This window comes from Mustela putorius, unplaced genomic scaffold (genome assembly GCF_011764305.1).
Source record: "Mustela putorius furo isolate JIRA1106 unplaced genomic scaffold, ASM1176430v1.1 tig00000095_pilon_pilon_pilon, whole genome shotgun sequence".
Lineage (NCBI taxonomy): Eukaryota > Metazoa > Chordata > Mammalia > Carnivora > Mustelidae > Mustela > Mustela putorius.
The window spans coordinates 32,606,014-32,746,171 of record NW_025421280.1 but is presented as its reverse complement, the minus strand read 5'-3'; the positions used below and the strand labels follow the sequence as shown (position 1 = coordinate 32,746,171).

The 140,158-nt window shown below is 45.0% G+C and overlaps 1 protein-coding gene, 1 long non-coding RNA gene and 1 pseudogene across 4 annotated transcripts; all 3 read right to left on the bottom strand.

The window, feature by feature from the left end:
• Positions 1-33,699: 33,699 nt before the first annotated feature.
• On the bottom strand, positions 33,700-121,791 carry LOC101687107 (zinc finger protein 709). 3 transcript variants are annotated; one of them, XM_013054124.2, is made up of 5 exons: positions 121,620-121,791; positions 117,403-117,598; positions 37,086-37,212; positions 36,835-36,895; positions 33,700-35,875 (listed from the first exon to the last, which is right to left on the bottom strand). In XM_013054124.2, exons 2-5 carry the CDS (start codon positions 117,433-117,435, stop codon positions 34,138-34,140), a joined length of 1,959 nt encoding a protein of 652 aa, XP_012909578.1. In that variant the 5' UTR covers positions 117,436-117,598; positions 121,620-121,791; the 3' UTR covers positions 33,700-34,137. The 3 variants fall into 3 exon arrangements, with proteins under 3 accessions (XP_012909578.1, XP_044939557.1, XP_012909580.2); XM_045083622.1 differs by lacking the exons at positions 33,700-35,875; positions 36,835-36,895; positions 37,086-37,212 and adding exons at positions 109,108-111,167; positions 111,561-111,633; positions 111,828-111,954; XM_013054126.2 differs by lacking the exons at positions 33,700-35,875; positions 36,835-36,895; positions 37,086-37,212; positions 117,403-117,598 and adding exons at positions 109,109-111,167; positions 111,561-111,633; positions 111,828-111,954.
• LOC123393048 lies at positions 67,653-88,234 on the bottom strand. Its single transcript, XR_006607751.1, has 2 exons — positions 88,080-88,234; positions 67,653-68,735 (listed from the first exon to the last, which is right to left on the bottom strand). It is a non-coding gene; the product is annotated as an uncharacterized LOC123393048 (long non-coding RNA).
• LOC123394464 lies at positions 99,820-99,998 on the bottom strand (annotated as a pseudogene).
• Positions 121,792-140,158: the final 18,367 nt, after the last annotated feature.

Genomic DNA, 140,158 nt, shown 5'->3' with positions numbered 1-140,158 from the left:
ACCGCGCGATGAGGGGAGACGCGGCCGCGCGCAGGGACGGGACAGGACGCCGGGGTCCCGACTGCCAGCCCAGCCCGCGCGCCGGAGGGGACTAAGGTCCGAGCGGCGCCACCGCGGACTCGGCTCCGCAGACTCGGAAGCTCCTGCAGGAGGTTGGGTCCCCGCCACCGCCCGTCGCCAGCCCTTCCGCCCCTTCCTGGCACACCGGCCCCGCACATTCACCATTTCCCCGGCTTCTCGGTCCGCAGGCGTCCTCCCTATGGCTCCCGCACCCAGTGGAGGTCTCCACGCTACAGACGCGGCAGCAGAGCCTCCAGGAACCGCTAAGCGCAGGTGAGACTCACCCCCAGCAAGATCACAAGCGTCCACGTGGCTGCGGGGCGTCGCCACACCCCCCTGCCCCGGCAGCGCCCCTGATTGGACAGCTCGCAAGGACCCGCCCCTCCGCTCCAGAGTGACAACAGGGCAGGAGGTCCAGATCTCTGTGGCGCAGGGATCTCTCTGCTGAGGGTGGGGAACCCGCCCCCTCCTTGGACGTTGCCTTTTATTTTATTTTATTTTAAGATTTTTATTTATTTATTTGACAGAGAAAGAGATCACAAGTAGTCAGAGAGGCAGGCAGAGAGAGAGAGGCGAAGCAGGCTCCCTGCTGAGCAGAGAGCCCCATGTGGGGCTTGAGCCCAGGACCCTGAGACCATGACCTGGACCCAAGGCAGAGGCTTTAACCCACTGAGCCACCCAGACGCCCTTGGCTTTTAGGCAATACTTGGTCCGGACCCTGGCGCGACAGTGGCATCTTCCTGCAGCTCCTTCTAAACGTGGGGACGCAGATATGCGCAGTGAGTTCCAGAGTCCGTTCAGGGGAGCTACACCCTTATTCAGAGCAAGAGGGTCCCCGACCAGGCTAGACCAGGCCAGACGGGAACTAGGGGGTTGGCATGAGGCTGCAAAGTGACTCTTATGTAATATGACCCTTTTTGACAAACACCCTTAAAAATGACTTCACCCCCCGCTGCGCCTGGGCGGCTCAGTTGGTTAAGCGTCTGCCCAGCTCGGGTCAGGATCCCAGGGTCCGGGAATGGAGGCCCTGCCCTGGGCTCCCTGCTCAGCGGGGAGTCTGCTTCTCCCTCTCCCTCTCAGCGGGGAGTCTGCTTCTCCCTCTCCCTCTGTCCCACCCCATCCCCACCGCTAGCGCTCTCTCTCTCTCTCCCTCTCCAATAAATAAATAAAATCTTAAGAAAGCAATTACCTCACTGGACACAATGAAGACTGGCTCCCTATTGATCTTTACCTGTGAGCAGTGACGAGACTCCGCCCATCCCTTCTCCACCCAGACTTCCAGTACTTCAGCAGAAGGATTCCGTGACCTCCCAAGCACTTGGTTCTGTTAGGGTTTGAACCCCGCAGCCTGAGCCTCATCACAGGGACTCTACTCCTCCAACCATAACCTGTGAGATGAGTTCATTAAAACTCCCAGGTACCCGTTTTAAACTGGCAGGAAATTCAGCTTTTCAGTGTGTCCCTAGAGATTTTGAAATGTGTACAACGTGTACAGCTCAAAGGTTTTCAGTACATTGATCGAAACAGCCTATTAGCACCACAATTTTTGAACATGTAGCATAGGTCAGAATGTCCTTTTTTTTTTTTTTAATTTCTTTGCAGTGTAACAGAATTCATTGTTTATGCACCACACCCAGTGCTCCATGCCATAGGTGTCCTCCATAATACCCACCACCTGGTTCCCCCAACCTCCCACCCCCCACCCCTTCAAAACCCTCAGATTGTTTCTCTGAGTCCATAGTCTCTCATGGTTCACCTCCCCTTCCAATTTCCCCCAACTCCCTTCTCCTCTCCATCTCCCCATGTCCTTCATGTTATTCCTTATGCTCCACAAATAAGTGAAACCATGTGATAATTGACTCTCTCTACTTGACTTATTTCACTCACCATAATCTCTTCCAGTCCCGTCCATGTTGCTACAAAAGTTGGGTATTCATCCTTTCTGATGGAGGCATCATACTCCATAGTGTATATGGACCACATCTTCCTTATCCATTTGTCCATTGAAGGGCATCTTGGTTCTTTCCACAGTTTGGCGACCGTGGCCATTGCTGCTATAAACATTGGGATACAGATGGCCCTTCTTTTCACCACATCTGTATCTTTGGGGTAAATACCAAGTAGTGCAATTGCAGGGTCATAGGGAAGCTCTATTTTTAATTTCTTGAGGAATCTCCACACTGTTCTCCAAAGAGGCTGCACCAACTTGCATTCCCACCAACAGTGGAAGAGGGTTCCCCTTTCTCCACATCCCCTCCAACACACGTTGTTTCCTGTCTTGCTAATTTTGGCCATTCTAACTGGTGTGAGGTGGTATCTCAATGTGGTTTTAATTTGAATTTCCCAAAATGTCCTACTTTTTTTAAGATTTTATTTATTTATTTGACAGAGAGAGATAACAAGTAGTCAGAGAGGCAGGCAGAAGAGAGAGGAGGAAGCAGGCTTCCCGCTGAGCAGAGAGCCCAATGCGGGGCTCGATCCCAGGACCTGAGCTGAAGGCAGAGGCCCAACCCACTGAGCCACCCAGGCACCCTAGAATGCCCTACTTTTTAAAGGTTGAATACTATTCCATTGTACAGATGCACTACCCTTTGCTCTGGCATTCATCGTTGGTGTACGTTGGGTCACTTCCATTGGCCAGTTTGAGGAATAATGTCATGAACATAGGTTTCTATCTCTTTGAGACTCTGCTTCCAACTATTATGGGTCTATTTCCAGAAATGAAATTGCTGCGTTGTATGGTTATTCTGTTTTTAATTTAAAAAAAAAAAAATCTACTGTATCTTTTTTCCCTCCTGGTGTGCCATTTTGCATTCCCACCCTCAATGCACAAGGGTTCCCATTCCTCTATATTCCTGCTCACTCTTATTTTTGTTTTGATTTTTGTTCTATCCCTCATTCTGATGTGCTTTGAGAATACCTTCATTTTCATAGGAATCATGACTCTTCCCCACAAAGGCAAGAATGTCTGTATCATACTACTGACACTCACACCTGAGCCATTCCTGAGACAGTGTGAATTAAAGATGTTAATAGGTGTTGGGAACAGAAATGCCTCATGATGCCATCCTTAGGGACTGAGGCCACCACCCTCCCAGAGAAGACAGAAAACACACTCCTGGGTCCCATTACCTCACATGCCATCATGAACTCACTTTCAAAGCTCATATTTCTGGCGAATAAAGCAAGCCTTATCATTTGTTTTAAAATGTCTCTTTCCCCATAAAATTAAAAGTACCAGGACTCTGGTAGGGTAGGAAAAGAATAAATGAAACAAGATGGGATTGGGAGGGAGACAAACCATAAGAGACTCTTAATCTCACAAAACAAACTGAGGGTTGCCAGGGGAAGGGGGGTAGGGAGAGGGTGGTGGGGTTATGGACATTGGGGAGGGTATAGGTATGAAGTGTGTGAAGTGTGTAAACCTGGCGATTCACAGACCTGTACCCCTGGGGCTAATAATACATTATATGTTAATAATTTTTTTAAAAGGACCAGAACTCCAAGAACTTTTTTTATGTCTCTATATCCAGAACCTGGCGTGCCTTGATTAATTTTGTGCTTATTATGCAGGTTTTGAGTCAAGAGTGCCTGGTAGACAAAGGACACTCGAGAAAGTTAACATTCAGACACAGTTCCTCAGCAAGACAGGCCTACTTTGAATCCTGGTCCTGTCTTTGTCCTTTAGTATCCAAAGATGCAGGCCTCTGCTGACTCATTAAATAAGTTAAAATAATGAACAAGAATAATCTAGTTGCTCTAGGCTAATTTTATTTCATGGTTCATGAAATGTGCAGTCTCCACTCTAAAAAGAGTCCAGAGAATGGGACGCCTGGGAGGCTCAGGTGGTTAAGCATCTGCCTTCGGCTCAGGTCACAATCTCAGAGTGCTCGGATCGAGTCCTGCATCGGGCTCCATGCTCATCAGGGAGCCTGCTTGTTCCTCTGCCTGCTGTTCCTCCTGCTTTTGTTCATTTGGTCTCTCTCTCTCTCTGACAAATTAATAAATAAATCTTAAATAAATAGTCCAGAGATGCCTGGGTGGCCCAGTCATTAAGCATCTGCCTTTGGCTCAGGTCATGATCGGAGGGTCCAGGGATCGAGCACCTCATCAGGCTCCCTGCTCTGCAGGAAGCCTGCTTCTCCCTCTCCTGCTCCCCCGCTTGTGTTCCCTCTCTCGTTGTGTCTCTCTGTCAAATAAATAAATAAAACCTTATAAAAATAAAAATAAATAGTTCAGAGATCTGCAAAGCAAGGAGCAAGGCTTTGTAGAGGAAAGCATTCGGGGAATAAGGAAAGAGTATTTGGATTCTATTGATGGGCTGGGGTTGTATATCTGACTTGACTTAATGACCAAACATTCCGAACAATTATGATTACCAGTCAGTTACACTTAACTCCTCGCGGCATCCAACAGACAGCAATGTGTTCCTTCATGGACTATCATTCAGCTCACTTAACACCAGGCCACATTTTCTGGAAGCCCATTTGGATACTTTCTTACTGATACATGCATAGTCACTTATCCTTTGCAGTCCTGCTGATGACAAGGGGGTTCACTGCTCTCCATGACTGCAGCTACGTCCTGGTTTCTGGCAAAAGGTACTGATGCAAACACTATTTAAGCGTTGGGTATAATGAGTGAATGAGAAGTCAGTTTAGTGATAAAAATTTTCAATATATAAGAATAAAAATTAAATTTGCCTGAGAAGAAATTCCTGAACTTGCATACATGTGCCAATATTGTCTCAGAATGTATCGTAGTTAAAGGGAAAAGGTAACAAAGTAGATCTGAATACCCAGTATTGACAGGGGATATTTTAATATATGCTCTCAGGAAGTGAAAAGCAAAGGCAATAATCTTTGTTAGTATATGAGTCATTTGGAAACACAGCTAGTAATGTATTTCTGAGAAACATCCATGTAAGGTTTTTTATGACAAAAATCCCCTGCACATTTTTGTCCTTTTTACAAAAGATGAAAGCATCATTATGCTCACGCTTTTGGACTGTGGTCTAGGGTTTTATTTTTGTAGTTTATCTGTTTACAGTGGTCAAAGCAGAAAGAAATACATTTTCTCTTCAAATGTGGATGTACAGAGGTTTGTCCTTAATGCTCTCAAATGCAATATTTACCTGTTTTCTGCTTGAAATTCTCAGTCTGACTAATGACCAGGGACCTTGAGATTATGGAAAATAACCAAATGCTCATGGTTTAGAGAAATACGAAAACAAAACAACGCTTTCAACCAAGAATGGAAACCAGGGAATACAGAAGCTGAGTTATTCTATAAGTGTCTGCGGCAGGGGTCCTCCCTGAGCCAGTTAAGGGGATGGGCGTGGACACCTGTCCCTTCCTACAGTAGTTGTGCAAGTCAATGCCCCATTTTACAATGGAAGGATCCCAGACTTAAAAGCTAAAGGAATCGCCCAAGGTTACATTAACCATAAAGAGCAGAGGCAAAGCGTTAATTCAGCTGAGACTCTCCATATCCTTTCTACCATATCAAAATGGGTCAAAATTTGTAGATCAGCTTTCCATTCACTCTTTAAATTTTTTTTAAATTTACTTTTTTATCAAAGTAATATATTTATATAGTTTAAGAATCAAATAATACCATAAAACTTCTAACAATAAGAAGTGGGCTCAGGGCCACCTGGGTGGCTCAGTCAGTTAGGCGTCTGACTCTTGCTCAGGTCATGATCTCAGGGTCCTGAGATCGAGCCCCATGTCAGGCTCAGTGGGGAGTCTGCTTGGAATTCTCTAGCTCCCTCTGCCCCTACCCCCAGATCTCTTTCTCTCTTTTCCAAACAAGTTTTAAAAATAAAAACATTTTTTAAATGGTTGCCAAAAAAAAAAAAAAAATCTTAAAAGTGGTCTCCTACGACACCTCCCTAATTCTAATTCCTGTCCCCCCAGAGCAATTCATCTTAGTTTTCTAGTCATTATTTCGAATTTATGTCCATATGCTTTAACAGCAGGATAGGACTACTCTTTTTTGATTTCTAAGTTTTTTCTCCTCTTTCTTTTTTTTGAAAAGATTTTATTTATTTATTTGTCAAAGAGAGAGCAAGAGGGAGCACAAGCAGACAGAGTGGAAGGCAGAGTCAGAGGGAGAAGCAGGCTCCCTGCGGAGCAAGGAGCCCGATGTGGGACTCCATCCCAGGATGCTGGGATCATGACCTGAGCCGAAGGCAGCTGCTTAACCAACTGAGCCACCCAAGCATCCCTTTTCTCCTCTTTCTTACATTTGTGGGGTGGAAAATATGCTTGGCCAATCTTTTTTTTTTTTTTTTTTCCCTTAACTTCCTCTCTTCTTTTTTTTTTTTTTTTTTTTTAATGGCAGCACTCTGGCTGTTTTGTTTTTTTTTTTAAAAAGATTTTATTTATTTATTTGACAGAGAGAGATCACAAGTAGGTAGAGAGGCAGACAAACAGAAAGGGAGGAAGCAGGCTCCCCGCCAAGCAGAGAGCCCATTGCGGGACTCGATCCGAGGACCCTGAGATCATGACCTGAGCTGAAGGCAGAGGCTTTAACCCACTGAGCCACCCAGGCGCCCCTTTTTATAACTTCTTAAACTGAAGTTATATTCACTTTTGTGCATAAAGAATGATTTGAATGATCAGGTGCTGGTTTTTCTCAACAAGAAGCCCAAACGCAGGCAACATGCTGCCTAAGATTCAGCTGTTTAGCAAGTAGAGTTTTGACTGGCAGCTCTTTGACGCTCTTGGCTCTGCGGTCCCAAGACTGCTGCTTCAGCTCCAGGTATCCTGTCTGTATTCAAACATGTGGGAAGAAAGGAGAAAAAAGAGTGTCGCACTAACTGCGTATGCATTTTAGATCAGGAAAAAAACCAAAAATTTTTCTGGGGACTTACGGCTCATTGGCCAAAACATGCAATACGGCAAGGGAAGCAGTAATGAGTGTATTTCATATTTCCAGCCTCCAGAGTGGAGTCAACGAGAGGCGGAGACTAGAGGGGCGCCCAGGGGGGCTCAGCGGGTCAAGTGTCTGACTTTGTCTCAGGTCATGATCTCAAGGTCCTGGGATTCGACCCCCCTATTGGGATCCTTGCTCAGTGGGGAGCGCGCTTGTCCCTCTGCCCCTCTCCCCACCTGTACTCTCTCTCAAATTAAAAAAAAAAAAAAAAAGAAAGGAGGGGGCTGAGGTTAGGGTTGCGGTAGCCGGCCAGTGGGATCTGGCCACACTTCATCATGTTGGATCTAGCCTTCTTATACATCTCTTTCTCTTTTAAAAATTTTAATTATATTTTATTATATTGTTTTATTTTATATTTTATTCTATTTTTATTCTATTTTATTTTATTTTATTTTAGAGAGAGGTGGAAGAGAAGCAAAGAAAGAGAGGGAGAGAGAGAGAATCTTACGCAGGCTCCATGCCCAGTGTTGAGCCCAACTTGGGGCTCAAACTCAGGTTTGAGAGATCGCGATCTGAGTCAAAATCAAGAGTTGGTCCCTTAACCCACTGCACCACCCAGGCGCCCCCATCCCTGACCATCTTTAAGCACAAAGTCCACAGTATTAAATACCTTCATCATGTTGTACAACCATCACCATTATCCACCTGCGCAGTTCTTTTTGTCTCATAAAACAGAAACTCTATACCCATTAAATAAAAGCTATCCATACCCCGTGCCTGCAGCCCTGAGCAAGTACCAGTCCACATTCCATCTTTATGAACTGGATTAATCTGCTTACCTTACTTGGGCGGAATGATGCGGCATCTGTCTTTTCATGTCTGACTTCTCTCGCTCAGCATGATGTCCTCAAGGTCCACATGTAGCTTGTGTCAGAATTTCCTTCCTTTTAAGGCTCAGTAATATTTCATTATATATATATTTCACTTTTTATCAATTCATCATTAATAGACCCTTGAGTTGCTCCCACTTTTTGACGGCTATGAACACGGATATGCAAGTATCTCTTTGACAACTTGCTTTCAATTCTTTTTAGTCTTTCCCCAGTAAGGGAACATGCTGGGTCATTCAGTAATTTTATTAGAAAGTGATACACGGTTTCCCATGACAGGGGTACCAATTTTCATTCCCACCAGTGTCCAGGGATTTCAATTTGTCTCCATTCTCACCAATCTTATTTTGTTGTTTTGGGCAGAACTCCTAAGGGTGGTGAGGTCATTTCTCTTACTCCTTCAATCTTGCTTTCCTTTAGTTGTGAACGTACTCATAATGTCTACTTTGAAATATTTCCTCTGCTGCGTAGGACATCTGTTAAACTCTCCTATGTACTTTCTTTTTTTTTTTTTAAAGATTTTATTTATTTATTTGACAGAGAGAAATCACAAGTAGATGGAGAGGCAGGCTCTCCTAGCAGAGAGCCCGATGCGGGACTCGATCCCAGGACCCTGAGATCATGACCTGAGCCGAAGGCAGAGGCTTAACCCACTGAGCCACCCAGGCGCCCCTCCTATGTACTTTCTGATGCCTGCTTTTCCATCCAACATATGAGTCATGCCTTCCTGCTTCTCTGCATTTTTCATAATTTACTTGCAACTCAGCATTTGAGATAATGTACTCCACCTTCTATGGGATGGGGGTGTCCCTCCCACTCTTCCAGGCCATGTTATGTTAGTGTTATTTGTCCTTTTTTTTTTTTTTAAAGATTTTATTTATTTATTTATTTGAGAGAGAGAGAGAGAGAGCGAGCATGAGAGGAGAGAGGTCAGCTGCAGAAGCAGACTGCCTGCAAAGCAGGAAGCCCAATGTGGGACTCCATCCTGGGACTCCAGGATCATGACCTGAGCTGAAGGCACTCGCTTAACCAACTCAGCCACCCAGGTGCCCTGTGCTATTGGTCTTTTGTCATTTAATGACTTCCTGGATTGTCTTGGTAAAGTTGATGCCTCCGATGTTGCTCTCTGGCAGAGAAGGGGTAAACAGCTTTGATTATCCCCGCTGTCACCTGCAACGCTGGTATTGCCAGAAAATCTCTTCTTCTCTTTCTTGGACCACATAGAGTTGGTAAGATGGACTAATTGTGGACGAATGGGTCTAAAGTTTTCAACAAAATTCTGGGACAAATTTGCCCTACAAAGGATTCCAAACATACTGTGGATCCTTCATAGGAATACTATCTAAGGGTAGCATTTGATGTGTGTGTGTGTGTTTTTAAGATTTTATTTATTTATGAGAGCGCGCGCGAGAGAGAGACAGCACAAGCAGGCAGAGTGGCAGAGAGAGATAAGTGGGCCCCCCCGCTGAGCAAGGAGCCCGATGCAGATGCAGGACTTGATCTCAGAACCCTGGGATCATGACCAGAGCCAAAGGCAGCTGCTTGACTGAACCACCCAGGCCATCCCGAGCATTTGATGTTTGCTCTGAGCCCCAGAAGACGCCACTTAGCAGTCTTATTCCCTGGTTCTGTCCCGCGGATGAGTTGGCCTCGAGACCAGGCTGCATCTTCATTAAACCCACAAACCTCCTGCCAGTTGTCTTCCGTGTCTATCCCCGCTCTTTCGCGCGGTTGCACCTCTTGTAATTGGTGGTAACTGAAGTTGAATCTTTGCCAAGAGATAACGAGCTGTCGGTTTTAGAGCTTGCTTTCTCCTTACCGGCAGGCATTAACTTCTCTACTTAGGGATCTGGAGCCTGCGGAGGGACAATGGAGAGCTTCTGAGGGACATTCTCTTTCCAGGAACTGACTCCTCAGGGGAGGGCAGGGACAGCAGCTCGATGTTCTCTCTGCTTTTGTCTCTTGGTGGCAGGGAACCGCCGACTTAGGAGCTGAGGCGAGGGCGATCAGGGTCGCAGTATCAGCAGCCCATACCCCCCTGCTAGGGCCCATGTCACAGGGGCAGGGCTGGGCGCAACGAGCCGTGCTCCCACTTCTCAAGCAAACTCAGGTGTGATCCAGACTCGTGCGATGATGGATGAGAAATGGTGAAAATCCTCTTGTTCCTGGGGAGGGGGGAAACCCTCCAAAAGGAAGCTGGAACAGAAAACACTGTATTGGGGGGATGCACTACTCTGGAGTGGAGTGTGAGGGGAGACGGTGGAGGGAGGGACCAGTCGTGGCTGAAATACCACAGATTCATTCCTTTTTTGTAGGATTTTCATAGAATCCCTTACATGGATGCTCCTCATTTCCTACTTACCTTTACAAGCAATTCAAGACTCTAAATGACTGTTTGTTAACAGTTTTTAAGCTGGTCACTTTGCAGTATGCCAGCAGAGTTCCTCACACCGTACTGCAATTTGACGCGTTTAAAATGCTGCACACAGGGGCACCAGGTGGCTCAGGTAAGCGTCTGCCTTCGGCTCAGGTCATGATCTCAGGGTCCTGGGATCGAGCCCCGCATCAGGCTCTCTGGTCTGGCGGGGAACCTGCTTCCCCTTCTCTCTCTGCCCACCTCTCTGTCTACTTGTGATCTCTCTCTGTCAAATAAATAAATAAAATCTTTTTAAAAAAGAATTTTAGAAAAGAGGCTCAGTAAACACTATATGCAACTTTTTAAAAAAGATTTATTTATTTATTTGACAGAGAAAGAGAGAGATCACAAGCAGGCAGGCAGAGAGAGAGCAGGGGAAGCAGGCTCCCCGCTGAGCAGAGAGCCTGATGCGGGGCTTGATCCCAGGACCCTGAGATCATGACCTGAGCCAAAGGCAGAGGCTTTAACCCTCTGAGCCACCCAGGCTCCCCTGCAACTTTTTTTTTTTTTTAAAGATTTTATTTATTTGACAGAGAGAGTGAGCACAAAAGGGGAGGGGAAGAGGAAATCCTGAGGCCTCTATACTGAAGGAGACCCAGAGGGCAGTTAACACCAGCGCCTGTTGTATGGCAATGCAAACACATTCTGGAGCCTTCTGTGACAAGGGTGACCTCAAGAAGGGCCAATTTGCAATGAACAGCGTAAATGGGCCCAAGCAAAGTTTGTTAACACAGAATATCTTGCCTCCCAAGCACCAAAGATTCTAACAGATGTTCCAGTTACTAGAAGGGATTACACCTACTTCTTCATAGGGTCAGGGAAGCAGCAGCTGTCCGATATCAAGAAAAAATTTTCAGGGGCACCTGGGTGGCTCAGTAAGTTAAGCCTCTGCCTTCGGCTCAGGTCATGATCTCAGGGTCCTGGAATCGAGTCCTACATCGGGCTCTCTGCTTGGCAGGGATCCTGCTTCCCCCTCTCTCTCTGCCTGCCTCTCTGCCTACCTGTGATTTCTCTCTGTCAAATAAATATATAAAATCTTTTTTTAAAAAGTTAAAAAATTTTTTTTCAGAAACTTAGCCAAGGATTAGGGCTCTACAGCATGTGGGAGTCAACGACCCATCTACTTTTTGAGAGCTCCTTTTCCACTATTTGTATGTTCTGACTATGAAGCAAATGTCCTCAGAGAATGATGTCATTAGCGTAAGGTCCTGTGTTCCCTGGAGCAAGGCGGATGCAGTTCAGACCTTGACCGCAGAGGCTACGGATGGCAAGGCAGCTGAGGCTCCCCAAGGGCAACCAGGTAAAGGTGTCTCATGTCACCTCAGAGATGAAGGCCAGATACATCCAAGAATATGTGAAAATAAGCACCAAACAGAACAGACTTGGCCAAATCTGTGAACACAGGATGTACACCCCTTGCTGGTTGGATGGAGTCAGGAGCTGACATCCCACCAGGAGCTGCGAAGGTTGCCAGGTAGACTGGGGAGACCTTGAGCCCTGAGGCCTAGACCCAGCCCATCCAGAAAGATGTGGTCTTGTCAAGAGAAAGAATTCAAGGACAGACACAAGAGAGCTGAAGAGCACTACAATCAGGAAAGTTATTTAAAATAAAAGCGCATTCCCAGCAGGTGAGCTCAAGGAGAGCTGTGCCCACTGGCGTTTCACTTTCTTTTATCAACAGCTGTTAACAAGGTGATGGAACATTCATTACTTTGGCGGGGACTTCTTGAAAGCTGGGTGTTCTCTTCCAGGAATGTGGGTTACACACCTTTTCTTCCTTACGGTCAGAGGTTTCCTGACCCTTAGGGAAAAGACTTTAGCACAGTCATGGAGTACAATGAAGGAACGATGTGGTGAACTCTGGCCGACTGTCCGCCATCTTGGGCCTGTCGACTTTGATATGGTTTCTTGTGGTTTTGTTTTGCCAGGACAGACCTCAGACTTTCAGAGTGAGGAATCATTCATCCTTTCCAGGCTTAAGAACAGACCAAAGAAAGCTATTTGAAGGAGAAGGCTGCAACTAATCACTTCTTCCTAAATAGCTTTCTCACAATGGTTTCCAATACTCCAACGTCTTGTTGACTTTACAGAGGGCCATTATTAACTAATCTAATTGGGGCAATATCAGTGGGGTACCATCTTGCCAAGCCAATGTAACAGCAGTGAAGACAATTTACTTGTAACTTAGGAATCATGGATTCAGAGTGTCTCTCCTCACTGTGATACTCTAGGACAATGTGTGATAGGATTATGAGACATTTCAACAAGGCAAAAGGTTCTGATGATTCACACAAGCAACACTTATGCAATACTTATTTCTCCCCTATATTTTACTCAGCAATTCCTCTTCCATCATGAGTTAAATTGCTTAAATTTAGTGGGATGCCCAGGTTTACTTGTAATCCGAAGCCTCGTTTATAAAGATTTGTTCATCCCTGCATGCTAGATGACGTTAATATTAATTCACAACCTATGTTGGTGGTTGAAGATGAAAGCCCAGCAGATGGGTCTTTTGTTATGCAAATTCGTCGTGTCACTTGTGAGTTACCCGTTGGGTCAAACTGTGGACCTTTGTTTTAGTACCACCTTTCTTGTGTTCCCTCCCTACTGTCCTTCCCCCATTTTTTATATTAAAAATGGGTATACTTTGGGGTATACTTTTGGGGGTGGGAGGCTATCCCTTCTACCCTGTTATTCATGAATTCTTTCCTCCTGAGGGCCTCACCTCAGTGCCATTAGGATTAGACAACACCCCCAGTGACAGCTGGTTGCTTTATAGAGTGTAAGTACTACAGGCTTAAATCAGTTTGAACTACTCCCATTGGTAGGTACTGTCCCCCAGTAATCCAGAGGCTCAGAATCTTTGCTGCAAGAGAGACAATAGTCACAGAGGGACTTGGGAACCTGGTGAGCCCTCCAGTATTAGGACTGTGGACTCAGCCCACCACTTACTGGCTGCCTTTCCCTATCTCTTTTTTCTCTTTCTTTAAAATACCTACTCTTGGGGCATCTGGTTGGTTCAGTTGGTGAAGCATGTGACTCTGGCTCAGGTCAGGGTCTCAGGTCAGGGTCCTGGGATGGAGCCCTGTGTCAGGCTCTGTACTCAGTGTGGAGTCTGCTTGAGAGTCTCTCTTCTGCCACTCCAGCTTCTGCTCTCACACTCTCAAATAAATAAACAAATACATCTTAAAAAAAAAAAAACAAAAAACCCTGCTCTTTAGGAAGTGACTGTCCAATGCAGTCACATCATTCACAAAGAATAATTATCCTCTTGTACTTCAACAGCCTGTCTAATGTTGGGGCAACCCAGCCTCATTCATAACTTCTCTCTGAATACAGGTAGGTTTCTGCCAAGACACCAACCCAGGACCCCGTGGAGAAGGCCCGATTCCCATACTCCTGCTCCAGCAGGTCAAGGAAGTATTGAAACGGCCAACCCAGTTGGAAACCAACTCATGGTTTCCACTCAGGTCTTGAGCTCAGGGTCCTGGGATTCAGCCCAGGGTTGGGCTACCTGCTCAGCAGGGAGTCTGCTTGAGAATCTCTCTCTCCCTCTCTGTCGCTCCCCCGATCTCTCTCTCTAAATAAATAAAATCTTAAAAAAAAAAGTTGGGGCACCTGGGTGGCTCAGTGGGTTGGGTCTCTGCCTTCCGCTCAGGTCATGATCTCAGGGCCCTGGGATCGAGCCCTGCATTGGGCTCTCTGCTCAGCAGGGAGCCTGCTTCCCTCCCTCTCTCTGCCTGCCTCTCTGCCTACTTGTGACCTCTGTCTGTCAAATAAATAAATAAATAATCTTTTTAAAAAAAGCCATTCTAATATTTAATTCCTTATAACACTAATAGATACAAATGTATAACCCAAACAAAATGAAAATTCTCAAGTCTCTTTCTTTTTTTCTTCCCCCTTCAAGTTTCTTTCTAACACAACACGGGGCATTGTTGTTTGGCCTTCCGCTCTATCACCACTTGGGATATTTTCTATTTTCAGGAATAAGTAGCATATTCTAATGCTTCAGGGGTTTGAGCTTAGCTCCTTAAATGCATTGGATTCTCAAAGCCTTACATAAGCTTTGGTAATTTTCCTCACATCAATAAATACGGGAATTCAGGGCACCTGAGGGGCTCAGTCGGTTGAGCACCAAACTTTGTCTCAGGTCATGATTTCAGGATCCTGGGCTCAAGCCCCTGGAGGGGCTCCTTACTCAGCAGGGAGCCTGTTTCGCCTTCTCCCTCCGTCCCTGCCCCTGCTTGTGTGTGTGTGTGTGTGTGTGTGTGCGCGCTCGCACGTGCATGCATATACTCTCTCAAGCAAAATTAAAAAAAAAAAAAAAAAGGAACTGAATTGTTTTAGCCTGTTGAATGTCAGTGTTCTCCAGGGACACCTACAAACAAAAACTAATCCAAAAATGAAAAATGACCTGAGAACTCCAACGAATGCATCTCATATCTCACACAAATTCTACTTGCTTTCCCTTATGTTCTAGCTTTCTACCCTGTGTCTCCGTTAACCTACAGCCAAGGAGCCCAAGTACTGCGGGAAACAAGAGCCAGTGGGCTGCACTGTTGGATCAGGAAAGGAATCCAGGAAACAAACATGAGACTCCGCACAGAGAGGCAGCCCGCTTCTCCCAGGACAGAAGGGGAAGGCACGTTCAGAAGGTTCCACATTCTAGACTCATCCGGTGGGGACAGAAGCCCCAGAGTGGGTCAGTCCCTGGTAAGGCAGGGCAGGGGCACCTGAGCAGCCACAGGCATGAACCCTGGGAGCCCTGCACACCCTCCCCTCCCCAGGGTGAAATGGAACTGCTCCCTCCCTGTGGCTTCCATTTTCCAAATGAGGAAACTCTCACAGGGATTCAGTTCAAGGATCCCAGCCGAACAACTTCCCCATTCACTGAACCTAATCCAGAACATAGAACTTGACTTTCACAATGGAAACAATTTACCCTCTGAGGCGCACCAACATTATGGATGCAAAACTCCAATTTATGTCTAGAAAAGGCCCAAGGGAACAACAGCCACCGCCTCATGAAGGTTCCCTTGGCCCCTTCGCCAGAACACACCCACCTCCCACGTTCGTCCCCCGAATCCCACGTCTCTGTAACTTCTCGAAGCATAAAGCGCTTCTTCCATGCTCGGTGTGAGCAGGAAGGACTCCGGCAGGGGGAGGCTCCCCAAGACCAGGTAAGCCTCTAACTACTTCCCTTTTCATGCTCCGGGCAGGGCCTTATCTTAGAAATACTTCAGGCCTCTGCTTCCCCATGGGGGTGCTTTGGAGCACCACAGATATTTTAAGTGACACAAACTCATTGAAGAATCCAGCAAAATTACTCAACTCTGATATTTATAAGGAGAGAAGAAAATTGCAAGGCACTCTGACAGCTCGATATGAAACCCCACAAGTAATCTGGGGGATTCAAAGGTCAATTAAGGGCCCTGGTGGCTCAGTCTGTTAAGAGTCTTAGGCTCAGGTGAGGATCTCAGGGTCCTGGGACTGAGTCCCATGTAGGGCTCCCCACTCGCCAGGGAGTCCATTTGTTCCTCTCCCTCTGTTCCTTCCCCTGTGTCCCTCTCAAATAAATTAATCAAATATTTTTTTAAAAAACAAACCAAAAATTACATGAAAAATGTTCATTCTTATTTCCAGGCCAAGAAACAGTTTTATAAATTTATACAGAATTTTATTTATTTGACAGAGGGAGAGAGAGTACCAGTAGGCCAAGTGATAGACAGCAGGAGGGGGAGAAGCAGGCTTCCTGGGGAGCACAGAGCCCTATGCGGGGCTCCAACTCAGGACCCCGGGATCATGACCTGAGACAAAGGTAGACACATAATGAACTGACCCACTCAGGTGCCCCCAGTTTTATAAATTCTTAAATTATACTTGAACACTTCCAGTCTGCATGCTTAATCCCTGGAAATCCTTTTGAACAAACCAAAATAAAAGAAACAGATTTAAGAATGTTACTACCCATGCTGTGAGGTAAAAAAGGGAACAAGAATTTTTAATACAAGGGGCGCCTGGGTGGCTAATTGTTGGGCATCTGCCTTCAGTTCAGGTCATAATCCCAGGGTCCTGGGATCTAGCCCCACATCCAGCTCCCTTCTCTAAGGGGAAGCCTGTTTCTCCCTCTCTCACTTGCCCTGCTTGTATTCCCTCTCTTGCTGTCTCTCTGTCAAATAGATAAAAGCTTAAAAAGGGGGGGGGGCGCCTGGGTGGCTCAGTGGGTTGGGGCTTCTGCCTTCGGCTGGAGTCATGATCCTGGGGTCCTGGGATCGAGCCCTGCATCCAACTCTCTGCTCAGCGGGAAGCCTGCTTCCTCCTCTCTCTGCCTGCCTCTCTGCCTACTTGTGGTCTCTGTCTGTCAAATAAATAAATAAAATCTTAAACCAAAAAAAAAAAAAAAAAAGAATTTTTTTATACGAACATGGGCACCTGGCTGGCTCAGAATGGAGAGCATACAACTCTTCATCTTAGGGTTCTGAGTTCAAGCCCCACAATGGGTGTAGAACTTACAGAAAATAAATAAATGAGGCCTATTTTTTAAAGAGATTTTATTTATTTATTTGACAGGTAGTAAGAGAGAGCACAAGCACGGGGAGCAGCAGGCAAAGGGAGAGGGAGAAGCAGTCTCTAACCAGGAAGGAGCCCAATGCAGGGCTCCATCGTAGGACCCTGGGATCATGACCTGAGCCCAAGCAGCCACTTAACCCACTGAGCCACCCAGGAGCCCCAAAAAGGTCTATTAAAAAAAACAACCTAAATATTAAAAATTATATTTAGGGGAATTTACTTTTATTTTGTTAAAAATTTTTATTTTTGGAGGATGCCAGTAAGCATCGGCCTTCGGTTAACATCATGACCTAGCCTGGCATTGGGCTCCTTCGTCAGCGGAGAGCCTGCTTCTCCCTCAGCCTGCTGCTCCCCTTGCTCGTGCACGCTCCCTCTCTCTCCCTCTGATAAGAAAATAAGTAAATCTTTAGCTATTCTTTGCTTTCTTCGGATGTAAATATCCACAAACAAAAAATAAGCCATTTAAAATGAGCCATGCATTCGCTGTGGGCAAATGATGAACAGTTACGCCGGGACTGTTAGAACCGCACCTCGGAGAACAAATAGTTGGTAGCGAGGCTGTGAATGGAAGACCGGAATCTGGAAAATTCGGCAGGCTGAAGGTAATTTAAGTTCAGGCGCTTAACTCCCAGCCGTAAGGAGGGCTCGGCTAGCAAAACAGCGTTGTGGATTTCAGACCCTGCAAACATCTGGAACACTCAGGGAAATGGGCCCCCGGCGGGGACAAAGGAAGGCCTGGGGACCCCAGAGACCACAGCGCCTCCCACGCACAAATGAAAACGAGTAACGACGGTCCCCTGACGACTCTCCCCGCGGTCACCGCACAAACCGAGGAGACGCAGCTGCGGACGCAGAGCGGCCCCGACGATCCGGGGCTGAAGTCGGGGTGCGCAGGAACGGGGTCCCCGCTGCCGGCCCAGCAGGCACGCCGCGCGACGGAGCGGATCCAGGACCAAGCGGCGCCACCGAGGACCCCGCGGACTCCGGAGGTGACCGCGGGGAGATCACTCCGGCCAGCGCGGTACCGCTCTGGCGGCTAGTGACACGCTCTACCGCGTTCCCAGACACGGGCGCACTCTCCATTGGCACGTTTCCTGCGTTACCCAGTGGCCTCCCTCCGAGTCCCGCGTCCCGCGGACGTACGAATCACAGCGAACAGAAACAAGGCCAAGGCAATGTGACCCGCTAGGAGCAGGTGACCTGGGATACCGAGAGAGGCTGAAAAGAGCAGCAACGCCCCACCCACCGACCAGCCCACGCCCCTGATTGGACAGTTCACAAGGCCTCGCCCCCACACGCCTGAGTGACAGCAGGGCCGGGGGTTCCGTGTCTGAGCGTAAAGCCGGCAGAAGATGTACTTTCTAGAAACACGTGCGTTATAACAGACGGTTGCCACTCCACTCCTAGAAGTCTAAGCCTTCTTTGCAAACGCAGACACTTAAAGTCACTTCTCTAGGAGCAATAATTGGGCTACCTCTGAAACCCTGCACCATAGCCTTCATGGGGTTGAAACTAGCAGGAAATTTAAAGCTTGTCTTTGGGAGACTTTTAGTCCTTATCAGCCACTGTGTCTCTTCAGACCTTGGGAAAATCCACCAGCTATCTCTGCAGAGGCCAGGGCTCAAGGGAAACCAACACAGTTCCAGCCTCTGAATAGGCAAGGCCCTACATTCCTTACCCACGAACTAAGCCCAAGATCCCATCCAGTTTATTCCGGCTCTCAGAGCATGGCCAAACCGCCTCCTCCTCGCCCTAGAGCTAGACCTCAGGAGTGGAATTTGGCCTCTTCCTGGTGTTGTCTCCACCTTTACGTCAGTGCACATGCTCCGTCTCTCCTCATGCATAATCTTGTATTTCTCCACCCTTTTCACTGAAATGTATGTTATCACACCTCTTCAGGGAGGTGAATTAGAGGTTTGTCTTCATGTCTCTTCCTTTGGCTGCAAACCAATTACTTTTTCCTTGCCAAAAACCTGTTGTCTCAGCAATTAGCTTTGGTGTGCACCTTGCAGACACACTTGGGTTGGTTACAGCTCTGTTTGATCTTTGATTCTTGACAACTGCACTGTCATGATTTTCCCCCAAAAGCACACATCCTTACCAGGGATGCAAGAGGCGGACATCCTTCCAGAACTTCAGAGTCAGAAAAACAACGCTGGAACCAAAAGCAACCAGCATTTCAGAAGAAAAGTCGCTTCTGGGCATTTAGAATGGTTAAATTTAGAAAGCGTTTCTGACATGAAAATGCAGATACCACAAGTGGGGACTCTATCTCACCGGTGATACAATTACTCCCCATGGTCGGGATCCACCCTTTTCTTGTGACTACATGAGTTAATCCCATCTATAAGGAAACCTACCAGAAAACTGCATTTCATCAAAAGAACAATTCCGCTGATGGGTGAGTCTAGGATATTAGAGAGTAGGCTTCATTCTAACAATGATGGAATCACTCTGCAACATATCGCTGCCTCTCAATTCTCCGAGGACGTGGTCACTGTTAAGATAATCTGAGTCAAACCAGGCCACCTACATCCCCCTAGACTGCGGCAGTGTCCCCACCCTGTGCAGGGACTGAGAAGCCTCCCCAGAGCCACCTAACAGGTGGCAACTGTGGGGCAGAGCTAAGAAACCATAACTCATCTCAGTAAAAAGGGACAAGAAGGGCCGGTTTTCAACCAGAGCTTCTCACATAAAGGGGACCCTGCAGGCAATCGCATCCTCAGTCACCCACACAACAGAAGAGCTCTGTGGAAATGAAGCTTCAAGAATCAGGAGGCGGGGGGGGGGGGAGTGCCTGGGTGGCTCAGCCATTAAGCATCTGTCTTTGGCTCAGGTCATGATCCCAAAGACTTGGGATTGAGCCCCACTTTGGGCTCCCCCTGGCTTGTGTTCCCTCTCTGAGTCTGTCAACTAAATAAATCAATCTTTAAAAAAAAAAAAAAAAAAGAATCAAGAGATGGAGAAGATACTTCCATTTCAGTATCTGTTTTTTATCGTCCCTTTCAGAATTATCTGGAAAACAATAGTGTGGGAGCAGGTTCCCCAGAAATCACTGATTTCCTAAAGTGAGAAACACCTCGGGTTTTTTTGTTTGTTTATCTCCTAACTCCTCCTCTCTAGCTCATATAAAACATACGAAGAATGTGCATCCACCAGAGAAGATAAGTAAGTCTGACTCCCCTCTCTCACACCATTGAGCTTCAGGAAGATGGCGCTGAGAAAGCTACATTTCATTTCCGCATTTCCCTGCCCTACTTTCATTTGTACCCATGGGAACTGTGCAGTTCCAGTAGCGGCCCCATCTGGACAGAAAATGCTGATGTGCTTCCTGCACAAACAGTCATGAGTTGTTGTTCTTGGAGTGCCTGTGTGGCCCAGTTGGTTAAGCATCCGACTCTTGAATTCGGCTCAGGTCTTGATATTGCGGTTGTGAGTTCGAGCCCCGTGCTGGGCTCCTTGCTTGGTGTGGACCCTACTTAAAAACAAAAAATATATATAATGAATTATTCTACTCAGGTAACAAGAGAAATAGTCTGGTCCTGTCCTGAGGTCACACCATGGTGCTCTCAAAGGCTCTTTTATCTAGTGTGATGGCATACTAGACACTCTATTATCTTGAGGTTGTGTTTGGTAAGAGCACGTGGTGGTTGCTGACCTCTAATCATAACAACACAAGGGCCAGAAGGTACTCAAGAGTGTTGGCATATCCATCTGCACATCCATCCGCACATCCATCCGAGGAAAGCCTGTGAAAACTCGAGACCCATTCTAGTTCTTTATACAAATGGTCTTTTTCCCATGATGTTGAACTATGCCCCTAATGGAATGAGTTACCCACGGTTCAAGAAGTTGCTCTCAGGTCTGAACAAAAGACAAGGTAGCAACTGATCCTCTTGTGGTGGGAAGGCTGAACTATCTTTAAATGGAAGATCAAGATACAGGTTTGTGTTTTGGGGTGTGTGGCTCAGTTGGTTGCTTAGCTTAAATGTAGCTGACTTGATTTCGTATCAGGTCATGATCTCAGGGTCCTGGGATCAAGCCCTGGGTGGGGCTCTGAGCTCAAAGGGGAGTTGGCTTGAGGATTCTCTCTCCCTCCCGCCTGCCCCTCCACTTCCCACCTTTCTCTTTTTTAAAAAACATATTTTATTTATTGGTCAAAGAGACGCACACAGAGAGAGAGAACATAAGCAGGGAGGAATAGCAGAGGGAGATGGAGAAACAGACTCCCCATTGAGCAGGAAGCAGGGACCCTGACACAGGGCTCCATCCAGGACCCTGGGATCATGACCTGAGCCAAAGTCAGCCACTTAACCATCAGCCCCCCCCCAAAATAAATAAATAAATCCTTAAAAAAAATAGGCATTTGAATTTTTAAAAAGATTTTATTTATTTATTTAACAGAGAGAGACACAGCAAGAGAGGGAACACAAGCAGTGGGGAGTGGGAGAGGGAGAAGAAGCAGGCTTCCGGTTGAGCAGGCAGCCCAATGTGGGGCTCGATCCCTGGATCCCTGGATCCTGGGATCATGACTTGAGCCAAACGCAGGTGCTTAACAAATGAGCCAACCAGGTGCACCTGAATTTTTCTTAGTAAGTAGGCTCCCTACCCAACATGGGACTTGAACTCACGACTTCGGGATCGAGAACTGCATGCTCTAGTCAACCAGATACCCCTAGGTTCACATTTTTAAAAGCCGTTTCTTCATGGTCTGATTGAAATACAGACATGGTGTTTGAAGTGGTAGTAGGAGGAAGAACCAACCAAATTGTTCTATCTTACAGGGAAGGCACAAATTGCCAAAAGTGAGCAATCACAGCAGGTACTTGTGAAGGTTTCAAAGTATGGGAAGGTACTGCCCAAACAAGAAATCAAAATAGTCATCGCAGAATGTCATTAAAGGCATCACCTCCCAGGAGTTTCACAGGCCAAGTGCACACTTACCTGTCCAGGGACACTGACTCATCCGCAGTGTAAAACATCACAGACAACACTGAGAGACGTTTTGCTTCCTGATCTTAAGTCTATAGAGACAACCAGGACAAGGACAGTAAGAATGGTAACTGGAAGGCTCACACTAGTAATAGACACATTAGGGAGGCTTACTAAGTGTAAGACACTCCACTCACAGGTGGATCGGCTCATTACTCTTCATCTTCCCAGACTTCTTAGCAAGGAAGTACTACTAAGATCCCATCTGATGAGGGAGGAAAGGGAGACACGGCAGGGCAAGTGGCCAGCCTCACATCACAAAGGCCCTCAGTAGGGCTGCCCAGATTCAGCACCAGACCAAACTTTGCCACTGAACACACTTCACTCTGATGGGGAAATTGGGACAAATGCATTTATAATTGTTCTTATTCTCTTGCAAAGTGAGTTTCATCTTCAAGGAGATTCATAAAAAGGACTTTAGGGGTGCCTGGGTGGCTCAGCGGATTAAAGCCTCTGCCTTTGGCTCAGGTCATGATCCCAGAGTCCTGGGGTTCTGCTAAGCAGAGAGTCCGCATTGAAATTATGTTTCAATAACACCGCATCGGACTCTCTGCTCAGCAGGGATCCTGCTTCCTCCTCTCTCTCTGTCTGCCTCTCTACCTACTTGTGATCTCTGTCAAATAAATAAATAAAATCTTTTTTTTTTTTTTGAAGACTTTAGGACAAATACAGCTTTTGAGATCCTTACGATCAAAACTGAAATGGGTAAGAATTTCCAGAACTAACTAAAAGGCTGCATTCAAATTAAACAAGAATTAGTAACATGGGACTAAATAAACTACAAAGATGATTATAGTTTTGTGACTCTTGTTCAAACATTGCTGATTCTCTAATGTTTGCTCTCTCCATTAAGGAAACTTAATCTCTTAAGATATGACATACAGAAATGGGATACGGTATTGATTTGTAAGCATATCGAAGCGTTTTACTTTTCTCTCTACCTGAACCACCTGAAATTCAAAACATGTCAGTAAGTATGCTTTCTTCCATGGCAATCAGTCATTTGCATAAGTTTGATAAGAATCTGTTCTCCTTATAACAGGACCCCATTGAAAACATTGGTTATATTACCAAGGCTTTGACTGGAATGTCATAGTTGAGAGAGACAAGCATAGACTCAGATATGACCGAACAGCTTTAAGGAACCAAGACTGACTTTATGAAACGTGGAGCCATTAAGGCCCTTGGAAATGTTGGCCTGATCCCTTGCTTACAGAGTGCCCAGCAGCCCCACCACGTGAGTAAAGAACATCACCTCCTGGCAGGTGCAGGAAACTCAGGATAAATTGGGGAACCTTAGGAAGAAGAATTCACCCAAATCTACAGGCATCGCAGGCATGTCTGACGACCAGGGCGTGGGTTGCCTTCTGGCCTAGAGAGGCCACTAAAAGCTCAATCTAGAGATTCCTTATAATAATTCTAGCAAAGCAGATGCTAAAAGATCTGTATGATCACTCATTATTCTCACTGAGCTTATGTAAATCATTATGCTGTTTGTTAAAACAGGACTTGTTTGTCAAACAAATTAGTCTTATTTGGCTATGTCTGGAAATGAGGATTATTAGAGAGAAATTATGTTTCAATAAGACCTTTGTGGATGCTAAATTTTAGTTCTGATTGTGAGTATTTTCCCAAGCTAGACAACTGAGGTAAACTTCAGAGAAATTACCGCACTAGATCATGGATAGACGATCTCCTTCCTTGTCATTCTGTGGGAGTAACAGGACCCAATGGGCATATGATTACTTTTTTTTTTTTTTACTTAAGACTTTATTTATTTGTCAGAAAGAGAGAGAGAGAACACAGGTAGGGGGAGCAGCAGGAAGAGGTAGAAGCAGGTTCCCCACAAGGAGAGCAGGCAAGGAGCCTGACGCAGGACTTGATCCCAGGGTTCTGCGTTTTGTGCATCTGAGCCAAAGGCAGACACTGACTGAGCCACCTGGATGTCCCAGGCATATGATTACTTGAACAACTAGGAAATGGGATAGATTCCCCAACAACTGTACAACTCAGCCTAACCTTGACCAATTCTATGTGGCTGGGATGATCAAATTGCTCTTTGAAAGCCAGAGGTACCCCATGGAGATAAAAGATGGCCCCGCTTTCCTTATGATTAGATTGGATGATGCACTTGGGGATGCCCCTATCTCCTGAGACAAGTCTTCTCCCATTTCCCAAAATTCCTTGTAATTAGGATATTGTGAAGACTGGACCTCAAACAAAAAGGGCTTCTTGATGGTTTCATCCCTCATAGTCTTTTATCCTAGAAGCCACTTCTGCTGACCTACAATAGCAAGCAAAGACTTTAACCAAGCTCACAACAGCCCTCCTCCTGGAGGGCTCTCTATCACATTTTCTTACCAGTCATACAACCAGTAATTTCTCCCAAGTAGACAGACATAAACACAGACACACGCGCCAAGAAGAACCATGTCTGTACCTTAATCTTCCTGGGGAACCACTGCTGATAATCTCAGGGGGCAGGACTTCCGGTGTTGCCACCCACTGCTGACCTCCACACACAGGCAGTTCACCAGAGTGTTTGACTCGTATTAGTGGGAAGAAAATGATCAAGGACGTTCTCACTCACTGAAGCCATTACCCTCTACAGACAAGATACACATCGCACCCCCAGCTTCCCTATCTTACTTAGCATTTCTTTTCCTTCCATGCCTTTAATTTTCTACCTAGGAAGCAAAGCTTTCTCACTTAACCAACTCACTTACCCCACGAAAACATGAGCACTAACATTACAAAGACCTTCTTGGGCGCCTGGGTGACTCAGCGGGCTGGAGGTCTTGACTCCTGATTTCCGCTCAGGTCATGACCACAGAGTCCTGAGACCCAGCCCCATGCCGGGCTCCCCGCAGTGGGGAATCCGCTTCCCTCCCTCTGCCCCGCCCCTGGCTCTCTCGTGCTCTCTCCTGAAAATAAATAAAACCTTTAAAAAACCAAAAACTTCTTTCTTTCATACCTATATATCCACATCCTAGAGTGCTTTTAATGTTTGTGCTCAGTTGGCTGTTTTTCAGTCCACACTGTCTGGCAGATGAGTTACCCTGAAAATCAGTTCCAGGACCACAGTACCTGAGCAAGAAAGGCTTTATTGGGAAAGTGATCCTGACTTTGTGTCTTGCTTGGTTTGTGTCCTTTGGAAATTTACCTAAACTTACCCCTCACTGGACTCCAGTGAGGTGTAACAAGAGGTAACAAAAGTTACACAGTTTGCTAAGAAATGCATGATTAGAAACACATGCATTTTATGTGAGGTACTTTATGGAAAGCATCCAAGACACTGCATGAAATTATTTCAGTATCTAGAAAGCTGGAAAAACAAAATTGTTCCAGGGGACTAGGAACTGACCTATGCACTGCCTACAAGGCCCAGATACACATTGAAGAGTATCACACATGTCAATCATCAGACAAAGCTACTCTTTACCACGATTCATCAAGACAAATGCTATCTGTAACATGTCTCTATACATGATAAAAAAGAATATTCCAAAGACTAAAAGTGACCCAAATTCCCCTCTTCTAATGTAAATGGTGCTTCTTACAAATTAGGTTTACCATCAAGCCATTCCTTCTGTCTTCTAGATAAGAACTACTGTAATTTTCCAAGACAGAATTAATCTCACTTCCTGAGGGCATCCAGTATTTAAACACACACATACACACACACACACACAAAATCTTGCTTCCTTGAACAGCATTCATGTAACACAAACAAAATCCAGTTAAGTCTTTTTGAATGCTGTCACTGTTACACCTCCCAGTCTTTTATACTTTGTTGTCATTTTTTTAAAGATTTTATTTATTTATTTGACAGAGAGAGAGACAGGGAGAGAGGGAACACGAGCAGGGGGAGTAGGAAAGGGAGAAGCAGGTTTCCTCCTGAAAAAGGAGCCAGATGTGGGGCTGGATCCCAGGATCATGACCTAAGCCCCCCAGGGGTGCTTGGGGGGCTCAATGGGTTAAGCCTCTGCCTTCGGCTCAGGTCATGATCTCAGAATCCTGGGCTTGAGCCCCGCATAGGGCTCTCTGCTCAGCAGGGAGCCTGCTTCCCTCTCTCTCTCTGCCTGCCTCTCCATCTGCTTGTGATTTCTCTCTGTCAAATAAATAAATAAAATCTTAAAGAAAAACTGAGCCACCCAGCACCCGCTCTGTTGTCACTTTTAAAGCTATAAATCATTGTATCACTCTCTTTGTATAGATGTGATCCTGGTGGGCTTCGGGAAGAGGACACTGGAAAAAAAATGAATTAAGTTTTGGTATTATGAATGAATGAGAAACCAGTCTCATGACAAAAATTAGTATAAAGAATAAAAACCAGGGGTACATGGGTGGCTCATTCAGTTAAGGTGGCTCAATCTGCCGTCCTCAATCTGCCTTCAGGTTGGGTCATAATCATGATCCCAAGGTCCTGGGATCTAGCCCCGAACTGGGCGCCTTGCTCAACAGGAAGCCTGCTCTCCCTCTCCCTCTGCTTGCTGCTCTGCTCACTTGCACTCTGTCAAATAAGTAAATAAGTAAAATCTTTTTTTTTTTTTTTAATAAAAACGATGGTCCCTCTTCATATGCATTTCTTTTAAGATTTTATTTCTTTTTATTTGAGAGAGAGAAAGCGTGAGAGAGAGAGAGAGTACAAGTCAATCAGAGGGCAGAGGCAGAGGGAGCAGCAGACTCCCTGCTGAGCTGGGGGCCCCATGTGAAGCTCAATCCCAGGACCCCAGAATCATGACCTGAGCCACAGGCAGACAATTAACCGACTGAGTCACCCAGCTGCCCTCTCCTATGGATTTCTAAGTGGATGGACTTAATCTAAAGTAGTTTAGTGGGTGCCTGGGTGGCTCAGTCAGTTAAGAGTCTGACTTCAGGGGCGCCTGGGTGGCTCAGTGGGTTAAAGCCTCAGGTCATGATCTCAGGGTCCTGGGATCGAGCCCCACATCGGGCTCTCTGCTCGGCGGGGAGCCTGCTTCCTCCTCTCTCTCTGCCTATTTGTGATCTCTGTCAAATAAATAAATAAAATATTAAAAAAAAAAAGAGAGAGTCTGACTTCCGCTCAGGTTATGATCCCGGGGTCCTGGGATGGAGCCCCACATCGGGCTCCCTACTTAGCTAAAATGCTTCCTAAAATGACTGAAGTCCCTGAGAAGTTTCCTGAAGAGTTTAACACAATCATTCAACCTTACCAACCTGGTTTCCCAGATTGACATCAATCAGTCCACATGCTTCTCCCTCTCTCCCTTCCCCCTTCTTGTGATCTCTTTCTCTCAAATAAATAAATAAATCTCTAAAACAAAAAAAATTTAGAATCTCATTGGGCATTAAGGGGAACTTCTGTTCTCCCCAAAAATGTTTCTCTCAAAATTAAACATGGCTACAAAAAAATAAAATAAGAAGCCTATTTCATTAGTACCTTTGGGCTTCCAAAAGGTATCAAGATTCTAAATTTTCCTCTTAGCAAAATACTTCTAAATGAACTTGAGGCAAACAATTGAAAAAAGTCAAAATGGCGTCTGAGATCTCTTTCTACCCCCTGCATATTCTCAGTGTGCTCCTGCTCTGGCACCATTTTCCTCCGTTTAATCTGCAGAACATCCTTTTCTTCCAACTCCCCACTCCCATTTCTCTTGAAGTTATTAAAACCCACCCCTTTAAAGTTAAGCCTTGTGGAAATCCAAGTTTCTTATGTTCCTCAGACTAAAATTGAATTACAAACCATGGCTAAAATGTTTCCTAAAATGACTGAAGTCCCTGAGAAGTTTCCTGAAGAGTTTAACACAATCATTCAACCTTACCAACCTGGTTTCCCAGATTGACATCAATCAGTTCACATGCTTCATGAGGGCCCGGCCAGACAATGGATGAAAGAAGCTGGAAGAGAACCTCCTGAGAAGAATCTAGAGAAACAAACCCCCATCTTTGAGGAAAATGCTAAAACTCTCACTGGAAATCTCTGCTAGACAAATACAGCAGCTTTTCCTAATCCTGTTGATTGAAACAACACCGAGGCTTGCACACAAAAATCAGATGAGCCTCGTCATGACCATCAGTCAATTCTAAATTCTCTTTTTATAAAAAAAAAAAAAAAAAAAAAAAATCCTGGTTGTGGGGCGCCTGGGTGACTCAGTTGAACATCTGACCTTTTCTTTAAGAGTTATTTATTAGAGGGCACCTGGGTGGCTCAGTGGGTTAAAGCCTCTGCCTTCAGCTCAGGTCATGATTCCAGGGTCCTGGGATCGAGCCCCGCATCAGGCTCTCTGCTCAGCGGGGAGCCCGCTTCCTTCTCTCTCTCTGCCTACTTGTGATCTCTCTCTCAGTCAAATAAATAAATAAATTTTTTTTAAAAAGAGTTATTTATTAGAGAGAGAATGAGTTGGGGGAGAGGGGCAGAGGGAAAGGAAGAAGTAGACTCCCCACGGAGCCGGAAGCCTGCTGCAGGGCTCCATCCCAGGACCCTAGGATCACGACCTGAGCCAAAGGCAGCCACTTAACCAACTGAACCACCCAGGTACCCCAGCATCTGGTTCCTAATTTAGGCTAAAGATGATCTCCTCCTGCCCCTCCTCCACAGAGATGCACAAACTTTCTAAAGACAAGTCCTGATCTTTCTGTTGAATCCACCAGGGTAGCACTTAACTCTGTGTTTATCAACCAGGATCTTTTCTCCTTTAGTTAAAAGGACCAAGACGGAATGGGAAACTATGTCCACTCCAGATCTGACACATCCACACCCTTGCTACCTAGTCACCCATACGGAAGCCCATAAAACTCTCAATGGTCAACTCCAGCAAATGAAGTCCCCCAAACAAAACCAAAAACTGGGGCGCCTGGGTGGCTCAGCAGGGAGCCTGCTTCCCCCTCTCTTTCTGCCTGGCTCTCTGCCTACTTGTGATCTCTGTCTGTCAAATAAATAAATAAAATCTTTAAAAAAACAAAACAAAACCAAAAACCTTCCAGTTTCTGCAACTATTGCAAAGATCCCAGTCGCTGGAAAAAAAGATTGTTACAAACACTAAGCGCTTCGAGTGCCCCCAACCCACTAGTCCGTCTTTCCAGTGTGTTTCAGATTTCCAGATACAGGGCTTTGAGAAGTTATCAAGGCTTTTCCCAATCATCTCTCCTAAGGGACTTGGAGAACCCACTCTCCACATCCTGGAACAACAGAACTTCGCTCTCAGTACTCAAGCCTGCCACTATAGCAGCCCCTGCCTCGGGGTTCTGTATGGTCCCAACAGTATATCTAATAAACCTCAACAGGTTCCTGTCTCTGAGAATTCGCTTTTCTCCAGCCCTTGAGAGATGCACACCCTTTCCTCCCGAGTTCCTTGCTCCCATTTGTATACCGAGCTAAGACTTCTTACTAAAGTTATCACCTAGAATTTCTTTCTCCCACCTGGGAAAGTAATTCTAGAACTTGACTACAGTAATCAAAAATGGCTAAACTGTCTAATTAAGTAGCCTTTGAACACTTTATATTTGCTCCCTCTCTGAAGGCACCAGAGCTGGGTCTGGAGACGCTGATCACTTGGCCACCATTGTTTTTATGGGCGCTGCTTCAACTGATAACTGGTAGAACGCACAGTCCACCTACCATCAAGATGCACACAGATCTCTCGAAATCTCTCCCCAGTATTAATCAATACCCTATAAATAAGGAAGCCCTTCAAGGTATCCAGCCCAAAACAATCAAAGGGCCCAGGGCCTCATGATCCCCTGCGCTAGTTCCTGTAATAGTCCTAATTTACCTGTGCATAAAGCCAATGGGTGAAGATGCGGGTTTTTACAGGACCTCCAAGCAATAACCGGTACCTCTCAGCCCCCCACTGCTCTAACTCCCTCTTAGCCCTACCCAATGGAAGGTAATTTTTTTTTAAAGATTTTATTTATTTGATAGACAAGAGATCACACGTAGGCAGAGAGGCAGGCGGAGAGGGGGAAACAGGCTCCCTGCTGAGCAGAGAGCCCGCTGTGGAGCTCAATCCCAGGACCCTGAGATCATGACCCGAGCTGAAGGCAGAGGCTTTAACCCACTGAGCCACCTAGGCGCCCCAAATAAATAAAATCTTTTTTTAAAAAAGCAAAATTAAAACTGTCTCGTAGGCCCGAAATTTATTAGCTGTCACCTCTTAGCCAGCTGCTCTATCATTCACGTTCCCCCACATTCCAGATTCAGTTCCCTGCAGGCCAAAGGAAACCACCTCAACGACAGTTCCACAAAAAAAAAAAAAAAGTCACTCGATGAGATCAATAGCTAAACCTGTCATGTTCTGAAGGGATGGTCTCCCTAATGATAATCAGAAAAGAGAGATGCCCAACATGGAAATACAAGGAAGTAAGAGATATTAGATATCTAATAATTGTGGGTTTGATTAAAAGAACTCTGGTTTGAGCCAAATTTAACAACTCAGTCCTACCAGAACTTCTATGATCTCCACTACTGGGGCACCTGGGTGGCTCAGTTAAGGTTAAGCATCTCAGGATCCTGGGATGGAGCCCTGCGTTGTGCGGGGTGGGGGTGGGGGTCCCCTGCTCAGTGGGGAACCCACTGCTCCCCCTCCCTGCCGCCCTGCCTACTTGTGCTGTCAAATAAAATCTTAAAATAAATTTCCACTGCTTACCACTACACATGCATTATATTATTGGTCTACTAATGAAATGATAGCCATCATGGATGAATTTTGGTGGCTTGTATATGCTCTCACTGGTCTGAAGCTCTCCCTCATAAAGGCCAATCCTTTCATGGTCACTACAATTCTGTTACAGATGATTATCCCTACCTTGGGAACCCCTCTTGGAACTTCACAGCAATCAGGGAATGAATTGTCCCAGCCAGGTGCTTCCACAAGTCTGTGTGGGTTGTCTGGTTTTACGAAGGTCGTGATGCTTATCATCCTCAAACCTGAGGGTGAGTCCACCACCCTAATGACACTGTAAGACTCAACAGGCAAAATCGGTAGCGACCTTCCAAACACCTGGGCTGCTGTTAGTCTTTCTAAATCTTAGAGCCACCCTCCTTGGAACTCATGGATTCTCACCCTTTGACACAGTCACAGGCCAGCCGATGCACTAGCCCCTGCTTCCTATGACCCATGGTTAATAAAAAGAAATATACTTCAATAGTGCAAAAGCTAACTACTTCTATTAAAAATAACCATCTTTGGTAGAACAATCTTTTTACAGTACGCTTCTGAGACTAAGCATTACACCTTACAACGTGGAGATTTTGTGTGTTGAAAAAGACAACTCCAGACTCTTCAACCTCATTGAAAAGGCCCTTTTCAGGAACTGTGAACCAACCCTTGGGTTGCCAAAATGTCACGGAACAGACTCTTGGATACTCATCAAACATCTCAAGGAAGGACCAAACCCTAACTGGACCCACGCACCCTCTGGTGAATGGAATGTACAGAATTTCCCAGAATTGAAGGGGCCATCATCTGCCCAGAGAGCTTTCGCAAATGGCCCAGACTGGGCCAAGTATACCTTTTTCTCACTACTGCCTCTTCTCTGCACTTTTGTGGAAACGCAATGCCCTTGTCTGCACATCCCAAGCCCTTGCAAAGCGGAGAAATCTCTTCTTTCAGAAATAGCATCATACTCATGTGAGAAATGAATTCTTACACAGGTCATGTGAAATGTTAACAAACTCTGGGTTCTCCTCCAAGCTCACAGTCTCTGAATTAGCAACCTAACTGGATAGAACTACCAACAGTCCAAGGTAAGAACTATCTTTCAGGGGTGATTGGGTGGTTCAGTTGGCTGGGCGTCTGCCTTAGGCTCAGGTCATGATCCCAGGGTCCTGGGATCAAGCCCCGCATTGGACTCCCTGCTCAGTGGGGAGCCTGGTTCTCCCTCTCCTTCCCACTCTCTTGCTATCTCTCTCTTTCTCTCCCTACCCCAAAAAAAAAAAAAAAAGAATCTTTTTAAAAAATAGTCTTTTAGAAGTCTTTGAAGCTTTGTTGTTCTACAAAAAATTTACCAGCTGTTGCTTCATGTTTAATACCTATACTATACTGTAACCTCCTAAATGCAGGTGGTTAGTTATTCCCATGTGTTTCTGCAATATTCACTATTCTGCACTCATGGCTGCTTTAAGCAGACTTCCAAGAGAGACTCTAGGTGTGTAGTCACAGCGGGCACCTTCTTCCTCTAAGTTGGATCAGGTGTCAATCCTAGTTACTTTCAGATCTAGAGTCCTGGTTCAGAATCATCACACAATCTGGAATTGTCATGTTACTTCTGCTATATTTAGTTGCCTGTCGAGATGCCTAACAACGTAACCAGGAGCGTCTGGGTGGCTTCATCAGTTAGTCTGCCTTCAGCTCAGGTCATAATCTCAAGGTCCTGGAATCGAGCGCCACGTTGGGCTCCCTGCTTAGTGGGGAGTCTGCCTGTCCCTCTTCCTCTCCCCCTGCCCCCCCACTGCTCGGGGTCTCTCTCAAATAAATAAATAAATAAGATCTTTAAAAACAAAACAATGTACCCAATAAGGGGATGCTGCCTCAACACTCCGAGATGATCTCCACCACTCTGACCTTGAGAAGATACAGACTTTAGAGGGGAAATGCCTGAAAGTTCTCCCTCTCAAAGTCAGCTCTCACTCCCTGATAAATAAAATTTAAAAAAAAATTTTTTAAGATTTTAAAAAATTTTAAAAAATTAAAATTAAAAATTAAAAAAATTAAAAAAAAATTTTTAAGATTTTATTTATGAGAGAGAGAGAGAATGCATGCACAAGCAGAAGGAGCAGCAGACCCCCTACTGAGCAAGGAGCCTGATGAGATGTGGGGCTCATCCCAGGCCCCTGGGATCATGACCGCAGCCGAAAGCATCTGCCTTCCCAGATGTCCCTGGGAAACCTGATTCTTAATCAGCAATGCTTTCAAAGAAAAACCTTGATCAAAACAAGAAATGTAAAAAATAACATCAGAATGGAGTCAGGAGCTCAGCAGTGGAAGTTCCCAGCCCTACCTCTCCTCCTCAACTGCACCCTCAACAGAGGAGACATACCTTGAAATACCATGTTAGCGACTACTTTGAGTCCCAGCAGGAGGAAGAAAGGGTCCCCCCTCTCACCGCCACAGCCCAGCCAATGACAGTCGCGACTCAGCCAATGAGAAGCCCCATATTATTCTGAATGTCCCAGTTTATTCCAACCAATATTTTGTTCCTAACAGCCCCTTCCAAGTCCCCTTTCTTTTACAGACCAGCATTCCTCTTCCTTTGTTTTCCAGAACTGCCTATGGCATTATGTAGCCTTCCTTGTCCTGAACTGCAATTCTCTGCTATTGAACCTTTTTTTGCTGGTAAAATAATTGGCAATTTCTTTTTAAGGGTAACATGACATTACTCAACAGTCCTATTCATACAGGAAAAAAACAGAAAAACTTATGTAAAAATTAAACCTACTTGCATGTTAAGAAATAGACTTCAGTTCATCCACGGATGAAACAGTCTTCAAAATGAAAAACACTAGCATTGTACTGAAGGGCAAAAACTACCCATTAAACTTAGAAACCACTGCTTAGTGAGAACCCACAGTATTTTCCCACCTCAATGTTTACTTGCAAAACTAAGTAGAAATCCACAAAACAGAGAATCACTTGAAGAACGAGCCACTGTAGCTTTTTCACAATATATGTAAATCAGACCATCAGGCTACATGTCTTAAGCTTATGCAGTAATGGGTCAACTTCTCTCAATAAAACTGGTGAATAAAGAAAAAGTCACAGAAGACAACCTATGTGTAATGTTAGTAACATTTCTTTCATGTTGTGAATCTGGGGGAGCATTTATTGTACAGTAATTTGCATCAGGCTTACCCATATTACTTACACTGTTTCTTTACAATGCAGGTTTTCAAATGACTTTGAACATATCTTTTTAAATTAAAAAGCTTCCTTTATTTTTCATTTATAAGGTATTTATCCCTTGTATATTCTCGTGTGGTTTTTTTAGGAAGATGGGGCAAATTAATTTTCCTACAATGTTTACATTCAACAGAATTCTCCAATGAGTTCTTCCGTGGCCTCCCATGGAAATGCATGGATGGCTTTCCCTGATTCTTTATGTTCATATGGTTTTTTCCCCCGTGTGCACTCTTTCGTGTCCTCCAAAGACTGTGTGGTCAATGAAAGCTTGCACAACTTTCCCTACATTGAAAGTTTCTCTCTGGTATGAATTCCATGTACATGGACATCATAGGGAGTAGAGAGTTCACCATACTGTTTCTGTAAGGTTCCTCTCCAGTGTGGGTTCTTTTGTGTATTCAGAAAGAACTAGAACGAAGAACTTTCCACATTCCTTACATTGACATTGCTACTCTCCATTATGAGTTCTTTCATGGTTTCGTAAAGAACTAGAGCGAGTGAAGGCTTTACTACAGTGTTTACACTGATAGGGCTTCTCCCCAGTGTGAGTACGTTCATGGGTTCGCAATGAGCTAGGACAATCGAAGGCCTTGCCACATTCCTTACACTTACAGGGTCCATCTCCCGTGTGCTTGATCATGTGCCTCTGCACGTTGGACAGGGTGATGAAGGCTTTCCCACACTGCTCACACTCATAGGGTTTCTCTCCACTGTGAGTTCTCTCGTGCTTTTGCATAGAACTGAGATAAATGAAGGCTTTCCCGCATTGCTTACATGCATAGGGTTTCTCCCCGCTGTGAGTCCTTTCGTGCTTTTGCACAGAACTGAGGTAAGTGAAGGCTTTCCCACACTGCTTACATGCATAGGGCTTCTCCCCAGTATGACTTCTCTCGTGTTTTTGGAGGGAACAGGGAAAGCTGAAGGCTTTACCACATTCCTTACATGCGTGAGGTTTTTTCCTACTGTGACTTCTTTCGTGGTTTTGAAGGGACATGGAGGAACCGAAGGCTTTGCCACATTCCTTACATTCGTGTGGCTTTTCTCCACTGTGTATCTTCTCATGACACCGAAAGTTAGTGGGACAATCAAAGACTTTTCCACACTCTTTACACTTGTAAGGTCCATCTCCGCTGTGCTTTACCACGTGTGTTTGAAATACAGGGAGAGGAGTCAAGCTGTTCTCACAATCCTTACATTCACAGGGCTCCTCTCCCGTGTGACTTCTTTCATGTTTTCGAAAATACTTCGGACAACTGAAGGCCTTACCGCATATTTTACATTGATAGGATTTTTCCCCGCTGTGTCTCCTTTCATGATTTCGAAAGTAGATGGGACAACTGTAGGTCTTTCCACATATTTTACATTCATAGGGCTTCTCGCCCCGGTGTCTCTTTTCATGACTTCTAAAGGACCTGGGGCAGCTGAAGCCTTTGCCACACTGCTTACATTCATAGGGTTTCTCTCCAGTGTGAGTCTTTTCGTGTTTTCGAAAGTAATTTGGACAACTGAAGGCTTTCCCACACTTCTTGCATTCATAGGGCTTTTCTCCAGTGTGAGTTCTCTCGTGGATCCGAATGTAACTGGCGTAACTGAAGGCTTTCCCACACTGCTTACATTCGTACGGTTTCTCTCCGGTGTGAGTCCTTTCATGAATTCGACAGTAGCTGAGACAACTAAGGGCTTTCCCACAGTGCTTACACCTATAGGGCTGCTCTCCAGTGTGAGTTCGCTCGTGCTTTTGAAAGTTGTGGCGATACCGGAAAGCTTCTCCACACTGTTTGCATTCGTAGGGTTTCTCTCCAGTGTGGATCCTTTCGTGCTTTCGGATGGACTGGCAGTGCTTAAAGGCCTTCCCGCAGTGCTTGCATTTGTACGGTTTCTCTCCAGTGTGCGTCCTCACGTGCACTCGAATGGACTGGCGATGCTTGAAGGCCTTCCCGCACTCCTTACATTTATAGGGCTTTTCTTCATATTCCTGATACTCATAGAGTTTGTGGCCAGTGTGGGAGATCATGTGCCTGCTGAAGGATGAATGATGTCTGAAGACTTGTCCACAGAAACTGCATTTACGTAGCTTTATTCCAGCAGGAGTTTTGTTTATTTGCTTATGATTTGGATTCTGGCTGAAGGATTCTTCACACGGACTACCTTCTTTATTTTTACAGGGACTCTCTACCACAGGCTTGCTGTAAAAATGAGAAGCATGTTATTAATGGCTTCTTCATAATTTCATATTTATTAAGTTATTTCAACATTTTTACCATTTTCCCCCCAAAAGTGTATTTTTTTTGTGCTTTCTGATTGTCTGAAAGTTGAGTACATGCGGACCATTCTGCAAGGAACTGATGACAGCTATGATCAAAAATGGTAACCGGGGCGCCTGCGTGGCTCAGTGGGTTAAGCTGCTGCCTTTGGCTCAGGTCATGATCTTAGGGTCCTGGGATCGAGTCCCACATCGGGCTCTCTGCTCAGCAGGGAGCCTGCTTCCCTCTCTTTCTCTCTGCCTGCTTCTCCATCTACTTGTGATTTCTGTCAAATAAATAAATAAAATCTAAAAAAAAAAAAAATGGTAACCATAAGTGGGGTTTCTGAATACTTTCTCCATGTTATTATTTTTCAAGCATTGAACATCTGTCATATTAGAGAAAAAACATTTGATGAAAATACCCTAAAAATGAAAACTTGAAAATGATCTGATTTATTTGCTTCTTTTTTTTTAATATAATGACAAAGATTTTTCTCATGGGACAACTATTTTTTGTTCTTTTTCTTTCTTTCTCTTTTTTTTTTTTTTTTTTTTTTTGACTTTAAGTAGGCTCCACACCCTACTTGGGGCTTGAAACTCACCACCCTGAGATTAAGAGTTACACGCTCTAGCAACTAAGCCAGCCAGGCGCCCCCAGAGACACTGCTCTTTTTTTTTTTTTTCCTTTTATAAAGATTTTATTTATTTATCCGTGAGATCCATGAGAGACAGAGAGAGAGAAAGGCAGAGGGAGAAGCAGGCTCCCCAAGGAGCAGGGAGACCAATGTGGGATTCAAACCCAGGACCCTGGGATCACGACCTGAGCCAAAGGCAGCCGCTTAACCGACTGAGCCACCCAGGCGCCCTCAGAGACAATGCTCTTATGTAAGTGGGACTCACCTTAGATTTGTCTGATGATGTTCGTACAGACTTTTACCGTTACGGTCTTCCCATTTTTCTCCTAAAATGCAGACCAGGAAAAAAATCACAAATTATAAAATATTAAAGTTTTTAAGATCCTAGATCCATGGTGAACAGTCACCATGGCTGATTTATCAATATATTCCCCTTTCCACAGTTCACCTCTTGAAACAGCCCTGATGAGCAACTCATACTGGTTCACTCGTAAGTAAGAATGTCGTCATGCTTACCTACTAAGGCCAGGTTCCTGAGGGTTTCTTGCATCACATCTCTGTAGAGTTTCTTCTGGGATGGATTCAGAAGAGCCCACTCCTCCAGGCTGAAGTGCACAGTCACATCCTCAAAGGCCACTGAGTCCTGAAACATCCCACGTATGTGTACAGGAGGGTGGGGGAGACGGACGGCACTGGAGATATCTACTCAGTTCGTAAGAAACTCACATGGGACTTTGACTTCTCAACGTTTACTCTATGCATGGGTCATTAGACCCGTCCTCTCTGGCCACACTCAATTCCTCATGAATGTAAGAGCATCACGAACACAGGACTTTATTGCTACATTTTTACTGTGATCACTTCCAGTCTCCATGTGTCTCTACCCTCAGGGAACAGAACCCCTTGGAGAAATGCTATGCAGATAAAAGAACAGTTCCATCTTAAGACTATCAATTCTTTGGAATAGACTATCAATTCTTTTGGATAGTCTTTTGGAAAAACTTCCATCTCCTCCTTAAATACCCACCACAGCACACAGCACTCCATGAAGCACAGGGTCACAAGTGCATGATGTTTTATCAACAGAAATGGGGAAAAATGGAAGCCTTTTCTTCTATTCCCATCCCAAACATGAGAAGCCAGGAGAATCCAAAATGTTACAAGATCCAGCTGGCCACAATATCCTAAAGTCCTCCAGGTCACTACAAACAGTCACATCCAGCTGCATGAACAACATTTTCATAGAAGAGTATAATTATAATTTGATTGTATATATGTAACACAGAATCAGTTTCAGTTTCCGTGTTCTGTCTCACTTCATGGACCAGGAAGATATTCAGAACATATAACTGAGACATGAGGAAAAGGTGAGAACACAGACATCCCCCAAATCTATATACTCGTGAGCCCCAGAGTTGCTTCCCACCAATTTTTCGCACACAAAGGCACACATACTGAGATGATAAGATACCAGAAGAGAATTTCTGACAGAACCGTGTCACTGTAACCAGACGTTGGTAACCTTGAGGAACATGTCAAGGCATGCAATTTGCAAGGGGTTTTACTGAATTCCACGATACTACTGAGAGTGAATTTGCGCATAATGTGAAACAGACAGAGTTGAACAGTGCTTTCCTCCAAAAACCCTACCAAGTCCCCTTTTCTCTGATTCCTGGTCCAAGTGATCCCCAACCAGCCACTCTGGAGGCTCTCCTCCCTACTTCACTCATTTCTAGCTCCTCTGCTGGGAAGGCAGCAGGATAGACCAGCCCAAGCCCAGGAATCCCTCAGTGGATTCGTTCCCCTAAATGCTGGTTCCTGGAAGAGATCAGTCTTCCAATGGTGTCCCTGCCTAGGGAGCAGAGAAAAGCTCCCACCCACAATCCTAATTCTAGAACTGACTTAGTGGAGCGACAGCAGATGAGGAATCCCTCTCCTGTTGGGGGTTCAGGGAGTGATGAGGTGCCTGGGTCAGTCCTAATAATTCTTTCCACAATGGAACTGTAGACCAGGTTCAAAGAAAGTCCTATTAGCCAGTGTGCAGATGAGAGTGAACATTAGCAGGCCTGAGATCGCTTACCCTTAGAAATCCTGGATGACAAAGTTCTTCCTTTGCTGGTATCTGGGAACTGGGATTTGGGGAGGGACCCCACCAACCCTACAGGAAAGTGTGCCTCACTGCGCCTAAAGCACTAATGCAAACATTACAGGACATGAAACTCCTATCTTCCTTTTGAGTGTCTATAATTTGTTACAGGTTTGGCAAACACAGCTCCCAACAAACACTCCAGACACTGAGTCTCTACAAAGCTGCCCTGCCAGACAATAATTTGCATGTGTACTCACACCCTGTTGAAGAACTGAGCCCATCCTTAGGGATGACACTGAGATGATATTTGAAAGCTTGTTCCTAATTTATCCATGCCAATTTCAGTACCGAAGCAGACTAAAGTGTGTTTAATGATCCTCATAGAAGAATGTTAGGGGCACCTGGGTGGCTCAGTGGGTTGAAGCCTCTGCCTTCAGCTCAGGTCATGATCCCAGGGTTCTGGGATCGAGCCCCACATCGGGCTCTCTGCTCAGCGGGAGCCTGCTTCTCTCCCCGCCGCCCGCCGTCTGCCTCTCTGCCTACTTGTGATTTCTGTCAAATAAATAAATAAAAATCTTTAAAAAAGAAAAGAAAAATGTTAAAATTGTTGCTTAATGTCAAAGTAGAAGTAAGTGAACTGATGCCAATTGTTCTTTTTTTTTTTTTTTTAAGATTTTGTTTATTTATTTGAGAGAGAGACAGTGAGAGAGAGCATGAGCGAGGAGAAGGTCAGAGGGAGAAACAGACTCCCCATGGAGCTGGGAGCCCAATGTGGGACTCGAGCATGGGACTCCGGGATCATGACCTGAGCCGAAGGCAGTCATCCAACCAACTGAGCCACCCAGGCGTCCCACTGATGCCAATTGTTCTTAACAAGAATTCAGTGTCATCCAGATGGCACCACTCCCAAATAGTATATATTTTAAGATTTATTTTTTTGACACAGAGAGAGACAGCGAGACAGAGGGAGAAATAGGCTTCCTGCTGAGCAACGGAGCCTGATGCGGGGCTCAATACCAGGACCTTGAGATCATGACATGAGCCAAAGGCAGACACTTAATCCACTGAGCCATCCAAGAATATCCCAAGTAGTATTTTTATAGAATTCCATAATCCCCCAAACAGAATCTTTACTAGTCAACAAAAATACTCCTCCAAGCCCAACGGACAGAACAAATGACAAGAAGAGGACAGTCTTCTGAAGAACAAGGTGGTGGTCTACCTAACACCCACCAAGGATTTTTAAGCTATACTATTCCAGACAATACAGCACTAACCAGCAGAGCGATAAGCAGACAGACAAGGGTAGGAAGTGCCTTCAACAGGCTGGTATTTAATATGAAAAGTCAGTCAAGGGACAGCAGTCCTTGAGGCACAGTGGCAAATATCACGAACACTTTACACACAGGAAGGCTCACACTGTTAATCACTTGGAAAAATGCACTGTATTCCACAATATTCCATGGAAAATAGCCAATTCATTCTAGATTTAAATGTGCGAGGTTCACAGTGAGATTTTATTGACACAGAAATAGGGAGAATTTTCCCAGAAGAAAAAGAAATAGGGAGAATTTTCCCAGAAGAAAAAGAGTTAGTAAGTAAGTAAGAGTAATCAGAAACAGCCGGGGTGCCTGGGTGGCTCAGTCGTTAAGCATCTGTCTTCAGCTCAGGTCATGTTCCCGGGGTTCTTGGACTGAGTCCTGCATTGGGCTCCTTGCTCAACGGGAAGCCTGCTTCTCCCTCTCCCTCTCTTGCTGTCTCTCTCTCTGTCAAATAAATAAATAAAATCTTAAAAGAAGAAACTAGAAACAGGCAAATTCTACTATATTAAAATGAAGATAATTAAGGAAACAAGGAAGAGTATCAGCAGCGCCTACAATATAAAAGGTCAGCTTGCGGAGTGAAAATGAACCGATGCACATTCAAAAGGCAAAGAAGTCAAACATATTGAACAGAAGATAAAATACTGTGTATTAAAAATGTCCATCACCTCAATAATGAGGTAACAGGGAAATAAAATGTTCAGTAGAGGGGCGCCTGGTGGCTCAGTTGGTTAAAGGGCTGCCTTCACCTTAAGTCATGATCTCAGGGTCCTGGAAGCCCCATATTGGCTTGGTGGGGAGTCTGCTTCTCCCTCAGCTCCCTCTGCTCATGCTCTCTTACTCACACTCTCTCTCTCTCAAATAAATGAATAAAATCTTTTAAAAAAAAATCTCGGGATACCTGGGTGGCTCAGTGGATTAAGCCTCTGCCTTTGGCTCAGGTCATGATCTCAGAGTCCTGGGATTGAGTCCTGCATTGGGCTCTCTGCTCAGCAGGGGACCTGGTTCCCCCTCTCCCTCCGCCTGCCTCTCTGCCAACTTGTGATCTCTCTGTCAGATAAACAAAAAAAATCTTTAAAAAAAAAATCCCCAGGTGTTTCCTTAAAAAAAAAAAAAAATCCAGTAGATTCCATTTCAGTGATTAGAACAAAAATTTGTGAACAAAAAGAAACTGATCAATTTTCTTAAAAAGATTTTATTTATTTATTTGTCAGGGACAGAGGGAGAGAGAGCAAGCGAGCACAGGCAAACAGAGAGGCAGGCAGAGGCAGAGGAAGAAGTAGGCTCCCTGCTGAGCAAGGAGCCCAATGTGGGACTCGATCCCAGGATGCTGGGATCATGACCTGAGCCGAAGGCAGCCGCTTAACCAACTGAGCCACCCAGGTGTCCCAAAAACTGATCAATTTAATAATGTCAACTGTTGAAGACCATCATGAATTCTAAATTGTTACTTAATACTTGATGATGCAAGAATGCAGGAGGATCTGCATCCAATCCGCTGCTATTTCCTGTAAGTCTGATCAGATCACTGTCTACAGCCCAAGAATTTTTCAACAATGTCCACAGAATTTTTCACACATTTGCACTCAGAGGCTTATACAAGGATGGCATGCACTAATATCAAAGATCTGGAGGATTTATCAGTAGAACAAGAAAGCAAAGAGGACTGCCAAATACGCAGCAGGTTACCCACTGTGGGACTGTTAGGGTCGACTGCACGGGCAGGTGGACCCCCCGCTGGAGATTTGGTTCAGATTCTCGAAAACTGACACATGCCTACAGGGTATGAAAGTGTTTCTTCTGGGGCACCTGGGTGGCTCAGTGGTTAAAACCTCTGCCTTCAGCTCAGGTCATGATCCCAGGGTCCTGGGATCGAGCCCCACATCGGGCTCTCTGCTCAGCGGGGAGTCTACTTCCTCCCACCCCTCTCTGCCTGCCTCTCTGCCTACTTGTGATCTCTGTCTGTCAAATAAATAAATAAATCTTAAAAAAGAAAGAAAAAAAGAGTTTCTTCCTTCCATAATTCAAGCATAGGGAGGGCATCACAGGACTGGCCTCTTAAGCAGGTAGGAAATGTGGGGAGAGAGCAAGGAAAGCAGCCTGGCATGGCTGGGGTGGGCTAGGGTGAGAGGTGGGGGGCAGGGACACAGCAGTGGAATAAATCATTTGCCAAAACCAAAGGAAGGAGCACCCAGGCTGTTTGGTCCCCTTGTACAGGTGTGGGGCACAAGGCAGGGGAAGGAGAGATGAGGGTTCAAAGATGTCAGCGGTCAAACATCAGAAGAGGAGTCACAGCCTTCTGGTCTCCGGCTGGACATGTTTAGAAGCTGGAGTCTAGTCCTCAAAAGACAAATGCCAAAAAACCTGAAATTGACAACTCTTTCATCACAGAACTGAGGTACCATGGTAAGCACTGTCTCCAAAATTAGAGACAAAAAGTAGACATTTAAAAATATGTCGGGAAGGGGCATCTGGGAGGCTCAGTGGGTTAAGCTTCTGCCTTCGGCTCAGGTCATGATCTCAGGGTCCTGGGATTGAGCCCTGCATATGGCTCTGTGCTCAGCAGGGAGTCTGCTTCTCCCTCTCTGCCTACTTTTGATCTCTGTCTACTTTTATCTTTGTCAAATAAATAAAATATTTTTTTAAAATAAATAAATAAAAATAAAAATATGCCGGGAATATTCTAGGCTTCTTAACAAGGTATGTCTTCTGGGCGCCTTGGTGGCTCAGTCATTGAGCATCTGCCTTTGGCTCAGGTCATGATCCCAAGGTTCTGGGATCCAGCCCAAAATGAGGATCCCTGATCAGCGGAGAAGTCTGCTTCTTCTCCCTCTAATGCTACCTCTGTTTGTGCTGTCAAATAAATGAATTTAAAAATCTTAACAAAACAAAATGAAACAAAAAGGCCTGACTTCAAAACAATCTATTTCACCAGAGCGTCACTGACTGGGATTCTCGCAGAGCCTCTCTGACCTGGGAGGAAGGAAACAGCCAACCTGAGGCTCTTCCAGCCTTTTCCACAAGGTAGAATACTTGTGAGGACGATAGGGTTTTTAATCCTCTGCCTAATACCCAACATGCAGTGACTGTTCAATGTCATTTCTCTAACTCTGTGTCACCAAACAGGGGTCACATGGGTTCAGTTCAAGTCCAACACCAACACCCAGAGTTTGCGTCCGACTCTGCAGGTGAAGGGCTCAGTCCCACACACTGGTGGCCCCATTCCAGATGCCAGCCACAGACGGGAGCCCAGGCTGCCGGGATCTGTGCCCAACTGCCTACACACTCAGGTTCCCTCCGAGTGCCATCACGTCTGGTAAGTTCCCGGATCAACGGTAAGAACTCCCCTGAAGTATGCTGATGTGCTCTAAAGGATACAGCACAGGAACAAAGGTAGCGATGCATAGATCAAAGTAAGGGGGTCATCCTGGTGAGGGGGATGGGGGGGGTTGCTGGCTGTAGAGCGGTGCTCTCTGGACATGCCAACCTCCCAGCACCAGTATGTGTTCACCAACCTGGAGACCCTCTGATTCGGGTCTTTACGGATTTTGATGCAGATTTCATTAAATGGACACAATTTGTTAGATCACTGGCCACTGGTGATTAACAGCTCTAAAGCTCCTATCCTCTCTCCAGAGACTGGGAGCCAGGTCTCAAAGTCCCATGCCCCTAATCAAGGCTTCATGTTCCTGGTGTCCAGTCCCATCCAGAAGCTATCTAGGAGATGACCAAGAGTTACCTCTTTATTTTAAAGATTTTCTTTATTTATTTCGCAGACAGAGATCACAAGTAGGCAGAGAGACAGGCAGAGAGAGAGAGGAGGAAGCAGGCTCCCTGCTGAGCAGAATGTTACCCCTTTATTTAAAAAAAAAAAAAAAAGGACACAATCACCCTTATCACTCAAGTAATTCCAAGGGCTTCAAGAGGTTTTTCTTACAAGAGGTTTTTCTTAGGAACTAAGGACAAAGATGACATACCTTTCTCACTATACCACAGAAGATCAAGGTCAAGTCCAGGTACACAGGCTCACAAGAGACTGACAATGAATCACTGGCGTGGAGAATGCTTCCTCTCTGCCCACACCACCTCTACATCAACTGGACTCGATTTTCTTTTTTCTTAAGATTTTATTTATTAATTACAGAGACAGAATAAGAGAGAGAACACAACAAGCACTGGAAAGCTAAGGAGGAGAAGCAAGCTCCCCGCTGAGCAGGGAGCCCGATTCCGGACTCAATCCCAGGATGCCAGGCTCATGACCTGAGCCAAAGGCAGACACTGAATGACTGAGCCACCCAGGTGCCCCACCAACTGAACTCTTGTTTAATACCCTTCCCTGAAAGAACTAGACGTTTTTTGGTAACATCAAAAAGAATGATGTTACCTGGCTGGCTCAGTGGGTTAAGCCTCTGCCTTTGGCTCAGGTCATGGTCTCAGGGTCCTGGGATCGAGCCCAGCATCAGACTCTCTGCTCCACAGGGAGCTTGCTTCCCCCTCTCCCTCTGCCTGCCTCTCTGCCTACTTGTGATCTCTCTCTGTCAGATAAATAAATAATATTAAATAAATAAATAAATAATCTTACTTAAAAAAAAAAAAAAAAAGACTGGGTGGCTCAGTGGGTTAAAGCCTCTGCCTTCGGCTCAGGTCATGATCTCAGCATCCCTGGATGGAGCCCCGAATAGGGCTCTCTGCTCAGCAAGGAGCCTGCTTCTTCCTCTCTCTGTCTGCCTCTCTGCTTACTTGTCATCTCTTTCTCTGTCCAATAAATAAATAAAATCTTAAAAGAAAAAAGAAGAACAAGAATGCAAGGATGTCCCCTCTCACCAATCCTAGACCACCTTGTATGAGAATTCTTAACTAATGCAATTAGACCCAAAAAGGAAAAATACAAGAAACAAACAAACAAAATGATGGTATGCAGACTGGGAAGCAAGAAATAAAACTTTTTAAAAGTAAATCAAAATCAAACTGGTTTTGTGGGGTGCCAGGGTAGCTCAGATGGTTAAGCGTGTCTCCCTGTGGCTTGGTTGTGATCTCCAGGTCCTGGGATCAAGCCCAGCATCTGGCTCCCAACTCAGCAAGGAGTCTGCTTCTTCCTCTCCCTCTCCACCTGCTCAGGCTCTATCAAATAAATAAATAAAATCTTTAAAAAATCAATCAACTAATCGATCAGTTTTTGTGGCAAAAGACAAGCCAGTGTACAGAGAAAATCTCCAAGAATCCCAAGTGACAGGAAAGTCCCTTTTCTTTTCCTTGGTTTTTTTTTTTTTAAAGATCTTATTTATTTGTCAGAGAGAGAGAAACAGAACACGAGTGCACAGACAGGGGAAGCAGCAGGCAGAGAGAGAAGCAGGCTCCCTGTTGAGCAAGGAGCCCAATGTGGGACTCGACCCCAGGACCCTGGGATCATGACCTGAGCTGAAGGCAAACTCAACTGACTGAGCCACCCAGGTGTCCCAAGAAAAACCCTTTAAACTACAGCTGACCGTTGAAAAACTCAGGAGTTAGAGGCACTGACCCTTAGGCAGTCAAATATCTGGGTTTAACTTCTGATTGCCCAAAAACGTAACTAACAACCTACTATTGACCAGAAGCCTTACTGACAACATGAAATCAATTAACATGTAATTTTTATGTCACAGGTACTATATAATATAATCTTCCACTGAAGTAAGCTGGAGTAAACATGAATAAAATCGTTTAAAAAAATCTTACTGAGGGCTGCCTGAGTGGCTCAGTGGGTTAAGCCTCTGCCTTCGGCTCAGGTCATGATCTCAGGGTCCTGGGATCGAGTCCCGCATCAGGCTTTCTGCTCAGCAGGGAGCCTGCTTCCTCCTCTCTCTCTCTCTCCCTCTCTCTCTACTTGCCTCTCTGCCTACTTGTGATCTTTCTCTGTCAAATAAATAAAATCTTTAAAAAAAAAAAAAAATCTTACTGAAAAAAAATCTGCCAAGAGGTAGGCCCGACTGGGCCAGATCAAGCCCCGACCCAGGGTGGGGGTGGGGTTGGGAGGGGTTGGATAAGTGGCTGTGGGCCTGGCCCCAGGATGGCTGCGTTTCACAGGTCAGGCCTGAGGCTGGCGACAGCAGCCCAGCAGCGGGGAGGCACAGAACAGTAGCCACGCCCGCCCAGAGCTGCACCACAGGCCCAGGCCTGCCGGGTGTGTTGGGAGAGAAGGTTCCCAGTTGGGCCTGGGAGGGTCCAAGGACTGAAGCTGTCCGACGGCAACCCCAGAGGCCAACTTGCTTGTCTAGGACTCAGTGGGTGGGGCACGGGGGTGGGCCTTTGGGTGCAGGGTTGACCCTGCCTCTGGGCAAGCTCCCCCACTTCAGTCCAGCCTCCTGAAGCCTGGCACCAAGTACTCCGCCTGACCACCCGGTCAGTACACAGGTAAGCTGCAGCCCTGCCCAGTTCCAGGGTCCCCAGGGACTTCTGAGAGCCCGACAGCTCTCCACTGGTACTCAGAAGGCAACAAGCACTACTTCTGTGCCTATCACTTGGTGCATGTAGTCCAGGGGAGACTGGTGTGGACAGCTGTAAATAAACGCCTGTGGCTTTTGCTATCACCTCTTTAAAAAAAATTTTTTAATCCGCATACCCACAGAGTTCAAACCCATGTTCAAGGGTCCACTGCACCAAGACAGCAAGGAAAGGCTCAAGGACAAAATATTCATATACACAAAATGTCCATATATAGGGGCACCTGGGTAGCTCAGTGGGTTAAGCCTCTGCCTTCTGCTCAGGTCACGATCTCAGGGTCCTGGGATGGAGCCTCATAGGGGCTCTCTGCTCAGCAGGGAGTCTGCTCCCCCCCCCCCCGCCTACTTGTGATCCCTCTCTCTCTGTCAAATAAATAAAATCTTTTTTTAAAAAATGTTCATATGTAAGGGGTGCCTGGGTGGCTCAGTGAGTTAAAGACTCTGCCTTCAGTTCAAGTCATGATCTCAGGGTCCTGGGATGGAGTCGTGAATCGCTCTCTGCTCAGAAGGGAGCCTGCTTTCCTTCCTCTCTCTCTGCCTGCCTCTCTGCCTACTTGTGATCTCTTGCCTGTCAAATAAATAAATAAACTCTTAAAAAAAAGAAAGAAAGAAAGAAAGAAAGACCCAAAAGAGAAAAAAAAATAAGTTTGTTTTCATTAAGATGAAAAACCCCTGCTCAGAAAAAGACCATTAAGATGAAAACAAGCCACGGACTGGCGGAAAACTTTGTAAATCACTTACCTAATAAAGGGCTGGTATCTAAAACATCCAAAGAACTCTTAAAATTCAACAGAAGACAACAGCCTGATTAAAAATGGGACCTGGGGGTACCTGGGTGGCTCAGTGGGTTAAAGCCTCTGCCTTCAGCTCAGGTCACGATCCCAGGGTCCTGGGATGGAGCCCCACATCAGGCTCTCTGCTCAGCAGGGAGCCTGCTTCCCCCCTGTCTCTCTGCCTGCCTCTCTGCCTACTTGTGATCTCTGTCTGTCAAATAAATAAATAAAATCTTTTAAAAAAAAATTATAAAAAATGGGAACTGGATCTGACCATGCACTTCTGCGATGATACAGAAATGGCCGTGAAGCATAGGAAAACAATGTGAAAATCCCCTGTCATTGGGAAATTGCACAGAAAAGAATTACGACCAGGCTCTTGGTGAAAACCTGGACAGTTGTTTTTTGGCTTGTCTGTTTGTTGTAATGCAAGCTCCTGAATTAAACACTGACTGCTAAGGCATTCACTTCAAAGATTGGCCATTTCAAACAAACACACTGCCAGTCCCCTCTCTTCACTAGATACAGAACAGGCAGCTCAGCAATGAAGGATCCTTTGTTGTAAACATCTTGATTGATTTCACTATTTAGGCCACTTGTTTCTTCTCTTCCTGCACTTTAAATTCTCCTGTTTGAAATTCACCAACCAAAAGAAAGCATGTGAAACCCTAGGTGCCCATTCCTACCCCCAATGAAGGCAGACCCCGGTCTCTTGTGTGCCCCTGGCTCCCCACCCCCCAGCTAACTCCAACTCCCTGTGTGACCCCAGATGTGCTGTGTATTTAACAGGTTCCCTAAGTAACAAATCCGTTTTTCTCAAGTCCCCTGATGGTTAGCACTGCAAGGTGTCTTGCAGTCCAAAGAACCACAAAGCCAATCCAACCACAACACTGGGGACTGAAAGGCTGGAATAGGCACAGAACAGCCGGCGTAGCTGGCCGGATTGCACACCTGCCCTTGAGACTCACTAAGAGAAATGCCCTTCACCTGCAATTTGCTTACTGAGCACCTAACTCGGGGAGCTTCCACCACCTGGGGGGGAGCACGGCTTGCTGGGAGTCTGTGACACTGCGAGTGCTCTTACACACCACACTGCCTCTGTTGTGCACAGCGCGGCTGGAAGCCAACCCGAAAGGTCACAGCTGCCACGCTCATCAAACAATCTTCCTGGAGCAGCTTGAGTGAGGCCTTCTGTGCTAATGAGACAATCAGACCAGTAATCTAAAGGCCTTATTTGACTATTAGTATGCATTAGGGTCCTCCACGCCTCAAGCCCAGAAGAGCTAAGACGGGGGAACTGAATCACAAGACTACTGTCACATCCCAAGGAGAGGCTCTAGGCTAAAGGCAGGAAGAAAATACTCCCAGGTATGAGCAGTTCGGGGGAACTCCACCTGAGACCACAGAGTCTGGGGGATCACGCCCGGACTACGGGGCCTAAACCCGGCAGGGGGTTTCTGCTTTCTTCTGTCCTGCAGGCAGAAACCAACAGCACCACCAGAGGAAAAATACAACAAGGGCCTACGGTCTCTGTGTCGCCACTTCATCACTGCTGTGGCTCTTCATCCCCTGACCGGATGGGATACAGGCCCCACTCGTGGCATAATGTTGCTAAAATATTAATGAACAATACAAATGTCATCAACATCTAGTAGGAGCACCTAAGAACTCCCAGGTAAATGCAAAAGCCCATGGACATTTCCTGGGTGTTACTCAAGGCCATGCAAACCAACAGGCCAACAGTCTGGCCTCTTAAGCCTCAGCATGGCTTTTCTCAAAGCTCCTGTGCATATCACACCGGTGGAGGCTGACCTCAATCCAAGAGAAACCCCTTGGGACACCCTGGAGAAGAAAACTGCTAGCTGTGAGGGCTCACAGTGACGTCATCCCGAAGTGCCGACAACCACACACCAGACTAAGGTAACAGGAGAAAAATCAAGAAGTAAAAACTGAAATCAAAAATTACACTTTAAAAAAAAAAAACAAACAAACACAACTACACTTTAACTAAAATTCAAACCTTTCTTGAAGATTTTGTGCAGCAGGAAGGAGACAGGGGAATTACTTGGCTAATGGTGGGTTTTTGATTATCTGGAACAGGCGCTGAATTCTTACCCACAGCTGCCAAAATACATTAACGGGCTGGTATCTCCAAAGCCCCGAAAATCCATTCAGTTTCTTCAAGATTCATCCGGGCTCTATGCTGCTTTCCACTGAGATACCACAGATCCTGAGCTCCCTCAGCTTCCGTCCCACCAAACACCAAGAATCTGGAGAGGATTATCAAGGCTGCTGCTGAGGAGGAAAGAGGAAATGAGGAAGGCAAAGGCTCCCAGCGCCACCAACATTCATACCACAGACCTTCTCCCGACTTGGGATGTGCTGCCTCGCTCCAGCTCCATCCTGACAACACACTGATCACACTAAGATTCACAGTGAACGGAAAATATTAAAGGAGCCCACTTCCTGCTGTGCAAAACTGGTCTGGTTCTCAGGGCTTACTAATTCCTCAACCTAAACTCTTCATTTCCAATCCTCTGACCCTGAGTCCAGAGAATTATTCCTCCCAGGGCGCTCCCCCTAATTATAGGATGGCACTACCACATTTTAATTGGAACTGTCAAAACCACCCACAAGGCACTGAACTCCTAGGAGAAAGCTCTTATTTTCTTTCACTGTCCCTTGAAGCTGTAAATCTTACCATGCCTTTGAAATGTAAACACCCCAGGAGGTAACTAAAACTGCCCAGCATCTTTTGCAGAAAGAACAGAGAGAAAGAGAGAGATGACACTGATTATTAGGCTTATCCAGTATGTTAAATTACATGCAAAGCACCTTCAAGTCAGTGATGACAAACTTTCTCAGGTCACAAGGTATAGGTCAATGTTAGTAAAAATAAGTGTTCTAGAAATTACACGAAATTCCTAAAAATCTGCCATGCCCTGCTATCATGTAATCACCTGTAATTCTAGTTATTACCCTGTTATGTTGTGTGCCACAGAAATAAATTTTCTGGGCAACTGCAGTACAATGAACTCTCATCGGATCGTTAACCATGGCTGTTCTTTTTTTTTTTTTTTTAAGATTTTATTTATTTATTTGACAGACAGAGATCACAAATAGGCAGAAAGGCAGGCAGAGAGAAAGAGAGCAGGAAGCAGGCTCCCCACGGAGCAGAAAGCCCGATGTGGGGCTTGATTGATCCCAGGACCCTGGGATCGTGACCTGAGCCTAAGGCAAAGGTTTTAACCCACTGAGCCACCCAAGTGCCCCAACCATGGCCATTCTTAAGTCTCTTGTCACTTACAGGCAGCTGTTTTACTCTGATCCGTTTTCAAAAGTGCTTCATCCTCAGAGGTATTCATGGAAAGGGCTCTGACAAGTACTCTAGAATACAGGCTTCTGGTAACTTTCAGATCAGTGCACTGAACTGGGTAAGAACTTACAGTGTTCTCTAAAGAAAACACTGGATCCGGAAATCTACTAACCAAAGACGAAGAGCAAGAATTAATTATATCTAGCTGAGTGAACTGATAAAGATGATTATAATTTTTATGACTTTTGTTTAAAACACTGGGATGTTTTGGGTGCTTGGGTGGCTCAGTTGGTTAAGAAACTGCATTCAGCTCAGATCATGATCCTGGAGTCCCAGGATCAAGTCCCGCACAGGGCTCCCAGCTCAGTGGGGAGTCTGCTTCTTCCTCTGACCTGCTCCTCTCTCGTGCTCTCTCTCTCTCTCTTCAAATAAATAAATAAAATCTTTTTTAAAAAATAAAATACTGGGATTTTTTAATCTTTTGTTTTCCCGGTATAAGGAAAGGTCACTTCCTGGCAGGTGCAGGAACTTTGGGGTATTTTAAGGATCTTGAGAAGAGAGGAATTAACACAAGTCAATACATGTTGCACGCAAAGTCCCACAGTGAAGTCCTAGACATGGATTCCCAGCCGCAAGAGATTTTTGAAAGTTCAGGGGCGCCTGGGTGGCTCAGTGGGTTAAGCTGCTGCCTTCGGCTCAGGTCATGATCTCAGGGTCCTGGGATCGAGCCCCGCGTCGTCGGGCTCTCTGCTCAGCAGGGAGTCTGCTTCCTCCTCTCTCTCTCTGCCTGTCTCTCTGCCTACTTGTGATCTCTGTCAAATAAATAAATAAAATCTTTAAAAAAAAAAAAAGAGATTTTTGAAAGTTCAAACTGAGATTCTTTATGAAAAGTTCCAACAGAGCAGACTTAAGACATTCTAGGTGCCTGGGGGCTCAGGTCATGATCACAGGGTCCTGGGTTTGAGCCCTGAGCAGGGCTCCCCTGCTCATCCCGCAATCTGCTTGTCCTCTGCCCCTCCCCACCCCGCTCATGTGCTCGCTCCTGCTCCCTCTCTCAAATAAATAAAATATTTTAAGAAAGTAATTCTAGGGGTGCCTGGGTAGCTCAGTGGGTTAAAGCCTCTGCCTTAGGCTCAGGTCATGATCCCAGGGTCCTGGGATCAAGCCCCACATGGGACTTTCTGCTCCGTGGGGAGCCTGCTTCCTGCTCTCTTTCTCTCTGCCTGCCTCTCTGCCTATTTGCGATCTCTGTCTGTCAAATAAATAAATAAAATCTTTAAAAAAATTAAAAAAAAAAGAATGGCCATAGTTAAAGATCCAATGAGAGTTCATTGTATTGCAGTTGCCCAGAAAGTTTATTTCTGTGGCACACAAATCTGCTCAGCAGGGAGCCTGCTTCCCCTCCCCATGCCCCACCCCCACCGCCTGCCTCTCTGTCTACTTGAGATCTGTCAAATAAATAAATAAAATCTTAAAAAAAAAAAAGACATTCTATACAATCAATCACTATTCCTACTGCACTTATGTAAATATCAGACCAAATTTATTAAAACTAGACTTAATCTGCAAACAAATTAGTTTCACTATGATTACCTTTGATAGCAATGGGGGTGACTATACAGAGAAAAATTAAGTCATTAATAAACCTTTATAGATATTATAGATTCTAGTTATGCTCATGGTCTCTGAGATTTTGCTCTCTACCTATGAACTGAACTGGATGTTAAATTCTTGTTTCCTCCAATATCTGGCTACAACTCTCCAAACTAACGTTTCCCATTTTTTTTCCCACTCAGCTGGTATTTTTTTGCCCACTCGGCTTGGAATCACTGAGAACTAAAACTACCCTTTCCCCAAATGCACGCAAGTTAACGTGGGACAATTCGATATAAACTTGATGGAAGCCACTCCAACAGCTCATATGCGCCTGGTCAATATCCACACCGGTGCTGAGGGCCGGGCCACTCAGAAAGATCACAGAACATTCAAACTACAAAGCCAGACAATCTACCAGCCTGCCCCTGCCTGCCCTCACTCTCCATCTATAAAGACGCTTGGATCCCAACACCTACAGGCATCCTGACCGGCTGCCTCCAGAACTGAGAAATTGGAATTCGAATCTGCTCCAATATTAACCAGTTTTTCTTGTTTCCACAGAACTACCTCTTACTAAAACCTGCAAATACTCGTACACCATGCAGGCCAAACTTTGGGAGCCCACCTGCATCGCTGCCTCCTGAAATGTGACACAGACCACCTTTAACAGAACTGATCCATTCTCAGGAGTAAGAACCTAGATCAACGAGCTAAGTAAAGAGCCATCTACCAACTCAGGCTGAGTTCAAACCTACTTACACCAGATGGCCCATGATGTTAAATAAAATATTCCACAATATTACCCAATTCATACAGATTTCCAGGGCCCGTGAGATCACTGACGGAGTTTTACTGTGAGACTCTTCAAGTTTGGGACGATGGTTATGGACTAGACTTCAGACTATCAGTGCCTGTTCAATTAGTACAGAATTTGCTACTAGAATCCTACACAGAGCTGTATTCTCTGGGTTTGGAGAAACCCAACCTAACCAGGCAGTCAGTTAAGGTCCCCCGCAGTGAGTGCTCCGTGTGCATCACAGGACGGGATTGTAATGTAAGGCTGGCCAGTCTGGGGTTTTTGTCTTTTTTGTAATGCAAGTGCCTGACCCAAGCTTTGATTGCGGAGGCATTCACTTCAAAGGGGCACCCACTTCAAAGACTGTATCTAGAATAAACACATTGCCAGCCACATGACTAGATAAAGAGCCAAACCTCCTTTGTTTTAGAGATCTTGGTTGATTAAGATAACTGGCCATTCAGGCTACCTGTTTTTTCTCTTGTGATTTAAATTCCTGTTCTTAAGTTTTTAAATTCAACAATAATGAGGAGCCAGTCCACCCACCGACCCCATCACCGCCACCAACCCATACTCTGATAAAATAAGAACAAAAGCCTGTGTGCTGTCTCTCTCTACTGGAGACAATGATGTGTAGCCCTGGGTGTGCTGTCTAGTTTCTAGATCCTCTAAGTTCTACAAATAAATTTTTTTTTCAAAGTTTACTGGTGGTTACTGCTAAAAGGAGTCTTGCAAGCATAACAGGAGCCACAAGGACCAGTCCAAATACAACAATTGGTACAAACAAGCTGAGACCAGCACAAATTATATAGGTAAACGGGGAGGCCTGGCTGGCCTGGACGGTAGAGCATGTAACTCCTGATCTTGAGGTTTTGGGTTCAAGTCCAATGTTGGGGGTAGAGTTTACTTTAAAAAACTACAACAACAACAACAACAAAACCACATGGGCAAATGGACATACAATCACTGGTAAATCCATAGGATGATATATTCTTCAGTTATAAAAAGAAATGAGATTACAAAGCCAACAACACAGGGAGAAAACTTGAAATCATATTCCTAAGCGGAAGATGCCAATGTGACAAGTATCTGGGAAAGATCAAAGTAAAAGACACGAAAAGATCTTAGTTGCCATGAATCAGGGAGCCCATGTGATTTTTAGGACAATGAAAATATTCTATATATTACAGAAGTGATGAAAATATGTCTTTTCATATTAGCTGAAGACCCGAGATTGTATGAGTCAACCCTAATGTAAACCACATCCATGTTGGTGCATCAAATTTAACAAATGCACGAAAGTAATACAAGGCATAAAATAAACAAGAGGGGCACCTGGCTGGCTCAGGTGAAAGAGCACGTGACTCTTGATCCCAGGGTCATGAGTTCAACCCCCACGTTGGGTTTAGAGATTACTAAAAAAATTAACGTTTTTTTAAAATGCTCTTAACAGGGGTGCCTGGGTGGCTCAGTGGGTTAAAGCCTCTGCCTTCGGCTCAGGTCATGATCCCAGGGTCCTGGGATCGAGCCCTGCATCGGGCTGTCTGCTCCACGGAGAGCCTGCTTCCTCCTCTCTCTCTCTCTGCCTGCCTCTCCGCCTACTTGTGATCTCTGTCTGTCAAATAAATAAATAAAATCTTAAAATGCTCTTAAAAAAAAAAAAAAGTGTGAGTGTGTGTGTGTATGAGAGAGAGAGAGACAGACAGAGACAGAGAGACTGTGTCCAGGCAGAAGAGTTATATGGGAAATCTCTGCACTTTTTTCTTTTTTTTTTTTTCTCTGCACTTTCTGATCAAGTTTTCTGTAAACATAACTGCTCTTTAAAAAGAAGTCAAGCCTACAAGGCAGCAAAAAAAAAAAAAAAAAAAAAAAAAAAGATGAAGACAGATGCTTTAACATCCATCCCTGATGACAGAAACAGAACATCTTTTATTTAATTAATCTGAACTCGTTTCAATAACCCACTGTGGGGGCGTGTGGGTGGCTCAGTGGGTTAAAGCCTCTGCCTTCGGCTCAGGTCATGATCCCAGGGTCCTGGGATCGGGCCCCACAGCGCCCCACATCGGGCTCTCTGCTCAGCAGGGAGCCTGCTTCCTCCTCTCTCTCAGCTTGCTTTTCTGCCTACTTGTGATCTCTGTCTGTCAAATAAATAAATGAAATCTTAAAAAAAAAAAACATAACCCACTATGATGCTCTTTGAGGCCTGCATCCTGAGACTTGAAAGAGAGAAGGAACTTCCACTCAAAGCCTTGTTCTACAGCCCAGCTCCACAAACGCTGAGAAGACATGAAAAGCTGAGCCCCAACACATACAAGAGCGGTGCTGTGGTCCCTAAACTAGGTGGAACTCCCACTGATTTTCACTCGGGTACACCCAAGGAGCAACCCAGGGAGCCTGACGGTCAGGGAAAGGGGGGGCCCCCCTCCAGCACCACGGTATCTCATCTTTTTTCACAATGTAGCCTGAGGCTACATAGCAATACACAAACTAAAAATGAAAAATGACTTAACACGTAAAGATGAACGGAAACAGGCACGTTCTTCTCCCATCTTGATGTTCACTTGGCTAAACAAACCACAAATCCTACTTGGTTTCCCTAATTTTCTAGCCTTCCTCATACCAAAATGGAGTATGTCTCTGAGAACTTAAGTCCATTCACCTCCAATCTTGAGGTTCTCTTGCTTAAACGGAACACAAATTCTACTTGGCTTCCCTAGCGTTCTAGCTTTCTACCTTATCTCTCAATCAACTGACAGCCCAGGAGCCCAAGTGCTGAGGGAAACCGGAGCCAAAGCGCTGCACTGTTGGATCAGGAAAGAATCCAGGAAATAAACATGGGACTCAGCACAGAGGGGCAGCCGGCTTCCCTCAGGACAGAAGGGGAAGGCACATTCAGAAGGTTCCACATTCTAGACTCATCCTGTGGGGAAAGAAGTCCCAGAGTGGGTCAGTCCCTGGTGAGGCAGGGCTGGGGCACCTGAGCAGCCACAGGCATGAACCCTGGGAGCCCTGCACGCCCTCCCCTCCCCAGGGTGAAATGGAACTGCTCCCTCCCTTAGGCTTCCATTCTCCTGAATGAGGAAACTCTCACCAGGATTCAGTTCAAGATTCTCAGCCAAACAACTTCCCCATTCACTGATCCTTACCCAGAACACAGAACTCCAGACTCCCAGACTTTCTGGATATACCTTATTTATACTCAGAGCACACCTACATAGCTACAACTTCATCACCCCCACCTACCCACTGATCCCTAACCTCCGATGGGTGTGAGCAAACAGAACACCTGCAGGGAGAAGCAGAAGGAGGGGGGGCGCGGGGGGGGGGGGGACACAACTGGGCCTTCAAGCACTTGCCTTCGTAGCTTAAGGGGGTCTTCGTTTAAGGGGCACCTGACTGGCTCAGTCCGTAGAGCATGCAACCCTTGATCTTGGGGGTTGTAAGTTCAAGCCCCAGGGTAGGCACAACAAAACAAAACAGAATCTAATAAGGGGGTCTTAGCTTAGAGACATCAACCTCAATTTCTGCTTCCCCCTGAAAGTGGCTTGGAAACCACTGATATTTTAAGTCACATGAACCCACAGTTTGAAGAGTCCAGCAAAATCACTCAACCCCGGTGTTTATGTAGGAAAAAGAAGAAAACTGAAAGGCCCTCCGCTAGTTCAACAAGAATCCTCACAAGTAATTCTTGCATTCCTGGGGCGGGGCGGGGGGGAGTGTTAATTATTATTTCCGTGGCAAGTAACTGCTCCAGGAACTTAAATCATACTTGAACACTTCAGGTCTGCAAATCTAAGCCCTGAAAATCCATTTCAACTCACCCAAAATAAGAGATTTCAGAATATTACTAGCTACGCTGGGAGGAGGAAAATGGGGGGAAACAGAATTTTTAACACATGCAATGCAGTACAGGCGTTATTTTTCTGAAATTACCCCTCTCTCTCGCCTCTTTGGAAATACTTCATACCGTGTTTGAAGCTCTACTGAGTACACGAAGTTTTATACATTGAAAAACGAAGACTAAAATCAAGTGAATAAATCTTTTAAAAGCGACTTACTCAGAGAGGGGCAGCGCTGACCTGGAACTGGGGTGACAGGACAGAACACCCGGGAAAGTCTCAAGGAGGTACACCGCCACCCCAAGTACTTCCCACAGGATGTCTGTGCCCAGGAAAGATCCTGGGGGGGAGAGGCACTAAGATTTCATACAAAAGCAGTTCCAGGTGATTATTCTCGGCGTTTCTCTCAAGTAAAGCATCCACACAGGAAAAATAAAATTAAAAAAAAAAAAACAGCTATTCACTGACTGTGGCTAAATAATGAACAAGTAAAAGAGTGGGTCTGTTTGAAACACACCCATGGGATCGATGGTTGACAACGACACAGTGAACTGGGAAAGGGAAGCTGGCGTTAGGGAAGGCGGGAAGGAACTGGGAAAGTAGGTTTTATTGCCTGCCCAAGGGGCAGCGGGGCTGGGGGGACAGGGTCAGAGGGTTCAGATCCTTGCTTCCCAAACATTTGGAAATTCAGGAGGAAACGGGCCCCCAGTGGGGGAAAAGAAGGGCCTGGGGACCCCAGAGACCACAGCGCCTCCCACGCACGAACGAGAACGAGTGAGTCACGACGGGTCCCCTGACGAGCCTCCCCGCGGCCACCGCACAACTGGAGGAGACGCGGCTGCGGGCGCAGAGCTGCCCTGACCATCCAGGGCCGAAGTCACCGCGCACAGAACGGGGCAGCCCGGACGCCAGGGTCCCCGCTGCCGGGCCGGCGCGCAAGCTGCGCGCCGCAGGGGACCGAGGTCCCAGGGGCGCCACCAAAGACTGGGGTCCGCAGATTCCGGAGATGACCGCGGGGGTCCCGCCACAGCCGGTTCCGACCGGTTCCAACCGGCCCCTCAGCGCCTGTCTCCTCACCCCACCAGGCACGCTCACCATCTCTCGGTTTCCTGGGTCCCCCGGCGGCCCCCCTGATATACGGCGCACGGGAGAGCGCCCAGCACGAAAGAAACAGCAGCGGAGCAACGTGGCACCTTTAAATACAGGCGACCCGCGATCCCCCAGGGAGACTGAAAGGAGCAGCGACGTCCGGGGTGGTTGCGGCGTGTCGCCCCACCCACCGCCTCGCCTCCGCCGCCTCTGATTGGACAGTTTGCAAGGCCTCGCCCCCTCACGCCTGAGTGACAGCGGGGCCGGAGGTTAGATGTCTGAGCCAAACGCCGGCCAGAAAGCGCTCGCTGGGCGAATGCGCGCCGGGAAACGTAGCGCTGCCAGTGGGTTTCTAAAACTCTCACCCTTCTCTGCAAACACAGACAGACGTGACTCTCCAGACGCAATGAGTCTCGCTCCATTTTGGTCTTTGAGTGTTGAACAGCCAGAGTCTGACATGGCACTTTTGGCATAAAGATGCCCAGGCAGATGCCCGGGTCGGACATCCTTCCGGAACTTCGGTCAGATTCAGAAAAACATCATTGGAACCAAAACCAAAGCATCACTTGAGGTGAAAAGGGACTTCTGGGTTTAGAATGGGTTAAGATAAGAAAATGCTTCTGACGTGGAAAATAGAAGGCAGGGACTCTTTTCTCAGCAGTGATCCAGTCACTCCCGGTGGTCATGATCCAACCCTTTCTGGTAATTACACGAGTTAATCCCATCTATAACCAGACCTACCAGAAAACTGCGTTTCATCAAAATAACAATCCCCCTGATGGGTGAGTCTATGGGATACTAGACGGAAATCTTCATTCTGACAATGATGGAATCAGAATCACTCTGCGACAGATCGCTCCCTCTCAGTTCTCCGAGGACGTGGTCACTGTTAAGATCGTCTGAGTCAAACCAGGCCACCTACATCCCCCTCGACTCTGGCAGTGTCCCCACGCTGCTCAGGGACCGAGAAGCCTCCCCGGAGCCACGTAGCAGGTGGCAACTGTGGGGAGGAGCTAAGGAACCGTAACTGATCTCACTGAAAAGGGACAAGGAGGGCCAGTTTTCTACCAGAGCTTCTCACACAAAGGGGACCCTGCAGGCAGTCGCATCCTCAGTCACCCATACGACAGAAGAAAAGTTATTCAGCTTCAAGAAGTGAGAGGTGGAGGGGCACCTGGGTGGCTCAGTCAGTTAAGCGGCTGCCCCCCAGTCAGGTTATGATCTCAGGGACCAGGCAGGCATCAAGCCCCATGCCCAGCGCCCTGCTCAGAGGAGAGCCTGCTTCTACCACACACACCCCCACCAACTCATGTTCTGTGTCAAATAAATAAATAAATAAAATCTTTTTAAAAATTGAGGGATGGAGGGGCGCCTGGGTGGCTCAGATCGTGATCCCAGGGTTCTGGGATTGAGCCCTGCATGGGGCTCTCTGCTCAGCAGGAGCCTGCTCCCCCCCCCCCTTTCTGCCTGCCTCTGCCTACTTGTGATCTCTGTCTGTCAAATAAATAAATAAATAAATCTTTAAAAAATATTTTATTTATTTGACAGAGTGAGTATAAGCAGGGGGAGTGGTAAGAAGAGGGAGAGGGAGAAGCAGGCTCCCTGCTGAGCAAGGAGCTCCATCCCAGGACCCTGGGATCAGGACTTGAGCAGAAGGTGGAGGCATAACCGACTGAGCCACCCAGACACTGTTAATCCGCATCACCTGTTTCACCCACATCCATCCCCTGCTCCGCCCCTTTGGTAACCACCTGTTTTTTTCTCTGTAGCTAAGGGTTTGATTTTGGTCTGTCTCCTTCTTCTTGTTTGTTCATTTGTTTTGTTTCTTAAATTCCACACAGGAGTAAAATCCTATGGTATTTGTCTTTCTCTGCTGCTTTATTTCGCCTAGCATCATACTCTCTAGCTCCATATATTGTTCCAAATGGGCGGATTTCTTTTTTTTTCATGGCTGAATAGTATTCCATTGTACATATATACCACATTTTTTAAAAAAAGATTTTATATAAATAAATAAGATTTTATATATTTATTTGATGGAGAGAGAGAGAGAGCGCACACACATATGCACAAGCTAGGGGAGGGGCAGAGGGAGAGGGACACGCAGACTCCCCACTGAGCAGGGAGCCTGATCCTGGACTGAGGGCTCATCCCAGGACCCTGAGATTATGACCTGAGCTGAAGCCAGATACTTCCCCAACTGAACCCCCCAGGAACCCCCCACATCTTTATCCCGTCACCTATCACTGACACCTGGGCTGCTTCCCTAACTTGGCTATCGTCAATAAGGCTGCTATAAACATTAGGGTGCATATATCTTTTCGAATTAGTGTTTTTTGTACTCTTTGGGTATATGCCCAGTAGTGAGCTAACTGGATCACAGGACCTATTTTTCATTTTTCAGGAAACCTCCATACTGTCTTCCACCATGGCTACACCAGTTTGCATTCCCACCAACGGCGCGTGAAGATTCCTTCCTCTCCACATCGTTACCAGCGTTTCTGTTTTCCCATGTTTCTGAGTCTCGCCATTCTGGCAGGTGTGAGGTGACATCTCGTTGCAGTTTTGATCTGCATTTCCTGATGACAAATGATATTTAGCATCTTTTCATGTATCTGTTGGCCATCTGTATGTCTTCCTTGGAGAAATGTCTGTTCCTGTATTCTGCCCGTTGTTAATTGGATTATTTGGTTGTTTGGTGTTGAGTTCTATAAATTCTTTTTTTTTTTTAAGATTTTTTTAAAAGATTTCATTCATTTATTCGACAGAGATCAGAAGTAGGTAGAGAAGCAGGCAGAGAGAGAGGGAGAGGCAGTCTCCCTGCCGAGCAGAGAGCCCGATGCGGGGCTCAATCCCAGGGACCATGACCTAAGCCGAAGGCAGAGGCTTCAACCCACTGAGCCACCGAGGCACCCTATTTTTTTAGGATTTTATTTATTTTGGGGTACCTGGATGGCCCAGTCATTGGGTGTCTGCTTTCGGCTCAGGTCATGGTCCCGGATCCTGGGATGGAGCCCCACATTGGTCTCCCTGCTCTGCCTGGAAGCCTGATTCTCCCTCTCCCCCTCCCCTGGCTTATGTTCCCTTTCTCACTGTCTCTCCCTCTGTCAAATAAATAAATAAAATATTTTTTAAAGATTTTTTATTTGACAGAGAGAGAGAGCACAAGTAGGCAGAGAGTGGGGGGGAAGTAGGCTCCCTGCTGAGCTAAGAGCCCGATGCAGGGCTCGATCCCAGGACCCTGAGATCATGACCTGAGCCAAAGGCAGAGGCCCAACCCACAGAGCCCCCCAGGCACCCCAATAAATAAAATCTTCAAAAACAAAAACATTCCCTTAGGAGTGCCTGGGTGGCTCAGTGGTAGAGCTTGCTTCTTTTCCCCTCTCTCTGCCTGCCTCTCTGCCTACTTGTGATCTCTGTCAGATGAATAAATAAAATCTTTTTTTAAAAATTCCCTTAAAAAAATAAAGATTTTACTTATTTATTTGAGAGAGGAAAAAGAGAGAGCATGAGGGGCAGGGGAGTGGGAGGGAAGGCAGAGGGAGAGGGAGAAGCAGACTCCCCGCTGAGCAGAGAGCCTAATGTGGGACTTGTCCCAGGACCCTGGGATCATGATCTGAGCCGAACACAGATGCTTAGCCAACTGAGCCACCAGGTGCCCTAAATTCTTGATTTTAAGATTTTATTTACTTGAGAGAGAGCATGAGCCGGGAGAGCAGGGGTGGTTAGAGGAAGAGGAAGGGGGACAAGCCAACTCCAAGCTGAGTTCAGAGCCCAATCTCACGACCCTGAGATCATATCCTGAGCCCAAACCAGCAGTCAGATGCTCAACTGACTGAGCCACTCCGGTGCCCTGAGTTCTATAAATTCTTTATACCTTTTGGATACTAACCATTTATCAGATATATCATTTGCAGGTATCTTCTCCCATTCAGTGGGTTATCTTTTGTTGCTGTGCACAAGCTTTTTATTTTGATGTAGTCCCAATTGTTTATTTTTGCTTTTATTTCCTTTGCCTCAGGAGACCTATGTAGGAAAATGTTGTTACGGCCAATGTCAGAGAAATTATTGCCTGAGCTTTCTTCTAGGCCTTTTATGGTTTCAGAAGATATTTCCATTTCAGGATCTGTTTTTCATCTCCCCTTTCAGAACTATCTGGAAAACAATCATGTAGGAGCAGGTTTCTTGAAAGTCACGATTTCCTAATGTCAGGAACACCTCTGGGTTTTTTTTGGTTTTCTCTCCTAACTTCCCATCGCTGCCTCATAAAACACCCACCATGCTAAGAATGTGCATTCACCAGAAAAGATGCATAAGTCTGGCTCCCCTTTATCACACTGCCGAGCTTCAGAAGATGGTGCTGAGAAAGCCACATTTCATTTCTGTGCTCCTCTGCCCTACTTTCATTTGCAGGAATTGTACAGTTCCCGTAGTGGCCCCATCTGGACGGAAAGCACTGATGCGCTTCCCACAGATAGCCATGGATTGTTCTGCTTCTCAAAGGTAGCAACAGGGACAGTCGGGTCCTGTCCTGAGGTCACATCATGGTGCTTTCAAAGGCCCTTTAATCAGTGTAGTTGGCATAACGGGATATTTTATCTTGAGGCTGTGCTTGGGAAGAGTGGGTGATTGTGTTGATCTCTCGTTATGGCAACATTTACTGCCAGAATGTACTAGAGTGCTGTTGCCTCCACCTGCACTGAGGAAAGTCCATGAAAACTCAAGACCCATCTATAAGACGATGTCCTAACCCAGAATAAAGAGCTCCCCTTATGAAACTCAAGGAGTTCTTTGATCATATGGAGATATTTTCTCTATGACCTTGAACTAGGCCCCTAATGGAATGGGTCACCCAAGTTTCAAAAGGCTGCTCTTGGCTCTGAACGAAAGACAAGGGAGCAGTTGATCCTTCTTGTAGTGGAAAATATGAACTATCTTTAAGTGGCAGAATATAGACGTGCATTTTCCAAAAAACTGGTTCTTCATGGGTCTGTTAGAAATATTGACATGGTGTTTGAGGTAGTAGTGGGAGGGAGAAACAACCAAAGTGTTCTTTCTTTTTTTTAAAGATTTTATTTACTGATTTGAGAGATTGAGAGATGGGGGAGGGGCAGAGGGAGAAGCAGACTCCTTGCAGGGAGCAGAGAGTCTTATGAGGGATTTGATCCCAGGATTCTGGGATCAGGACCCGAGCCGAAGGCAGACACCTAACCGACTGAGCCACCCAGGCACCCCCTCAGCCAAATTGTTCTATCTTACAGGGAAGGCACAAATTGCCAAAAGCGAGCAATCACAGCAGGTACTTGTGAAGGTTTCAAAGTATGGGAAGGTACCGCCCAAACAAGAAATCAAAATAGTCATCATTAAAGGCATTACCTCCCAGGAGTTTCACAGGCCAAGTGCACGCTTACCTGTCCAGGAACACTGACTCATCTACAGTGTAAAATGTCACAGACAACACTGAGAGACGTTTTGCTTCCTGATCTTAAGTCTATAGAGACAACCAGGACAAGGACAGTAAGAAGGGTAACAGGAACGCTCACACTAGTAATAGACACATTAGGGAGGCTTACTAAGTGTAAGACACTCCACTCACAGGTGGATCGGCTCATTACTCTTCATCTTCCCAGACTTCTTAGCAAGGAAGTACTACTAAGATCCCATTTGATGAGGAAGGAAAGGGAGACACAGCAGGGCCAGTCTCACATCACAAAGGCCCTCAGTAGGGCTGCCCAGATTCAGCACCAGATGAAGCTTTGCCACTGAACACACTTCACTCTGATTGGGAAATTGGGACAAATGGTTCATTGCCTAGGGGGACTCCCTTGTGTGACCCAGAAACATCTTTATTCTTCCCCTCTAACCTTATTTAAAAATCCCCACTATGGAATTGATTTTGCTTGCCCCTGGTCAAAATCTGAGGACAGTGCCACAGTAGTGTCAGTCACTTTTTGGTGCCCGGCTCTTGCGGTCACTTTGACACACTGTGTGCCAGGCAGCCAAGGACTCATCCAAGACGTCCGGGAGCACAGCATGACCAGGAAGCGGTGTGTGGGCAGCCTCCCACTGAAAGGAGGAACCAAACCAAATCCCAGAGGTATTTACCGACATTCCAATGACTTATCAGAGCATTCATCTCAAACTTCATGTCAGAAAACACAATGACCAGCATGAAGAATAGCATGGAAGAAGCAATTATCATTGGAGGTGATGGTATTCTTTACTTAACAAACTAAAGATGAAATAACCAGAAATCTACTACCACTGATGGAGTTGGTCAGCTGAACATCGTGTAAATGCATATCGTACAGGGCGCCTCGGTGGCTCAGTGACTTAAAGCCTCTGCCGTCAGCTCAGGTCATGAACCCAGGGTCCTGGGATCAAGTCCCACATCGGGCTCTCTGCTCAGCATGGAGCCTGCTTCCTTCTCTCTCTGCCTGCCTCTCTGCCTACATGTGATCTCTGTCAAATAAATAAATAAAATCTTAAAAAATACATATCATATGCATACCATAGATTATTAGACTAAAAATCACGCCTTGCAAAATATATATAAAATTTGGAGGTCATGGTCAACACCATGTGCAGGATCTATGGGGAAAAGTGTAGTGGTTCCTGATGAAGCCACAGAAGCATCACGTCCAAGTCGACTTTGGTGCGTGGAAGAGCCCTGAACTCAGTGATGCCCATCTCCCTACCACAGCCACAGAACTTGAAGAATTTATTTCCAGTCGAATTTGCCTTTTTCTGCCTCATAAGCAAGTAATTCTAAATGATATGTCTACACGTAAATCCATAGGGTAGTAAGGAAATTAGTGCAAATAAAGAAGTTCAAGTTTCATCAGATGCGCCAAGTACCAAAATAAGGAGAAATGATCATTGAACGGTATGTTGCCACCCCAGGAACTGAGCGGTTGTCTGTCATGGGACAGGAATGGGATTCTGCCCCTCGGGGATATCTGGCAATAGCTGGTGACACCTTTGGGGTTCATGACTTGGGAGGTGGTTGTGCTGCTGCAGACGTCAAGGGATCCTCAAGCACACGACACATGTTCCCTTTGACGAAGAACATTCTCTGATTTTTTTTTTTTAAGATTTTATTTTTTTGACAGACAGAGATCACAAGTAGGCAGAGAGGCAGGCAGAGAGAGAGGGAGAAGCAGGCTCCCTGCTGAGCAGAGAGCCTGATGCAGGGCTCCATCCTGAGACCCTGGGATCATGACCTAAGCTGAAGGCAGAGGCTTTAACCCACTGAGCCACCCAGGTGCCCCGAACATTCTCTGATTAAAAAAAAGATCAGTTGTGGGGCGCCTGGGTGGAGCAGGGTAAAACCTCTGCCTTTGGCTCAGGTCATGATCCTGGAGTCCCGGGATCCAGTCTGCATCTGGCTTCCGGCTCAGCAGGGAGCCTGCCTCTCCCTCTGCCCCTCACCCTGCCCCTGTGCGCGCGCTCTCTCTCTCCTTCTCTCAAATAAATAAAATCTTTAAAATAATTTTAAAAAGTATTTTTGTATGGTTTGGCAGGGAAAATCATGGCATACAAAGGAAAAAAATGTAGATAAAAGATAAATACAGGGGCACCTTAGTGGCTCATTGGTTAAGTATCTGCCTTCTGCTCAGGTCATGATCTCAGGGTCCTGGGGTGGAGCCCCGTGTTGGGCTCCCTGCTCAGCAGGGAGCCTGCTTCTCCCTCTCCTCCCCACTCATGCTCTCTGTAGCAATCTCTATCTTTCTCTCTCTCAAATATAATCACAGTGCTGAACTAAAACTTTACAATGGGGTCATACCTTCTCCTGAAAACTTTTCTCCCTTTGTAAAACAGCCTTGATCTCCCTGAGTCCTGGTAGGAACAGTTCGTGCCCACCATTGATCATATTAAAAACAAAAACAAACAACAACCAAAAAAAAACCCCAACACTTTAATGCCCATCACTGACTGAGTGTCATCTAGGCCACCAAACTATAAAACTGCATAAGAATGGCAGCATGGGGGCACTTGGGTGGCTCAGTCCTTAAGGGTCTGCCTTCTGCTCAGGTCAAGATCCCAGGGTCAAGGGATCAACCCCCTCCACTGGCTCCTTGCTGGGAGGGGAGAGGCCTGCTTCTCTCTCCCACTCCCCTTGCTTGTGTTCTCTCACTTTCTCTGTCAAATAAACAAACAAAATCTTAAAAAGAATAGCAGCATGATATTTAAAATGGGGGAAAATAGACTGGGCCTGAGCATTTTGGGGAAAACAAACACTTTTTAAAAAGAATTTTTTAATTGAGGTATAATTGACATAGAACCTTGTATTAGTGTAGAGGAAAAATGTCCTTTTATCTTTCAAAGTTCTTTCAGCTGTTCTAAGAATGAAATTGATAGGAAACCAATTAAGAGAGGAAAAACGTCTTATGTTTGGAATAAAATAGAGACCTAAAGAAATGACCAAGGCAGGAAGTTTTTACACGTTTTAGACAACTAAGTCCATGAGGAATTGACAAGACAAAGAACACTTACGTTGGGGAGCTTCAGTTAGTAAGGAATTCTAAACAGAATCTGGGGTAGTAAATTGGTAAGAAGTAACAGGGTTTGCTTATATAGTTTTCTTGGCTCCAAATTCCCCATCTCTGGCAACTGAGACATAAGAATGTCTCTACCTCCTAGTGCAGGGAGGGTACCTTTCACCTGGAGGACTTACTTCCCCAAAGCTGGGGTCAGGCCATCCTTCCTCTGCAACAACTTCCTGCCCTAAGTCCCAATACTAGTTTCAGGTGTACAACACAATTATTCGTTATTGGTATATATCGTGGAATGATCACCACAGTTAGTGGTGGTTAGGGTAGTTAACAGCCCTCACCACACAGTCATTTTTTCTTGTGATGAGTACTTTGAAGATTTACTTCTGGCAACTTTAAAATATGCAGAACAGGGGCACCTGGGTGGCTCAGTGGGTTAAAGCCTCTGCCTTCGGCTCAGGTCATGGTCCCAGGGTCCCGGGATCAAGCCCCACATCAGGTTCTCTGCTTGGTGAGGAACCTGCTTCCTCCCCTCTCTCTCTGCCTGCCTCTCTGCCTGCTTGTAATCTCTGTCAAGTAAATTAAAAAAAAAAAAAAAAAGCTGGTAAAATATGCAGTACAGGGGAACCTGCCTGGCTCAGTTGGGTAAAGCATGTAACTCTTGATTCCGGGGTCGTGAGTTCCAGCCCCATGTTGGGTGTAGAGATTACTTATAAATAAAATCTTAAATGAATAAATAAAATATGCAGTACAGTATTATTTACTATAGTCATTATGGTGTACATCACATCCCCATAACTTATTTATTTTTAAAAATTTTTTTATTTATTTGAGAGAGAGAGAATGAGAACGAAAGCATGAGCCTGGAGAGGAAGAGGGAGTAGCAGACTCCTTGCCTAGCCAGGAGCCCGATCTGAGGGCTCCATGTGGGGCTCGATCCCAGGACCCTGAGATCATGATGTGAGCCGAAGGCAGAGGCCCACCCCACTGAACCACCCAGGCACCCCTGACCTCAATTTTTGTTGCATTGTTTATATTCATTTTGGGGGGGGGGGTTCCATATATAAGTGAAATCCTACTGTATTTGACTTCCTCTGTCTTCTTTCACTAATAGCTGTACCAGTCTTCCCTTATTGATAGTAATGCTATTGATTATAAATGCCTGGGCCTCTCACCTGGGCTCAGGTGCACTCCCCACAGACATTCCCCTTTCCAAACCGAGGACTGACTGGACTGAATCTTGTGGTTCTTATTATAAGAAGTTGCAAGATACCCTTCATCAACGCTGATTTGGAAACTTGGAAGAAATAAAGGTTTATTATTTGCAAGGCCTGGAAGTTATACAGCACACCTGGGGCCACACAGCAAGGTCACCAGGAGAACGAAAGAGAAGGCAAACCAGGGAGTCTGCTTTTATGAGTTTGCGTGGGGGCCTAGGGTTTCTCTGGCTCACTCCTTATGGAAGAGTTGAAAATAAAAGAGCAGGAATTTAAAGCTCAGGAAGACAAAAGGCAAGTGCCCCCAAAGAGTTGGTTGCTGAAATCAACCAGGATCTCTAAAACAAAGGAGCCAGGGTTGGGGGGAGGCGTCCTGGTTCTGTATCTGCTTGCATGGCGGGCACTGTGTTTTCTTGGAAATACCGTCTTTGAAGTGGATGGCTTGGCAATCCAAACCTGAATCAGGCACTTGCATTACAAAAAAGAAAAACAAAAACCAAAAACCTGTCCTTGCTTATACTACAACCCACTCTGTGACGCATGAGGGTATCAGAGTCAAGGGTGAGGGTATTACCAGCTGATGGAGCTGATCCACTAAGAATCAGTGTTGGGACATCTTGTAACCTAGAAAGCAAATGTCTTGATAGGATATAGGGCCACCTGGCTGGCTCAGCTGGTGGAGCAAGTGACTCTTGATCTCGGAGTTGTGAGTTCGGGCCTCATGCTGGGTACAGAGATTACTTAAAAATAAAAAATTTTGAAAAAAGAAAGAGAAAAAGAAAAAGGATTATCGTAGCAAATCCTATGATATTGAAGGCGACAATAGTCTGAAGTCCGGTTCCAGTCCTTGTGCCAAACTTGAAAGGTCCCACAACAAAACTAAGTCAGAAAACTTGGAGGCCCCAGGAATCTGTTCAAAGATTTCAGTGATATTGTGGACTATTTTAACATCTTGGGCCACCTGAAGAATGTAGGTTTGAACCTGTCCTGGGTTGGTAGATTGTTCCAGAGCTAACTGATCAGTCTCTTGGTCCAGAGAATGGTTCCGATAGGTTCAAAGTTGTGTCTCATTTCCGGAGGCGGTGATGCAGGGGGGCCCCCCAAGGTTAGCGCTACACGGTGGGAGTAGTTGCATCAGGTTGGTAAGAGATATTTCTATGGAAATAAACAAACAAACAAAAGGTTAATGATTAATTTGCTAATGTGGCTCACAGGACTATGAGAAACATTGCCCTAAGACTTACTGTAAGAAGCTAGAACTCAGGACTAGCCAGATGGAAGAGATGCAGAGGGCAAGGTATGGAGAAAGGGACTTGAAGCTTCCGGGCCCTACAGTCTCCTCAAATCTCTGTGTTCACCAACCCGGAAGCTCTCCAAGCCCTGTCCTTTTGGGTTTTTATGACGTCTTCTCGACACAGGCCCAATTGATTAAATCATTGGCCTTTGGCTATAGATTCAACCCCCAGGTCCTCCCCCATCCCTGGAGGTCTGGGGCTGAGACAGAAAATTACAGCCCTCTACTCACGTGACCGTTTCCCCCGGCAACCAGCGCCAAGCTTAGGTAACTTAAGGGCTTTTCAAAAGTCATTCATTAACATAACAAGAGACACCTTTATTGCCTTAGCACAGGAAATTCCAAGGGATTTTAGGAGCCCCTTTCGAGGAACCAAAGACCAAATATATATTTCTACTTATAAATCACAATATCCCAAGTGTGAATTCTCAACATGACTCATCAGGGCTTATGATGACCTTTAACGCGGGGCCAAGGTCATGTTTCTCGAGTTTTGCCATTATAAGGTTCACTCTTGTTCCCGTGCCATATTGTATTCTTTGCAAGGTATCCAACGCAGAGGATACCACACACTCCAGGAAAGGGGGTTACACCTTACATCCTTCAGGAGGAATAAATCCCTACAACATTGGGAATTTTTCTGTATGGTTTATTCACTCATCCGCACTTTTGTTTCTAGCCCCTCATTGAATCAAGTGGATGGATCCAGGATACTTGTTTTATCCTTTGGATTGGAATGCAATATGATGGGACACCTGGGTGGCTCAGTTGGTCAAGCGTCTGCCTTCTGCTCAGGTCATGGTCCCAGGATCCTGGGATGGAGCCCCAGGCGGGCTCCCTGCTCAGCAGGGAGCCAGCTTCTCCCTCTCCCTCTGCCTGCCCATCCCCCTGCTCGTACCACCCACCAAATAAATAAATAAAATTAAAACTTTAAAAAAGAACCCAATAGGACATTCTTTTCTTGCTCAAATTGTTCCAGCTCTGGCCTTTGGGAGCTCTCTCAGTTGGCTTCCAGTTTTATTTTATTTTTATTTACTTATTTTTAAAGATTTTATTTATTTATTTGACAGGGAGAGAGATCACAAGTAGGCAGAGAGGCAGGCAGGGGAGGGGGCCGGGGGGATAAGCAGGCTCCTGCTGAACAGAGAGCCTGATGCAGGGATCAATCTCATGACCCTGAGACCATGACCCGAGCCAAACAAAGGCAGAGGCTTAACCCACTGAGCCACCCAGGCGCCCCTGGCTTCTGATTTTATAAGCTGTTCCAAGCTCATCTGCTATATTTCCTTCCTACACTCAGCAATTTCTCTAAAAAGCCATGCTTCGGATGTAGGAAAAGACGTTAGGGTTTGAAGCTTACAGCCAAGAAAGAATTCTCGAGACATCTTTGGTGCAAAAAGGTGATTTTATTAAAGCACAGGGCCAGGATCCTTGGGCAGAAGGAGCTGCACGGGGTCACGAGGAGTGGCCCATTACATACTTTCAAGTTGGGAAAGGGTTCTGGATCTGTAAGTCTCTAAGGAATTTTGGGAGCACGGTTTCCAGGACCTTGAGGGGGCTAGCTCTTGTTGGAAAAAGGTCATTTATTACCGTCTAGTCAAACCTTAGTCATGAGACCCTTCAGATGTTTATCAGTGGGCCACATGCTGGGGGGGTGATTGCCCACACATGTCTTGGGGGGTTTAGAGATAAAGGAAATTTCTAAAGGAATTTTTATACGTTAAAGTAGACTTACAGGATCCTAGGGGTTGGGCTAAGATTGCCTTTTGCCCTTAGCCAAGCATTAACATTGAGGCAGTTGAGTCCCTAGAGGAATGTCATTCTGCCTGTTTCAAGGACTTGTCAATCGGTTGTAGGTAGTATGGCAATTTGATTATTTCTCTTCTGCCTTTGCTTCCCACCTCAGTTCCGTGTTTGTTCCTTTTTTAACTGTGTTCAAATACACATAACATTCACCATCTTGGCTTCTTAGCAGCAGGATCAGGGATACCAGACCCGTCCCCATTGCTGTGTGGCCACCAATACCATCTGTCCCCACAACCATTGTCATCTTGCACTTATTAAACTCTAACTCCCCGGGACGCCTGGGTGGCTCAGTTGGTTAGGCAGCTGCCTTCGGCTCGGGTCATGATCCCGGCGTCCTGGGATCGAGTCCCACATCGGGCTCCTTGCTCAGCGGGGAGCCTGCCTCTCCCTCTGCCTCTGCCTGCCATTCTGTTTGCCTGTGCTTGCTCTCCCTCTCTCTCTGATAAATAAATAAAATCTTTAAAAAAAAAAACAAAAAAAACAAACAAAAAAAACTCTAACTCCCCTTTCTTCCCCACCCCCCCAGCCCGGGCACCCACTATTTTACTTTTTGTTTCTGTGATTTTGACTAATATAAGTCCCTCCTGTAAGTGGAATTAGACAGGGACGCCTGGGTGGCTCAGTTGGTTAAGTGTCTGCCTTAGGCTCATGTCATGATCCCAGGGTCCTGGGACGGAGCCCCACATCGGGCTCCTGCTCAGTGGGAAGCCTGCTTCTCTCTCTCCCACTCCCCCTGCTTGTGTTCCCTCTCTCGCTGTGTGTGTGCCTCTCTCTGTGTGTCAAATAAATAAATCTTTTTTTAAAGATTTTTTATTTATTTATTTGACAGAGAGAGATGACAAGCAGGCAGAGAGGCAGGCAGAGAGAGAGAGAGGAGGAAGCAGGCTCCCCGCTGAGCAGAGAGCCCGATGCAGGGCCCGATCCCAGGACTGTGGGATCATGACCTGAGCCGAAGGCAGCGGCTCAAAAAAAAAGATTTTTAAAAAGATTTTATTTATTTATTTAGAGAGGGCCCATGCAAGCAGGGGGAGAGGCAGGCGGAAAGGGAGAGAGAGAATGTCAAGGAACTATACACTGAGCGTCCAGCCTGCCTCTGGGCTCAGTGCCACCACCTGGCGGAGATCATGACCTTAACCAAAATTAACCAACTGAGTTTAACCAACTGAGCCACCCAGGCTCAGTTGAGTTTAACCAACTGAGCCACGCAGGCACCCCCTCAATAAGATCTTTTTAAAAATTAGTAAAAAGTACAGTAATAGTAGTGGGTACCAAAGTGTGGGTACTAGGTGTGTTTTTGTGCCTCTGGTGTCATTTTCTCTAGATATCGTAAGGCTTGTAATTACCTAAATTTTGTTTTTCCCTCTATGAGGTATTTTCTGTGCTGTTTCTGCAATTTGAGAATGTAAAGGACACTTATATTTATTTATTTATTTTTAAAGATTTTATTTATTTGATAGAGAGAGGAGGAGAGCACAAGCAGGGGGAGCGGCAGACAGAGGGAGAGGGAGACCTGGACTCCCCGCTGAGCAAGGAGTCTGAAGTTCATGACCGGAACCGAAGTCAGGTGGAAAGGGAGAGGGAATGTCAGGGGGACTGGGGCGCTGAGTCTGGAGCCTCACTGGGCTAAATCCCACCACCCAGGGATCATGACTTGAGTCGAAATCCAGCATCAGACGCTTAACCGCCAGAGCCATCCAGGTGCCCTAGAGACCGCTTTTAGACAACAGCCTTGATCAATGGAAACTTGACCAAGGCACATGGGCCCAGAGTGACCCCTGGCTGGAGACACAGAGGCTCATCAGTTGGGTCACCTCAAATTACCGACAGGCCCTAACAGCCCTAACCAAAGGGCTGCTTACCACCAGGCACAGTTCCCTAAAGAGGGAGAATCCTATGTCCCCATACCGCCTCCCCTTCCGCCTTTAGAAACGACCCCCACCCACTGCCTCCTGGCTGATAGCCTCTCCTCTGCTGTCCTGTTGTGTATTCCGTAAGCTTCTATCTCCTCTGCTCTGCCTCAGGTGAATTCTTGTCCCCGCCCACACCGCCACCGGCTTCGATCCGATTGTCACCCCACATTTGGGGGTCCCCAGCCCATCAAGAGAGACACCACAAAGAAAGTTTCCATTTTTGTTCTAGTGCCTTTCTTTGTATTTACCCCTGAAACGCTTTTTCTGTTTTCTTATCTAACTGGTCGGCATCTGGTTAGCCGGTTTGGTTTTAGGTCCTTTAAATTCCCTTGGATTACCTCCACATCAAAACCCCAATCCCGGGGCGCCTGGGCGGCTCAGTGGGTTAAGCCGCTGCCTTCGGCTCAGGTCATGATCCCAGGGTCCTGGGATCGAGCCCCGCATCGGGCTCTCTGCTCAGCGGGGAACCTGCTTCCCTTCCTCTCTCTGCCTACTTGTGATCTCTGTCTGTCAAATAAATAAATAAATAAAATCTTTAAAACAAAACAAAACAAAACCCATTCCCCTATGTTCCCTTTCCTCTCGCAGTTACATTATTTCTACCTTGTCAGAACGTGTAACGTTTGTGCATTCGTCTTCTGTCCCCACACTGGCAGGGGCCCAGGGCAGCCTGTCCCCAAATGTACCATGATTACATACTGCTTGTTTTGAACTGGAACTACTTGGGAAAGTGACAGTACAAGGTCACCCAGTCTCTCCTTTGTCCCCCCAAACAGGAAATAAATCTCCCATAGGAAAAAAAAAATCTCCCTATATTCATAAGATATCCTTATCACCAAAAATGAAGACTTTAAGGGTAAAAAAAGCCATAGAAACAAACCTTGTTTCTTTTTTCCTAATCTACCACCTGAGTCCAAATTCCACTCCGAATTCCTTTTTTTTTTTTTTTTAAAGATTTTATTTATTGGGGCACCTGAGTGGCTCAGAGGGTTAAAGCCTCTTCCTTCAGCTCAGGTCATGATCTCAGGGTCCTGGGATCGAGCCCCACATCAGGCTCTCTGCTCAGCAGGGAGCTGAGCTTCCCCCACTCTCTGTCTCTCCGCCTGTCTGCCTCTCTGCACCCAACGTTGGACTCGAACTCACAACCTGGAAATCAAGAGCCACATGTTCTACAGACCGAGCCAGCCAGGCGCCCCTAGAATTCTTTACTAATCAACACTTCCAAATATCTGTTTTCTTTATTCTATCAATTCCTCACAAATGTATTGTGTCTTTGTCTGAAATGTATAAAACTGCCTGCATTTGTATTTTCTTCCGGTCCAATTTGATCTGGGCGTATACACACAATAAAACTGGGTTGTTTTTTTTTTTTTTTAAGATAAGTCTTTTTTTTTTTTTTTTTTAGATTTTATTTATTTATTTGACAGACAGAGATCACAAGTAGGCAGAGAGGCAGGCAGAGAGAGAGAGAGGGAAGCAGGCTTCCTGCGGAGCAGGGAGCCCGATGCGGGGCTCGATCCCAGGACCCTGAGATCATGACCCGAGCCGAAGGCAGCAGCCCAAACCACTGAGCCACCCAGGCGCCCCAAAACTGGGTTTTTTTTTTGTTTTTTTTTTCCTCCCGTGAATGTGCTTGTGGCCATTTAATTCCTAAACCAGGTGAAAGAAGCTTGGAGGAAAGGACCGTTCTTCTTCCCCTACATACCCATGTTGGTTTTCATCATAAATGTTTATGTGCCCACCACCCCTCCTTTGCTGTGGCTTCTGTGTTGTCACTTGTTAGAGGAGGAAAGACCTGATGGACCCCGACTCCTCTACCTTGTGGTTTGAAAGTCATTTTCCAGCAAGCTTGGTAGCTGAAGGAAGGCTAGGCTAGAGACAGAACTCTTTGTTCACAGAAGCGACCAGTGTTTTCAGAGCTCTGTAATGCAAAAGTGTCTAGCAACCCAATCTTTCCTGCATATTAATATTTCCCAGGGACATCTCACATTTACATAATCTTTTTCTTTCTTCTATCAGTACAAAAGAACCCATTAGAAATGATCTAATGAAGTTCCTTCCAATGGAAAACATTCATCTAAGAATGTAAGGAGCGCAGCTCCTACCTCGTAGTTAGAGGGTGACGTCCCCACGCTTTGGTTCCTGGGTCCAGGTTAGGGTGGCGAGTTTCCCACTTCCCAGCAGAGCCCAGGGCTTGGGAGGCCACAGGATTTTTCCAAGTAGGAAATGAGCGCAGGTAGGGAAGTCGTGGGTGGAGGTCTAAACTCTGTCAACGAAGATCGAACTGGAGCTAGACTAATGACGGCATCTCGCGAGGTGACACTGAAGTGTCTGTGTTTGTAAACAAGCATCCCGGGTCCATAACCGGCCTGGAACATTACGTTGCTGTGCAACCTCCCTACAGAGGACCACTGCCGGCTCCCACTGTGCTTGGTAACCCCAGACCATCTGCCACACGCGGGGGTGGCGGGGTGGGGGTGGGACCAGGAGCCCTGGCGCTGCGGGTGGGTGGAGGACGTCCCTTGGCTGCGCCCCTACCTCCTGCCTCCCAGCGAATCGCGAGTCGCCTGCCCTTACGGACCCCAAGTTGCTCTGCCGGTCGCCCGTAGTGCTGGGATGTGCTCAGGTCGTCGGAGACCTGGGAGGGACGCCAGGGGACCCAGGAAACCTAGAAATGGTGAACGCAGAACATGCTTCCTGGGGTGCCCAGAAGCCGGGGGAGGGGTTGATGGGCGGGTTTGAAACGGCCTGACCTGGCGGTGGCAGGACCCGATCTCCCGAGGGAGCCCCCCAGTCTGCAGAACGGAGTCCGTGGTGGCGCCGCTCGGACCTCAGTCCCCTCCGGCGCGGCGAGCGGGCTGGGCGGGCAGTCGGGACCCCAGCGTCCTCTCCCATCCCTGCGCGCGGCCGCGTCTCCCCAAAAGTGCGGTGACCATGGGAAGGGTCGTCAGGGGACAGTCGTGACTCGGCCTCCGGGGTTGGTGTGTGGGAGATGCTGTGGTCTGTGGGGTCCCCCATCTCTCCCCAAGGGGCACCCGTTTTTTCTTGAGTGTTCCAGATGTTTGGGAAGCAGAGGGTCAAATCCAGGACCCTGTCTCCCAGACTATCCTTTCCTCGGACTGGCAATAAATCCCTAAATTCCCAGATGTCTCCCCACCTTCCCAGGAGCCAGTTTCCCCTCTCGGATTCGTAGCATCAATTACTTGTCCTTCGTGGTGCAATTCAAACCGTCCCAATCTTTTGTTGATCATTTCCCCACAGTCACTGGATGGCTTTCTTTAACAGATTTGGGGCTTTTGTTTTTGTTTTTGTTTTTGTCTGTGGATATTTTACTTGAGAGAAATTCGGAGAATAATCACCAAGAGCTACATTGTATGAAATTCTTGTGCTTCTCCCCACAGGCTCTTCCCAGGGCACAGACATCCTACCAGAAGTCTCTACCTGGGGCGCCTGGGTGGCTCAGTGGGTTAAGCTGCTGTCTTCCGCTCAGGTCATGATCTCAGGGTCCTGGGATCGAGCCCCGTATCGGGCTCTCTGCTCAGCAGGGAGCCTGCTTCCTCCTCTCTCTGCCTGCTTCTCTGCCTACTTGTGATCTCTCTCTGTCAAATAAATAAATACAATCTTAAAAAAAAAAAAAAAGAAGTCTCTACCTGGAAGTTTGTCTTTGTAACTTTCCCAGGCAATTTGTGTTGTCGGTGCTGCCCCAACCTGAATTATAAGATTTATTTCCTTTTTTAAAAAAGATTATTTATTTATTCGAGAGAGAGAGAAAGGAGAAAGAGAGAGAGACTAAATGGGAAGATAAGTAGGGAGGAGAGGAAGAGGAAGAAGCAGGCTTCCAGCTGAGCAGGAAGCCCAATGGGAGGCTGGATCCCAGGACCCTGAGATCATGACCTGAGCCGAAGGCAGACTGAGCCACCCGGGCGCCCCTGAGTTATAAAGTTTTTTAACTTTAGTCTCAGCTCTTCAATAAATAAAAATTTAATCACAATTCAAAACAGTGTAAAATACTTCTAAAGAGGCAAAGTGTGAATTTCAGAAAAAAAATCTCAAGATTACATTGCATATATTAAATACTACTTATTTCCCTTTATTCTTCCTTTGAGCCTGTTGGTAACTATTCTGAGGTCAGAAGAGCTGGGTGAGTTCAAGCGGACTTAGAGGGTTTGGATAAACGTTCACATATGATGACCCGTGCATAAAAATTTCTCCCAATGGAATAATACTGTGACTTATTTTTCCCTATAGAATGCAATAGATACTTGATAGATATACTTGGGGGTTTTCTTGTTGAGCTAGCAAAGTGCCTTACAATTTTCTTCCCTCTTTCCACATAAATTGTGCTGGATTGTTCCAACACTGGCTCGGTGTCATTTAAAATGACACTCATCAGGGCACCTGAGTGGCTGAGTCCTTAAGCAGCTGCTTTCAGCTCCGGGCTCAGCTCATGATCCCAGGGTTCTGGGATCAAATCCCTCGTGGGGCTCTGCCTGGAGACTGCTTGTCCTTCTCGCCCTCCCTATGCCCCTCCTGGCTATCTTAAATATACAAACAAATAAATAAATAAAAATTTAAAAATGACACTCGTCATATGACTCTTGATTTTGGGACTCTGAGTTTCATCTCCATGTTAGATGTAGAGATTATTTAAAATTAAAATCTCACAAAATAAAATAACATTCATGGTCCAAAGCAATTGCGGGGGGGGGGCGGGTGTGTGTGTGTGGAGCCGAAGCCTCAGGCTCTAAGCTGAGCCCCCCCCCCCCCCCCCCCCCCCCCCCCCGCCTTGAGCCTAGAGAGGGAAGTACTTGAAGGCCCAGTTGTTCTTCCTGGGGAGCCTCCCCCTGCAGGTGTCCTAGGGGCTCACACCCACCTGAGAAGGAGCCCTTTATACGAGAAGCTACTGAGCCCTGGGGGGCTGGGGATGCACCTGTGGGGGTGGGGGTGGGAGGACACCTAAGCCTTTTCTGAAATTGCCTCTGAGGTTCCCTTAAGCCTCCTAACTCCCAGGGGTTAGAACAGGGGGGCTCAGAGCATAAAGGGCTCACATTGAAAAGTCTTGAGAGTCACTTCTGTGTTCCTGATGAGGGTCAGTGACTGAGGAGGTTATTTGGGTCAGGAGCTTGAACTGAATGCTTTTTTTTATAAAAAAGATATTTATTTATCTATCTACCTGTCACAGGACAAGTAGAACACAAGGAGGGTGAGCAGCAGGCAGAGACAGAGGGAGGAGGGAGGGAGCCGGATGCGGGGCTTCATCCCAAGACCTTGAGATCAGGACCTGAGCCACCCAGGCGCCCTTTGGCTGAATCCTGATGAGTTTCCTCACCGGGGAGAATGGAAGCCTGAGGGAGGGAGGGAGAAGTTCTGCTATGTCCTGGGGAGGAGAGGGTGTGCAGGGCTCCCTGGGTTCATGCCTGTGGCTGTTCAGGTGCCCCTGCCCTGCCTCACCAGGGACTGACCCACTCTGGGGCTTCTGTCCCCACCGGATGAGTCTAGAATGTGGAACCTTCTGAACGTGCCTTCCCTTCTGTCCGTGGGGAAGCAGGCTGCACCTCTGTGCTGATTCCCATGTTTGTTTCCTGGATTCCTTTTTTCTCTCTCTCTCTCTAAGATTTTATTTGTTTATTTATCTGAGAGAGAGAGAGAAAGAAAGAGAAAGAGTACAAGCAGAGGAAGCAGCAGGCAGAGGGAGAAGCAGACTCCCCTTTGAGCAAGGAGCCCCATTCAGGACTCGATCCCAAAACCCTGAAGGCAGACGCTTAACCAACTGAGCCGCCCAGGCAACCCTCGTGGATTCCTTTCCTGATCAAACATGCAGTCCTTTGGCTCTGGTTTCTCTCAGCACTTGGGCTCCTAAACTATAAGTTGATTGAGGGATGGGGGCTGGGGAAAGCTAGAACATTAGGGAAACCAAACAGAATTTGTGTTTCATTTAAGCAAGAGAACCTCAAGACGGGAGACGAATGAGTTTAAGTTCTCAGGAACATACTGCACGTTGCAATCAGTTTTTGGCTGTATGTGTCTCTAGAGAACACTCACACTGGCTCCTGTTTGGGTTTCTGTTTATAAAATCAACCAATTGTGAATGCATGTTTTTCTTACCGATGTAATCCTGGTAACGTGCAGTCAGACTTTGTATTTTGGAGTGTTTGGGGCGCTGACACCTTAAGCCTCCCCCTGCCCTCTACACCACACCCCACTCCTCTCCTGCCCCGCTGTGCTCCCAGCTAAAGGAGCTGATGAGAAAGCCTGGGTGGTCTCCTCTCCCACCTGACCCCTCACGTCCCCCCACAGCCAGCTCTCCTTCTTTGCTTTTTTTTTTTAAGATTTTATTTATTTATTTGAGAGAACAATACAGAGATAGAGCACAAGTGGGAGGAGAGAGAGAAGCAGACTCCCCGCTGAGCAGAGAGCCCATATGGGTCTCACTCCCAGGACCCCGGGATCATGACCTGAGCCGAAGGCAGACATTTATTTTTGGGCCACCGAGGCACCCCGCTTTCCTTACTTTCTGAAGCCACGTCAGAGCTGCCAGAGAGGCCTCCCTGCCTTCCCCTGATACTCCTGTTCTTAGGGTCCTAAGCTTCTTCCTACCCTCTGTGTACATGTGATGGGGTGGGGAGTTCACGGTCATCCGTCTCAACACTTGAACCACTCCTGTGCAGTGACCATAATCACTGGCACCGCCGGCCACATCCAGGCAGGACCGCTAGGCTGTGGGTCCGCTTCTCTTGCTCTGACCTGCTCACCTGCGCTGACGCCTGATGGCGGCATGTTCCGCAGGCGCTCGGGGCTGGGGAGCGTGTGCTGTGACTTGTGCTGCCCCGTGTCCCATGGCTGACCGTCCCACGCCTCAGTTCTGTGTTCAGCCTACCAGACTCGGCGGTTTACACAATCCCCAGGCATGTGGGAGCAGGAGTGTAAGAGCGAGGCCCTCCTTACAGTGGTCCAGGACGATGTGTTTGCTGGTTTAGGGTGACACTGCATTAGGGCAACGCTGTGATAGGAGCTGGGTTGGCCCCACATACCCAAGGGTGGGGTGGCAGAGGGGACTCTATCCTGTGCAAGAGGCCAGGGCCCATCAGGTGGTTGCTCCTGAAAATAGTCATTTATGTAGAGAAAGAGAAGGTCAGATGGCGGGTTGGGTCCACACTCCTGCTATCAGGAAGCTTGTCAGGATACTTCAGTCCCTCCGCTGTCAAGGGCCTGTGCTGCCAGGGCCTGACTGCAGCAAAGATCAGAGCCTCCAGCCCCAGCTGGCGACACTCATGGTCCACCCTGCCCCTGCCCCCCCACACCATGGCACAGCAAAGGGATTAGCTCAAAGTTGACATAAGCCCGTGGTCCGTAAATGCAGTAAAGCCACTGGTTGTCTTATGCAGGCTCCTAACCCTGCTGGAGGGGTCTGAGACTCTCAGGGGAAAAATGTGTAAGTACTGGGGTAGAGAGGTCACCTGCTCCCCTGAAGTATATCCGGTGACAAAGATATCAAAACAGGGATGGGCAAGGGTAAGGAACTCATAGATAAAATACGGAAACAAGGGGTGCCTGGGTGGCTCAGTTGTTAAGCATCTGCCTTCTACTCAGGTCATGATCCCAGGGTCCTGGGATCCAGCCCCACATCGAGCTCCCTGTTCAGAGGGAAGCCTGCTTCTCCCTCTCCCACTCCCCCTGCTTGTGTTCCCTCTCTCACTGTGTCTCTGTCAAAAGAATAAAACCTTAAAAAAAAATACAGAAACAAAAGACCACAATTTGACCAAATTGTAAATCCAGCAGATAAAGGTACACAGTTTGGCTTTTCATCTTTACCACATAAGTTCTAGATTAAGCTTGCTATCTGGCATAATGCACTAATTCAGAAACATTCAGTTAATCAATACTAGGTCTCGGGGTGCCTGAGTGGCTCAGTCGGTTAAGCGTCCAACTCTTGGTTTCAGCTCAGGGTCATGAGATCGAGCCTGTGTCTGGCTCTGTGTGGGACGTGAGGCTATGTAAGGTTTTCTGTTTCCACTTCTCAAAAAAAAAAAAAAAATACTAGGTCTTAACTTACAGGTAAACCTGGGATCCTTCTCCATTTAAGCAGCAGCGTTCCCTGGATGATCTCAGGGCTGTTACTGACTAGCATATATGGGACAGATAGACCAGCTGTTTGTCCTTGACCATCAGAAACATGGTCCTGTCTAGGGTCTCCTGGATAGCTCAGTGGGTTAAAGCCTCTACTTTCGGCTTAGGTCATGATCCCAGGGTCCTGGGATCAAGCCCCACATCGGGGGTAGGGGGTAGTCTCTGCTCAGCAGGGAGCCTGCTTCTTCCTCTCTCTCTCTCCCTGCCTCTCTGCCTACTTGTGATCTCTCTCTCTGTCAAATAAATAAAATCTTAAAAAAAAGAAAGAAAGAAAGAAATATGGTCATGTCTAAACCTGCATGGTCATAGCACCCATTGTCCTAAAATATCCGATAGTGAGCTGAGAAGCTCTGAACAAATGATTTGTAAACTAAAATTAAGGTGAGTAATTGCCACTTACAAATGGCCTTGAAAAAGATGGGACCCCATGAACCTTATCCATCAAATAAAGCAGCTAATATGGCCCCATGGAAATTGCACAGTGCTTTGAAGGATTGAAACCCTATACCAAGCCTACTGAGTTGGTTGATTATTCCCCATACCTCTCCTTTGAACAGCTGAATTGGCCTGTTAAATTGGGAATGAACTGAGCCTGCGTGGCTCAGTTGGTTAAGCATCTACCTTTGGCTCAGGTCATGATCCCAGGGTCCTGAGATCGAGCCCCACATCGGGCTCCCTGCTCAACAGGGAGCTTGCTTCTCCCTCTCCCTCTGCCTGCTGCTCCTCCTGCTTGTGCTCTCGCTCTGTTAAATAAATAAAATCTTTTTTTAAAAGATTTATTATTTTAGAGAGGGGGGAGGGGCAGAGAGAAAATCTCAAGGAAGCTCCACCCCTAGCACAGAGCCCAGTGCGGGGCTGGATCTTGCAACCCTGAGATCATGACCTGAGCAGAAATCAAGACTCTGACTCTTAACTGAATGAACCCACCCAGGCGCCCCTCAGAGATTTCTTTTAATGTTACACCATTGCAGCTTCGCTCTGGTTAGTGTCACTTGACTCTGATAACCAACACCTCCCAGGTAGGATAACAATCATCTTTCAACATGTGGCCCACTGACACACGTGTGAAGCGTCTCATGACTAATGCTTTACTAAAAAGGATCACCTTATCTTAACAACAGCTGCCCTCCAAGGTGCTAGAGACCCTGCTTTCAGCATACACAAATTCCTCAGACCTTACATTATCCCTAACCCCTGCTCACTAAAATTTAGTGTATCATCAGTGACTCCTCACAATCCCACAGCAGCTCCTTCTGCCCATGGGTTCTGTCCCTGTGCTTTAATAAAATTACCCTTTTGCACCAAAAACACCTCAAGAATTCTTTCTTTTTTTTTTTATTTTTTTTAAAGATTTTATTTATTTATTTGAGAGAGAGACAGTGAGAGAGAACATGAGCAAGGAGGTAAGAGGGAGAAGCAGACTCCCCATGGAGCTGGGAGCCCGATGTGGGACTCGATCCCGGGACTCCAGGATCATGACCTGAGCTGAAGGCAGTCGTCCAACCAACTGAGCCACCCAGGCGCCCCTCAAGAATTCTTTCTTGACCATTTGCTCGGCACTCCCACATCCGTGGTCACAGAATTTTTTTGTGCATTTGCACTCAGAGACTCATACAAGGATGGCATGCACTAATATGAAAAGATCTGGAGGATTTATCAGTAGAACAAGAAAGCAAAGTGGATTGCCAAATACGCAGCAGGTTACCCATTGGGTGACTGTTAGGGTCAACTGCACGGGCAGGTGGACCCCCGCCGGAGATTTGGTTCAGACTGTCAACACTGGCATCACACACATGCCCTATAGGGTATGAAAGCATCGTGGGTTTTTTTTTTTTAAGGGTTTTACTTATTTATTTGAGAGAGAGAGAGAGAGTATAAGAGAGGAGAAGGTCAGAGCTAGAAGCAGACTCCCCATGGAGCTGGGAGTCTGATGCGGGGCTCGATTCTGGGACCCTGGGATCATGACCTGAGCCAAAGGCAGACACTTAACCAACTGAGCCACCCAGGCGCCCTTGAAAGTGTTTCTGCCTTCCATAATACAAGCATCCAGGGAGGGCATCACAGGACAGGCCTCTTAAGCAGGTGGGAAATGCCTGGAGAGAGCAAGGAAAGGAGGCTGGCCTGGGTTTAGGGGTGAGCCATGGTGAGAACTGGGGGACAGGGGCAGGGTCTCCTGTGGATTGAATCATTTGCCGAAACCAAAGGCTGTCTGGCCCCCTTGTACGGATGTGGGCACAGGGGGAGGAAGGAGAGAGAAGGGTTGAAAGCTGTCAGCAAACATCAGAAAAAGAAGGAGTCTGAGACTTCTCGCCTCTGGCTGGACATGTAAGGAGCTCAGAACGTGGCTTCCAGTCCTCGGAGGACAAAAGCAAGACACCTGAACATCAACAACGCTTCTGTCACAGAACTGAGGGAGCAGGTAAAGCACCATCTCCAAAAATTAGAGAGGCCAAAGAGTAGCCATTTTGAAATATGTCCAAAATATTTTGGCCTCCACACAATCTATTTCACCAGAGCGTCACTGACTGGGATTCTCGAAGAGCCTCTCTGACCTGGGAGGAAGGAAATAGCCAACCTGAGGCTCTTCCAGCCTTTTCCACAAGGTAGGATACTTGTGAAGACAACAGGGTTTTTATCCCCTGCCTGATACCCAGTATGTGGTGACTGTTCGATGTCATTTCTCCAACTCTGTGTCACCAGATGGGTTGCACGGTTCAAGTCAAGTCCAACACTAACACCCAGAGTTCACGTCCGACTCCGCAGGGGAAAAGCTCAGCCCCACACACTGGTGGCCCCACTCCAGATGCCAGCCACAGACGGGAGCCCAGGTTGCCGGCATCTGTGCCCAGCCACCTACACACTCAGGTTCCCTCCGAGTGCCATCACGTCTGGTAAGTTCCCAAATCAATGGTAAGAACTCCCCTGAACTGTACTGATGTGCTCTAAAGGATATAGCACAGGAACAGACAAATGTAGTGACGCATAGGTCAAAGTAAGGGGGGCATACTGGTGAGGGGGGTGGAGAGGGAGAAGGGGGTTACAGAGAATGCCCCCCTGCCAGCCCCTGCCTGTGCTTGCCAACCCAGAAACTCTCTGAATCCTGGATTACAGGGTTTTCATGGGGAGTCACTGGCCATTGGTGATTAACTCAATCTCTAGTCCCTCTCCTGTCTCCGGAGGCTGGGAGCTGGGCCTGAGCATTCCACGCCCATAGTCAAGGCTTGGTTTTCCCAGTGCCCAGCCCCATCCTGAAGCTATCTAAAGGCTGGCTAATAGTTTCCCCATTAAAACAAAAAATATTCTGTTACCCGTATCACTCAAGTGAATTCTGAGGGCTTCAAGAGGCTTTTGCTAGGAATCAGGGACAAAGACCAAATATCTTTCTTTTTTCCTTTTTAAAAGATTTTATTTATTTATTAGAGGGAGAGAGAGAGAGAGCACAAGCAGATGGAGAAGGAGTAGTAGGCTCCCCACAAGCAGAGAGCTGGATGCGGGGCTCGATCCTAGGACCCCAGGATCATGACCTGAGCTGAAGGCAGATGCTTAACCGACTGAGCCACTCAGGCGCCCTCCAAATATCTCTTATTATATCTGAGGATGTCAAGCCTGGGGACACAGGCTCACTAAAAGACTGAGAGCAAACCCCTGGAGCAGAGGGCCCTTCCCCTCTGCCCCCACCTGCTTCTATATCAACTGGGCTCTTGGTTAACACAAACACACTACTCGGACAGAATTAGATGCTTTCCCGGAGCACTTTAATAATGCAAGAATGTCTCTCTCTCACCAATCCTAGTCAGTCCTGTCCTGGATTCTGAGCTAATGCATTAAGACAAGAGTGTGTCAGCCAAGAAATGTGAGTTCGCTCCTTGGTGGGTTCTAGACAGAGACCACAACAGGTGGAGTTGTTACACAGAGGGACATCTATCTGCAACAAATAAGAAGATCTTGGGGGATAATTTCCAAAGCCATGGCTCCCTGAGCAGGGGGCGAGTGGGTTCTTTTTATTTCAGGTTTAGGACGAATATTCAGAAAGGGGAGCTTAGTCATTGCAAGTAAAGGTGGCCATGTCTCCAATTCTCTGATGGCCAACTATGGCCAGCCACATCTAGAGTGGGAACTCAGTAGGGTCGCCACTGTGACATAAGGCGCCACAGGTCACAAAGCATGAGCTCCCCCGCACCCACCAGTGCTTGCCATCACCAGACAGCAGAGCGGGTGTGCAATACAGAACAAAAACAGACAGATCCATGGGATGGTGGTCACATGTGGACATGCTGCTCACAGCGTCCATTGTCACAGTCATGTGCATGGGAGTGGTTCAGAAGTTGAGGGGCAGCGGTGCCGGGGGGGGGGGCCCAGTAGGCTGAGCCCGACTCTTGATTTGGGCTCAGGTCGTGATCTCAGGGCCCTTAGATAGAGCCATGGGGCGGCACAATCTCCTTTGAGATTCTCTGTCCCCCTGCCCCTCCCCCCCAGCCCCCATTCTCTCTCTCAAATAAATAAATCTTGGAAAAAAAAAAAAAAGAGTGCACCTGGGTGGCTCAATTGTTAAGGGGCTGCCTTCAGCTCAGGTCATGATCCTGGAATCCCAGGATCCAGTCCCACATCGGGCTCCCTGCTCAGCAGGGAGTCTGTTTCTCCTTCTGACACTCCCCCCTCTCACGCTCTCTCTCTCTTCCTCTTTCCCGCTCTCAAAATCTTTAAAAAAATGAAGAAGAATAAGTTGAAGGATATAGTTAGGTAGCCTGCCCCACCCCCGCCCCAACACAACACAGACATCCAGACAGTAGGGAAAAACTTAGGACTCACATAACAGAGGTCTCAGAGCAGGGCGGACCTCTCACACCAAAGAACAGAAAGGAGCCTGGCTGGGTATAGAGTTCACTGGGGTTGGAGTGTGGGGCAGAGGCAAGAGATCTGCACACAGGCGGGGCTTTTCCAGCTGAAATCCTACCCCCCACTCCCCCACCCCACGCCACCACTGCTGCTCTAGAGAAGAGACCACCCAGGCATTCTCATCAGTTCAGCTGGTGGGAGCACAAGGGCAGGGGTGGGAGGGGGAGGGGGAGCAGAGAGCTGGATGAGGTTTAAGCTGTCAGCACTCAAACACGCAAAAATGCAAAAAGTCTGACTGCTCACTGCAAGGACAAAGGTTGGTAAGAAGCCCCTGGTTGCGCTCTCTCTCTCTCTCTCTCTCACACACACACACACACACAAATAAGTGAATCTTCAAAAATAAATAAATAAAATAGGGGTGCCTGGGTGGCTCGGTCATTGTCTGCCTTCAGCTCAGGTCAGGATCTCAGGGTCCTAGGATCAAGCCCCGACTCCAGCTCCCTGCTCATTCGAAAACCTGCTTCTCCCTCTCCCACTCCCCCTGCTTGTGTTCCCTCTCTCGCTGTGTCTCTCTGTGTCAAATAAATAAGTAAAATCTTTAAAATAAATAAATAAAATACGGAAATTTTACTATTTAACAGTCTTGATTTAATTTTAAGTTTTGTACATCAGAAACCATTCTAAGATCGCATTCCTTTCAACATTAATGGTTACAAAAGTGCAAACCATACAAAAGGAAAATTTTCAAAACTCTTTCTAACCAACAGGACATGAGGCATCACAGAACTCCTGACTTTCCGACTTTCTCAATGTAGTAAATTATAAATAAATTACACTCTGAGTGCACCTACAATGTGATGTCAGACTCAAATCCTTTGTTTAGAACCCCCCCATCCCAGCTGCCCCCTGGGGCACTTGGGTGACTCAGTCGGTAAAGGGTAAAGCATCTGTCCGCTCAGGTCATAATCCCAGAGTCCTGGGATCAAGTCCCACATCGGTAATTGATACTGGAATAATTTATTTTTTCTGAAATACACTTCTTTCATCCCTGTTCAGGGGGAGTTGGCTTCTCCCTCTGCCTCTCCCCCTCTTTTCGTGCCCTCTCTCTCTTGCTCAGATAAATAAAATCTTAAAAAAAAAAAAAAGAAAAGAAAGAACCCTCCCAAACCAGTTAAAATCTCAGAAGGCATCTGTGCTGCACTCCCTCCCCCAACCCCATATGCACTTGTATCCCCACCTTAAAGGGCTCCTTCTCAGGTGGGTGTGAGCAGGTAGAACACCAGTAGGGGGAGGACCCCCCAGGAAGAACCTACTGGGCCTTCAAATACTTCCCTTTGTAGGCTCAAGGGGGCCCTTACCTTAGAGACACTGACCTGGGGTCTCTAACCACCACTGGAGTTGCTCTGGGCCACAAGAAATATTTTAAATGGCATAAACCCAGTAATGAAGAATCACTAAACCCAATGTTTATGGGGTAAGGAAGGACGAAAGAAAATGAAGACATTTTTCTTGTTCAACAAGAAAATCCACCAGTATTTTTTTGCAGTCAAACAGTCAAAACAGTAACTATTATTTTCGTCGCAAGAAAATGTTTTCTCAACAATTAATCACTAGTTCAAGTCTAAGCCCTGGAATTATATTTGAAATCCCCTACATAAATAAATAAATAAACAAATACCTCAAAATATTACTACAAACTGCTCAGGAGAGGAAAATTGAAAAACTACAAATACTTGCAATGCAATACTGGCATATTTTATCTTTTCTGAAATACACTTCTTTCATGCATGCCTCTTTGGAAATAGTTCATACTGCCTTTCGAGATCTACTGAGCAAACAAATTTTAGGTTTATTGAAAAAAGAAGACTTAATACAACGTTGTTGTATTCTCTGCTTCCTCTCACGCAAAATATCCACAAAGAAATAAATCATTTTGAAATGAATCATCCATTGACTGTGTGGAAACGATAATCAGTTAAAATACTGAGCTGTGTGAATTGCACGCGGAGGACAAACGGTTGATGCAGATCCCGTGAACTGAAGAGGGGAAGCTGGCGTCGGGCCAGGCGGGCGGGACTGGGAAACAAGCATTCATTGCCAGTCCAAGGAAAGGATAGGCCGAGGGACAGCGTCGTGGATTAGACCCTCTGCTTCCCGAACATCGGGAACACTCAGGAGAAACGGGTGCCCCTCGACAGAGAGGAGGGACTGGGGCCCCGGACCACAGCACCTCCCGCGCACGAACCCCGGAGGCCGAGTCACGACTGTCCCCTGACGACCCTCCCTCTCCGTGGTCACCGCACGATCCGGGGAGACGCGGCCGCGCGCAGGGACGGGACAGGACGCCGCGGTCCCCGCTGCCCGCCCAGCCCACACATCGCGTGCCGGAGGGGACTAAGGTCCGAGCGGCGCCACCGCGGACTCGGCTCCGCAGACTCGGGGGCTCCCGCGGGAGGATGGGTCTCGGCCACCGCCCGTCGCCAGCCCCTCCGCCCCTTCCTGGCACACCCGGCCCCGCACACTCACCATTTCCCGGCTTCTCGGTCCGCCGGCGTCGGCCTTACGGCTCCCGCACCGGGTGCAGCTCTCCGCGCTATAGACGCGGCAGCAGAGCCACCTGGGACCCCTAAGCGCAGGTGAGACTTCACCGGGAGCAACTTCAGGAGCGTCCACGAGGCTGCGGAGCGTCGCCACACCCACCTGCCCCGGCGGCGCCCCTGATTGACAGCTCGCAAGGGCCCGCCCCTCCCCTCCTGAGTGACAACAGGGCAGGAGGTCCAAACCGCTCAGGCGCAGGGTTCTCTGCTGGGGCAGGGGAACCCGCCCCCTCCTTGGACGTTTGCTTTTAGACAACTCTTGGTCCAGGCCCTGGAGGGACAGTGGCGTCTTCCTGCAGCTCCTTCTAAACGTGGGGACGCAGGTGTGCGCAGGGAGTTCGAGAGTCGGTTCCAAGGGAAGGACGCCCTTGTTCAGAGCAAGAGGGTCCCGGACCAGGCTAGACCAGGTCAGGCCAGACGGGAACTAGATGGTGTTCTGGGGTTGGCATGAGGCTGAGAAATCAATGTCAGAACTGGAATAAATGCCTAATTTTGAGATCACTTCCACGTTACCAAATGTCACTTTCTTCTCTGATTGACATGATTACCAACTATTTGCTAGAACTAGAGGGTCTGAGGTCCTTCCTGGGATGGGGGGGGGGTGCTGGGGGCAGAGGGCGGGCACGAGACTGAGAAATCACACATGGACCTGTATGACCCTTGCTTACTAACATATTTTAAAAAGACGTCACCTTGGGGCGCCTGGGTGGCTCGGTCGGTTGAGCGGTGGGATTCTTGGCTTTGGTGCGTTCCTGAGATCCAGCGGGGAGGCCGCTCCACGCTCAGGTCAGCTGTGCTTGAGATTCTCACTCCACCTCCCTTTCTGTCCCTCCTCTCACTTTCTCTCTCTCTCTAAAATAAATAAAATCTAAAAAAAAAAAAAAGAAACCCCTCACTGCATGCAAAAGTCTGGTTCCATTTTGATCTTTGATGGCAGCTTGGACATGTACAATCAGCACCACAATTTTTCAACATTTTGTCCCTCAAAAAGAAAGTCCTGTAGGCTTTAGCTTTCCCAACTTCCCATCTTCCTCCTCCAAGCCACAGCCTCAGACTGCCTCTAATCTACTTTCTGTCACTATGGACTTCCCTATTCTGGAATCATGTATGAATGAAATCATACAGTATATTGTCTTTGTAATTAACTTCAGTCACTTAGCATACTTTTCCCAAGGAACATCCCTTCTGTTGCTGATATGGATAATTGATTCATTTCTACAGCCAAATAATATTCCATGATATGGATAAAACACATTTACCTATTCATGCCTTCAAGGACATTTGGTTTGTTGCCAACCTTTTGACCATTATGAAGGACATCGCAAGAAATTTTCATGTACAAATTTTCACTGAAACATATATTTCCATTTCTCCTGGGTATGTACCTAGAATAAATTGATGGGTCCTATGGCAATTCTAGGTTTAATTTTTGAGGAATTGTCAGACCGTTTTCCAAAGCAGCTGCACCATTTTATGTTTGCACTACTAGTGCATGGGGGTTCAAATTTCTCCACGTCCTAGACAAAACTTATCTCACTTTTTTAAAAAAGATTTTATTTATTTATTTTTTAGACAGAGATCACAAGTAGGCAGAGAGAGAGGGAAGCAGACTCCCTGCTGAGTAGAGAGCCCGATCCCAGGACCCCGAGACCACGACCGGAGCCGAAGGCAGAGGCTTAACCCACTGAGCCACCCAGGCACCCCCTTATCTCACTTTTTGATTGACCCGTCTTAGTGGTTGCAGAGTGGTAGCTCATTGGGATTTTATTGAATTTCCCTGATGACTGATTATGCCAGCATCTCTTAGTGTGTCCTCACCTATTTCTACATCTTCTTTGGCAAAAACATCTATTGACATCTTTTGACATTTTAAAATTGGGTGGTTTGAACTTTTATTATTGAGTTGTAAGAGGTATTTATATATATTTTTGATACAAATTCCTTATCAGATATATGATTTACAAAATCTTCTTCCATTCTATGGGTTGTGTTTTCACTCTCTTGCTTTAAAATGTTTACTTTTAGATTTTACTTATTTACTTAAGAAAGAGAGAGAGAGCAATTTGTGGGGAGGGGAAGAGGGAGACAAAGAGGAATGTCAAACAGACTCCATGCTGAGCACAGAGTCCGACCCGGGGCTCGATCCCAAGACCCTGAGGTCATGACCCGAGCAGAAGGCAGAGGATTAACTCACTGAGCCACACAGATGCCTCTAAAATTTTTACGTTTAATAGTGGTAATATATAGGGACGCCTGGGTGGCTCAGTTGGTTGGATGACTGCCTTCGGCTCAGGTCATGATCCTGGAGTCCCGGGATCGAGTCCCGCATCGGACTCCCAGCTCCATGGGGAGTCTGCTTCTCTCTTTGACCTTCTCCTCGTTCATGCTCTCTCTCACTGTCTCTCTCTCAAGTAAATAAATAAAGTCTTTAAAAAAAATAGTGGTAATATATATAAACATGTCATAAAATTTACATTTCAGTGTATAGTTCAGTAGTAAGAAGTATGTTGACATTGGAAAGCCAATATCAGTACATTTTCATTTTTCCAAACTGAATATCTGAACCCATTAAACATCTCTCTGAGCTCTTCCCTCAGGCCCTAACAACCACCATTCAATTTTCTGTCCCTATGAATTTCACATTCTAGGTACTACATACAAGTAGATTCATACAGTAGCTGTCCTTCATGACTGGCTTATTTCATTTAATATAATGTCCTTAAAAAAAAAAAAAAAAAACACCACAAACCCAATGCACCTGGATGGCTCAGTCAATTAAGCCTCTGACTCTTGATTTTTGGTTCAGGTCTCCATCTCAGGGTCATGAGATCCAGCCTTGCATGGGCTCTGTGCTCAGTGCCGAGTCTGCTTAAGATTCTCTCTCCCTCTCCCTCTGCCCCTCTCCACCCCTCTCTCTTTCTGTATCTCTGAAAAAAGAAAACTGAAAAACCAAAACACCGTAATGTCCATAAGGTTCACCCATATTGCAGTATATGTATCAAAATGTCCTTTCTTTATAAATCTGAATAATTTTGCATTATATGTATATGCTCAATTTTGTTATTCATTCATTGATCCACACATGGGTTGAGAACACCTTTTGGCTTTCATGAGTAATGCTACTCTGAACGTGGGTGTTTGAGTACCCGCGTTCAATTCTTTTGAGTATATACTCCCCAGAAGTATATCCAGTAGTATTGCTGGATTATATGGTAACTGTGTATTTTGTCCAATGCTTTCTCTGCATCTATTGAGAAGATCATATGGTTCTTAACCTTTCTTTTATCAATGTGCCGTATCACAGTGACTGATGTGTGAATATTGAACCAAACTTGCAGGAGAGGAATAAATCCCACTTGACCATGATGAATGATTCTTTTAAGATACAATTGGATTTGATTTGCTAGTAATTTGTTGAGAATTTTGGCATCCCTGTTCATCAGGAATATTGGCCTCATCTTTAGTGGAGTCTTTGGTTTTGGAATCAGGGTAATGCTGGCCTCATAGGATGACTTTGGAAGTTTTCCTGCTATTTCTATTTTTTTTAATAGTTTGAGAAAAATAGGTATTAACTCTTATCTAAATGTTTGGTAGAAATCCCCTGTGAAGCCATTTGGTCATGTATTTTGTTTGTAGTGACATTTTTTTTAGTACTGATTCCATTTCTTTCTTTCTTTCTTTCTTTTTAGATTTTATTTATTTATTTGAGAGAGAGTGAGATGCATGCATACATGAGCGGGGGAGAGCAGAGGGAGAAGCAGGCTCCCCACTGAGTAGGGAGCCTGACATGGGGCTCAATTCCAGGACCCCAGGATCATGATGTGAGCCAAAGGCAAAAGCTTTAACTGGCTGATTCCCCAGTAATGATTCCATTTTTTTGCTGGTTATCAGTCTGTTCAAGTTTTCTATTTCTACCTATTTCAGTTTTAGTAGTTTATATGTTTTGAGAAATTTACCCATTTCTTCCAGACTGTCCAATTTTTTGACATATTTATTTTTCATAATATTGTCTTACAATGGTTTGTATTTCTGTGGTATTGGTTGTTATTTCTCCTCTCTAATTCATTTATTTGGGTCCTTTCTCTTTTCTTTTTGATAAGTCTGGGTATAAGTTTATCAATGTTATTACTTCTTTCAAAGAGCCAGCTCCTGATTTGTCTATTCAACTTGGTTTTTTCATTTTCTGTATCATGTATTTCTGCTCTAATCTTTATATAATTTCCTTTCTTCTGCTGGCTATAGGTTTCATTTGTTGTTCTTCTTCTAGCTCCTTTAGGTGTAAAGTTAGGTTGTTTATTTGAGAATTTTCTTGCATCTTGAGGTAGGCCCGTATTGCTACATACTTCACACTTAATGACTGTTTTGTTGCATCCCAAATGTTTTGGACCACGGTGTTTTCATTTTCATTTGTTTCCATGTATTTTTATTTTTTAAATTTTTAAAGAAAGATTTTTAAAATTTATTTGACAGAGAGAGAAATCACAAGTGGGCAGAGAGGCAGGCAGAGAGAGAGGGGGAAGCAGGCTCCCTGCTGAGCAGAGAGCCCAATGTGGGGCTCAATCCCAGAAACCTGAGATCTTGACCTGAGACGAAGGCAGAGGCTTAACCCACTGAGCCACCCAGGTGACCCTGTATTTTTATTTTTTTAAATATTTAAAGTATGACCTGTCCATTGGTGTAAGTGGGTTATTAGAGTCTCCTACTATTATTGTATTATTATCAATTAGTTCCTTTATGTTTGTTATTATGTCTTTTATATATTTGGGTGCTCCCAAGTTGGGGGCATAAATATTTACAATTGTTAGATCTCATAAAGTAGTCCCCATTATCATGACATAGTGCTCTTCTTCTATCTCTTGTTATAGTTTTTGGAGTAAAATCTAGTTTATCTGATATAAATTGCTACTCTGGCTTTCTTTTGATGTCTATTTACATGAAAACTATTTCTACATCCCCTCGCTTTCAATCTGTAGGCGTCTTTAGGTCTAAAATCAGTCTCTTGTAGGCAACATATAGATGGGTCTTGTGTTTTTACCCATTCTAACACCATTTGTCTTTTGATTGGAGCATTTAGTCCACCTATATTCAATGTAATTATTGATGGATATTATTTAGTGCCATTTTATTACTTGTTCTGTCATTGTTTCTGGAGATTTTCTCTGTTCTTTCCTAGTCTTTGTCACTTTTGGTCTTTCTTTCCCACTCAAAGAATCCCCTTTAATATTTCTTGCATGGCCAGTTTAGTGGTCACAAACTCTAGTTTTTGTCTGTCTAGGAAACTCTTTATCTCTTCTTCTATTTTGAATTATAGCCTTCCTGAACTGAGTATTCTTGGCTGCAGATTTTTCCCATTCAGCCCATTGAATATGTCATGCCACTCACTTCTCATTTGCCAAATTTCTAAGGAGAGATCTGCAGCTAGCCCTATGGGTCTTCCCTTGTAATTTAGGGACTTCTTTTGTCTTACTGCTTTTAAGATTTTTTTATCACTATATTTTGCAAATTTTAACTACAATATGTATTTTTTTAAGATTTTATTTATTCATTTGACACAGAGAGAGAGAGAGATCACAAGGAGGCAGAGAGACAGGCAGAGAGAGGGGAGGAAGCAGGCCCCCAGTGAGCAGAGAGCCTGATGCAGGACTTGATCTCAGCACCTGAGACCATGACTTGAGCTGAAGACAGAGGCTTAACCCACTGAGCCACCCAGGCACCCCAAATTTAGCTACAATATGTCTTGATGTTGGCCTGCTTTTGCTGATTTTGATGGGAGTTCTCTGTGCCTCCTGGATTTGGATGTCTTTTTCCTTCCCCAGATTAGGGAAATTTTTAGCTATTATTTCCTCAAATAAACCTCTGTTCTCTTTTCTTTCTCTTCTTCTTCTAGGATGCCTATGATATGAATGTTATGACATTTGATGGAGTCCCTAACTCTCATGATTGATAATTCTTTTTTCTCTCCTTTATCAGCTTCATTATTTTCCATTATTCTATCTTCTGTATCACTTATTCATTCCTCTGCTTCTTACACCCTTGTGGTCATTACATCCAGTCAGTTTCAAATCTGTTACTGCATTTTTCATTTCTGCCTGATTATTTTTTAACTCTTTTATCTCAGTGGTAAGGGTCTCCCTGATGTCTTCCATGCAGTTCTCAAGCCCAGGGAGTAGTATCCTTATGATATCATTTTAAATTCTCCATCAGGCGTATTACTTATATCTGGGTTTTTTTAAAAAAAAAGATTTTTAAAATTTATTTGAGAGAGAGAGAGAGCACAAGTGAGGGGGAGGGACAGAGGTAGAGAGAGAAGCCGACTTTCCGCTGAGCAGGGAGCCCAACTCAGGGCTGGATCCCAGGACCCTGGGATCATGACATGAAGCCAAAGTCAGATGTGTAACTGACTGAGCCACCAAGGTGCCCCTACTTATATCTGTTTTGACTAGATCTCTGCCCATGATCTTTTCTTGGTCTTTCTTTTGGGATGAATTCCTCTGCCTTGGCATTTTCATCTAGGTTTCTGTCTTTTCTGTGTTAGAAAATCATGTTATGTTTCCTGCTCCTGAGAGTAATGGCTTTATGAAGAAGAGGACATATAGTGTCCAACGTCTGGCACTTCAGGGATTGTCTCTGTTGTTTCCTGCATGCACTCTGTGGCTGTGTTTTGGCTGCTCTGTCCCTCAGGTCAGTCCTCTACAGAGGTTCTCCTTGCCTGCAGTGGGCAGTGTTTGGACCTTGGGCAGAGCGTGGTGAGTTTTAATTAGGTGGGTTCTAGTCTGCTTGTTAAATGAGGTATTCTAGTGGTACCTCTAGTAGAACTGAAGACTGGCAGAACTCTATGGTCAGTAGACATAGTGCAAGTGGGGATTTCTGCTGATCTTCTGGGGAAAGGGCCCACTGTGCTGGTCCTTGGGCACACTTGCCTGAGAAAAGCAGTACCAGCAGAGCTCAGAGAGGCAGGAGTTGGTAATGAGGCTAGGTAACCAGTGTTGGTGCTAAGCTTTATGTTGAAGTTGGTTTATTCTGAGGGGCAGGGGAGCAAAATGGCATCAGCCAGTTCGTTTGTCCCTGGAGAGGGGACTCCATACTTGCTGCTCTGAGGGTACCACTCCTAGAAGAGTGAATAATTTCCTTTTATGCATACCAGGCATTTTTCAGATCACTGTTTTCATGCTGTCTCTCTCTGGATTGCTTGCCTGCCTAGAGCAGTGCAGTGTACTTTGGGCTCTATCCAGCCAAGCCTGTGGAGTTTTAAAAACCCCAAACTTCAGGGACTTGGTGTAGGGGGGACCTATACTGGTGTTTGGGGGAGGGTCTTGCTATGCTGGGACTGATGCAGGTTTGTCCCAGAAGGGGACTATGCCAGAGCACAGGGGCATGGGATTTGGAGCAAGCTGGCTAAACAGCCAGCATCTGGGTTAACCACCCTCAGCAGGTGTCTCTGCACCTATGCTGAGGGGCAGGAGGGAAATGGTATCCTCCTGCTCTTTTGTTCCCAAGGAGGCGACTCTGCAAATGCCACCTCTCGCAGATGCACTCCAGAAAGAGTGAACAGTTTCTCTCCATGCACCTTAGGTGATCCTCAGATCAGGCTGTTGGTCCTGAGGTTGTTTATGCTTTCTCTCATGCAGTAGGGCAGCGCCCTCCGGGTTCCATCCCAGCCAAGCCTTCTGACCTCTAAAACTCCAGTCATTGAGCCCCACTCGTTGCAAAGACTCATGAAAGTCAGCCCCTCTCATTTTTTGAGCCAATGGAAATGTTGGGGCCATATTCTCCCTGGGCACATCCCCGTGTGTTCCACTCTTTCTCTCCTTTCTTTGCAACCAGGGCTCCCTCCCTTCTGAAACACCAACAATCTGTTTCTCCCCCAAACCATGTCTCCACACAGTTCTTACCTTCCTTGATGTGGCCTCTCCTTGCTCTCTAGCTGTACAGTTTGTATTCAGAATGATTTAATAGTTACCTAGCTCGGTTCAAGGGACAAGGCAAGTGTAGGGTTCTCCTACTATACCTCCATCTCAGCTCCCCCCTCCCCTGCACCAATTTTTAAAAAGAATATTCTTTCCTCATTTTCAGTGCTTTTGAATATCAGTTGACCATAGATGTATGGGTTTATTTATGAAATCTCAATTCTATTCCAATGATCTATACCTCTATCCTTGTGTCAGTACCACATTACCTTCATTACCATTGCTTAATAAAAAGCTTTGAAATAAAGAAATGTGAATTCTCTTACTTGATTTTCCATTTTCAAGATTGTTTTGGCTAGTCTGGATGCCTTGAAAATCCATACAAATTTTGGAAACAGCATGCCAATTTCTCTAAAGAGCTCAGCTGAAGTTCTCATAGGGACTGCATTAAATCTGTAGATCATTTGGGGGACTACTGCCATCTCAAAAATATTAAATATTCTGATGTATAGACATGGGAAGTTATGTCATATGTTTAGATCTTTATTCATTTTCCTCAACAATGTTTTAAAGATTTCAGAGTTGTTGTTTGGTTTTTCTTTGTTAAATGTACTCCTAACTGCTCTTTTCAGTGTCATTATAAATGTGTTTGTTTTATTAATTTCATTTTCAGATAATTCATTGTAAGTGTGTAGAAATCAATTCATTTTTATGTATCAATCCCATATCCTACAGCTTTGCCAAACTTGATTATCAACTCTAATAGGTGCTGCATTTAAAAAAACATTTTATTTGTTTATTTGACACAGAGAGAGAGAGAGCACAAGCAGGCAGGCAGAGTGAGAGGGAGAAACCGGCTCCCCACTGAGCAGGGACCCCAATGTGGGGCTTGATACCAGGACCCCAGGATCATGACCTGGGCTGAAGGCAGATGCCTTACTGAGTGAGCCACCCAAGTTCCCCAAGCTGTTGGGGTTTTTTTAAGTGGATTCCTTGGTTTACTTATACAAGATAAGTCATCTGTAAGTAAAGATAGTTTTTCCTATCCAATCTGGGCTTATATTATTTCCTTTTATTGCATATTGTACTGGCTGAAACTTTCAGGACATTGTCAGATAGAAATGCTAAGAGCAGACATCTTTGTTTTCTTCCTGATATTCAGGGGAAACCAGTCTTTCACCATGAAATACAATATTAGCTGAGGTTTTTTTTTATAGGTGTTAATTTTCATGTTAAGGAAATCTCCATCAATACAAGTTTTACTGAGGGATGCCTGGCTGGCTCAGTCAGAAAAGCATGCAACTCTTGACCTTGGGGTTGTGGGTTCAAGCCCCATGTTGGGTGTAGAGATTACAAAAAAGTAAATAAATAAAACTTTTAAAAAATACCTAGTTTGCTGAGTTTGGTTTTTTTAAGATTTTATTTATTTCTTTGTTTGACAGAGAGAGAGAGAGAGAGAGGGAGCACAAGCAGGGGAATGGTAGGCAGAGGGAGAAATAGACTCCCCACAGAGTAGAGAACCTGAGGTGGGACTCAATCCCAGGACCATGGGGTCATGACCTGAGTCAAAGGCAGACACTTAAGTGACTGAGCCACCCAGGCCCCCCTTGCTGAGAGTTTTTATTATGAGAGGGTGTTGGATTTTGTCAAATACTTCCTGTAAGTCTACTGAGATGATCATGACATTTTGCTTATTACACTATTAACACAGTGTATTACATTTATTTTCAGATGTTAACCCAATATTGCTAGAATAAATGAAACGGAGTCATGGTGTATATATGTTTTTAGACGCTGCTGGATTAGGGTTCCTAATATTGTTTTTATATTTGCATTCATTTCCACAAGACAAACTGGTCTCTTAATTTTTTGTAATGCTTTTATTTGGTTTTGGAATCAAAGTTATAGTGGTCCCATAGAATGAATTTAAATGTTGTGTTGATTGTGTGTTTTGACAGAGTTCATGGATAATAATATAAAATTGTTGAATGTTTGGAAAAATTTTGTAATGAAGCTGTCTGTATTATACTTTTCTCTTTTTTTGGATGATTTTCTGGTTAATAATTCAACCACAACACTTGTTATAGTTCTAGTCAAATTTTCTATTTTTTTCTTAAGCTAATTTCAGTTGTTTGTGTGTTTTTAGGGATTTGTCCATTTCATCTAAGTTAACTAATTTACTGGTATTCTGCTGTTCATTGAATTCTTTTACAATCCTTTTTATTGCTGTAAAATTGGTGGTAATAGTCCCTTTGATCTAACTGTAGGAATTTAAGTCTTCCCTCTTTCCCCTAGTTCATCCCAGCTAAAGATTTGCCAATTTTATTTATCTGTTCATAGTACCTACTTTTGGATTCACAAATTTTCTCTATGGTATTTCTTTTTTTTAAAACTTATTTATTTATTTGAGAGAGTGAGAGCATGCACACACAGAAGCAGTGAGGAGCGTCAGAAGGAGAGGGAGAAGCAAGCAACCTGCTGATCAGGAAGCCTGATTTGGGGCTCGATCCCAGGACCCCGGGATCATGACCTGAGCTGAAGGCAGACACCTAACCAACTGAGCCACCCAGGCGCCCCTTCTCTATGGTATTTCTATTCTTCCACTAATTCCTGCTCTAATCTTTATTATTTTCCTAATCTCATTGCTTTGGCTTGGTTGCTCATCCTTACAAGTGTGTTAAGGTGAAAGGTTATATTATTGATTTGAGATATTTCTTCTTTGCTAGTATAGGCAGTTACAGCTATAAATGCTCCTTTTTAAAAAGATTTTATTTATTTGACAGAATAAGAGAGAACACAAGCAGGGGGAGTGGCAGGCAGTCAGAGAGGGAAAAGCAGGCTCCCCACTGAGCAGGGAGCCTGAAGTGGGGCTTGATCCCAGGACCCTGGGATCATGACCTGAGCCATCTGAGCTGAAACCAGGAGTTGGTGACAACCAACCGTACCACCCAGGTGCCCCAAGTTATTGATTTTTAATTTCATTTCATTGTTGTCACAGAACACAGATTGTATTCATTCTTAGTGTTTTAATTTTTTAAAAGATTTATTTATTTATTTTAAAGAGAGAGAGCGTGTGGGGGGGAGGGGCAAAAGGAGAGGAAGAGGATCCTAAGCAGACTCTGCACCCACTGTCTCACATGCCATTGTGAATCCGCCTTCAAACTCTTATTTCTGCCTTTTAAACCAAGCTTTATCATTTGTTAAAAATGTCTCTTTTTCGGGGAACCTGGGTGGCTCAATGGGTTAAAGCCTCTGCCTTCGGCTCAGGTCATGATCCCAGGGTCCTGGGATCAAGCCCCAAGTCGGGCTCTCTGCTCAGGGCAGGGGGAGGACTGCTTCCCGCTCTCTCTCTGCCTGCCTCTCCACCTACTTGTGATCTCTGTCTGTTAAATAAATGAATAAAATCTTAAAACAAACAAACAAACAAACAGTAACTGATTGGGTACCTGGGTAGCTCAGTCGCACCCGGCATGGGACTCTGTGCTGAGTGTGGAACCTGCTTAATTGTCTTAATTGTCTCTCAAAAGACAATTATCATATGATCTCCTTGATATGAGGAAGTTGATAGGCAATGTGGGGTGTTTAGGGGTTAGGAAAGGAATAAATGAAACAAGATGGGACTGGGAGGGAGACAAACCATAAGAGACCCTAATCTCACAAAACAAACTGAGGGTTGCTGGGGGTGGGTAGGGAGAGGGGGGTTGGGTTATGGACATTGGGGAGGGTACGTGCTATGGTGAGTGCTGTGAAGTGTGTAAACCTGGCGATTCACAGACCTGTACCCCTGGGGCTAATAATACATCATATGTTAATTTTAAAAATTAAAAAATTAAATAGGCTAAAATATTGGTGAGTAGTTAATTTGAATGGTGCATAAAGCATTTTCTCTTTCAATTGCTGAGAAAGTACACTTGATCTTAGCCAAAAGGCCGAGAAGCGATTCAATTGCTGAGAAAGTAAAAAATTAATAAAAGCAAAATAGTTTAAGACCAAAAAAAAAAAAAGATTTTCTCTTTCTCCCCCACCCTTTGCCTGTCCTTGGCTCATGTGTATTCATGCCTGTGCTCTCTCCCTCTCAAATTAAAAACAAACAAACAAACAAACCTGGAGCCAGAGAGTTCCATTTTCTCATCTGGTATAAGGAACATGGAAGCTGCCATTCTGGACCTTGTAGGAAAAATTTTTTTTCTGAACAACTCTTCTTGGATCCAGAAGAACACTGTGGTCACAGGCAAACCACTCTCTCCAAAACTAGGAAAAGAAGAAATAAAGACAACATTTTAAAATATGCCCCAAATATTCTGTTTTGTTTCCCTTTTTTTAAGACTTTATTTTTTATTTATTTAAAGATTTTATTTATTTATTTGACAGAGATCACAAGCAGGCAGAGAGGCAGGCAGAGAGAGAGGAAGGGAAGCAGGCTCCCCACTGAGCAGAGAGCCCAATGCCGGGCTCCATCCCAGGACCCTGGGATCATGACCTGAGCCGAAGGCAGAGGCTTTAACCCACTGAGCTACCCAGACACGCTTAAGACTTTATTTTTAAGTAATCTCTACACCCAGTGTGGAACTTGAACTTAAAACCCGGAGATCAAGAGTTGCATTGCCTACCCACTAAGCCAGACAGGCGCCTGAGGACAATTGCTTTCAAACAGAACATTTCCTAGCCTGGCTGACTTCATTGTCCATAGTGTCAGCTTCTTCAGAACACAAGGGCACTTGCGTGTGCATTCAGTTATGAGATGGACAACAGTGGTCCAGGCCAGACCTCACTGAACAAGAGGACGCTGTGTTCTCTAGGGGTCAAGGGCTTCGTTTAATAGCCATGGGGCCACTCAACAGAACTCTGAGCCTGGTTTAGAAACACAGAAACTGGGGCGCCTGGGTGGCTCAGTGGGTTAAGCCGCTGCCTTCGGCTCAGGTCATGATCTCGGGGTCCTGGGATCGAGTCCCGAATCGGGCTCTCTGCTCAGCAGGGAGCCTGCTTCCCTCTCTCACTCTCTGCCTGCCTCTCTGCCTACTTGTGATCTCTGTCTGTCAAATAAATAAAATCTTAAAAAAAAAAAAAATAGAAACACAGAAACTTCATGGGGTGCCTGGGTGGCTCAGTGAGTTCGGCTTAGGTCCTAGTCTTAGGGTCCTGGGATCCAGCCTTGCTCAGCAGAGAGCCTGCTTCCCCCCTTCTCTGCCTGCCTCTCTGTCTACTTGTGATCACTCTCTCTCTGTCAAATAAATAAATAAAATCTTTTAAAAAATATTTTTAAAAATGCAGATATTCTTTTGTTCCTTACTTTCAGGGGGAAGTATCCAGTCCTTCATTACTAAAAATAATATTGGTTTGGATTTTCCCATAGATGCTCATAATGATATTATTTCATTTCCTTCTTTTCTAGTATGCCAAATGCTTTAACTTAAAAAGCATATTGGATTTTGCCTATTTTCTCTGAGGCTATTGAGAAAATCTTGCCATTTTTACTCTGTTGGTATCCTTCATTATGACAATAATGGATTTTCAGATACTAACCCAAGTTTTCATCTTTGGAATAAACACCACTTGGTCATGTTGTAGAATTTTCATATATAATGCTGGATTGGGTTTGTACATTCACAAAGTAAATGTGACATGTTCTTTCCTTTATATCTATTTTTGTACATGCCCAGTTTTTTCTTTTTTTTTTTTCTTTTAAGGAGGCTCCACATCCAACATGGGGTTTGAACTCATGACCCCGAGATCAAGAGTCCCATGCTCTACCAACTGAGCCAGCCATGTGCACCTGTACTTGTACAATTTTTTATTTATTTTTATTTTATTTTTTTAAGATTTTTAAAAAGATTTTATTTATTTATTTGACAGAGAGGGAAATCACAAGTAGGCAGAGAGGCAGGCAGAGAGAGAGGGGGAAGGAGTCTCCCCGCTGAGCAGAGAGCCCGAGGCTCGATCCCAGGACCCTGGGATCAGGACCTGAGCCAAAGGCAGAGGCTTTAACCCACTGAGCCACCCATGCGCCCCTTGTACAATTTTTTAAATTGAAGTATGGCTTCCATATAATTTCAGGTGTACAACACAGTGATGCAACAATTATATACATTACAAAATGCTCATCCAGAAAGGTGTAGTTACCATGTGTTACCATAACAAGTTATTGACTTAATTTCCTACCGCTGTGCTTTTCATCCCACTGATTTACTCATTCTGCAACTGAAAGTTTGTAGCTCTTAATCCTCTTCATTTAGTCCACCTGTTCCCTCAACAACCTCCATTCTGGCAACCACTGGTTTATTCTTTATGAGTCTGTTTCTCAACCAAGAAAAAAGTCTGTTCTTTTTTTTTTTTTTTTTACATTCCACATAGAAGTGAAATCCTATGGGATTTGTCTTTTTCCTTTTTTTAAGGTTTTATTTATTTATTTGACAGAGAGAGAGACCATAAGTACGCAAAGAGGCAGGCAAAGAGCGAGGGGGAAGCTCCCTGCTGAGCAGAGAGCCTGATGCGGGGCTTGATCCCAGGACCCTGAGATCATGACGCAAGCCAAAGGCAGAGGCTTAACCCACTGAGCCACCCAGGCACCCCTGGGATTTGTCTTTTTCTGTCTGACATATTTCACTTAGGATACTGTTCTCTGTGTCCATCCATGTTGTCATGAATGGCAAGATTTCATTCTTTTATTGTGGCTGAGTATTATTTCATCATGTATATATACCACATCTTTACCCATTCACCTATTGAAGGACACTTAGGTTGTTTCCATATTCTGTATTATTTTTTAAGATTTTTTATTTATTTCTTTGAGAGAGAGGGAGAACAAGAGCATGAGCAGGGGAGAGGGTCAGAGGGAAAGGGAGAAGCAGGCTCCCCACTGAGCAGGAAAGCCCAATGTGGGGCTCTATCCTAGGACCCTAAGATCATGACCTATGCCAAATGCAGACGTTTAACAAACTGACCCACCCAGGCACCACTTCACTTAAATTTTTAAAAGAGTTGTGAAGGATTGGTATTAAATTAAACCAACCTCCTTACTTGTTATAGAGGTGTTCAGATTTCCCACTTTTTTTTTAAAAGATTTTATTCATTCCTTTGAGAGAGAGAGAGAGAGAGAGACAAAGCAAGCACAAGCAGGGGGAGAGACAAAAGGAGAGGGAGAAGCAGACTTCCGGGCAAGCCAGGAGCCCAACATGGGGCTCGATCCCAAAACTTGGAGATCAAGACTTGAGCGGAAGGCAGATGCTCAACCATCTCAGCTCCCCAGGTGCCCCTTCCCATTTATTCTTGAGGTAGTTTCAGTAGTTTGTTGTTTTAAGGAATTTTTCCATTTCATCTGAATTATCTAGTTTGTTTCTAGACAATTTCTCATTAATTCCTTTCACCATCCTTTTATCTCCGTAATGTCGGTAGCAATGTCCCTCTTCCTGATTGTATGAATTTGAATCTTTTCTCTTTTTATCTATATTGATGTGATCAATAAATATAACTGTAAGTGATCTATAAATCAATTTGTATAATGTAAAGAAATATATGGGTAAGACAAATTTCTTATCATGAATTGTTTATTATGATTATCAAGTTCAAAAACTGAGCTGTAGAAATGCACCTGAAGACACTCTTGTGGCATGTCTTCTGGCATTGACATGTAGTCTCCCCATGCTCCTATAGATAACAACATAATTTGTTTCTTATCTTTTCCGAGGTTATGTAAAAAGAAGCAATTTAAAGTCCGCATTTTTCTTCTCTTTGATTTGCAAAGGTAATGTCCTTTACATTTTGAAATAAGCTTTGCTCTGCTATTAAGAATATATCTTGCACCTGTTGTAATATCCATGGTAGCATATCACCAGCACATGTGATGGAGAACATGGGAGAGCTGCTGCTCTCTGTCCTTAACTAGGCCACCCCTGATCAAAGACAGGACCCACTGGCAGCAGGATGAATCATACTCCAGAAAATCATGCTGGAGGAGGTCCTGGCCAACAGTCTACTTTATCTCCACATTTTTACAGACCTTTAGGATTGCCAATGATCTAGTTGTCTGGGAGAACTCCTTATCCAAGGTCACCCCTTTGGTATAAAGCACTCTAGAATAATCGTGCCTCATAATGACTCAAATACAAAAGAGGATCCCATATATCTTGGCACAAATAATAAAAATCAAACTGGACAGACTCGTTTCAATCTCAGGCTAATAAATTACTTCAATTTTTGGAAACATATATTGACACTTCAGTTCCACTCTGGAGCGGAGAAAACCGAGGGCAAAGGGAGGTGGGCTTTGCAGAATCAAATTGGTGAGGTTCTCCTATATGCCATGGGGGTATGTGAATGGCTTATTTAAATAATTCTGTGGAAAGACATGGTAATGATACCCATTATGGCTGATAATAGTCTGTAAAGTATATGCCATACCATATTGGATGATTTTATACTATACACAACATTATAATACAGTACACAAATACTTCCTTTGGCTGTGCATGAAAAAAGCCACAATGAAATACTAACCAGCTGATCCCAGCAATATATAAAATGACCTAAACATCATGACTACTTGGGATTCAAACCATGGAATGGAAACAATGTTGGTTTTACATCTGAAAAGGAATTAATGTAATGGACCGTTCATAGAATAAATGTCAAAAACTGGAGAATCATCTCAATAAATACAAACAAGCAGTTGACAAAGTTCAACACACCCTCACAAGGAAAACACTCAATTAGCTGTGATAAACTACCTCAAAAAGCTACGTCCGCATGAAATCCGTAATCAAGGAAAAACCCAGAGCTAACAAATACTTGATGGTGAAAAAATAAAAGCTTTCTAAGATCGGAAAAAAAGACAAAAAAAGTTTGCTCTCACCAGTTCATTTCGATGTGGTAATGGAAGGGGTACAATTAGGGCAATTAGGCAAGACTAAAAAATGTTCCAGAGAACAGACATGCGCACCTTCCCAGGCTAACATAGGGAATTGGAGACGGTCATGACACATTTGTGGGGACACACACAAATACCCAAATTCACAGACCCCAGAGATAATGGCCCAGAAATGGCCAGCCCAGGCCCTCTGGATTCCCCTGAAGTTTTCTCTCCCTCCTTAGGACTACCACCTAAGATACATTAGGTATCTTACTTGTAGTTCTGGTCTTCTAGAATGTCAACCTTAAGGAGACAAGGATGTTTGCTCCCTGTCACTCACTGCAGTACCCACTAGAGCGCCTGTTACACTGGAGATTGACCCTTGTTGGCTAACTGGCCTCACAGACATTCACACACCCCACCTCATCACAGGAACCATGTCTGCTTGGCTTGATCAGAGCCGAGTGAATTGTTCTCATCTCCTTCCCATGTGACAGAGGGGTGTCATCTGGCCCCCAAACAAACCAACTCCCAAAGGAGGATCCATGTGCCCTTCCTGATGGCCCAGTGACTTCACACTTCCTGAACAGAAACCATACAAGGTCATGTCTAAAAGAACGCTACTCAGGAGCCTCGAGAGGTGAGTTGGGGCCCATGAGAGCTGGAGCTACTGTGGGCCAGCCCCCCGCGCTGCTGTAACTGCATCTAGAAACACACCCCTCATGACGTTACATGTCCTCATTTTGCTTTTCTTTTTAAGATTTACTTGTTTATTTGAGGGCGGGAGGGGCAGAAGGAGAGAGAGAGAATCTCAAGTAGATTTTCTGCTGAGCACAGAGCCCCATGCCAGGCATGATTTCCTATGACCCTGAGAACATGACCCTGAGAGCATGACCTGAGCAGAAACCCAAGTCAGACACTTAACCAACTAAGCCACTCAGGTGCCCCACGTTTTGCTTCTCTGTGGAGGATTCACTGAGGGGAACACAGACTGGTGTCTCCTCCCCCTGCTGCCATGTCCTCTGCTGTGTTCTCCTCAGTATGGTATCCATGCCCGCCTGAGGTCTCATCTGTGCGCAGACCTCGCTCAGGTCAGCCATGTTGGCTTGTCCTCACCGAGGCCTTGATGGCTGTCCGTCCTAGTTAACGTCTGCTGGTGGGGAGCGTGGCAGCCTCAGAACCTTAAACTCCAGGTCTCACAGCCACAGAGAGATCACTTTGTGGACTCAGGAAAGCACTAGATGCTGTTGCAAGATGACGTTAAGACATTCCAGAACCCATTTCTGTGTCTTCAAGATATCAGGTGGTGTGGTCTCTGACAAAGGAGGGCACCACCTCCTGCGTCTGGGTGCTTTCGGGAGGGAGGGAATCCGCCGTGTTTCTGCCACTTTTTAGACGTTGGACCCCATTGCATTCTGGGGGCCATGTTTACAAAGGGAAACTTGGGGCTGTGGAGGGTCCGCCAGGGATCTCCATTTCCCACAGACCACCGGCCGGTACTCTGTAGGGTGAGTCCTAGTCCAGAAGAGAGTTGGCCTGGGCCTCGGGGGTTACCTCCAAACTCACCCTCAGGGAGGCTCTGAAGGAAGGGAACCTGGGCTTAGTTGGCACATGGGCAGCTGAAGCCTCAAGGTGGCCTGTGCCACAAACTCAGGGAGGGAGGTTTAGGGACAGTGGTGCCTGGGACTAGAACAAAGCAGGGTTCTCTTTTTTGACATCACGGGAGGTTTTGAGACTACTGTGAAGCTGCGCTGGTTGGTGCCTAGCTGATGCTTGTGGGGCAGCAGGGGTGACTCTGCTTGAGGAGCCGGTGTCTCCTGACCGTTCCAGGTTCTTCCACAGCTTCACTTCGCAGTCACCTGCAGTTGTGACCAAGAACATTTCTAGAGTAGTACAGGTGTTGCATTAACCCTAAACTTGGGGGGCACCTAAGTGGCTCGGTCGGTTAAGCGTCTGACTCTTGATTGCCGCTGAGGTCATAATCTCAGGGTTGTGAGACTGAGCCCTAGGTGGTGCTCAGCCCTGGGCATGGAGCCCGCTTAAGTCTCTCTCTATCCCTGCCCCTCCTGTCCGCCCTTAAACACACACACACACACACACACACACACACACACACACACATATAACTAAATAGATACATATGACTTAAACTTGTTTCTCAGCAAGCTGGCCCAGAGAAGGCAAGAAGGTAAAAGATGAGAAACGTAACACCTGGAAATGGCCTCAAGACCAGCTCTCAGGGAACCTGATGTTGATAACCCAAGATTAGATTAGGAAAAACCCAGGCAGCTCCCACCAGCATCCGTTAGCCGCACCCTTGTTTCAGACAACAGCATTCTTAAGTTATGATCTGAGAATCCTGCTGTTTGAGGTGGCACTGGGAGCCTTATGGCTTTCTCACCAGATATGTGTATGACATGCAGGTAGGTGTGTCCCTGGAGGGTGTTTCCTATGTCAGGCTGGGTTCCAAGACAGGTCTCTGGTGGCCTCTTCCCCCCTTCTTAGACTACTTCCTATGGAGGACCCCACGTTGGAGGACATACGGCGCACACAGAAATCAAAGTTAGGGTTTTAACACTTTCCTAGCATGTAACAACATTTTTACTATTTTCTATTAATTGCTTTTAGTAAATATACACATGTAATTTAAGAGTAGTTATGTATTTTCACAAATATATAACTGTAACACTCTCAAGATAGAGAACGCTCCATCATCTCAAAAGAACAGTCAATAGGTATTAAAAGAAAAATATGTCTAATACACAAATTAGACTTTATATGAATAAAATCTAGAAAAGAGGAGAGTAACACTTCAGAGAACATTCTCAACCATAACAATCTAAATTTGTGGGTACTTGAGGACTTGCAGGAAAATTTTAACCCATGCTGGATCTTTGATGTAGAACTCTGGAGCCAAGTGGAGAAGCCTACTGCTCAGATCCAATGGAAGTCAAGCAGTTGGCGGTGGTTTTGAGATTATTCTTGGTTTCCAGGAAAAAAAATAAAAGGAATAAGGAAAACAGGCTGGAAGCACGTGTCTGTGAAGGTGTATGCTTCTACCCACCTCTATACAGGTGGCTGAAAAATGTGCCTAGTCCTATTTCACTTCTGAATTCCAAGTTTTATGTAAATTAGGCTTTGGTAAATTCTAACACGAAACCATAAATGCAACAGATTCTAGGAATCTAGTAGTTTGCATGACTGACTCTGACATTAACAGCTTCAAGGAGGGTCATTTCCTACTCTAGATTTATTTTTCGATCTCACACAGGCCTCTATTCTTAATGTAACTCTATACTCCAAGTCCCAGCCATAACCAATGACAAAGAGCAAAGGACAAAAGAAGAAAATAATTCACGAGACTATAATGTATGATGAACTTTACATATTCACAACTGTATGGCAACTATTTAGGAAAACAGAATAAGGCTCTTCAGGCCAATGAGATGGGAGCTTTCTGTTAATAAAGAAATGCAGAATATAGAAATAATGACTAAAGCATACTGAGTACTTGCCCCACAGGAGGACACCAGGGAAAGGAAAATACGAAAGTGTTATTTTTCAACATTCCTTTCCTTACATAATTTTAAATATAAAAATTAAACATATTTGCATATTAGAAATACACTTCAATCACCCATGGACCCAACAGATTTCAAAATAAGAGTTTAAAAATGTTACTAAGGATAAATTTACTTATTAAACTTGGGAACTCTTGTTTTATTTTTTTTTTTTTTAAGATTTCTAAGAAGTAATAAGGCAATTCTTTTTTTTTTTAAGATCTTTTAATTAATTTATTTGACAGATCACAAGTAGGCAGAGAGGCAGGCAAAGAGAGAGAGAGGAGGAAGCAGGCTTTCCGCAGAGCAGAGAGCCCGATGTGGGGCTCGATCCCAGGACCCTGGGATCATGACCTGAGCCGAAGGCAGAGGCTTTAACCCACTGAGCCACCCAGGTGCCCCGGAACTCTTGTTTTAAAAGTGCCTACATAATTATCTCACTTCAGAATCTGCTTGTAAAAGTAAGTGGAAGTCCACAGTACAGAGAAATACTTTTAAGAATTCTCCTCAATTCTGCCTGGGTGGCTCAGTTGGTTATGCTGCTGTCTCCAGCTCAGGTCATGATCCCAGAGTGCTGGGATCAAGTCCTACATTGGGCTCCTTGCTCAGCGGGGGCCTGCTTCTCTCTCTGCCTCTGCCTGCCAATCTGCCTGCTTGAGCTCTCTTACTCGCTCTCTCTGACAAATAAATAAATAAAATCTTTTTTTCAAAAAGGAATGAAAATCTGATAAAGACCATAGTGTGTATAACATTTATAATTTCTTTAATGTTGTGAATTTTCATAAGTATTCTCCATGAATTCATGTTCACAAAGTTTACCTATATTACTTCTTTCTTTCCCATATAATTTTCACACTACCTTTAAAATATCTGTAAAAAGTTCTTGTTTTTTAGTCTATAATATGAATCCAGGGAATAATCTAACATGATTTTCAGTGTTGTGGGACAAGTGAAGATTTCCTACATTGTTTACCATCAATGAAATTCTCTCTATTGACTTTTCTGGTAAGTTCTGAAGGAAACAGGATAACAGAAGGCTTTCCTACATTCCATACGTTTCTATAATTTCTCTCCAGTGTGCATGAAAGACTAAGCAACAAATGACAGCTTTCTTACATTCCTTACTTCCATAGACTTTGTCTCACATATGAGTTCTTTCATGATTTTGTAAAGAATGAATAAGACTGAAGGCTTTACAACAAATTTTACATCGATAAGGTTTCTCTCCAATGTGAGTTCTTTCATGTGTTTGTAATGAAGTGGGAGAAATAAATGCTTTCTTACATTTCGCACATTTATAAGGACCATCTCCAGTGTGGATCACCATGTGTGATCGAACACCTGACCGAAAAATGAAGCCTTTCCCACATTCCTTACATTCATAAGGCTTTTCTCCAGTGTGAGTTCTTTCATGTTTTTGAACATAATAGTGACTGCTGAAGGCCTTACCACATAGTTTACATTCATAACGTTTATCATCAGTGTGCGATCTCTCATGTTTGCGTAAGTTACTTGAATATCTGAAGATTTTACCGCATTTTGTACATTCATAGGGTTTTTCTGCACTATGTGTCTTTTCATGTATTCGAAAGGACTGGGCACAACTGAAAGCTTTTCCACACTGCTTACATTCATATGGTTTGACTCCAGTGTGAGTTCTTTCAGGAATTCGAAAGTAATTGGGACAACTAAAAGCTTTCCCACATTCCTTACACTTATAAGGTTTCTCCCCAGTATGAGTTCTTTCATGATTTCGAAGGGAACTGGGATAACGAAAAGTTTTACCACATCCCTTACATTCATGAGGCTTCCCTGAAGTATGAATTCTTCTGTGTTTTCCAAGGGACCTGGGAGAACTGAAAGCTTTACCACATTCCTTACATTCGTAGGGCTTCACTCCACTGTGTGTCATTTCGTGACTACGACAGTTTTTGGGACACCTGAAGGCTTTCCCACACTCCTTACATTTATAAAGTCCGTCTCCACTTTGCTTGATCATGTCTCTTCGAAATTTGGTAAGAGGATGAAAGGCTTTCCCACTTTCCTTACATTCATAGGGCTTCTCCCCATTATGACTTCTCTCGTGTTTACGTAAATTACTTGAATACCTGAAGGTTTTACCACATTTTGTGCATTCCTTGGGCTTTTTTGCACTGTGTATCCTTTCATGGATTCGGAAGGACCTGAGACAACGGAAAGCTTTACCACATTGCTTACAGTCGCTAGGTTTCTCTCCAATATGAGTCCTTTCATGTTTACGTAAGTTACTTGAATAACTGAAGGTTTTGCCACATTTTGTACACTTGTAGGGCTTTTCCCCACTGTGTGCCCTTTCATGAATTTGAAAGTAATTGTGACAAATGAAAGCTTTCCCGCAGTGTTTACATTCATAGGGTCTCTGTCCAGTGTGTGTCCTTTCATGCATTCGGATGGATTGCCGATGCTTGAAGGATTTCCCACATTCCTTACATTTATAAGGCTTCTCTTCACATTCCTGATACTCATATGGTTTGTGTCCAGTGTGAGATCTCAAGTGCTTGTTAAAGGATGAATGACACATGAACACTTGTCCACACAAAGTACATTTACGTAGTTTTATTCTGGTAGGACTTTTCTTCTTCTGATTATGATATGGAATCTGGCTGAAGATTTCTTCATACTGACTACATTCTTTGCTTTTATGGAGTCTTTCTACCATTTGACTGCTGTAAAATATGAGAAGCATATTGTTAATAGGTTATTAATAATCTTATTAATTATGACAGTGACTTTTGTACCATCTTCAAGGAAAATGTTGGTTTTCTGCATATTTTGATTGTTTGAAAATGAACATACTGAGAGCTTTACAACAGGCCTCTATCTTAAGTATTATCAAAACAGTAATATTCATAAATGGTATTTCTACATGCAGTTTTCAGATACACCATTTTTCAGAAACTGTACATCTCAGTTACATGTGAGGAAAAAAACTTTTGGTGAAAATATCTTAAGGATCAATGAATTTAAAGCTGGGGTGATTTATTTGCTTGTTTTTAAAATTTCATGACATCTCTAGATTCTTTAATGAAACTCTGTTTTCTCATGTGAATGCTACTCACCTTAGATCTGTCCCATGATTTTCATTCTGATCTTCACTGTCATGGATATCCCATTTTTCCTCTGAACCACAAACTAGAAAAAAGCAGTATAAATTATAAAAATTTATAGAAAAATTGTTAGGATTCTAGGTCCATGATGAGTTGTGACCACAGCAGGTTTATTAATGAAAATATTCCCATCCCATTTTTCTCCCCTGAAATAGCCCTGATGAGCAAGTTACACTGAATCTCTAATTGATTTAGCAAGTAAGAATGGCATCATCCTACCTATTGAGGCCAGGTTCCTGAAGGTTTCCTGCATCACATCTCTGTAGAGTTTCTTCTGGGAGGGATCTAGGAGAGCCCACTCCTCCATGGTGAACTTCACAGTCACATCCTCAAAGGCCACTGAGTCCTGAATAATCCCATATATGTATATAGGATGGGTGAGACAGACCACTGAAGACTTATACTCAATTAATAAGCAATTTACATATGACTTCCAGAGCCCAAGTGACCTGAGGGGCGAGGGTATTTCTTTCCTTCCTGTTCCAAAGGTGGGACATTGTAAGGATGATAGTGTTTTCTCACTCCTGACACCAAATATGTGGTATTTGTTCCACAGCCACTTCTCCAATTCTATGTCACCAAACAGGTGTCCAACAATTCAATTCTAATCTAAACTACCCAAAATTTAAGTCAAATTCATAGTTTAAGAAGTCAGTCCCACACACTGCCCCTACTTGTATTACCAGCTACAAATGGGAGCCAAGTTTACTATTTCAGTAGCCAATTACAAATTCACAGATTTCTGCTACACTCTGTCTTATCTGTTAATTTACTGAAATGATTTTGAGAAACTTAGCAAAATACTTTATTTACCATTACCCATTTACTGTAAAGCATACAACCCAGGAACAGAGAAAAGCTGCAATGCATAGGAAAGTTAAGGCAGTGGTATGGGTAAGGGGAATAGAAAACAGGGTGTGCACAGCCCCTCCCTCGCCATGGACACACCAACCTCCCAGCACCTGGGTGGACTCACCCTTGCACAGAATTCCGCCTTTAAGAATTCTGATGGAGGTTTCATTACATCGGCACAATTTATTAAATCACTGGCCACTGGTGATTAACCCAATCTCCAGTTCCTGTCCTATACCCAGAAGCTGGGAGCTACAGCTCAACATTCTAAACATTTAATCAAAGCTTGCTATTTTAGGGGGCACCTGGGTGGCTCAGTTGGTTGGGTGTCTGCTTCCGGCTCAGGTCATGATCCCAGAGTCCCAGGATCCCACCCCTCTCAGGCTCCCTGCTCAGCGTGGAGTCTGCTTCTCCCTCTCCATCTGCTCTTTCCTCTGCTCCCTCTTTCTCTCTCCCTCTCAAATAATATTTTTTTTAAAAAAGCTTGCTATTTCAGGAATCCAAAACTCCATGATAAAAGCTACCTAGTAAGTGGACAAGAGGTGCCTCATTAGACAAAACACACTCATTCACGATTAATACTGAAGTAATTTCAAGGGATTCAAGAGGATTTTGCTAAGAACTGAGGATACTTACCATACTTCTTTCTTCTTATAGTAGGGCAAGCCCAGGGACAAGGGCCCACTAAAAAGACTGACAGCAAATCACTGAGGTAAGAGAATACCACCCCACTGGCCCCATGTACCTCTACATCAACTGGGAACTTATTTAATGTAAGTGCATGATTTGGAAAAAAAAAAAAAAATCATGCTTTCTGGTAACCTCAGGGTGATGTCAAGAATGTCCCCTCTCGCTACACTTAAATGACATTATACTGGAATTCTTAGCTAATACACTCAGACAAGGGCAATAACAAAAGGTAAATAACAAAAAATGAAAGGTAAACATTTGGGGAAGTAAGAAATAAAACTGTCTTTGTATCATGACAAGATTGTCAATTGAGGGGCACCTGGGTGGCTCAGTCATTAAGCATCTGCCTTTGGCTCAGGTCATGATCCCAGCGTCCTGGGATAACTGAGCCCCACATCAAGCTCCCTCTTCAGCAGGAATCTTGCTTCTCCCTCTCCCACTCCCCCTGCTTGTGTTCCCTTTCTCGCTGTCTCTCTCTCTCTGTTAAATAAATAAATAAAATCTTTAATAAAAAAGATTGTCAATTGAGAAAATGAAAAAAATTCCAAATAACAAAGAAAACCCCACGAACCAAGAGCAAAAATAAAAGATAAAAAGCTAAGGGAGCCTGGGTGGCTCAGCTGACTGAGCATCCACCCAACTTTTGGGTCACGGGATCAGGCCCATGGGGCTCCACTCCCAGCAGGGAGCCTGCTTTTCTCCCTCTGCCCTTCCCCTCCCCTTGCTTGCTCTCTCTCTCTCTCTCTAAAATAAATAAATCAGGGCGCCTGGGTGGCTCAGTGGGTTAAGCCTCTACCTGTCGCAGAGGCTCTCTGCTCAGCGGGGAGCCTGCTTCCCTCTCTGTCTCTGCCTGCCTCTCTGCCTGCTTGTGATCTCTCTCTCTGTCAAATGAATAAATAAAATCTTTTTTAAAAATAAAAAATAAATCTTTTTTAAAAATAATTTTAAAAGTTAAGGGGCACCTAGGTGGCTCAGTTGGTTAGGTGTCTGCCTTCAGCCTGGGTTGTGATCCCAGCATCCTGAGATCAAGCTCTGCATCAGGGTGCCTGCTCAGCAGGAAGTCTGCTTCTCCCTCTCCCTCTGCATCTCCCCCCAACTTTTGCTCTCTCACATGTGCATTATCTCTCTCAAATAAATAAATAAAATCTTTTTTAAAGAAAGTGAATATTTGGGTGCCTGGCTGACTCAGTTAATAGAGCGTACAACACTTAATCTTAGGTCGTGAGTTCAAGCCGCACACTGGGCATGGGGCCTACTTTATAAAAAGAATAAATATGTAAAAAGTTGGGGTGCCTGAGTGACTCAGTTGGTTAAATGTCTGCCTTTGGCTCAGGTCATGACCCCAAGGTCCTGGGATCAAGCCCTATATCCATCTCATTGCTCAGTGGGGGCCTGCTTCTCCCTCTCCCCTGGCCTGCCACTTGCCCGGCTTGTGCATGCTCTCTCTCTCTCCCTCTCAAATGAATGAATAAAATCTTTAGAAAAATTATATGAAGTTAATATAGAAAGGCAATTGCTTTCCAGAAATCTACACAAATACAGTGAACTCATCTTTAACAAAGAACCAAAGGTAACTCAATGGAAACAGTTTTTCCAAGAAATAATGCCAAAAGAACTAGACATCCACATGCAAAAAAATTTTTTTTTAATCTACAGAATTTATACCTTTCACAAAAGTTAACTCAAATTTGATCATAGATCTTAGTACAAATTGTTAATTTCAACACTCCTAAAAGATAAGACAGTTGAAAATCCTGGTGATGTGGTGTTTGCTGACTAATTTTCTTAAAAAAAAACAACAACAAACGTTTTCATTACAGTGAAAAACTACTCAGTGAAACTCAGTGGTATGGGTAAGGGGAATAGAAAACAGGGTGTGCACAGCTCCTCCCTCGCCATGGACACACCAACCTCCCAGCACCTGGGTGGACTCACCCTTGCACAGAATTCCGCCTTTAAGAATTCTGTTGGAGGTGAAACAGAAGTTAACAGAATGAAAACACAAGCCATAGTCTGGCAGAAAATCTTTCAAAATCACTTATCTGATAAAGGACTGGCATTGAACACAAGCAAAATATTCTTAAAATGCCAACAAACGGAAAACAATCCAAATGAAGAGGGGAAAATATCTAAACACATCCCTCATCAGTGATATATAGACAGTAAATAAGCACATGAAAACAATTTCAAAATCTTATTTCATTAGGAAGTTGCACATAAAAAGAACAATGAGAGGGGCACCTGGGTGTCTCAGTGGGTTAAGCCTCTGCCTTTGGCATGGGTCATGATCCCGGGGTCCTGGGATCGAGTCCTGCATTGGGCTCTCTGCTCAGCGGGGAGCCTGCTTCCCCCTCCCTCTCTCTGCCTGCCTCTCTGCCTACTTGTGATCTTTGTATGTCAAATAATTAATAAAAATCTTTAAAAAAATTTTTTTACTCTCGCTCCCTCTCTCTGACAAATAAATAAAATCTTTAAAAAAAATTTTTTTAATAAAAATTTAAAAAAGAACAATGAGGTATCACCAGTTGCTTGTTACAATGGCTAAACATCATGAGAACATCAAACCAACTTCATTGCTGGTGGAAATGGAAAATGGTGAACCTACATTGGAAGAAAGGCAGTTTTTTAACACTAAGCCTACATTTACCATACTATGCAGCAATTATGTGTTTCAAATGAACACAAATGAATTTAAAACTTATGTTCATAAAAATCCTACATGTGAATGTTTACAGGAGCTTTATGCACACTTGTCATGACTTACATGGAACCAAGACAATTTCAATAGGTGAGCTGATTAAAAAAAAATATCACTGGTATATCCACTGGATGAAATATTTTACAGTGATGAGAGAAATCGGATTATCAAACGAAAAGACTCGAGGACAGTTAAAAATCATATTCTTAAGTGAAAGAAAACTACATAACAAGGCTACACACTATGATTTCAATCATAGGGCATTTCCCAGAAAAGAGAAAATTAAAAGGCATCAAAAGATCTTTGGTTACTTGGGTTTTGGGGTGGGAGGGAGGGGTGAATGACCAGGTAGAGAACAGGAGATTTTCAAGAGAGTGAAAGTATTCCATAGGATACAAAAATGACAGACAGGGGTGCCTGGGTGGCTCAGTGGGTTAAGCCTCTGCCTTTGGCCTGGGTTATGATCTCAGGGTTCTGGGATCGAGCCTCACATCAGGTTCTCTGCTCAGCAGGGAGCCTGCTTCCCCCACCCTGACTTGTTGCTGCTCTGCCTACTTGTGATCTCTCTCTCTCTCTCTGTCAAATAAATAAATAAAATCTTGAAAAAAAATGACAGAGACATGTCATTTCACATTAGCTGAGGTCCTGAGATTATACAACACAGAGTCAACCTTAATGTATGGACTTCATGCACTAAAGTTGGTTCAACAAATGTAACAAATGTATTACAACAATACAAGATATAAAATATAGGACAAACTGTGTCCAAGCAGAGGGATTTTGTGGGAAGTCTCTGTACTTTCCGATTAAATTTTCTGTAAACCTAACTTCTCTTAAAAAAAAGTCTACTAGGAAAAGAAAAAGAGACACATTAATATTCACACCTAATAACTGACCCATGTGAGGCACAGACCATCTTTCATTCAATGTATTTCAACTTATTTCAGTAAGCCATTATGGTGCTTTATGAAGTCTGCACCCTGAGACTTGGAAGAGAGGAGAAACTTCCAGTGAATGCCTGTGAGAATGCCCCAGCAGTGTATTTTGAGAAGTGAAATGAGTGCCTTTGTTACTATCGGTAACATCTGGACTTAGACATCGATTACATGGCTCCTGGCAAGGCCTTGTGTTCTGGCCTTAATATACATATAGACAAGTGTTACTTTTATTTATACTGGGGATAGTGGAGACATAGGATTCCTAGAGTCCTTTCACCCCAGTAGGGCAACTCAGAGAGTCACTCCAGACTAGTGAACAGGTGAAGATGGTGTCAACTGTCAACTGGTGCTAAGATCACTGATTGATGTACAGTAAGTTGTGATGACCCTCTGGTCTGATCTAATTCAGACATAAGAAGCAGCAGTTCTGCCTAAACTCCATTACGCACAAACGTGGTGATGTCATACCTAAAGTCTATGAACTCCCATTGCTTTGCACTCAGATACTCCTATGGAGCTCCCCAGAGAGCCCAGGGGTCTGGGAAAGGGAGGCATCTTCCTCCAACATCATGGCATCTTGCAAAAGACTGCAAAAGAGGGCCATGCTCTCCTGTACCTGGCTATCCCAAAGGTCCACGGCTTGCCCCATGTCTCAAGCTGGTCAAAGAGCAGCCTTTTTCAAGGCCATGGTAAGTCCAGAAGGCATGAAAGGAAGTCACGGAAGCAGTCAAACGAAGAAGGCTGCGGACACTCCCGGGGCAGGCTCAGTGGCAGTTTCAAGAATCTCCAGCCTTTTGAGGTACCAGTACCCACTGTAAGAGCATAAATGAGTTCAAGTAAAATTTGTAAACAAGAAATATGTTTCCTCTGGAACATAGTAGATGTGAGTGCTGCTGGGAGAAGAGCTATTTCCTTGTGATATTAGAGAGGGGAGGTGTCACATTATCAAACAAGGTCCAGTAAAATAACAAGGTTGACCAGGCCTCACATTCACGCATGACAATGCCCCATCCACATTTTGCTAGCTCCTTTTCTCAATGTTTGCCTCCCTAGTATGTCCTCAGGGGAGGAGATCATTAATGGGGCACCTGTGTTCTTGGAGAAACCCAGATGCAGTTCAGATGACTGTTTGGGAGGGCAAAACTGTTGATGATCCATGAGGATAACCCAGAAAAGGTGTACTGTGTCCCTTCAAGATAAAGGCCACTGCCGCTGTGAGGCTGTTGAGATAAGCACCAACCAGAACAGATCCCACCCAATCTGGGACAGCAGGGTATTAACCCTATTGTTGATTGGTTGAATCAATAATTTCCCTAAAGTTGGGGACTGAGTATAGAGGTCCATTGGGCGTGACCACAGTTACAGTTACACAGTTGTGGCAATCGACTGTGAGGTGTCATTCAGTTGTTCCAGGTAAGAATAAGTCAAATTCAGCTTTTCACCAAAGGAGAAGCACTGGGAATAATCAACCCTTCACTGAACAGGTTTTGTAGATGGTTTCGATCCTTCAAGGGCCATATGAACTATTGTTAGAGGGTACAGTGCAAGAGGTCTCATTTTTGTGAAGACAACTTGTAAGTGACAAGGACAAACATCAGTAAGAATAATATACACTTGCAACCGCTTCTTGGATATAGGAGGCTCGAGAAATGATCAAAACTCTGTATTTGGGAGTGGCTGGGCTTAATAGTGCTGGAAGGAACTCAGATCCGTTCATGGTGATTTTATTAAGTTACACTCCCTATCTTACAAATTTATTTTATTTTATTTTATTTTCTAAAGATTTTATCTTATTTATTTGACAGAGAGAGAGATCACAAGTAGGCAGAGGGACAGGCAGAGAGAGAGGAGGAAGCAGGGAGCCTGATGCAGGGTTCAATCCTAGGATCCTGGGATCATGACCGAGCCGAAGCCAGAGGCTTAACCCAATGAGCCACCCAGGTGCCCCAAATTATTGTAAATATATATATAAACTTGGGGCGCCTGGGTGGCTCAGTCACTTGAGCATCTGACTCTTGGTTTTGGCTCAGATCATGATCTCATGGTCCTTAGCTCTAGCCCCACATCAAGTTCTGTGCTCAGTGTGAAGCTGGTTTGTCCCTCTCCCTCCACTCCTTCCCTCTCCCTCTCTCTCTCTCTGGAATAAATAAAATCGTTAAATATATATACATATATATGTGTATATATATATATATATATATATGAACTCATGTATGTATATATATATGAATTTATGTATATTATAGTATATAACAGTCTTGGTTTCATTTTAACTTTGTAACAGGAAATCATTTTAAGATATAATTCCTTTAAACACTAGAGGTTACAAAAAAAAAAACACTAGAGGTTACAAAAATGTAAACCATTTGTATGGTTTCTGAAAATTTTCAAATGTCTAATTAGCAGGACATGGGGCACCCTAGTTTGTCCATTCCCTAGATCACACGCAGGGTATTTTCCAGAAATAAGTACCATATTACTTACATTAGGGTTTGAGTTGAGCACCTTACATGCACTGGGTTTTCAAATATTTACCTAAACTTTGGGCAGTTTTTCTTACATCAATTAAAACAGGAATTCAATTGCTTTAGCCTGTTGAATGTCAGTATTCTCTAGGGGCATGGACATGCTCTAACTGATCCAAAAATGAAAAATGACCTTAAGAAAAGTTGACTGAGTGCCTCTCATGTCTTGAAGTTCTCCTGTCTAAAGAGAACACAAATTCTATCTAGTTCCACAATTTTCTTGCTTTCCCACTGTATCTCTCAATCAACTCACAATTCCAGAGCCCAAGTGCTTAAAGAAACTAGAGCCAAAGGGCTGTACTATTTAATCACTAAAGGAACCCAAAGTAAAGACATATAAGGATCCACACATATGAGCAGGCCTGCTTCCCACGGGACAGAAGGAAAGCCACATTCAGAAAGTTCCACATTCTAGGGGCACCTGGCTGACTCAGTGGGTAGAGTATGTGACTCCTGATCTTGGGATGGTGAGCTCAAGCCCCACCTTGGGCGTAGAGCTTACTTTTTAAAAAAAAAAAATCCCAATTCTAGACTCTCCTGGTGGAGACAGAAGCCCTGGAATGGGTCAGTATATGGAAGCAATGATAATAGACACGTGAGCAGCCACAGGAATGAACTCTGGGACTTCACACACATGCAGGGGAGGCGATCCGGGAAGAAAAACTGGGCATTATGTACTTCCCCTTGAAAGCTCAAGGGGGTCAGAGCTTAGAGACACCATCTTGAGGACTTGCTGCCACTGACATTGCTTTGCACCACCAGTGAGATCTTAAATGACATAAACTCAATGTCTGAACAATGCAGCAAATCACTCAAATCAGTGTTTATGTGGAAAGGAAGAGGGAAAAAAAAATGTAGGGCACTTTACTGGCTCAATAAGAAACCTCACAAGTATGGACTGCAGTCACAAAAATAAATAAATAATAAGAAGTTAATTATTAACAGAGCTTGTTTTATAAACTACTAGTCATAGTTGAACATTATAGGTCTGCAAGTCTAAGCCTTGGAAATCCATTTGAACTCATTCCAAATTAAAGAACAGACCTCAGAGTATCAGGAACACACTCAAGGGAGGAAAAAAGTAAAAAAGAATAATATCTGCAGGGTAACACTAGAATTTTTTTTTTCCTGAACTCACCCCTTTCTTGAGTCTGAAAATATTTTAGTTTTTCACAATGTATGGATTAAATAAATTTTTATTCACTGAAAAATCTGAGACTAAAGTTCATTGAATAAATCGCTTAAAGGTGATAAACTGAGGAACATCTGGGTGGCTCAGACAGTTAAACATCTGCCTTTGGCTCGGGATGATCCCGGGGTCCTGGGATCCAGCCCCACATCGGGCTCCCAGCTCCGCGGGGGAGCCTGCCTCTCCGTCTGCCTACTGCTCCGCCTGCTTCTGTTCTCTCTCTCTCTCTGTCAAATTAAAAAAAAAAAAAAAAAAAAAGTGACAAACCGAGGGAAGGATCGTGCTTACAGGACAGGTCACCCAGGAAAGTTTCAAAGAGGAACCTCCAGCAGAAGGACTTCCCATAGGATGGCTGTACCTAGGAACGACCCTGGAAGGAGGGGCACAAGGATCTCATACAACGTTGTTCCAGGTCATTATTCCCTATTTTTCTCTTCCGTAAAATATCCAGGAACAAAAACTAAACCCGTTTAAAAGCGCCATCCACTGAGAGCAGGAAAAAATGATAAATAATTGAAATACTGGGTCTGTTTGAAATGCACCATGAAGGACGAATAGCTAGTTCCTAGTGACGCTGTGAACTGGAAATGGTAAGTGGGCCAGGAGGAATCTGGAAATTTACGCAACGACTGCCAGTCCTAGGGAGAGCTGGGCGTTGGGTGGAGGGGGGCGCAGGTGCCCCGACAGGATCGTGGATTTCCCACAATTTGGGGAAACTCAGAAGAAAAGAGGTCCCTTCTGAAAAGAAAGGAAGGGCTGAGGACCCCACAGGCCATGGCACCTCCCGAGCACGAACTCCAGGGAGCCAGTCACGATGGTCCCCAGTCACCGGGGGTCACCGCACAACGTGGAGAGACGCGGAGCTGCGGGCGCAGAGCCGTCCCCAGGGCGGAAGTTGCCGGGCGCAGGGACGGGACAGGACGCCGGGGTCTCGGCTGCGGGCCCAGGCCCCAGGCCGCGCGCGGGAGGGGACTGAGGTCCGAGCGGCGCCACGGACCGACTCGAGTCGCAGACCTCAGAGTTCTCCGCAGGGAGGCCAGCTCGCGCCCCGCGCCGTCTCCGGGCTGTTCCACCCGGTACTCCGCCCCCCTGTCTGGAAGCCCCGGCCGGCACACTCACCATCTCTAGCTTTCCGGGGTCTCCCGGCGTTCTGCCTACGATTTCGGGGAAGGGACAGGTCTAAGAAAGACAGAAACCCGGGAAGGGCGACCTGGAAGCTCTAAGGACAGGGACCCCCCGATCCCAACAATGGCGGGGGCCAGAACCTCCCGCGGAGTGACTGCGGAGCATCGCCCCGCCCACCTGCCCTGACGTCTCCCCTGATTGGACAGGTGGCGAGGCCCACACCCCCCCGCTCCCTCGGGAGTGACAGCTGGCCAGAGGGGAGATGTCTCCGGGACCGCGGCGGAAACTCGTTCTCTCCCGGGATTTTTACTTAGGAGGGTAATGCGGACCGTCCACTCGTGGAACTTGACGCTTCTTTACAAATACAGACCCTTAGGAGTCACCTGGCTCCATTTTGATGTTTGATGATTTGAAAGCGTTGGGTCTTCCACCCAACACTTTCCCATCCTTACTTCACAGTTTTAAAAATCCTATTGCCGCACCCCCCCCAATCCTATTGCCTTCCAAGCACCACGCTGTGGTGGGAAGTTGGAACCCCAGGCCCAGGTGGGTGCAGGAACTTTTCTAAAACCAATCACAAGTTGTAAACTGTATTGACTAAATTCTCTGGTATATGTTTTATACTGAAAAGACATTTATTTTAGATCACTGTTTGAATGTATCCTGAGAGAACTGTGCTAGATAAAAGTTATAAAACCTATACGGTAATTCGATTACTGTTTGGACTCAAATAACAAGAAACAAGAAAAGGTTACGTAAATATGGGATGTTGTTTGAAAGCATTAATTAATGCTTAAGAGATTGGATTGCAAAACTCTTAAAGCATTTTCCACTTATTTGAGGAACTTTGGGGGGAGCATTTCTTTTTTTTTTATCATTTTACTTTATGTTATTTTCCATCATGATAAATATACTCTTTTATCCCCATCCCCTGTTTCCCCCATGCCCTCACCCATCTCCCCTCTGGTAACCATCAATTTGTTCTTAATACTAAAGAGTCTGTTTCTTGGTTTGTCTTTCTCTCTCTTTTTCCTTTGCTTGTTTGTTTTATTTCTTAAATTCCGCATATAAATGAAATCATATGGTATTTGTCTTTCTCTGACTGACTTATTTCACTTAGCACTATACTCTCTAGTTCCATCTATGTTGTTGTAAATGGCAAGAGCTCGTTCTTTTTTATGGCTGAGTAATATTCCGTTACATAGATAGATAGATAGATAGATAGATACCACTTCTTTATCAATTTGTTTATTGATGGACACTGCTTCCAGAGTTTCACTATTATAAATAATGCTGCATAAACATAGAGGTGCAGGGGCGCCTGGGTGGCTCAGTGGGTTAAGCCTCTGCCTTCGGCTCAGGTCATGATCTCAGGGTCCTGGGATCGAGCCCTGCATTGGGCTCTCTGCTCGGCAGGGAGGCTGCTTCCTCCTCTTTCTCTGCCTGTCTCTTTGCCTAGTTGTGATCTCTGTCTGTCAAATAAATAAAATATTAAAAAAAAAAACATAGAGGTGCATGTACTCCTTTGAATTAGTGTTTTTGTATTTGGGGGTAAATACCCAGTAGTGTGACTCCTGGATTGTATGGTAGTTCTCTTTAATTTTTGAGGAACATCCATATTGTTTTCCAGAATACATGCAAGTCAGGGAGGGAGGGCAGAAGAAGAGGGAAAGAGAGAATCCTAAGCAGACTCCAGGCCAAGTGTGAAGCCTGACATGGGGCTCAATCTCATGACCTTGAGATCATGACCTGAGCTGTAATCAAGAGGCAGATGCTCAACTAATTGAGACACCCAGGTGTCCCTCTATATTTTGATACAATATAACTTTTCAGTTATATTATTTGCAAAATTTTCTTTCATTCTATGGGTTGTGTGTTCATTCTCTTAAACTTTTTACTTCTCATGGTGGTAATATACACATTCTATAAATAATCTTACCCATTTTTAAGTGTAGATAGAGTTCAGTAGTGTGAGCCACACTGACTGTGAAACCAGTCTGCAGAACTGTTTTCATCTTGCAAAACTGAAACTCTATACATATTAAACAACAAATCCCCACTGCCCTGAGAACCACTATTCTTCTCTTTGTCTCTGTGAATTTGATTACTCCAGGCACCTCATATAAGTGGAATCATACAGTTTTTGTCTTTTTTTGACTGGCTTGTTTCACTTATGTCCTCAGGGGTTACCCGTGGTGTAGCATGTGTCAGAATTTCATTTCTTTTAAAGCTGAGTAGTATTTTGCTGTGTGTGTATACCATATTTTGTTTACCCATTCATCTCTGATGGACACTTGGGTTGCTTCCACCTTATGGCTACTGTAAATAATGCTCTTGCAAACACAGGTGGACAAATATGTTTGAGTCCATGTTTTGAATTCTTTCGGGTATACACTCAGAAATGGGATTGCTGGATCATGTGACAACAATCTGTATATTACCAAAAAAACAAAAACAAAAACAAAAACCTGCCAAACTATTTTCCTATTTTCCACAATGCCAGCATGGAGTTACATTCCTCCCAGAAGAGTATAACTAGAAACAAATGAGAATGGAGAGAATACTTCACGCTCATTTTGTGAACCCACAAAACTTATCCAGCAATATATAATATTCTATACCATGACTAAGTAGGATACAATCCAAGGATGAAAGCCTGGGTTAATATCTCAAAATCTGTTAATGAAATAATGAGAAGAACATCGATACAGTAAGAAACAAAATAGCAGGGGCTCCTGGGTAGCTCAGTGGGTTGAAGCGTCTGCCTTCAGCTTGGGTCTTGATCCCAGGGTCCTAGGATGGAGCCCCGCATCGGGCTCTCTGCTCGGCGGGGAGCCTGCTTCCTCCTCTCTCTCTCTGCCTGCCTCTCAGCCTACTTGTGTTCTCTGCCTGTCAAATAAATAAATAAAATCTTAAAAAAAAAAAAAAGAAACAAAATAGCAAGATCTCAGTTGCCTCAGAGAAAATAAGTGACAAAATTCAATATGCTTGTGTGATTAAACCACTCAGCATATCAGGTGTAAAAGGAAATTAACTAAGCTCATTAAGAGCATCTATGGAGGGGCACCCGGGTGGCTTGGTCATTAAGCGTCTATGCCTTCGGCTCAGGTCATGATCCCAGGGCCCTGGGATCGGGCCCCACATCGGGCTCCCTGCCCTGCAGGAAGCCTGTTTCTCCCTCTCCCACTCCCCCTGCTTGTGTTCCCTCTCTCCCTGTGTCTCTCTCTGTCAAATAAATAAATAAACAAAATCTTTAAAAAAAAAAAAAAAAGAGTATCTATGGAAAACCCAAACTAGTATTGTTTTGGGTTGTGAAAAGCTGGATGCATTCCCCTGAAGTAAGGAACAAAGCAAAGATATCTGCTCTTGCCATTTATATTCCGGATGCACCATCTATTTTAGCTAAAACTATTATGCAGGAAAAGGAAACAAAACACATTAAGGTTAGTTAGGACGTAAAACTATACCACCTCCCCACTGAGGTATCTTGTTTCTAGAAAATTCTAAAAAATCCACTAAAAAAACAACCCTCCTAAAACTAATAATTTAGGGGTGCCTAGCTGGTTCAGTTTGGTAGAGCAGGGGACTCTTGATCTTGGGTTGTAAGTTCAAGCCCTGTATTGGGTGTAGAGATTACTTAAAAATGAAATCTTTTTTTTTAAGATTTTATTTACTTATTTGACAGAGAGAGATCACAAGTAGGCAGAGAGGCAGGCAGAGAGAGAGAGGAGGAAGCAGGCTCCCCGCCGAGCAGAGAGCCCGATGCGAGATTCGATCCCAGGACCCCGAGATCATGACCTGAGCCGAAGGCAGTGGCTTAACCCACTGAGCCACCCAGGTCCCCAGGATCTAGCCACCTGTCAGCTCCCTGCTGCTCCGTCTCCCTCTGCCACTCCCCCTGCTTATGCTCACTCTCTCGCTCTCTCTCAAATAAAGAAAATCCTTTAAAAAAGGGAATAGTCTGATAATAAAATTAATAAATGCATTTACAATGAAATCAGAAGGAATAAAATACTTAGGGATAATTTAGCAAAAAAAGTCCAAAATGAATATTCAGAAAACTAAAACATAAACAAAAGAAATTAATGAATATGTAAATAAATGGGAAAGTGAATCAGAAAACTTAATATTGTTGAAATAGTGCTAGCCCCCTAAATGATCTAGAGACTTGGCACAATACCTATCATGATCCCTTATTTCCCTTTATATAAATTGGCAAGATGGTTTTTTAAATTATATGGAATTGCAAAAGAACCAGAATCGCCAAAGTACTCTTGAAAAAGAAAAACAAAGTGGTGGGACTAACATTTCTTGATTTCACAACTTTGTAATATGCAGTAGTAATCAAGAGAATGTGGTACTAGGGCGCCCGGGTGGCTCAGTCATTCAATCAAAGTCTGCCTTTGGCTAAGGTCATGATCCTAGGGCCCTGGGATTAAAACCCACATCAGGCTCTCTGCTCACTGGGGAGCCTGCTTCTTCCCTCTCACTCTGCCTGCTACTCCCCCTACTTGTGCTCTCTCACTCTGTCAAACAAATAAAATCTTTTTAAAAAGAGAGAGAATGTGGTACTGACGGTAGATTAAGATTTGAGAAATAGGGGTGCCTGGATGGTTTAGTTGTTTAAATTTCTGCCTTGAGCTCAGTTCCAGATCTCAGGGTCCTGGGATTGAGCCCCGTATCAGCCTCCCTGTTCAGTGAGGAGTCTGTTTCTCCCTCTCCCTCTCCACTTCCCCATCTTCTCTCTCTCTCAAATAAATTAATAAAATCTTTTAAAAATATATTTGAGAAATAAACCCACACATCTGTAGTCAACTGATTTTGGGGAGGGTACTAAGAATAGGACAAGAATATTCTTTTCAAGGGTGCCTGGGTGGCTTAATCAATTTAGTGTCTGACTCCTGATTTCAGCTCACGTCATGATCTCAGGGTTGTGAGTTCGGCCCTGTGTCAGGCTCTGTGCTAGGTGTGGAGCCTGATTAAGATTCTTTCACTCCTTCTCCCTCTGCCTCTCCTCCCTGCCACTCCCTCTCTAACAAAGAAAAAAAAAAAAGAATGTTCTTTTCATAAATTTGTGCTGGGTCAACTGGATAGCTATATACAAAGGAAAGAGGTTTTATCCTTACAGGACACCACATACAATAATTTAAAAGAAAGGATAAAGACCTAAACATAAGAGGAAATTATGACACATTTACATAAAATATAGGAAACAATTCTGAACTTGTATTTGGCAAGGAATTAGTAGCTAACACACCAAGAGCAAGAATGGAAAGGAAATGGGCTTTATCAAATTTGGACCTCATTAATGACTTTCATTCTTTTTTAAAAAGATTTATTTATCTATTTATTTGACAGAGATCACAAGAAGGCAGAGAGGCAGGCAGAGAGAGAGAAGGAAGCAGGCTCCCTGCTGAGCAGAGAGCCTGATTCGGGGCTCTATCCCAAAACCCTGGGATCATGACCTGAGCCAAAGGCAGAGGCTTTAACCCACTGAGCCACCCAGGCACCACCATAACTTTCGTTCTTAAAGGACACTATCAGGGAAACGAAAATACCTTTTGGAACCCTTGTTACACTATTGTTGAGAATATAAAATCATGTTGATGGTTTGAAAAACAACATGGCAATTCCCCCAAAACTACAAACTGAGTAATCCTCTAAGCTAGCAATTCTCTCTTGGGAATTGAAAGCAGTGATTCAAACAGCCTTACTCGGTCATTGACCACAGGGGTCTATGCCCCACTGGAGTTGCTTATATTCTATGTTCTAAACAACACAACCATTATATACTATGTTCTAAACAACACAAACCAAGTGTTTCAACAAAGTCACTCAAACTCAGTGTTTATGTGGAAAGGAGTAAAGAAACTGCAATGCATATTTACTAGTTCAACCAGAAAACATCAAATATCTACTCCTTTTGGGGAAAGATATCAATTGTTTTTCATGACAAGACATTGTTTTGCAAATAATTAGCCCTGCTTGATTACTTTCACTCTGCAAATCTAAGCAGATTTGAAATCACCCAGAATTAAATAATGGGTCTCAGAAACTTACAAGACACTCTCAGGAAAAGAAAAAGTGAAATCAAAATCCTTAAAAAATGGAATGTAATATTAGAATATCTTGTTTTTTTTCTGAAATTCACCGCTTTCTCATTTCATACTTTCTTTCAACCTCTATTAATTAAATAAATTTTTTCCCTATTGGAAAAAGATAAATAAATTAGCACATGTTTTCAAGGTGGCAAACCCCGCGTGGGGCAGTTCTAACAGGACAGATTCCCCCAGGAAAGTTTCAAAGAGGAAATTCTACCAAAAGACTTCCCATAGGATGTTTGTGCCCAGGAAATATACTTACAGAAGAGTCACATGGATTTCATACAGGATATGTTGTCCTGCCCAATTAAAACATTGAGTCTGTTCGAAATACATCACGGAGAGCAAATAGTTGGTAATCATGTCAATCAGAGAAGAAAGTGACATTTGGTAACGTGGAAGTGACCTCAAAATTAGGCATTTATTCCACTTCTGACATTGGTTTCTCAGCCTCATGCAACCCCAGAACACCATCTAGTTCCCGTCTGGCGGGCCTGGTCTAGCCTGGTCAAGTGCCCCTCTTGCTCTGAACAAGGGCGTCCTTCCCTTGGAACCGACTCTCGAACTCCCTGCGCACACCTGCGTCCCCACGTTTAGAAGGAGCTGCAGGAAGACGCCACTGTCCTTCCAGGGCCTGGACCAAGAGTTGTCTAAAAGCGAACGTCCAAGGTGGTGGCCCGTTCCCCACCCCCAGGAAAGACCCCCTGCGCCTGAGACATCCGGACCTCCTGCCCTGTTGTCACTCCGGAGTGGAGGGGCGGGTCCTTGCGAGCTGTCCAATCAGGGGCGCCGCCGGGGCAGGTGGGTGTGGCGACGCTCCGCAGCCTCTTGGATGCTCCTGAAGTTGCTCGGGGTGAGTCTCACCTGCGCTTAGGGGTCCCAGGTGGCTCTGCCGCAGCGTCGATAGAGCGGAGAGCTGCACCCGGTGCGGGAGCCGTAAGGCCGACGCCGGCGGACCGAGAAGCCGGGAAATGGTGAGTGTGCGGGGCCGGGTGTGCCAGGAAGGGGCGGAGGGGCTGGCGACGGGCGGTGGCGGGGACCCATCCTCCCGCGGGAGCCCCCGAGTCTGCGGAGCCGAGTCCGCGGTGGCGCCGATCGGACCTCAGTCCCCAGTCCCCTCCGGCGCGCGGCGTGCGGGCTGGGCGGGCAGCGGGGACCGCGGCGTCCTGTCCCGTCCCTGCGCGCCGCCCCGTCTCCCCGGATCGTGCGGTGACCACGGAGAGGGAGGGTCGTCAGGGGACAGTCGTGACTCGGCCTCCGGGGTTCGTGCGCTGGAGGTGCTGTGGTCCGGGGCCCCAGTCCCTCCTTTCTGTCGAGGGGCACCCGTTTCTCCTGAGTGTTCCCGATGTTCGGGAAGCAGAGGGTCTAATCCACGACCCTGTCTTTCGGCCTATCCTTTCCTTGGACTGGCAATGAATGCTTGTTTCCCAGTCCCGCCCGCCAGCCCCGACGCCAGCTTCCCCTCTTCAGTTCACCGCATCAGCATCAACCATTTGTCCTCCGCGTGCAATTCACACAGCTCAGTATTTTAACTATTTATTGTTTTCACACAGTCAATGAATGGCTCATTTTAAACGTTTATAGTTTTTGTCTGGATATTTTACATGAGAGGCAAGCAGAGAATAACCACGTGGAACTTTTTATGAAATCCTGGGCCTCTCCTCGCAGGACCTTTCCCTGGGCACGGACATCCAATGGGAAGTCCTTTCGGGGGCGGTTCCTCGTGAAAGTTTCCTGGGTGATCTCTCCAGCCAGCACTGCCCATGCCTAGGTTTGTCACCTTGATAAAATTTATTCATTTTTAGTTTCCAGTTTTCAAATGTAAATGTATTTAATCGATAGATTGAGAAACACAGTATTAAATATTTCCAAAGAGAAAGAGAAAAATTCTTTTTTTTAAAGATTTTATTTATTTGACAGATCACAAGTAGGCAGAGAAGCAGGCAGAGAGAGGACACAGGCTCCCCGCTGAGCAGAGAGCCCATCCCAGAAGCCGATCCCAGAGGCTGGATCCCAGAACCCTGGGATCATGACCTGAGCTGAAGGCAGAGGCTTTAACCCACTGAGCCACCCAGGCGCCCCGAAAGAGAAAAATTCTAATATCACATGGCATGTGTTAAAATTTCTCATTTTTCTAATCCCTGAGAAGGTGTAGTAATATTCTTAGGTGAGTGTGTGTGTGTGCGCATGTGAGGGTGAAGGGGAGCAATTTCCAATGTAATTCCACCATTTAGTGTATTCAGTGATTGATTATAGACAATTTCTTGCCATGGAAATAATTATTTACTATCATTATTTCTGAAAGTAATAAATACTTTTGGATTTTCTTGTTGAACTACAATTTTCTTCCACCTTTTCTACATAAACATTGGGTGTGTGTTACTTTCCTAGATTCTTCATATCCTGGGTTTGTGTCATTAAAAATATAAATATACAGGGTGCTTGGGTGGCTCAGTGGGTTGAGGTCATGATCTCAGGGCCCTGGGATCAAGCCCCACATCAGTCTCTCTGCTCAGCAGGGGGCCTGCTCGCCACCTCTCCCTGCCTGCCTCTCTGTCTACTTGTGATCTCTGTCAAATAAACTTTTTTAAATCTTTAGAAAATATCAATATAGTCCGAAGCTATGGGACTGGGAACAGAAGGCTATGACTAGTGACCCAAGCTAGGCTCCCCACACTCTGCCCCATTGAGCCTGCAACAGGAAATGCCTTCAAGACCCCAGATGGTTCTTCTTGAGAGCCTCTGCAGGTGTCCTACCTGCTCATACCCACCACAGAAGGAAGCTTTATATGAAGAGAAGCTACAGAGCCTGGAAATCTGGGGATGCATGTGCACAAAGGGGAAGGGAGGTAATCTTCTTCCAAGGCAGTGGTGGTACCCTTGTGCCTGTGTCTGGACAGTTTGGAGTTTTGCATCCCTGTGCAGGTGCACTCAGTGTAATTTGGATTGAAAAAGTCTGTGAAAGTCAGGAGTTCCGTGTCTGGGTTAGGGTTCACAAATTTGGGAGCTCATTTAGGTAATAGCCTAAACCTGAATCCAGCTGAGGGTTTCCCTGCTTGTGAGAATGGAAGGCTTAGGGAGAGAGGGGTTCCATTACACCCCAGGGAGGGGAGGGCTCCCAGGATTCATTCTTGTGGCTGCTCAGGTGTCCCTTTCTCCCCTCCCCCACTTTCTTGGGGATCTACCAACTCCAGGGCTTTTGTCTCCACTGGGAGAGTCTATTTTTTTTTTAAGATTTTATTTATATATTTGACAGACAGAGATCACAAGCAGGCAGAGAGTAGAGGAGGAAGCAGACTCCCTGCTGAGCAGAGAGCCCAATTCGGGGCAGGATCCCAGGACCCCAGGATCATGACCTGAGCCGAAGGCAGAGGCTTTAACCCACTGAGCCACCCAGGTGCCCCTCCACTGGGAGAGTCTAGAGTATGTTCAGCAATATGAACGTGGCTCTCCTAATGTCCTGTGAGAAGCAGGCTTCTTCTCTGTGCTGAATCCAATGTTTACATTTCTTTTCTCTGGATTCCTTTATGGATTGAGTACTGACGCCCTTTGGTTCTAGGTTCCCTTAGTACTTTGTAATTTTTTTTTAATTTTTTTAGAAAGGGAGGGAGGTGGGAGAGGTGCAGAGGGAGAGAGAGAATCCCAAGCCGACTCCAGTGGAGCCTGACCCAGGGCTCCATCTCACAACCCCGAGCTCATGATCTGAGCCGAAATCAAGAGTTGGACGCTTAACCAACTGAGCCACCCAGGCAACCCGGTACTTTGTAATTTTGTTCCCTGTGGGAGAAATAACATTTTTTTGTTTCTTGGGCTTGCAAATGTAAACTGGTTGAGAGGGATGATGGCAGTAAGGTAAGAAAACTATGGAACTCAGTAGAATTTTTGTTCCTTTTAGGCAAAAGAACTTCAAGATTTGAGATGAACGTGCTTTAGTTTTCAGGTACATGTTTTCATTTTTACATCAGTGCTTGTATGCACATGTCTCTAGAGGACTCTGACATTTAAAAGGACAAAGAAAGTGAATTCCTATTTTAATTGACATGAGGAAATGTACCTGTAGCTTATGAATTAAGTCCTTGAAAATCCAGTCCATTTAAGGAGCTAAATTCAAACCCCTATTGGATCAGAACATTATTTCTGAAAATATCCCCAGTGTTGAACTCGAAGGGCAAACTATGATGCCACATGTCCTTCTAGTTAGAAAAATATTTGAAAATACTCATTTTCTATGGTTTTCACTTTTGTAACTCTTAGTGTTTAAAGGAATTAAATCTAGGACACTTGGCTGGCTCCATCCGTGGAACAGAAGACTCTTAATCTCAAGGTTGTGGGTTCGAGCCCTATACTGGTTACAAACTACTTAAAAATCTTTTTTAAAAAAGGAATTAAATATGAGAATGGTTTCCTATGTACAAAAGTTAAAATTAAATAAAGACTGCTAAATAGTAAAACTTGGTATACACAAACTTCTGTTGATTTGAAGTAAAACCATGAGATAGAAAATCTGACTTAAGAAAGCTCACTGCTGGGCGCCTGCGTGGCTCAGTGGGTTAAGCCGCTGCCTTCGGCTCAGGTCATGATCTCAGGGTCCTGGGATCGAGTCCCATATCGGGCTCTCTGCTCAGCAGGGAGTCTGCTTCCTCCTCCCTCTCTGCCTGCCTCTCCATCTACTTGTGATTTCTCTCTGTCAAATAAATAAATAAAATCTTTATAAAAAAAAAAAAAAAAAAAAAGAAAGCTCACTGCTGGGGCACCTGGGTGGCTCAGTGGGTTAAGCCTCTGCCTTTGGCTTGGGTCGGGATCCCAGGGTCCTGGGATCGAGCCCCACATGGGGCTCTCTGCTCAGTGGGGAGCTTGCTTCCTCCTCTCTCTCTCTCTGTCTGCCTCTCTGCCTACTTGTGATCTCTGTCAAATAAATAAATAAAATCTTAAAAAAAAAAAAAAGAAAGAAAACTCACTGCCCACACATCCCACTCCCCTCCAGTTTTATAACTCCAGCCATCTTCCAATCCACAGTCTTAATCATTTCAGGAGCTTCCGGCCAGTTTTTGTGTTTCTTTAGATAGAAACCAAGCCATTTCAAATGCATATTTTTCTTATCCATGCGTGTCCTTGTAACAAGCAGCCAGACTCCACATCTTTTGATGTTTGCTGGCAGCTTACCCTCACCTCCCCCTCTTTCCCTTATCTCCACACTTGGACAAACAGACAAGAAAGTCTGGAGACTCTCTTATATGGTACTGACTTCAGATTCCCGGCACACAAGCCCCTGTCTGCAGAATTCTTGCCCTGGCCCCACCCCTGACAAAGATTCTTTGCTTGGCCAAACTTGAGTTGGGCTCCTGAAATTTCTCGTAAGTCTGTCCTGGTAGCTCCTTGTAAAGCCCGGTTTTAGCAAAAAGACTGCTAAATCAGTTGATCCAGAATCATCCCCATACCCTCCATATCTGATCACCCTTGATATGTGACCAAGTTCCTCCCCCGACTTGTTGTGTGTGTTGGGGCAGGGAGGAGGCATCAGTCTTAACACCCGAACCGCATATCAGTTGGTGACTGTTAATTCTCGTCTGTGAACAGCATGTCCAGACGAAGCCGCCACCCATGGGTCTGTCTTCTTTTACTCTGACCTGCTCCCCTGCTCTGCCTGATGGTGGCATGCACTGTGGGCTTCCCAGTCCCCGGGAGCTCATGTTGTGTGCTGTACTGCCCTGTGCCAGTGACCCTACGAAGCCTAAGTTCTAGAATCAAACTGACCAGAGGTGGTAGCTCTAGGATTCTTAGGCCTTTCATAGCAGGAGTATGGGATTGGGGCCCTCCTTACAGTGGTCCTGGGTTGATACGTTTGCAGGGATTTATCTGTGTGTTAGAATGAAACTGCGATCAAGGCTGGGTTGGCCCTGAGATAGCCCAGGGGCGGGGCTGGGGGAGAGGACTATACAAGAGGAGAGTGTATCAAGGGGTCACCCCTGAAACAGCTGTCATTTAAAAAGAAGAAAGGAAGAGAGGGGAAAGGCAGATCATTAGAATGCAGGGGGAGTCCTCACCCCAAATACCAAAGGACTCATCAGGATCCTGAAATACTTCTGGGGCTGCTTCTCTGCCAGACTGTGGCAATGATTCTGACCCTCAGGGCCACAGAGGCCAACACACACAGCACAGCAAAGGTATTCGTTTAAGATGACTTAAGTCCGGGATCTTCAGATCCTATAAAGCAAAACATTTGTCACAGGAAAGTCTCCTGTCCCTGATGGCACTGATTTGAGGCTCACTGAAGGAAAAATATATATATAAATACCTAGGTAGAGAGGACACTCCTTTCCCTGAAGTTGATCCAGTGACCAAAAACAAACCAAACAAAACAACTCAAAATAGAGAAGGACAGGAAGAAAAGAAGAAAAGAGAAAAACACTGAAAGAAAGGTCCACAATTTCACCCAATTGGAAATCCAAAATACACTAAAGGAATCTACACAACAAAAAAAGAGTACAGGTCACTGTTTAAACCCTTTAAAAACCAGGGGCACCTGGGTGGCTCAGTCAGTTAAGTGTCTGCCTTTGGCTCAGGTCATGATCCCAGGGTCCTGGAATCTGGTTCCTTGCTCAGCAGGGAGCTTGCTTCTCCCCCTCCCTCTCCCTCTGCCTGCCACTCCTCCTGATCGTGCACCCTCTCTCCATCCTGAATGAATAAATAAAATCTTTAAAAGACAAAGGGTTGGGGGGCCTCTACAACAGAGATTCTGAATTAATTTTGCCATCTGCTTCAATGCACTAATTCGGAAACCTTCATGCAAATAAGACTAGGGTTCAAATTATAGTTATATTGGGATTCCAGAAAATTTCAGTAAGTTACCCCTGCTAATGTAGGGAGTTACTGAATATAAAATAGGCGACAAATAGGTATGTATGCCCCACCTTAATGCTCTTCGCAGTTGCTTGCCGGGTACCATCATTCTGAAAGAAGTAACTTTTCTGCATTCAGTATGATGTTATCCATGCATTTGTCATTTATGGCTTTTATTGTATTGAGATAAATTCTTTCTATACCTAATTTGTTTCTTTTCATCATTAAAGGATGTTGGGTTTTGTCAAATGCCTCTTCTGCACCTGTCAAAATGATCATATGACTTTTATCTTTCGTTTTGTTAATTTGGTGTAACCCATTTTTGGATTTGTGGAAATTGAACGATCCTTGCATCCCAGGGATAAAGCTAACTTGATCATGTTGTCTAAGACTTGTAATGTGCTGTTGAATTTGATGTCCTAGTATTTCGTAGAAAAGTTTTGCATCTATGTTTCCCAGGGATATTGGCTTGTAATTTTCTTTTCTTGGAGTGTGCTTGTCTGACTGTGTTATCATCGTAATGCTGGCCTTCTAAAATGGTTTTGCAAGTGTTTCTTCCTCTCTGATTGTTGCAAGCATTTGAGAAGGATTGCTTTGAATTTTTTTTATTTAAATGTTTGGTAGAATTCACCATTGAAGCCATCTGGTGCTGAGCTTTTCTTTGTTGGGAGTTTTTTTTATTGCTAATTCAATTTCCTTACTTATTACTGAGCTTTTGATTTCCTATTTCATGATTCATGCCTGGGTGGTGGCTCAGTGGGCTAAAGCCTCTGCCTTCGGCGCAGGTCATGATCCCAGAGTCCTGGGATGGAGCCCCACCTCTGGCTCTCTGCTCAGCAGGGAGCCTGCTTCCTCCTCTCTCTCTCTCTCTGCCACTGAGCGGGGAGCTCTACAAGGGACTGTATCCCAGGATCTGAGCTGAAGGCAGACACTTACCAATTGAGGCACCAAGTGCTGCCGCCCCCTCTCACCCCGCTTAGCCTTTCTTCTAAGGCAGATCTAGTGGTGATGAAATTCCCTCAGTTTTGTTTATCAGAGAGTCTTTCTCTTTCCTATCTTTCTCAAGGACAGCTTCGCCAAGTAAAGCATTCTTGGTTGGCAGTTTCTTTCTTTCAGCACCTGGCATAAATCATTTCATTGTCTCATGTCCTCAAGGTTTCTGTTAAGAAATCGGCTAATAGTCTAATTGGGATTTCCTTGTATGTGATGTTTTGCTTTCCTCTTACTACTTCCAAAATTCTCTTTGATTTTTGATAAACTGCTTTTAATGCATCTTTGTGAGGTCTTTAGGTTCAAACTATTTATGGATCTTTGAGTTTCATGTACCTGGGTGTCCACATCTCTCCTAAGATTTGGGAAGTTTCTGGCCATTATTTGTTTGTTATTATTTTTAAATATTTTATTTATTTATTTGTCAGAGAGTGAGAAAAAGAGCACAAGCAAGGAGAGGGGCAGGCAGAGGGAGAAGCAGGCTCCCCACTGAGCAAGGAGCCCAATGTGGGACTTGATCCCAGGACCCTGGGATCACAACCTGAGCAGAAAGCAGAAGCTTAACTGAGCCACCCAGGTGTTCCTGTTTATTATTTTTTTTAAAGATTTATTAACTTATTTTAGAGAGAGCACGAGTGGGAGGGGCAGAGGGAGAGGAAGAGAGTATCTCAAGCAGACTCCATGCTGAGCATGGAGCACGATGGGGGGCCTCAATCCCACAGCCCCAAGACCAGAGCCAAAACGAAGAGTCACATGCTTAACTGATTGTACCACTCAGGCACCCCTAACCATTATTTCTTTAAATAAGCTTAATACCTTTCTCTCTTCTTTTGGAATTTCTGTAATGTGCACATTATTTATTTTACTGGTGTCCTCTAATTCTCATAAGCTTTCTTCGTTCCTTTTTTTTTTTTTAAGATTTTATTTATTTATTTGACAGAGAGAGATACAAGCAGGCAGAGAGGCAGGTTGGGCTGGGGGTGGGGGGAAGCAGGCTCCCCTTGAACAGAGAGCCCAATGTAGGACCCAATGCCAGGACCCTGAGGTCATGGTCTAAGCCGAAGGCAGAGGCCCAACCCACTGAGCCATCCAGGCGCCCCTCTTCATTCCTTTTCATTCCTTTTTCTTTTTTCTTCCTTCCTCTGTATAATTTCATATGATTGGTCTTCAAGTTCACAGATTCTTTCATTGTGAAGAATTTCACAGTTCCTCCCTCCCTGTTCCTTGTAACATTGTGGTCATTCATTTTGTTTATCTATAAGCTATAATTACTGAAAACATTGCTATTATGACTTTGAACAAAGTGTTGTCAGATTAAATAAAAATACCAAAACCAAATCATTGTATTTTACCTTTATTGTTTTGTTCTCTGACATTCTTTCTTGATTATTATCTTCCTCCTACTGAGTTTCTTTTAACATTTCTTGGGAAGCAGGTTTTACTGGTGACAAAATCCCTCAAATTTTGTCTCTAAAAGTCTTTTGTTCCTTGTACTTTTGAAGGATTATTTTGTCTGACACAAAACTGTAGTTGGATTTTTTTCTTTCAACACTTTTACGATTTAACAAAACTCTCTTCCTGCTTGCATGTTTCTGAAAAGAAGCCTGAATTAATTCTTTTCTTTCTATGTAACTCTATTTTCTCCCCCTAGTTTCTTTCAAGATTTTCTCTTTGTCTTTTCCCCTCAACTTTGAATAAGATATTGCTAGGTGTGCATTTGTAGGCTTTTATCTTCTTTGGTGATCTCTGAGCTTCTTGGATCTGTAGTTCGGTGTCTAACATTAATTTGGAAGTATCTCAGTCATTGTTGTTTCACTTATATCTCCTGTTCCTTTCTGTTTTTATTTTCCTCCATGTAGTCCAATTATGTTATGTTACACTTTGTGTCACTGTCCCAAATTTCTTAGATTTGTTTTGCCTTTTTTGTTTTTCCTCTTTGCATCTCAGTTTTGGAAGTTGCTATTGAGGGGGCGCCTGGGTAGCTCAGTGGGTTAAGCCACTGCCTTCGGCTCAGGTCATGATCTCAGGGTCCTGGGATCGAGTCCCACATCAGGCTCTCTGCTCAGCAGGAGCCTGCTTCCCTTCCTCTCTCTCTGCCTGCCTCTCTGCCTACTTGGGATCTCTCTCTGTCAAATAAATAAATAAAATTCTTTAAAAAAAAAAAAAAAAGGAAGTTGCTATTGACATTTCCTCAAGCTCACTAAATCTTTCATCACATATTTTCACTGTATTGATGAGTCCCCCCAAAGGAATTCTTCATTTTTCTTCTACTGTTTTGTTTCTTCATTTCTTGCCTATTTCTTTTGGTTCTTTCTTAGTCTCCATCTCTGGGTAAATTACCTACCTGTTTTTGCACATTATCCACTATTTCCATTAAAATGCTTAGCATATTGATCATGGTTGCTTTACATCTCTTGTCTAATAATTGCAACATATGTGCTATGTCTGAATCGAGTGCTTTTACTTGTACTATTTCTTCAAACTGTGTATTTTAACATTTTTGTTGGTAGTGTTGAATACCAGTCATGATGTACTGTGAAAAAAGAACTGGGATAACTAGGTCCTTAGCTTGAGGGTTCATGTTTATATGATGAGGGTTTAGTCTGTGTTTACTCTCTGTAGCTGTCAAAGGCTAAAATACCCAAGGTGTCCTTGCTTTTGTCATTTTTGGGAATACTGAAAAGACTTCTTACAATAAGTTCTGAAATGTATATTTCTTTCAGTTTATTCCACTGTTATTAAATGGGGGTCATCCTGATGTAATGGCATGTTGTGGATGGAGAGGAAGTGTTCAGTATTTTAATGAGCATGTGTTTCTGGGCTGTGACCTTTGGTATAATAAGAAAAATGTCTGGGTTTTTTTGTCTGTTTGTTTTAATTTAAGCAGGCTCCACACCCAACATGGGCCTTGAACTCATGACCCTGAGATCAACAGTCACATACTCCACTGACTGAGCCAGCCAAGGACTCCCCCCAAATTTCTGGGGTTTGTCCATAGTTCCTACTAAATAACATCAAAGCCCTTGGACTTTCTTGGTGAGAAAGGTGATAGGAGCATCTTATTTTCTTTTTTTTTTTATTTTTTTTTAAGATTTTATTTATTTATTTGACAGAAATCACAAGTAGATGGAGAGGCAGGCAGAGAGAGAGAGAGAGGGAAGCAGGCTCCCTGCTGAGCAGAGAGCCCAATGCGGGACTCGATCCCAGGACCCTGAGATCATGACCTGAGCCGAAGGCAGCGGCTTAACCCACTGAGCCACCCAGGCGCCCCGCATCTTATTTTCAAAGAGGCCACTATTTGTAAGCCTTCAAGCATTTGTAATGCTTCAGGATTGAGGTTGGTCATCAGGAAGACCAAGATCTGATTAGAGGCTTGATTTCTTTTTTTATTTTCAGCCCAGCCCCCAACCTCTGGGGAATGGGAAGGAGCTAGAGATTGAGTTATTCACCAACCACCAATGATGTCATCAGTCATACCTATCTATGCAAGGAAACTCCATCAAAACCCCTACACCTCAGGATTCAGAGAGATTCTACTTTAGTGAAGACATCAGTGTGGCAGGAGGGTATTGTATCTGGTGAAGACATGGAAGGTCCCTTCCTCCCCCACCTACTTTGTCTTGTACGCCCCTTCCATTTGGCTGTTTCTGACTTGTGCCCTTTAAAATAAATCAATAAATAAGAAGTAAATTTTATTCTAATAGTGTTTCTACTGAATTAACAAACATGGAAGTATATCTAGGGACCCTCCAAGGGCTGGGCCTCCCACTTGAAGCTGGCTTCTAACATGGGGACCATTTTGTGGGAGTATATCCTTAAACTGTAGAGTCTGATGTTAACTCTGGTTAGTGTTAGAATTGAATTGAATTGTAGGCCACCCAGTTGAGAGTTGGAGAAATGGTTTTGGAAAAACATTTTGGTTTTTTGTTCCAATGCATTGGGAAACCCAACATATTGACTATGAGCAGTGAAAAATGACCTATGAATCCCACAAGGGTATCTAAGTTCCCCCACACCCTCAACTTAGGTCAGGCAGAAAGGCCAGAGGGGAATCAAGTGGCTACATCCTTCCCTGACCCCATGGGATTCTTGAGAAACAATTTTTTTTTTGAGAAACAATCTTTTGAGGAAAGATCTTGCTAAGAAGAACAGAATATTGTAGGAATATTTCAAAATGGCAACTATTCTATGTCTCCATTTTTAGAGACAGCAGTTTGTACTGTGACCTCAATTCTTCTATAGGTCTAAGAAGAATCATTGATTTTACTTGGCTAGGTTTTTCTGGTAAGGATAGAAATGTCACCTTCTAAACTCCTTCCATGCCAGGGAAGAAACCGTAAGCCTCTGACTCCATTTTTAAATATTTGACAATTGATATGTTGAGAAAATCAATATTATTCCTGAGTAGAGAGAACCCAGTTCTTTTCTCCCGTGTATCTCCTTTGATTCACCCAGAACACTTTCCTTCTGACAGCTCTGGTCTCCAAATGTGTGAGGGTTTTTCCCCCACAGCTGTGATGTCAGCAGGGTGTCAATCCTAACACTATCTACCTGTAGATAGTGCAGATCCTACAGGTTAAGGGCTCATTTCCCACCAGACCC

Bases quoted from the DNA above. Each gene is read 5' to 3' on its own strand.
- LOC101687107 (XM_013054124.2), bottom strand. From the start codon at position 117,435: ATGGGGCAAGCCGTGGACCTTTGGGATAGCCAG. The intron at 37,213-117,402 runs GTACAGGAGAGC...GGGATGTTTCAG, and splicing joins TGGACCTTTGGGATAGCCAG to GACTCAGTGGCCTTTGAGGA. The intron at 36,896-37,085 runs GTAAGCATGACG...TCTGCATTTTAG, and splicing joins CAGGAACCTGGCCTTAGTAG to GAGAAAAATGGGAAGACCGT.